Source organism: Rattus norvegicus, chromosome 10 (assembly GCF_036323735.1).
Source record: "Rattus norvegicus strain BN/NHsdMcwi chromosome 10, GRCr8, whole genome shotgun sequence".
Lineage (NCBI taxonomy): Eukaryota > Metazoa > Chordata > Mammalia > Rodentia > Muridae > Rattus > Rattus norvegicus.
In genome coordinates, this window is record NC_086028.1 from 16,333,686 (window position 1) to 16,476,301 (window position 142,616).

The following is a 142,616-nucleotide window of genomic DNA, read 5'->3' on the forward strand; positions in this document are numbered from 1 at the left end:
GTGAGGCCTCCGAGCTACGGATGTTACAGACACCACATGCTGGAGTAGCATCAGTGTCCTGAATTATAATAATAGCATTTATCAAATCCCCGGTTACATCTTAGTCCATTTTCCTCACTGTGATGAAATACCAGAGGCTAGGTACCCTATAAATGATTTTTTTCTATTTAGGTCACAGTTTTATGGGCTAGAAGTTCAGTGAGATGGCCCTGTTTGTTCTGTCTCTGGAGAGGCCCCCCCCTTGGTAACATCGTGTCCTGTGGGTTCATGGTGGACGACAACAAACTGGAAGGGAGAACTAACAAGAGTCCCAGGAGAGCTACACTAATTCCTTCCAAGGACAATAACTTCCCATCATGCTTCACTTCCAGATTCACCATCCTCAAGATCTGTTCCTATACGTGAATCCTTAAAGTATGTGTGCCAACCATATTTTTTAAATTACAGCAGTCTGATACCACTACCTCCTCCTCCTCCTCCTCCCTCCTCATTCTCCTCCCCCTCCTCTTCTTCCTCCTCCTCCTCCCTCCTCATTCTCCTCCCCCCTTCTTCTTCCTTCTTCTCCTCCTCCCCCCTCCTCATCCTCCTCCCCTCCCCCTCTTCTTCTTCCTCCCCCTCCTCCTTCTCATCCTCCTCCCCCTCTTCTTCTTCCTCCCCCTCCTCCTATCCTCCTCCCCCTCTTCTTCTTCCTCCTTCTCTTCTTTTTTTTTGTTGTAGGTTTAGAAACATAGTGTCTCTGTAGCCCAGGAAAACCTAGAGTTTTCTATCCCCCTGCCTCAGCCTCCTAGGTGCTGGAATTACATTTGAGCTCCTGGAGCCCCTGTCTTACTTCATCCTCACAGCATATGGAATTGATATTCTCCTCCAGGTGAGAAAACTAAGTAATAGAAATGTTTAACACTTGCCCGGCATTGCCTAACCAGTAAGCAGCAGGACTAGACTGTGTGGTTCTGGTGTCTAACAGTCAGAACTGTTCAGTTAGGCCGCTGATCAGCTTGTCATCAATGCTCTCCACAGAGGGCAACCGATACGCTTGTCTTAAAAAGTCTTGGTGAGGAAGGAATGCTGCAATCTGGGACTGAGGGGATGGCTTGGTAGGTAAACCATGGAGACCTGCGTTCAGCTCACCAGAGCCTTGTGAAGCCGGACATGGTAGCAAGAGTCTGAAGTCCTGGCAGTGAGGGGAAAGGCAGAGCTGGAAGGTTATTAGAAAGCTCACAGGCCAGCCAGCCTCACCTATGCAGCAAAGATCAACAAGAGAGTCTTTAATAAGGGAGAAAGTAAAGACCAACTCCAGGTTGGTCTTCCTCTGACCCTAGCAGGTGTGCAGAGGCAAGAAATGCCACATTCGCAATGCACCGTGCATGCACATACATGCACACGTACACACCACACACAGAGAATCAGATTCAGCAATTCAGAATGAAGGAGGGATAAGTCTGTGACCCCCTCTTTTTAAAGTGCCTATCCTATCAGCGAGCTCACCCTAATTTCATTTTGCCTAAAGTTTCAGGTTGATGTGGGCCAGACAGTAACCGGGTGCCTGCTCAGAATCACATGGCGAGCTTCCTTTCTGGATGCCATGTTTGACAAGGATGGAGACCCTTCCTGTCTCTGATTTCTTCTGTGGCCTAGAGCCTTGTGAATCCTTCCTCTGAGCTCAGTTCAACCCTTACGATGCTTCGCCTGCCCCCTTTTCTCCACATGCTTCCGCCTACTCGGATCTGGTTTTTAAGGATCCTAAGAGTTGGTCACAACACACCAGAGAAAAGCTCTATCTGAATCTTCACTTCCCCAGCACATGGTTAGAAGTGACCCTCAGGAGCCAGCCTTTTACTGATGCAGTAGACGGTTCAGACAATCAGGGGAACGGTTCATGTCAGCTCATGGCTTTAGAGATCGCAGACCAGTTGTCCAGTTGTTTGAGGATGTGTGTGCCCATGCTCACACACACACACACACACACACACACACACACACACACACACACACATGTATGTAGGCATGTTTGCATATGTCTTGTGCAGGGCTACAGTCATCGTGAATCTAGCAGGCAGCATTTCATAGCCTCCTCCGTGTCCAGTTCTGGAAGTCACCTCACCTTTCCAGTGGCCTTGGAGGGCTCAGGGTGCCTTTCTCTGTCAGTCTGTTCAGCGTTCCTCCCAAAGGGAATAGCATTTCTGACTCCTGGGTCATTCTCTGGCCAGATCCTCTGCCTTGCAGTGTGTCTCTCTCCTGCCTTTATCTGGTAAGCCCCTATCTAGTTTCTATCACCCAGATCTGGGTTACCGTCTTTCAATATCACTTCTGTTCGCAATATTGAGTAAATGTATCTCCCCTCTGTGGACAAATAGTGCCTTCATCTGTGACCTAAAGTCTAACATTTGGTCACACAAAACAAGTATAGATTTTTACTGAATAAATTAAAAAGAAAAGAGTAGCCACTACCTTCCAGTCATTGTGAAGTTGAAAATGAGATCATATATGAAAATAATGCATATTTTCTTAATAGTAATTGACACGAATCATTTCCACTAGTTTTTACTGTGTACTTTCTTATGTGCCGGCCATTGCTTCAAACATCTTACACACCTTACATTGAACTCTAACAAAAAAGCCGTATGAATAAGCCCACTCGTAAAGTTAACAGTGATTGAATCTCAGGGATTTAAGCATGCTCGATTCATGCTCACTGTCCCTTATGATCTCAAGGGATCTCTAGGCACTGTAAGGCAAACTGACCATCTGGTGGCTCTAATATCCAAGACCTGTGTGTATCAGTTAGCTTTCCACTATGGTAACAAAACCCCTGGGCCAATGAATTTACAAAGAGGAAAGTTGGTTTTGTCTCAAGGTTTTGGAGGGTTGGGGACACTTGCTTTGGGGCTGCAGCAAAGCAGTGCACCATGGTAGGAACATCTGTCAGAGGAAACCCACCTACTCTCTGGCTGGCAATGAAGGAGGAGAGACCAGGGGGTCACAATAGCTTTTGGGGGTGCACTGCCTGTGACCTAAGGACTCCTAGCATGGCCTCACAGCTCCTGAAATTACCAAGCTGGGAACCAAGGCTTGACACCGGCCCTTGGTGGACACTTGAGAGTTAAGTGATTGCACATGTCTAGGAACCAAGTTCTGTCTGGAAGTGACTCATACCACTCCCTGCATAGTTCCCACATCCTCGGTATCTTGGCTGTAGGTATGTCAAGAAACAGGGCCATGCCGATCCAAGTGCAAAGGTCAAAAAATGAAGGCTGAGTCATTTACACTTGGCTTTTGTGAAGTAGGACAGAAGCCATTGACCTGGGCCTATAAAGGGTCTAGGAGTGGATATTTAGAGTTCGAAGCTACAGGCAAACGGCCCCAGACAAGGTGTAGATAAGCGGGCCTGGACATACTGTGGTAAAACATAGGTGGGCCACATCCGCACGCACAGTAGGTCCTGGTTTGTCGATGCCTACCTGAGAGTTCTTTGCTCTTGACCTCAAGGTCACCTAAAACTTGGAAAATGGAGAACTGAACCAATATACATGGTAACCCTTCTCTGTTAAATACCTCCCAGATCAGCCCCATTTTTGATCAGGGTTAAAGGATTTGCATAGACTCCAATGGGTCACTTCCCTGTCCAGAAGCCAAGGTCGAGGGTAACCGCCTCTCGCTGGGGCCTGGCTAATTATTACTGTACAGGTTTAAGAGAGTAAGAGACCTGTAATTTTCTTCCTAAATATGACAACAGGAGCCCTAAGGACTAAACAAGCCACTGCTGACCCCTGTCAACTGCATGGCTTCTAATGGCCCAGCCACCAAGGGGGCAGTGACAAGCCTGTGCTACCCAGCTGGTAAAGTCAGTGGGAACCTCTGGGCCACCAACCCCAGACCTTGTTTTTCCAGCTGATGTTGCCTGTGTCAGCTAATTCCTGCTTAGAAATGCATTCCAGGGCAGCTGGGTCTCTAAAGTCACACTGCGTGCTCACCGAGTTATTCCAACCCAAATGGCTTTGCGCTAACATGACCAGGAGATTGCTGGCCTGGCTCGGAAATTGCTCGAATGCCATAGAATCTGGATTTCCAACTGGGAAGGCAAAGCCTTGTTGCTGAGTGACTCCAGCACTAACTCGGCAAGGCTGTGAGTTGGGGTGAGTGGAGGAGAAAATGGAGGCTATGACCTAAGTGACTGCCACACCTCTGAGAGGCACCTCTATCCTCACCCATCCCTCACCAGCTGGGCGTGCCTCTTGCAACCTCAGTTTCCACGTGAGGAAAACTAAACCAAGGCCAGTGTCATATGGGGTTGCCAGGAAGGTAGCAGTGTGTGGGCTCTTGAAAGCTCACACGCGTGCACACACACACGTACTTTTGAATGACATCTTGGAAGCAGGAAGTCCTGAGAATTAATCAAGCTAAATGTAGCTGGGACCTGGCCCTAGGTAACTGGCAGAACCCAACATAAACTTTGCTTCCCAGCGCTAACTTGGAATTAATCAGGAGAAACAATATGCAAACTGAAAGGTGTGGAGAAGCAGCTGGGGGAGCCTGCCTACTGGAGCCTTGCTAGGGCACTGGTCTCCTCAGGAGCCTATAGTGAGGTAGCTGATTGCACTAGACAGGGAAGCTGGGGCAACCCCCAGAGGCCTGGGGAGACCCATGGCAGGGCAGCAGGGCAAGGCCATGGGGTACCAGGAAGGGGCACTCATCAGCTGGCCTATGGGCGCTATGGACTCCCTCAGGATTTCCACCTTCTTTTTAGATTAGAAAACTAATCTAGCCCACCTGCTCTGGTTAGTGATAGCCTCTCGACACCTAGATCCTACTTCAAAACCAAGACAGGACACCCCATTTACAGTCAGGTAGCTAAGTGTGGGTCACAGTAAAGTTGACAATGGTAAAGATTTATGAGCACACAAAGATCAGAATTAACTCGAACCAAGTGAGTAATGGCCCCGCGGTGTTTCTGGCATGGCGACCTCACTGCAGACTTGGTTCTGAGCACTTTGTACCGCTCAGGAGTTCACTCGGCACAATGTTGCTGACCGATGCCAGAAACACCTTGGCTCAGGTCCAAGACCACCGTGTTCTCAGTTCCCGTGTTCACACTGTGCAGACAGAACTTTCTTCTCTCACAGGAGCAGAATGGTTTAAGTACAAACACCGAAGGCTTCAGATGTGTCCTCCTGCCACTTCTCAGCATGCGGGCAGCCAATCAGAACAGCTCTGGTTTACAGAGTTTGCTTATAAAGTTTGCTGTTTGAGTTAAATTAACATTACATTTGAGTTTCATTTTTTTAAAAAGTTATTCAATGAATTTTGTCTTGGGGTTAGAACAAAATTCCCAACAAGTTCTGAAATGCCCCTAAACATGACTCTGTCTTGTTTTAGTGTGTGTGTATGTGTGTGTGTGTGTGTGTGTGTGTGTGTGTGTGTGTATTTTGAAGTCTCTCAAGTGCAAAGTCATAAGTGGTTAGAAAGTCCAGATCTAGATGGCGGGATGGTAGCAGGCCAGAAACAACTGTCTAAGTGCAGACTGCTTTCTCTGACATCTCAGTGGAGCTCACTGGTGTGTGTATGTTTAAGAAGTGTGAGGTCCCCAGCACCCCCAAAAGAGGGCAAATAGATACTGCACTTGAAAGGGCTATGGCTGTGGTTTTTTTTTTTACATTTTTTATTGGATTTTTAATTTACATTTTATGTTATCCCCTTTTCCCCCTTTCCCCTCCCGAAACCCGCTATCCCATCCCTGTTCCCCCTGCATCTATGATGGTGCTCCCTCACCCACTCACCCACTCCCTCCCACCTCCCCGCCCTGACATTCCCCTACACTGGGGCATCCAGCTTTGACAGGAGCAAGGGCCTCTCCTCCCATTGATGCCCGACAAGGCCATCCTCTACTTTGTATGTGGCTGGAGTCATAGGTCCATCCCTGTGTACTCTTAGGATGGTGGTTTAGTCCCTGGGAGCTCTGGGTGGTTGATATTGTTCTTCCTATGGGGTTGCAAACTTCTTCAGCTCCTTCAGTCCTTTCTCTAACTTCTCCAATGGGGATCCCATTCTCAGTTCAATGGTTGTCTGTGAGCATCCACCTCTGTATTTGTCATGCTCTGGCAGAGCCTCTCAGGAGACAGCTATATCAGGCTCCTGTCAGCATACATTTCTTGGCATCTACAGTATTGTCTGAATTTGGTGTCTGTATATAGGATGGATCCCCAGGTGGGGCAGTCTCTGTATGACCTTTCCTTCAGTCTCTGCTCCACACTTTGTCTCCCTATTTCCTCTCTTGAGTATTTTGTCCCCCCTTCTAAGAAGACTGAAGCATTCACACTTTGGTCTTCCTTCTTCTTGAGCTTCATGTGGTCTGTGAGTTGTATCTTGGGTATTCCGAGATTTGGGGCTAATATCCACTTATCAGTGAGTGCATACCATGTGTGTTCTTTTGTGACTGGGTTACCTCACTCAAGATATTTTCTAGTTCCATCCATTTGCCTAAGAATTTCATGAAGTCATTGTTTTTGTGTGGCTAAATTTAAACAGAAGGTGGAGGCAGAATTCTGAGATACCTCCAAGGTGGAAATACATTGGTTCCCTCCCATACCCTCCTACTCTACGCTAAGCTTCTCTACCTAGAGGGAAAGTTTATCTCCTGTGTCAGAAGTACAAATATAATATAAGCACTGTTGTTGCCTGACCTTCTTGTAGAAAAATGTCAACTTCTGACCCAGACATCTCCTGGCTGTGTGTCCTTGGGCAAGTCATTGCCCTCGATGAGTTTGGACTGTCAATCCCACTCTCCCAAAACTGAAACCAGGGTAGAACTGGGAATCTTTTTGACGACTGTGAAGTGATAGATGGACGTAAGGTTTTAAGCAGAAAAATATTATTTACTTGTTAAACAGATTAGGGCAGAGAATTCCAAGTCGATAACAGTTATGTCTCTGTTACTCTTCAAAGGACAGAGAGGAATCAGCAGCAGACACCATGGGGACCAGGAAGCCCCTGGTTGTTCCTAGCCTCACTATAAACAGTCGGCATGAGGTCAGGTGTGGTGGCAAAGTCTCTTCTGAAATGTGTGGTCAGTTGTGGTCCAGGCAGACTCACCAATCATTAGCCACGCACTCGTGTTTACTCTGCCCCGGCCTGGAATTTGGCCTCTTACAAAACCCCAGCTTCAGGAGAACAGGTTGGGCCAAAGTGTGTCAAGGTGGCCTCCCGGGAAGATGCCGCTTGTTTGCTCAGCAGACGCCAAGCCACACCCAGCATGATGAGCCAGCTGACCTCTGTTGACACCTATCTGAGAGCTGGGACTGACCCCCCAGAACACCCATTCCAAATCTGGTTGGCTCCACAGCTGTGTTGGATGGCAGGGTGCCATGGTAACCACAGCGGTTCTTTGGCTAAGTCACCTGTCATTGAAACAGCTCATGCAAACCGAGCTGTGAAAATGGAGCAGCCACCTGCTCTATTCACCTGCCACTTAGGGCTTCACCCTCTGCCCTTCCTTGGGAGAACAGAAGTAGAACATCCAGGAGAAATCAGGGATTTAACATAGATTTTTTTTGAGGAGCACATGCACTGCTGGAGGCATAATCATGTTCATCAATGGAAAATGCTCAAAACAGGCTCCCTGGCTACCCATGGTCACGTGACCTGCTCTGATATTTTTTTTTTTTTTTACCAGGGTGGGGAACACAGCCACGGTGCTGAGTTAGCCTGGCTCTTGAGCCTGACCAATAGAAACTCCCCCACCCTCACATGTCTCTATGTTCAGGGTTTGGGCAAACTGGTGTTTTCACACTGGGGGGCTAGCTCCATTTGTCTGGCCACTTTTCTGGCTACAGTGTTGGGCACTGTGCCTTTACAACAAGGCTCTCGGGCCTGAGCACTCTGCCTCAGCACTCAGAGGCAGAGGCAGGAGGATCTCTGCGTTTGAAGCTAGCTAGGGCTACACAAAGACCCAAACAATAATATTATTTTTTTTTAAAAAAATGGAATAAGATTGTAGGGCTCCAGCAAATGTAGGAAGTGAGAAAATTCGTATGCTGTCTTGGAGTAAGTAACTGAGCCTCTGGAGTTGGGGAAAACAGAATGGGTACCCAATTTTCCGTTTCTCCTTCAAACTTCCCTAAGTTTGAACGCCCTAGGAGGATGGGCATTCAGAACCCTCATCGAGGCAATTTTGTCGGAAAGTTTGGTCTCGTTTTCTGAAGCTAAAGCTAGATAGATGCTTTGTTCAGTGCACAGCATGTTCAGCTGACTTCATGGGGCGGCTGGGAAACAAGGGGGCGTTTTGGACCTGTTTCCCCACCTGTGGCATAAGCCTTAGTATGCTTTGAGCTAGAACGTCTAAATAGCTGAATTTTTGTTGAAGATTTTATCGAGGCTCTCTTCACCTTTCTTTTTCTCCTCACTGCCTTTTACCAAGTACAATCTGCCCTGCGCATCCCCTGCACAGTTGCCCAGCCTGCTAGAAATGTCTCCCTGGCCGCATCCCATGTTAGCCAGGTCAGATGCAGGGGTGCGCCCAGCAGTGTGTGACAAGCCTTGGTGGAGAGAGAGAAGACTGTGGTCATCAGACACAAAGGCAAGGATATCGCAAGCCCTCCCCGTTCCTCACGCCATACAAGAAGCAGCCCCCACTGATGGCAATGGGTCCTGTGAAAACAGCAGAGCTAACCCCACACTGTGAAAGAGGAACCCAAGTGGGGCCAGCCACAGAGCTGGAAGACTGTCTCGAAACCACTCAAGGTCTTCAGAGGATTCTAGAACACAAGCGGCAGCTGCTTACCCATTCAGTTCCATCTCATCTTCAGCCCTACTGAAGGCTGACAGCTCACTCTTGAAAACCCACCGCTCTGCTCTTGCTTTCCGGGGGATTCCTGCATGCGTTTATTGTATCTCCCCATTCCAGATGGGCTCCTAACCCATGCCAGGCCCTAGCTGGGCACTGGGGCTAACAAGGTAACTAAGAATTGATTGCCACTTGCAGGAAGTTCATGCAATAGTCACCTGGGGCCTCGGGGAGAGTTGCAGTGAGACAGGGAGAGTCTTGATAAGGTGAGCAGAGGCCCTTGGAATCCTTGGGAACCTGGTGGGAGTGAACTGCCTTGGTAGACAGGGGCATGCTGGGATTTTTCCGGGTTGCAGCAATGGCGGCTCAACTGCTCCTTTCCCCCATTGCCGTTTCTTCATTGTTGACTTCCATGGACACCAGCCACATTCTCGATATGTGCTCGAATTCTACTGTGGTGTCATTTCCTTCTAATCAGCTGAGCTCTGATAGGCACGTGGCGGGGGGAGGGGTGATTCCCTGAGTCACCTCTGAAGGACGATGATGTCAGGATGCTTTGGGGAACAGAAATGGGTGGCACATGATTGTGCAGGGAATGCTAGCCGTGGAGCCTCCGTGTCTACACGGGCCTCTCGCCCCTTGAGCAGCTCAGTGTTGGATCTGTTAGGAATGTCTTTGGCTGCAGGTAGCTGATGCATAACCTCATTTATAGCCAGAGTCTAGAGCAGGCAGCTGGTAGCCTTGCTTCAGAGGCTTGCAAATGCCAGGCCGCTGACTCAGATTCCCTTGGCCTCTTTCCTCATATTTATCTCTCAGAGTCACATGATACCAGCCAGGGCAGCCCGGTGGCATGAGTAACCATCATTGCTACTCAGGAGGGTGAGGCTGAAGGATAACATGTTCAAAGTCAGCCTGGGCTACAGGGCAAGACTAGCCAGAGCAGATCGGTGAGACCCTGTCTCAGAATAAAAAGCACGAGTACTGGGCTAGGCATGAGGCTGGTGGGTAGAGTGCTGCCTGGGTTTGTAAGGTTCCTGGCAAACAGCAAAGCCTTCAGCGCCCATGTAGTGCCTGTTCCAGGCAGGTTGAAGGCGAGTGTGTTACCAGAGCAGGGCCAGTCAGTTTCCAAAATGAGGTAAACAAAAACTTCCCCGGAAGCTCTCACAGCACACTTTGTCTTAAGCCCCACTGGTCGAAGCTGAATCACATCACCTTAAGGGATTGTTAGAGGAAATATCAGTGGCAGGCAATTACCTCCAACTCGCAGATCCACTAGCAAAGCTGGGCCTGCCGCTGTTGCTAGGGAACAGCAGCTGTGACAACAGCACAAAGCCAACTCTGGGCATTGCACCCACCAGCACCACCTCCAGTATTGTCACTGGCTAGCCCACACCTGTGCTGGACGCCGCTGTGGTATTTCCTTGTCCATGTGGCAGATGGTCCCAGGTACTTGAGTAGTTTTGCTATGCTGTGCCGTGCTACTCTGACCACGGAAGAAGGTTGTGAAATCAAATGGCCCAATAACGCTGGCTCCAGAATGGGCAAAGAGAGAGGTGGCTGGAGGCCGTATACTGCTGGAGCCCTGCCACGCCTGCCTCAGGACACAGAGCGATGGGCGTGTCCAGGAAAAAGCAACCGTGACACAGCCCTTGGTGGGTTCTACAGGATATGACCTCAGGGTTCCCAGTCTACCCCACAGCAGTTCGGGACTGGATCTGAGCTTTATTCTCCACCAAGAATGTTCATGAACAGAGTGGCTTTAATTGACGAGGCGGGGGTTGGGGGGAGTAGAGGAGGAGGAACCACTTCCCTGTACACACCCGCCCACCATCTTGCTTCCTCTTAAGTCATCTCTTTCCCATCTCTGTTGCTTCCTCCCTCCTTCCCAAATCCCCAGGGATTCCATATTCTTTCCGCTCTGTGATGCAAACATTGCTATGGTTCAGGTGTGATCAGACTGTACCCCAAGGGTTCTTGCATTAAAAGCCTGACCCCCAACATGAGGACATTAAGAGGCAGGGGGAGGGGGAGGGGTGGGTTGTCAGAATTAAGCAAGGTAGTTTTGTGGTGTTTTGATAGTTCTTGTGAGAGTGACTTGTCCCTCCCTGTGCTGTCTTCCTGTCCATCCTGTGGGTCTCCTAGCTGTCACAATGATAGGACATACCAGAGAGGCTGTTGTCAGAGCTGTGTCACTCAGACTTTCAGCCTCTACACTGTGGACTAAACGAGCCTCTCTTCTTTATAGCCAGATTCCATTATTTCCTCGTCGTAGTGGTAAATGGACATGGGTAGCCTACAGTAGCAGCTGTTTTAAGGTGGATGGAAATCGAGGTCATGATTCTGCTACATTCTTCATGTTGTGGACTCCCTGGTGTAGTCTGGTAGCCAGACTGGGTCTGCCCAAGGGTGGTTGGTGACATCTGGCTCTGGTGCACAATGTGGCCACCCATTGCTGAAATTCACAGTTCACAAATCTACTCACACTAGCCTTTCTCAGGCACTCAGTGTTCCACGATGGAGCCCGAGGAACTGCAGATCTCTCTCATGTTGTGCACCATCGCTCTCGTTGGCCTCTTCCTCCTGCAAAGGCTGTGCTATAGTCCCTACACCATGGTCTTGGGCAGCTGGCACCAGCTTCCCTTTCTGCCCTGCCAGGGCCATGTTCTCTGCCTCTCCCTGATGCTTCTGCCTTGCCCCCTTCCAGGGTCCCCACCCCTAGAGCTGGAAAAGCCAGATCCTGTGAGGCTGGCTGCCCTTGTCATCCTGCTGTCATCTTCTCTGAATAGCAGTCATGAGGTGGGGGGTTGGGGCACACAAGAAAAGCAGAGCCTTTTCCCTCACCTCCCCTAGCCCAGTACTTCCCCCAGGTCGACTCTCTCCCTCTGTCCTGGGGTGAGCTTCCACGGATGCTGTGGTTTGAATGTGTCTGTGTCCCTCACCCCACCCTTGCCCCACAGCACACACATTCACAGGTGCCACCTGTGAGATGACTGGGATTAGGTGAGGTCATGAGGGTGGACCCATGATGATACAGTGCAGGAAGACACACCTGGGTTGACATACCTGTCTGATTTCTGTTACGGCACCAGGAGGGCTCCCTACATGTTAAGCAGGTGCTGGTGCTGGTCTCTTAGACTTGCAACCTCGAGAAGCACAAATCGAACAAACTTTTTTTCTTTATAAATGGCCCAGTCTCGGGGATTTTTCTCACATCAACAAGAAATGCGCTAGGACAATAGATTATAGCCAAATGACAGCAACAAATCAACAAACCTAATCGGGCCACTCTGCGGTGGAAGACCAACAAATACTGGTATGGTGTTAGTAAAGAATTCCTGCTAACAGAGGCCATCCTTCTGAAAAAAGAAAACTGTTTTTAAAAAAACAATGACTTTCCCTGCTCATGTTCAGTGGCAATCATTACTCTCTAAACTGCCTGTGCAGTTAGCTGTGTACAAGGTAAAAACACAACACCATAGCCACACTTGGTGTCTGCTTGTAGGTGTGGTATTTCAGGCCACGCCTCAGCGGTTTCCGGGAAGGTAAGCTTCCTTCTCCCCTCCTGCCTGGTGGCTGGCCTCTCCCCATCAGATAACACATCGGAATAAGAGTGAAGTTCTACTTTGGCCCATCCTGACAAACTACCTCAAGTCGTAACACCTGGTGTGTGAACCCATTGACAAGAACTTCGAAGGGAGCTGCCGAGAGTGCTCATAACCCTTGACCCAGGCTCGATGACCCGGAAGTAATTCCGGAGAGGAAGAACCGTCAGGTGTCTGTTTGTTCTTGTGATGCCTGTGATTGCTCCAAATTGATAACTGAGAAATCAAATGATGGGGAAGGGTTGCACAACACCCAGAAGCCAGATGATGTCACGCAGCCATCATTGAGTGATGAGAAAATCAGGCAGTCTCAAGCATAGGGGGTGCTTGGAATGTGATGCTGGGTTCTAAAGGTGGAGAGTAGCAACTCTTCCTTTTACAAGTTCTCCAAAACTTCCTTGACTTCTGTCAGTCAGATCCCATCCATCTGCCTTCCGGATCCAGGCCCATTCAGGCCTCACAGCTGCTGGTCATGTACACAGCACTCAGTGGTGGACATGTCCACACCTGGCTCTGTCCACGTTTGTTCCCTGCTGCCGGACACTTCATAAAGACTTGCTGAATTCAGGAGTCAAGGAGCTACTGTTCGCTGAACACCCACTAGAAAGCCACAGTTGTGAACCAGCGTAACTCTGTACGTATTATTTTAATTTATTTCATCCTGAAATAATTCATGCAATCAATACTATTGTTGCTCTGCTCCTAGTCAGGAAAGCTGGAGCTCAGAGGGTCTGTCAGAGGTTCAAGTCTGCCTAAGTTCTTGCACTTGTTAAAGGGGAGAGAGGAGACAGTATCTGAATCCAAGTCTGATCGAGTCGAATTGCTTTATTTCAAGCTGTCTCTCGCATGCTTTTTCCTTCCCTCCTCCCTCCCTCCCTCCCTCCCTCCCTCCGTCCGTGTGTGTGAGTGTGTGGCAATACTGAGATGGAGAAAATGTGACAAAAAAAAAAAACCCTCGATATTTTTCTCTTGAGCAAGGAGGCAGATTTTCCCCTTTTGTATTTAAAGTGTTTGTATTTAAGCGTTAAAGTATGCTGCAAAGAGAGATGATATCTAGCTAGGTGCCAAGGCTTTGTGAGATTCCCAGTAGCACTAAGTGTCCTAAAGGAAGAGAAGCCATGTTGGTCATTGTGGTGGTTTGAATAGGTTTGACCCCCTAGACTCATGTGTTTGAATGCTTGGCCACAGGGAGTGGCACCCCTTGGAGATGTGGCCTTGTTGGAATGGGTGTGACTTTGTTGGAGGAAGTGTGTCACTGTGGAGGTGGGCTTTGCGGTCTCCTATGCTCAAGCTCTGCCCAGTGTAGAATCAGAGTCTCCTGGCTGCCTTCAAAATGCAGAACTCTCTCAGCCCCTTCTCCAGCACCACGCCTCCCTGCACACTGCCGCCGTGATGACAAGGGACTGAACCTCCCAAACTGTAAGCCCACTCCATCAAATGTTTGCTTTTATAAGACTTGCCTTGGTCGTGTTGTCCCTTCACAACAACGTAACCGTAACTAGGACAGTCATTTAATCTCCTTTCTATCTTCTCGTCAGGGCTCAAGAGGACATTCCGTCCCAAGACGTGCTCATGAGCAAAGCTTGCCTACATTACAGGAAGCAGCTGCTGTAAGCCAAGCGTGCTGTAGACCTAGCCCTTTGCGCTGCCGCTCTCACAGGCAGGCGACTTAAGTCCCTAATGCCTATGGGAAGCTGGGCTGTGCCGTCTGGAGCTGGCTGAGGCGAGGCACGTGAGCTCAAGTGGAGCAAGTGCAGGGCCACTGTCATTATGGAAATCATGACTCTGAAGGCTAGTGCTGCGTCTAAATGGGTTGGAATGAAATGCAAAGAACACATCCATCACTTGGGTCCCCCCTGCCTCTCATTACTGTACTTGCTACCCTGCCTATGTATTATGAATTAATATAGTTAATAAATCCTGTAATTATCTTGTGAACGGTACACAATTCCATGGCTTTTTTGTTTTTAGTATTGAAAACAAGAATTTGAAAAATGTAAATGTTTTTAAATTGGTTTTGATTTTCCAAAACTTTGCTTAAACATGTTTTTTTCTGGTTTAAAAATAAAACTCAATCTTTTAAAGAAATTCTCAAAACTTGAAGAACCCCAGACCCTTCAGAGCTTGAGAAATGGAGACCCGGGCCCCAAGCTTACCCAGAACACACGGAGTGGATCCTACTCTTCACACAGAAAATCAAATAGAAAGAGGAAATCTGAAGAGAAGACAGAAAAAACACAGCCTTGTTCCAAAGGCAGTGGGGACTTCTATTTTAAAACCTGCTCTTCCCTAAAACCCACAGAAATGATCATGGGATAGAAGTGGGGATACATTTACAATGACAAAGAGCATGGGGGCGTAGCCATGTCAGGTAATGTCTGTAAAAGGGGGAAGCCGATGGCTGAATAGTAAGGTGTTTGCTGACTGGCGGAAGCAGTCACCTAGTCTCTAAGAGAAAAGCCAGAGTTGTCCAGAATTTGGTAGGAGTGGCAGTGGTTGAGAGGTGGGGTAGGAGTAGGAGACAGCAGGGAAGGCAGAAGGAGCTGGAGGTGACAGCAGCAGCAGCCACACTGCATCACAGTCACCACTGTAGCAGCAACAGCCACACTGCATCACAGTCACCACTGCAGCAGCAACAGCCACACTGCATCACAGCCACCACTGCAGCAGCAGCAGCAGCACCCACACTGCATCACAGCCACCACTGCAGCAGCAGCAGCACCCACAGTGCATCACAGCCACCACTGCAGCAGCAGCAGCAGCACCCACAGTGCATCACAGCCACCACTGCAGCAGCAGCAGCAGCAGCACCCACACTGCATCACAGCCACCACTGCAGCAGCAGCAGCACCCACACTGCATCACAGCCACCACTGCAGCAGCAGCAGCAGCACCCACAGTGCATCACAGCCACCATTGCAGCAGCAGCAGCACCCACAGTGCATCACAGTCACCACTGCAGCAGCAGCAGCCACACTGCATCACAGCAGCAGCAGCAGCACTGACCACCACTGCTGCCATCTCAGCCATAATGGCTGCAGGTTCAATCCCTAAGGCCACCACCACCAGCAGCTCTACCACCACCACCATCACTACTGCCAACACACCACCACTGCTGTCACCAAATCCATCAATGCTGCTGGCACTGCCACCACATCTGTCACCCCTGTTGGTATCAATACCACTCTTGCATCACTCCTTCACCCTGCCAGTGACTCCAAGCACACGTCCCTCCCCTATCACATAAGATCCAGGGTGCTCTCTCTTGGGGAAGGTGAATGAGTGGCACTGGGCGCCATGCTGCACAGGCGCTATGAAACACAAAGCTGTCTTTCACAGGACTATAGACTGGTGTCCCCGCTGGCTGCTGGGGGAACAGACTCCAGGCAGGAGCCTTAACAATAGCAGGGACACCTAGCGCAGTAGTGAGACCGGTCAGCCAACAAGCCCGCTCAGGCGGCTGTAGACAGCTTCTCGACTCCCAGTGAGAAACCTCAGCCCAAGTCAGTAGAAAATGGCAGCCTCCGTCAGCACCACCGCAATAATGAGGAGACAGATGCAGAACCCAAAGACCACACAGAGGATTTGGGGAACAAAGGGAATCTCCCAAGGAAGCAGTCGGCTAGCTACCCGGGTCAGGAATGGCCCAGGGCTGCACCTCAATGTTTAGTCCAAAGGTATGAAACATGGAAGACAAGTCTTCACCGTGTGGGGCTCTGGGCATGCTGTGTTTTCGTGACATCCCTGGATCTAAAGGGGAACAGATAGTGTTTTGTAGTACGTGGTTGCTGGGGCCCTCTTTCAATTTATAGCAAAGTCGTACATCAGCCGTGAGTGTGCCTGTGCATAAGCGACAGAATCTCAGCGCTGCACCGCTCCAGTAAAGCAACGGCGTGCGCGCGTGGGTGGGGTGTGGGCTGGGGAGAAATCTCGATGCTGGCTCAGTTGCTGGGGTGGCTCTGTGCGTAGGAAGAACTCTTTGCAGAACGGCAAAATTCCTTGGGCTCTGAGCAATAGGGAACTTTTAAACAGCTTTAAAAAAAATTCACTATGTCCTTGCAAAAAATGCTAGCTTGACTACTTTCCCTACTCAGAACCTTTGAGGTGGAGTATAAGATTAGCCATGATCTTTCTTAGTTATTAATCTTATAGACCAACGAGTCCTCTTCACTTAGAACCCCGAGAAGTCTCTCATTTACATAATTACAATTTCCATTCTAACGGGAATGTACATGAAAGGAAGGCGTGTGTGCTCCTGCCTCCTGCTCAGTGCAGGCTCAGGGGAAGGAGAGGCTCCTTCCTCTCTCCTCTCTCCTCCTTGGGCCTCTCTGGTCCTGGAGGTAATAGAGTTGTGGTAGACATGATACACGTTTGTCCTGTAGCCTACATGAAAGGCGGGGCCGTGTAGGTGTTAGGTCAGAGAGGAGATGTGATCTTACACTTTCGAAGGATCACGTTGGTGCCACTTGGGAGATAAATCGTTTAGAGGTGAGTTTAAGTCAAAGACAGGGGAAATCCTCATTAGGTACCAGTAATAGCACAGGTTGGCTCTCAGGGCTTGAAACAATATGGCAGTCCTAGGACTGGATGAATAGATGCTGGGTGTGGTGTGAAGTCTGCCCAGGCATGGTTTGTTGGTGTGTTGACTGGGGTGTGAGAGGAACAGAAAATGGTACTAGGGTTTTGTTGAAGCAATGGGAATCTTGGGTGCTGGGTGTGGTGGTTTGAATACACTTCACCCAAGGAGTGGCACTATTAGGGGGTGTGGCCTTGCTGGAGTGGGTGTGGCCTGGTTGGAGGAAGTGTGTCACGGTGGGGATGGGCTTTGAGACCCTCCTCCTAGCCATGTGGAGGAGTCTTCTCCTGTCTGCCTTTGGGTGAAGATATAGAACTTTCAGCTCCTCCAGCCCCAAGTTTGCCTGGACACTGCCAGGCTCTCTGCCTTGATGATCGTGGATTGAACCTGTGAACCTGTAAGCCAGCCCCAATTAAATGTCCTTTATAAGAGTTGGGCCTTGTTCCTGGTGTCTCTTCACAGCAATGGGAACCCTAACTAAGACACTGGGTAAGCCTATCTGTTTTGGGTATGTTATGCTCACCCATTAGGATGCTGAGTCAGACGTCTCTGTGACAGCGTTGAATAGGGGGACGATATTGAATCCAGACTGAGGAGATGGCCAGGGTGTAGACCCGACAGTTCTGGGTGCATTTGTGGTAAGGGATGCCAGAAGGCTGGCTGGGGTCTCAGGAATGAGCGAGAAAAGAGGCCATTGTACCTTGAAGTACAGAGAGCAGCAGGCAGGCAAGGGACAGCCCACAGAGGAGGCTAAGCGGTTGATACTTGACTTGGGGGACGGTGTTGGGGATCAAATAAGTGGTGTCCCTGGGGACAAGGTGAAGATGGCATTTGAAGGAAGAATGTGACAGCTGAGGCGTGCTCGTTAGGTAACAGGAAGTCACTACAGGGTTAGGAAAGGGACTTGGCTTAGACGGGACAACACCAAGCATACAGGTTTCCTTTAGGAGTAGGAGCCGCTGGCTCGTTAAAGCCCCATTTGCTGTGCTTATCCCAACAGCTGTTTATTGAGCACGAGAGGTAACAGTCGGGAAGATTTCACCTTCATCCTGTGTGAACCAGGCGCAGAGGTGGGGGTTCCCGTGAGTACCTTACAGGGCACTTGATAGCCACCCCAACAGACAGGAAGACTCAGTCACAGTTCTGTGGGAATGTAGGACATAGCACAGGCTTCTCTCCCTGGGTCATCCTTCCCTCTCTCCATTCTCTTTCTCTCTCTCCCTCTCCCCCACCCCCATCACTTTCCCCCTTTCTCTTGCTCTCTCCTTTTTGTACAAAGGATGGTAAAATTAGCCTCGTCTAACACCTAGTCTGCCATGATGACTGTTTCAAAGCGTGGTTGGGTGTGCCGGCGTACTCCATGCTGTACCCCAAACTGCAGAACTTCCTCTTGTTACCAACAACCCCCAGGCAGCTCCTTCTCACGCCCTTTCCCCAACTCAGCGGCAACAGTTACCATTCCGTTTTCTGTCTTTACGCACCTATTTCAGAGATTTCATTTAAGTAGAACAACACCGTTTTGTCTTAATCTTTGAGAGGTGGTTCTGCCCCATAGCCCAGGCTGGCATGGGACTTGCTATGTAGCCCAGGATGCCCTTGAACTCACCGCTCTCCTGCCCCAGCCTTCCTTGGATTAAAAGGATACACACCACTGTGCCCATCTGCTATTTGTCTGTACACTGATTGGCCGGTCTCAACATCACAGGTTCAAAGCTCAGGTGGCTGGGGTCAAAAGCCTGCCCCTTACAAGGTTGAGTAACATCTTCTTGACTACGGCAGTCATTCCACCCTGCTTTCCTCCTGTTGATAGATGCTGGCTCACTTCTAGCTTTGAGCGCTTGTAAGTGGCGATGCTGTGAGCATCTGTGTTGAGCTATCCCTCAGGGCTCCCTCTTTTAGAGCATTTTTTTTTGTTAGACACCTCGTGTTTTGCCACTTTAGCCCAATGAACTTTTTATCGTTCATTTATTTTTTGCTTTTTGTTGTTTTCAATTCATTTTCAACCTCTATCCTGTAGTCTTAAAATATTTTAAGAATATTTATTTATTTATTATTTTCTATTTGTTTGTTTTGAGACAGGGTTTCTCTGTGTAGCTCCCACTGTCCTGAAACTCAATCTGGAAACCAGGCCGGCTTGGAACTCAGAGATCTGCCTACCTCTGCCTCCCGAGTACCGGGATTACAGTCACTAGCTACCACACCTGACTAGATTTTTTTTTTCTTATTTATGTGTATGAGTATGAACCTGTGTGAGTGTATGTGCATTACACACACATGCATTACCCGCTAAGACCAGAAGAGGGCGTAGGGTCCCCCAGGAACTGAAGTTACAGGCGGTTATGAGCCACCCTCATGGAATTCAGGTCCTCTGCAAGAGCAGCAGGTTCTTACCCACTGAGCCACCCTCGCTCCAGTCCTGTCCTGTGGTCTGGTTGACCACAGGAACCATGTCTATTTGACACACAATTGTTCTCACAGCACTCCGGCAATGCACAGTTCAGGAACTGTTGCCCAATAAATATTTTTCAAATGGATGAATGAATGCTAGGACGAGCAGGCCAGCAGGCCTAGCTGTTGCCACCTGTAAACCGAGGACATGTTTTAAACCCTAGAACATTTCACAGGCGTTATTCACCGTCATCCCTTTAAATACTTTTCCTTACCAAATTTACTGCAAACCTTACAGACTAACAGGTGCTCCACGGTCTGTGGGAATAAAAGGTAACCACGTAGTCACGAAGCAACAGGAAACGAAGAGTGAGGCCAGATGGAGGGGAGGTCAAAAAAAGACTTCCCAAAAGCCTGCGTGCAGCTTGTCAGATCACGTGATGGTCAGAGTGCCTGAGATAAGGGATCAGTCTCAGTTTCCTAGATATTCTGGTGTGCCTGTGTACCTGTGTGTGTGTGTGTGTGTGTGTGTGTGTGTGTGTGTGTGCCTGTGTGCCTGTGTGCCTGTGTACCTGTGTGTGTGTGTGTGCCTGTGTACCTGTGTGTGTGTGTGTGCCTGTGTACCTGTGTACCTGTGTACCTGTGTACCTGTGTGTGTGTGTGTGTGCCTGTGTACCTGTGTGCCTGTGTACCTGTGTGTGTGTGTGTGTGCCTGTGTGCCTGTGTGCCTGTGTACCTGTGTGTGTGTGTGTGTGTGCCTGTGTGCCTGTGTACCTGTGTGTACCTGTGTACCTGTGTGTGTGCATCTGTGTGTGTGCCTGTGTGCCTGTGTGCCTGTGTACCTGTGTACCTGTGTGTGTGCATCTGTGTGTGTGCCTGTGTGCCTGTGTACCTGTGTGTGTGTGTGTGTTTGTGCCTGTGTGCCTGTGTGCCTGTGTACCTGTGTACCTGTGTGTGTGCATCTGTGTGTGTGCCTGTGTGCCTGTGTACCTGTGTACCTGTGTGTGTGTATGTGTGTGTGTGTGTGCCTGTGTGCCTGTGTGTGTGTGTGTGTGCCTGTGTACCTGTGTGTGTGTGTGTGTGTGTGCCTGTGTGCCTGTGTACCTGTGTACCTGTGTGTGTGTGTATGTGTGCCTCTGCGTGTGTGTGTCTCTGTGTGTGTGGGTGTGTGTGTGCATCTGTGTGTGTGCCTCTGTGTGTGTGCCTCTGTGTGTGTGCTTCTGTGTGTGTGTGTATGTGTGTGTGTATGTATATGTGTGTGTGCCTCTGTGTGTGTGTGTGTGCCTCTGTGTGTGTGCTTCTGTGTGTGTGTGTGTGTGTGTGTGTGATATGTCTTCTAGTTTGCTTTTGCTTGTTGTGATTAACCCCTCTGGTCAAAATCAACCTGGGGGAAAGGGCTTACTTGGATTACATTTCCAGGCCATAGCACATCACAAACAAAGGCAGGGCAGGACTTGAAGGCAGGAACTTGAAGCAGAATGATATTTACTGGCTCCAGTTCCTCTGGTTTATACAGCCCAGACCCACCTGCCTTGCTGGTACTGCCCATGGTGGATGGGTTCTCCTACATCAATTACCAAGCCAGAAAATACCTCTCGGACATGGTTGTAGGCCAATCTGATGAAGGCAACTCTTCAGTTGAGGTTGTAGTGTGAGTGGGAAGCACCAGGCACCACTCTCAATGGCTGAGGACACTGCATGGTTGGTCCACAGGAATCAGGACTGACTCTGAGGGGCAGCTAACTGCCACCCCTCAACTCCAGGAAGAATCCTAGGGCTCATCACTACTAGCCTAGGACATAGGGAACATTCAAAGTCAGAGACAGTTTTCATGGAGTGCCTGTCATGTTGGCTCTCTTTTAACACGGAAGAGAAAATTATAGGCTTTGATAAGTTGGGCACAGCCAGGTAAATAAATTACAAACTTCCTGTTAATAGATTTGGGGATGAAGCAGATTAATGCGTTTTAGCATTCCACACGGTGCCTGGAAGACAGTAAATGCCAGCAAATGTGGCTGCCATTGTCTCCTCTATACTGGTATCACACAGAGTCCTCATGGGGAACCTGGCTGCCCATCTCCTCACGGGCTAAATAATCTGTGCTCTGCTTATTCAGCTGAGGGACGTTCAAGGAGGAGATGGTGGATTGAGGAATGGCAAAGGTGCTTCTAACTGAGCCCTCCGGACGTCGTTTCTACTCTCGATATCATACACCTGTCTTCTTGCTGCTTTTCACTATGGTTCTGTGATGCTGGTTTTATGATGCCCAGCTTACAGATGAGAAGCCCAAGGCTCTGAGAACAGCAGGCCGCATACAAGGCACAGAGCAGAACTCTTTTGACTGGGGGCCCAGGGACATCCAACTCCACTCTAACACCATAGAAGGCCTGAGATCCGCTGAGGAAGGAGGAGGCTGCTAGGAGTCCAAACAAGGCACAGTCACAGCAGACCGAACACCTTGGAGGAGAAGAGGGGGAGGGGTGAGATCTGGAAGCACATGCTGGCAGGGAAAAGCAGCAAGTTGAGGATCAAAGCTGAAAAGACAATGAGGGAGCCGGTCACACGGGACCTGAGAAGCCCCAGTGGAGAAGCTTGGGTTTTAAACAGGAAAGCAAGATGGTCAGATCTGAGCCCATGTGATCCCTTTCTGCACATCCGAGAAGCATAAGCCTAAAGCTACCAAGGAAAATTCCAGAAGGATTAGCTATAGCCTGTCCTGGGTAGCCTTCTGAGGAGGTATCCAAAGATGCTTTACTAGGAGCAGTCTGGAGTCTTGAACTGACCACAGCCTTATCCTGGGGTGGGGGGAGGTGAAGGTAGTAACAGCCACCAGGAACACACCTGCGGGCCTCAGAAAGAACTGCCAGGCCTTCCTCCAGGCTGTGTGCCCCTGCCTGAACTTTCTTTCCTTCAACATTAACAGTACTCTAGTCTTCTAGAAGGTTCTCAGTGCAGACTGCCTCCCCTGCTCCAGGAAAGAGAAATTTCCTCATGTCAGATGTCAGAGGGAGATTTATCTAGGACTGGGGGCCTGCAGTATCCAGGGGAAGTGGCCAAGAGATGTTTTTAACCCAGTGCAGATCCAGCCTAGCTATAAGGCTGACACTGGCCAGCAGGGACCCTAGGGACCAGGACAGCCCAGCTGAGGGAAGCAATGGGATATACATGGTGCATTTCAGGGGTAGATGCCAGACAGTTTTATTGTCCTGAAGATGGCCCTCCACACCTCTCCCTCGGAGACGGGCTTGCCTGTCCCACATCAGCAGGAATGCGCCACTTGGGGTCACATTTCTTTTGACCCCCAGGAAATGAAGTAAAGGCATGGCCTCTCTGGGACAGTTAAGAGTGTAGAGTGGATTTGTACCCGAATGTTTCTTAGTCAGCCTTATCCCTCGGGTCTTTATGTAAGGTTTGCTACAACGACTTAAAACTCAGAAAAAAGTCACATGGTGGAACAGCCGTGTGGATTCAAAACACCTTAGTCGTCAAGAAGGTGCCAGGCTTCGGGCCCAGGCCTCCTACCCTCTTAGCTGTCACCTCTGCTCTCTCAATAGCCCCATGGTGAGTTTGCATAGTCCTGTTTGTTTCATAACAGCCTTCCTCTAGCCCACTGATTCTGGAAGCTTCCGGATCCTGGAGGAACACACTCCACAGCCAATGAGATGAATCCTTTGAAGAGTTCAAACCAAGAGACCGCTCTCCTTGTTCTTCAGGGTTTGAAATTGCTTCTCAGTTCGATTTGCAGACTGCACCACATCAAAGCTCACCCCCCCTGCCCCCACCCCTTCAGCAGGGAGGCAACCTCGAGTCCAGTGTTTCAAGGCTCAGTGCCCTTCCAGCCCTCCACCACCTCCTCTGGAGGAAGTAAAGAACAATGACCAGGCTAATCCCATGACTGTCCTGACCAAGAGAACATCCCCATCCACAAACCTCTTTCTCTACTCGGCCAGAACCCCAACCCACGTTAGCTTTGCTTGTGTCTTGTATCTGTGTGTCACCGCCAGGGAACCTTTCTGAGCCTGTGGTGCATAGCATTTCCGCCAGCATTACGCAACACAGTTTCTTTATGGGAGCTCACAGACACCTTGTGTGAACATGGTTCTACCTCAAAAGTAATAAAATATTCTAATTTGTATTCCTTTTTATTTTTCTTGAAGAACCAAATCGTAGCACACCCAGCTTCAGGAGACAGGTCCCCATAATGCTGTTTTCTCTACATTAGAGCATCAATCAGACCTGACAGCTCAGGCTGGAATAAAGCACACGGGAGAGTAGGAGGTCAGCAAGAGTGCTGGGTATGCCCTGGTCACCAAGGGCTGTCGCTGTCTAATTGTTCTGGTCTCTTGGTTTGAACCCTTCAAAGGATTCATCTCATTGGTTGTGAAGTATGTTCCTCCAGGATCTGGAAGCTTCCAGAATCAGGTGGGTTAGAGGAAGGCTGTTATGAAACAAACAGGACTATACAAACTCACCATGGGGATGTTGAAAGAGCGGAGGTGACAGCCAAGAGGGTAGGAGGCCTGTACTGGATTATCCAACCAGAACAACCAAGAAGAGATTTCTAGATGCCATTACTGGAGAGGTAACTTTAGACATTTAGAGAAACACAGTGTCCTACGCAGATCATCAGTGAGCCAGAAGTAGGGTTGCTTTCTCCCTACCCCTTCGTGCTACCCAAAAAGGACAGGAGGCCTGCTGGGTGGGGAGGGGCACCCCTGACACACTAGCCTTTCCAGCTTCCTCCAGACCTATGACATACCTCACCCTGTGAACGCTCTGGAATCCCAGGCTGCAGGAAGCACTGGCCTCCTGGCCTTCCCCACCCAGCCCAGACTTGTGCAGGCAGGCTGTGCCCACTCTTTCTAGCCCAGCCGGTCTGCTGGCCACAGGAATTCCTCCTCCTTACCTCTGTGACTGCAGCTCTCTTGACCCCCAGGGCCTTTCACCAGAGACACCCCCCCACCCCTCCTACTGACCATAGTCTGGTCCTCTCAGAGTTCTCCACAGGACAGGACAGTTGAAGATCGTGAGAGGTGGTTTACATGATGGCAATCTGAGAGTCAGAGAGTCAAGTGACTGGACTAAGGCCACTCGGCAGATGGAGAGACTCCTCTCCCAACAGCCTCTTCCTCCTCTCTTGTGCAGGGGACATCAATCCGGGTTAGCCCTGGGCTTCCAACATGGTCACTTTGTACGGCTACTCAGCCTCTGCTCAGCCAAACTGCCCCTGCCTGAATGCCCTTCCAGACAAGAGCTCTCTTTACTCAGCCCCACCCAGATCAAATTTCTCTCAAATTTCCCCATTACCCCTGTTTTTCTGCAATCCAAACACACCCCCCCCCCCCCGAAGACTCTTCCTACATCACACTGAATGCCATCCACAGTAAGAATGTATGAACTTTCTATGGTGCCGGCAGCTTTGGATGGAATGAAAGTCTCAGAGAAAGAGTGAATGAAAGGTGACTGGATCTCTCTGCCTAGCCTTCAATGTGGCAGACAGGATTCATCTGGGTGAGAAGACTCATATAGAGGACCCAGCACAAAGCTAGGCAGGTGGCCCCAAGTGCTCATGGACTGGAGCAACCTGAAGCAACCCTGCTGGCGTAGCTGGTCTTTAGGCCAAATACCTTCACAAAGGCCCCAGTGGCCTGATGCCAGGAGACTGCCCACTAGCCTCCAAAAAGAGCAAAGTCTGCCTCCCAACTGATCTGCCAGCTCAGCTACGTCTGCACCACCCACCCGGACTCCCAAGCCTGCTGCATAGGGAAGAAAAGGAGGGAAATCAGGTCAAACCAGATGGCAAAACAGCTCTCTTGGTCAGCACTGGGAGCTGGAGGACTAGCAGCAGGAAGTTCTGTTGCCAAGCTAAGCAGAGGGGCTTCTGGGTAAGGTGCAGCCCTGACTTGGGGATTCCAGCCCTGGCTCGTGCGTTGTGACTCGTGCGTTGTGACTGGCCAAAGAGGCTCTGAGGCTTAGATTGGCCACAACCCAGGGCAGTTAATCAGCAGACAGCAGCAAGTCCTACATGGCTGGTGTTGTGGGTGAACCTGTTTCTGTTTTATATAACACGTATGCGTGTTAAGTTTGCCCTTTGTTCCGCTGGGGACTCAACCAACCACAGATTAAAAGGCCGTGAAAACCAAGAGCTGAATCTACACTTGACACAGACAGACTTTTCTCTGTCTCTTTCCCTAAATAATCCTCTACAACCATTTGCCTGGCATTTGCTTTGCAAACCCATGATAAGTGACGTGGGTATGTCTGCCAGTGTGTCGGAGAATGGGCCTCATGAGGTCTAATGAAAACCCAAGGCCACTTTATAGAAGGGACTTGACCATCTTCAGATGCTGGTACCCACAGAGGGATTTCCATTCGTGGTGGATACAGTGGGACCCAGAAACTAGTTGTCAATAGAATTAAAAAAAAAAAAAAGAATACATTAGGAGAGTGGTTTTCTGTCCTTTTCCAAACCGGGGCATTGGAAAAGGAGCAAATGAAGCCCTCATAGAACTAAGAAAAAGTAGGGAAAACGTAGACAGCATCAAGGCCCACTAGGGAGAGTCGCCGAGTAGTTATGATTACACTGTTCCTCCCTTCCACCCTCCCTCCTTTCCCCTCCCCACCTTAGGACTGACTGTCCTCACCCGGGCTGTCTCTGAGCTCTGCAGGACACACAGTTCCCGTCAGGCTTTCCCTACGCTTAGTCAGGAATCTGTTGCCGTCTGAACTTCCCTAATATACTCATTTTTCTTTTAGGGTATATATCAGTGAGAGACCTGGCCTGCTTGGGGGACAGAGGAGTCTTGCTAGGCAGGCCTAGTCAGGGTTTGCTCGTTTTTAAGATTCCAGGCCACAGATGGAAGAAATCTAGGTTGAGTGTGACCATTCTTTTCTCAGTCACAGACACGTTGTTTAGAGAAGTCCAGGAATTCTGTTCTGACACTACGATGATCGCTATGACGATCGCTGTGATGGGGTGACCTGGGAACCAAGGCTAGTGGCTGATACCCACTGGCCAGGGCCAGACTCAGCAGCTTGTGCCCAAGCTTCAAAGTAGTTTAAAGATGTGAAGCCCAGAAAGGACTAGTCTCTTACTTCAGATTGCACCTGAAGTACTGAAACCAAGAACCTGCTTGCTTTCCTGTGACTCGCCATTACCTTCTGGCCAGGGTTAGTAGGGCTCTGCCCCTGGGTCCTGCATCCCTGAAGGCCTTGCTCACACATATCCAGTGTCAGGAGTATAGAGCCTTAGAAATGAAGGGATGTACCCAATGTGTGAACTCTAAGCTATGGGACTCCAAGGATCCAATTCTGATGCTAAGTTTTCCTTCTAGGCTTCCCCAGTGTAGGCCGCGTGGCCAAGAGATGCCCTAGGAGCAGGCCCTGGTCTAGGGCAGCTGCCCTGTGGAATATGTACAGAGCAGTACTGAGGGTTTGGTGTCCAGCTCTTTTATGGTGCTCCAGTCTAGTAGGTTCTGGGGAATGAAGAAGTAACTAGCTTCTGGTGTGGCATCCAGAGAGCTGAGCAGCCCCACCCAAGCTCTGGGTTCTCAGGAGGCTCTGTGGGGGAGCTGAGACAAATGACATCTTCCATTGTACATTTGGCTGCTGCCATTAGCACTGTAACTTATGTTTCAATGCTGCCTGGGAGGGACATATGGTCCCAGCACAGACAATGGAAAGAGGGGAACTTGTGGGCCTGGCAGAACATCATTTGGGGGTGAGCATGCCATCTCATAGTACAGCTGTGCTCACCCTAGACCTGAGGCCACCAGACTTTTATAAAGAAAGAAAGAAAGAAAGAAAGAAAGAAAGAAAGAAAGAAAGAAAGAAAGAAAGAAAGAAAGAAAGAAAGATAGATAGGTAGATAGATAGTTACAGATGGTGAGCCTCCATTTGGGTGCTGGGAACTGACCCCAGGTCCTCTGCAAGAGCAGCAAGTGCTCTTAACCACTGAGCCATCTCTCCAGCCCCACTTTTGAAGCTGACAATGAAACCCTCTGACAAACCCAACTGGGAATCTATGGGGAAAAAAACTTTCACTTTTTTCCTGATGACAAGTGTGAAGTATCAAGTGAAGGAGAAAAAGAAAGGTGTTTTGAACTTGGAGGTAGGCATAACAGGGATGTTTAATATCTGTAGCGTTCCTCGCAGAACAGACTTCAACCGCTTTGCCGCATAGCTTGGGTGTGTGGAGGCTCTGCCTCTGTCCTCCTGACTACGGCTGTTGTCCAAGCCTCTACCACTGTCTATAGGTCTCAGAAGAGACCTTGATTTAACAGTCGTGAAATATGTTCACATTATGAGTCTTTCCTACAAAGTCATGCTCTCTTTCCTTCTGCCAGGAGACCAGAGTCCTTCTAGGACTCTATCTCAGAGGGAAGGGGGCATCTCATTCAGGACACTCCATTTTGGAAAAGAAGAAGCGATACAGAGGACTCTCTCAGACCTCATCACATTCCTATCTGAAACTTGTGAACAGCGGTCTCGTCGCTACGCCAGCTTCCTCTCCCCACACCCCAATCTCCACCTAGCCCTTTTGCACAGCGGCTTCTGCCAAAACTGCCCTTTCCCCTTTTCCATCAACTCTTCCTAGTGAGGCTGCTCAGTCTTGGCTTGTCTGGTTTCTGTGTTCATCCCCACGATGTCTCTAGCGTACTCCTGCAAAGGATTCTGTCTTTTCTCCTGGTCTTCAGTCAGTGTGCGGTTCAGACCATCAGAGCTCAGACGTATCCAGAAAAAGCCTATTGTGGGCAGAGTCTCCTCTAGCATAGCCTTCAATCGAGACCACCTTAGTTCTCCCCCAACTTCTGGGGCTGCCTATGTGTATGTCAAGACATGTTGAGCATGGTGGGGTGTTGGGGTGGGGGTGGGGGTGGGGGTGATTCTGCTGACATCTTAGGCTCAGCCTCTCGGGTTGCTGGTCTCTGAAGCCTTACAGGGGTGGGGGTGGGGAGGTCTGTGCCAAGCTGTCCTGGTCTTTCTCCGCCTGGTGGGGACAGGACAGGGGGAGACAGCAACACGACTGAAGGTCCCATCATAAGGGCAAGGTGACCTTTGATTTTTCCTCAGCAGTCACCAGATTTTGCCCTGGACAGAGAAAGACTAGGCAAAGGAAAGACTGAAGAGAGAGAAGAGAGCCTCTTTGGGGCCTGACAGAGACCAGGGCAAGCGGTATTTCTGAGCAGAAGCTGGGGCAGCCCCAGGGACACGGAGCAGTGGGAAGCCGAGGGAAGCTTGTTGCAAAACCAAGCATTTCTGCTGAGTCACGTTCATGCGGCATAAGGAGCCTCAGCTGGGGCCGCAGCTCAGGGTGCCTGCTTGGAGCTCTCACTGCTCTGCACCACCACCACCACCACCACCACCCACCACCCCCCACCTCCCCCACCCCCGCCTTCTGCAGCGGAGGTCCGGAGGCCCGTCATTTTCAGGGCCCACTGAAGTTCTTATTTGCCCAACACCCCACCCTTGGTTTGAGTGACACACCCATATTCCGAGAGAGCCCTTTCCCCCACTAACACCCCATTTGTGCTTAGGGTGAGGTGTGTACGTGGGTGTGTGTGTGTGTGTCCTTCGCTCTATCCTGGCTCCCAGGTTACATGGTCACATGACCCAGGCTTAGCCAGAGTCCTTGATGGCCTCTAGAACTGGATCATTCTGGAAATAAGTTTCCAAACCCTCAGGAAAGCTGGTTAAAAAAAAAAAAAACACTGTTTTTTCGTTCCTTCAAGAAATCCCCTAGGCCTAGGTGACTGGTGCCAAGGGAGCTGTGTGCAGTGGCTATCTGAGGTTGAGACCACCCCACGGGCAGGCAGGGTGACAGGGACATGAGCCTCTGATCTCTCCAGCTATGGAGCTGATGCCTTTGCTGCTTGAACATGTTTCAAGTTGAGTTTCTCTCATTTCCAAGTGTAAGATTTTCCCCTACACTGCCAGCCCCCTCCTCTCTGTGTTTTCCCACTGTTTGAGGCTTACCGATGCCTGGATGTCACCTGCCTTGCCTTATCAATAAGACCGTGGCTCCTAACAGCACAGAACAGAGATGGCAGTGGACTAACTGCCGTGCGCCTGAGATCAAGCCTTTGCAGTGGCCTTACGAGTTGCTAATCAGTTACTGGAGAAGAAACTGAAGGTTAAGGAGATGCAGACGTCAGCTTGGTTTGTAAGCAACAGAGCTAAGATGCCACTCAGACCTTTTGGCTCTCTTTTGGGGTTTCTCTGAGAGCTACCACCAGCCAGACTTGCTGGTGTCAGTCCCTCCTGGTAGCGTGAGTGTCACATAGCCTGGGCTTCATGAGGACATTTTATGTCTGACTTTGGTTCATTGTTTTTTTTCCCTTGTCTTTTCCTGTCCATGCTCCTGGCTAACATGGTGGCTGTGCTCCCAATAGTCATGCTCAGACAGTAACCATGGCTGGGCCTCTCGAGGGCGGGACAACCATCTGATTAGGTTGCCTTGGGCCAGTGGACCTTTCTGATATCCTGGTTAGTCCACTCAAAGTAGATGGATGGGCAGGAGCATGGCAGTGATACCCCAGAGGAAACCACAATGCCGTTTCCAGGAAGGGTACCTGCTGCCCTAGCCCTCACCTGGGTCCCCAGCATCCCAGACAGTAGTCCCCTGTGTGGATTCTGGTGTGGCATGCCCTAGGCCCAGTTGCTGGAAGGACACGGAGAGACTGAGCGCAGCCTTGTCCAGTGAATCCCTGGTGTACCTCCAGAACTCACGGGACTCTGCATAGCCAGAGAAATGGGGAGCATTGTAGGAACATTCTGCTTTCCATTAAGGTGCAGGAAAAAGGTCTGGGGGTCATACTGAGGACGAAACATGGTAACTGGGCTGCAAAGAGTATGTCAATGTCTATAGGACGAGAGGGTGGGAGCATCATCTCTGGCTGAGGGGAAGAGGGCTGCAGTGTGCGGAGAGGGGACATGAGGAAGAGTATTGGTAGGGAAGACAGGGCTTAAAACAGAAAAAAAAAAAAAAAAAAAAACAGAAAAGCAATCTTCACGAGCCTTCACATAAGTGTTTCTGGCTAGCTAGGGGAAGTTGCTGCTTCTTGGGTCAAGGCTCTCCTTGAAAGCAGAAGGGTTAATTCAAAACAAAATGAAGAAATGCGGGGTTGGGGATTTAGCTCAGTGGTAGAGCGCTTGCCTAGGAAGCGCAAGGCCCTGGGTTCGGTCCCCAGCTCAGAAAAAAAAAGAACCAAGAAAGAGAAAAAAAAAATGAAGAAATGCTTGCAGAGGGGTGGGGGTGGGGGACTGAATGTGCAGGGAAGACAGAGCTGTTAGAGCAGGAACAGCTAACTAAGGGGTAGGTCAGCAGTCAAACCAATAAAACCAAGTCTTGCCTCACACTGAACCTTGGAGTCCAGGGATCAGGCTGGCTCCAGCCCAGGGACTTGAAGTTACTTCCTGGAGGAGGTGACACTACAACTAGGCGTTAAGGGATGAGTAAGAGTTTGCTATGGAGAGCAGATGCTCTCAAAGCCATCCCCCGCCCCCTTTCACAAAGCCAGAATGCACTGTAACAGCTGGCCAGGGTCTGTGTATGTTCTGCCCGGTGCCTAGGCTTTCATTCATCTTATTTGCTCATCCTCTGTACATCAGAGCCCTCTTCCCACTTCCATTCTCTGTTATGAAAGTATTCAACAAATAAAAATTCCCAGAGACAAACGAGTGTTAAGTTTTACTGCGTGACAGCACATTGCTACAAGGATCCTGCTTTGTTATTGGCTGTCGCTTCACTGGAGGTCTGTCAGGAGCAGCCTGGGTCCTGCCTGCAGGTTCCTCCAGCAGGGTCTTAGAATTATCTTCATGGAAAGAGGGGGTCACTGTGTCTCAAGAGTTTCAGGCTTAGAGTTTGTCCTGATGCGTGTGGGAGAACTCAGTGTCAGGCTCGTCGGAGGGCACCAGGGGCAGAAGTGCTGACTGGGGTGCTGGATACAAGCCAGGGCTCAGGAATTACCTGGGGTGCCCTTTGAGTAGCCTGGACTTTCTCTTCCCCGAGAGAAGTCATGTGATGCTTATTTGACAGGGAATATTTATTGAGCTCTTTCTATGCATTAAGGGGACTCCTTTCTCCCCTGGTGTCTGCCTCTCTGCAGGCAAACAGGGGCTAACCTGTAAGCAATTAAAAAGGCTGTCTTCAGCTCCTGAGGAAGACTTAGACAGCTCTTTAGAAGTAAAAAGTAAGAGCAGCTAAGAGGCTAGGGCACGAGAGTGGGAGGAGAGGAAGTCCATCAAGGTGAGATCTGGCCGGAAAAGTGTGGGCTCCAGGAGAACAGTGCCTGACTCATAGCTGGCATGCCACGTTCTACCTGTGTCTTGCGCAGGACGCCAGAGAAGCGTCGGCCGGCCGCTTTCAGGGCTGGGAGTTAGTCCCTGTTGGTGTCATGAAACTAGGATCCTCCATTTCCTTGTTTCTCCTTCTTGCCACTTTAATAAAGAAAAAGAAGGGGGTTGGGGATTTAGCTCAGTGGTAGAGCGCTTGCCTAGGAAGTGCAAGGCCCTGGGTTCGATCTCCAGCTCCGAAAAAAAGAACCAAAAAGAAAAAAGAAAAAAGAAAAAAGAAAAAAGAAAAAAGAAAAAAGAAGCACGCATTTCACAGTGCTTTAAAAGTACACGTCTATAGTTAGCAGTGGCATACTGTGCATTTCAAAATAGCTGGTGGGGGGAGAGGCTTTCAAATGCTCTCATGATAAATGTTTGAAGTCATGAATAAGCTAAGGATTCAACAAGGATGACTCCCTGTTTTCAACATGTGTGGGACCGTCCCACGATGCCTCATAAACAAGGACAGTAGTGCCCGTGAGACCTCTGGAGAGGATGCCTTCCTCACACACGGATTTCCCCATCCAGGCAAGTTAGGTATCCTGATGCTGGCAAAAATGGTGTTCGTGAACACGTTTTCCCTGAGGTGGGAATGAGAGAACTGCTGCTAGGGTTTGATGATCTTCCTTCCAAAAGTTCAATTTGGGAATCTCAGTCCCGGCTGTGACAGAGTAGGGGTCAGAGCCTAATGGGAGTGGCTTAGGTCATGGTACCGTTCCTACGGAAATGGAACCAGTGTTGTTCTAGGGTTCCTTTGCTTGCTTTCCTTTGAGTCTATTTGCTTTTGTGTGAGGCAGAATCTTGTTACTTAGCTCAGGAAAGCCTCCTGCCTCTGCCTCCCAAGTGCTGTGGACTAGTTTTGGTCTCCCTGGAGAGGCGTGTTAGAAATTGTATCTTTCCCCCCATGTGATTTTATTGTTGTTGTTCATTTGCTTGTTTGTTTTGTTTTTCCCTCTTATGCATGAGTTTGCTTTCCACACTGCCTTCTACCATGTATCAATCAGCTTGGAGACAGAGAGAGGCCGTCGACAGGCTCTCAGACTTCCCAGCCTTCAGAACTGATACACCAGGCCCTCCAAAGCTGCCAGCAGGTGAGCGCAGGAGAACTCCAAGGTTTTTCTGGGTGCTAAGACATTCCAGAAGCCTGACTGCAACTCCTGTTGGTGATGCCCTCACCACAGACTCCACACCCTCACTGAGAATGGGGTAGTCATCTGGGCCTTGTGGCCCACTGGAGTTTGATGTGGTTTGTCCTCCAGGACTTCATGTCTTGGGGATTTGGTTCACAAGCTGAGTGGTGGGACCCTGTGGGAGGTCACTAGGGACAGAACATTCTGGAAGGGGTTGAAGTTATTCTTGTGTGAGCAAGTTGATTCTCAAGAGTCCCTCTCTGCCTTCATGGCTTGCTCTTCCTCGTAGGCTTTCCTGCAGCTGTGACACCAGGTCCCACAAGGTAAAGAAGGTAGCAGGGGTGGGAGCGCTCACCAGAGCTGGTGATGTGCCATTATGCTTTCAGCCTCTCAAAGAACTCGCTAGATGGACATTATAACTTACTCAGTCTTGGGTATTGCATCATAGCAGCAGAACACTGAGGAATCCCAGAGCCGCTGAAAATGTGTTAAAAACAAAAAGCACAGCCTCGGCTCTGTGGAGAGTTTGGGAGGGAGCAGTCGAAGCCACGTCAGCCCTGGGCTCTGACCACTGAGCATTCGTGACTTGTAGTAGCTAATGGAAGTCCTGCTTGGGTTTGGTATAAATTACTGTAAAACCAAACAGGGTTATGACTGGGATTCAGCAAGGAAGGGAAGTCAATGAGCTCCAGAAAGTTTCCCTTGATAGAGATTGTGAATGTATATTTATTTATGGATGAACAAGGTCTCCTAGACAGGCCAACTTGCAGGCAATTATCTGCATGTGAGTCTGGCAGTCATGGCCTTCCTGCCCCCAAGTGCTGGGATCAGAGGTTGAGCCACTGTGCCTGGCACGCATTATTTTTGCTTATGTTGTTGATGGGACTGGTTTCAGTTGATTCAATGTTCCACCTTTCAGGGGGCCAGGCATGATCCCGAGTCCTAGAGAACAAAATGGACCTGAATCCCTCCCCTTAAAGATTTCAAATTTTGGTAGAGACATTCAAATCCAAAAGGGGAATGTGGCGGGACATGAATAGCAGGTCAACTGTCCCTCGTGGTTTTCTCATGTCAAGCAGGCGTCAAGGAACACATCACAGCTTAATGTGCCACGCAATCCCACTAACAAGCGACATCTCTTATTTCTCCATGGGAAATGAATAATCACAAGGAGGCTTGGTCTACACAGGTGCCAGGCAGCCAGCAGCATGCGAATGTTGGGGCATCTTAAAGTCGAAGCGACAGACAAAAGGCCCAAGAGCCCTGCTCCCTGACTGGGATGGCTCATGCTCTGCCACACCCACTGCCAGACTGTGTGATTGTCACAGGTACTATGAGCATCTGATGGCAAAGACGCTACTAAGTATAGGGACTCAGTGGAGGGAAAAGCACACCGGTCTCCTTGCTCCATGCTCAGCATGCTGGAACGGTTATTTATTTAATGAGGAAAGTTACAGGGCACCCGACTAGATTTTAATGCAGTATTTGTGATATACTTATAATAATAAACGAAAAAATAAAAAACAAATTGTCTGAAATTCCGAAATACCGAGGTATTCTGTGTTTGTTTTATCCGGAAGCTCTAACTCTGCAAGATTCAGAGGTAGGTGATGAGTGTCCCACACAGGGTCAGTGAGGCGCCACAAACACCCTTCCCCATCTCACTGGTCCACGGGGGGGGGGGGGATGTGATTCCTGAGATCTCACCCTCAGAGTGCAGAGCATATGAACGCCAGAGAGGTCAGAATGGGGTGAGAGCATCCTTTGCAAATGGTATGCTGCAAGGCCGTCCAGTGGAGAGCCGCGCCAGGAGGGCTGTGACGGCTTCCTTGTGATTGGTGCCCAGCTAACGGGGCTGGCCATGCAGGAAGCCATCTGGAGCTGTGTGCTGAGTCACAGGGTCTGGAGGAAAACAAGAACACTGTGAGTCCGGAGCAGCTGAGAGGCTTTTCCCTGGAGATGGCAATGGGCACCAGAAATAGAAACTGTCCCTGTGCCGTAACACTGGGAGGTTGGAGTCTCTAATAATCCTTGATCTAATGATCCACAAGGCCTTAAAGTTCAACCCTCAAAGGCTCGGACTGGATTCGTGAGAAGGCGGAGCCACCTCCTTTTATACAAAGGGGAACTGTTACTGTTTAGATGTGAGCGGATTCTGTTCAAACCCCAGCTCCTAATTTGTCTCTCCCAGCGTAGAAAAAGTAGTAAAATGCTGTTCTTCTGTCATTCAAGCAGAGAGTGGACCAGGTTCAGTGTTTTTAAAAAAGTGTTTGTGGGATAGGAGAATGGCTTGTTCTCCCCTTGGGCTGTTTCCTCAACATCCTGACTCTGTTTTCCTTCAGAGATAAGTATCCTTGTCTCCTCAAGATAGCATGATGGGAGAGCTGAGAGCCAGTTCCGCCTCTCAGAGCAAGCAATGCGTTTGCAGAGGACCTGACTCGATTCCCAGCACCTAGCCTCACGAAGATCACAGCCACCTGCAACTGCAACTCCAGGGCATCTGACACCTCAGGCCTCTGACAGAATCTCCACTCATGAGCATGCCCCCCCAACACCGACACCCACATACATATAATTTACAAAAGTAAAGGGGTTAAATAAGTTCTGCAGAAAACCCTCTTGCTCCCACAGAGCTGGCACACAGGACGTAGCCAGTGAGTGGTGGTCTTAGTAGCCTAGGGATACCAGGACATCTCCCTCGTAGGTTGGTTAGTGTGGTCATTACATGGGACCAGCCAGTCATCTTTTTTCTCAAGTGAGCATTAGGCAAAGCTCCCAGGGAGGTCTGAAACTGGTGTGGGAGCAATGTAGTTGGTGAGGTTACACACACACACACACACACACACACACACACACGGATGCTAACCCCTCCATCTCACCCCTCCCATGCACCCACAGTTCCGAATTCATAGTCTCCTTTCTTTAATTGTTGCTACTTTTAAATACATGTACACATAATTCTACATGTACACATAGATAATATTAGCAATCGTCAGATCTGCTGTTACTCAGGGTGGGTCCCTGGGGAGTGAATGGGAAGGTATAAAGCAGAGTCTTGCTGGAAGAGGCAGGCCACGTTACCATGACTTAAGCGATGATGTAAACCACTTTGCTGTACGGTGTCTTCCCACAATGGTGAACCGAAACCATGAATAAAGTAAGTCCTTCTTCCCCGCCCGCAGGCTTCCTCCTCTCAGTTGTCTCTTCCGGCATTCTTGGGGAGAGAGGCCATCACCACACCCCTACTCTACCCTCTGCTGTGATGGGGTCGAGCTTTTTAGTTTCACTGCACTTTGTGTACATGTGCTGGATTATCATGCTATGTTCATAAAATATATAACAAGATTATGTCGTTTAAGTTATCGACTTTAGATATCAACTTTAAAACTGAACTCACCAGACAGCAGTGCCCAAACAAACTAAGCAAAACGAACAGCACAACAGCAGAAAGCAGGTCCATTTCTAAGGGGCTTCAAATCAGCTCGGCTTCTCACTGTATCATCTCCCACTAACTTTACTAGAACCCCATTATCTCAGCCACACAATCTGGAGGTGTTCGACTGCATAGAAACTAAAGAAATTGAGTTTGGATAAAGTAGAGACAAGCAAAGAGGGTCTAGACTAGAGGCTGACCCAGCCCGAACTCAGGGTTCAGCCAAAGCCCTTAGAGCTGTGGGGTGACCTTCCCACTTGGGGAAGGGCAGATCTGGGTCTGTAGCTCCCAGTTGCAGTTGACTGAAGGAAGGACGGTGTGTCTGGCACCGAAGATACACAGTACATACCTGCTCAAGTGATACAGGCATTTGCCCTTGGGGAATGTGACTTGGAAGGCATTACATATAATGTGCTGACTGAGTGTGGGCTTTGGGGCCAAAATGGAAGCTCTGGGATCCACCCTATCACTTATGGACGGAGCCTACTGTATTAGCTTCTCTAGAGGTACAGAACTGATAGGTTCAATCTATAATACACACACACACACACACACACACACACACACAGAGGTTTTGTTAGAATGGCTTCTGGGTTACAGTCCTACTATTCCAACAATGGCTATTTCCCAAAGGAAAGTCCAAGAACTCAATAGTTGTTCCGACCACAAGGCTGGGTGTCTCAGCTGCTCGTCAATATATACCAGAATCCCAAAGAAGTAGGCTCTAATACTGGTGAAGGCATGGACTTGACAGCCAGGCCTTTCTTCTATGTCCTCTTATAGGATGCCATCCAAAAGCATGGTACCAACTCAAGGTGGATCCTCCCACCTCAAATATACAGATTTAGGGTAGGTCTTCCTCTTCAAATACTTCAAGTGAGAGAAACCCCTCACAGCCTCTTGGTGTTTAGTTAATTCCAGGTGTAGTCAAGTTGACAAGCAAGAACAGCCATCGCATCTACACATTCCTTTTTCTACCTCAGTTTTCTAATCTATGAAATGGGAGTGATGATACTTGCCTCCTGGGATGGTTGTCAAGAATAAAGGGATGAAGAAGTGGTTTAAAGAAGTCTTGTATATGCTCCTTAAATGTCAGGCATTACTTGTGTTGGCTTTTTGGGTTGAAATATAAAATTCAAAATACTCCAAAATCTTAAGTGTTTTTTTGAGTACTATCATGATGTAACAAATGAAAGACCCCATACCTGACCTCTCATGATGAAGTGCATGCAAACTTAGTTTTATACATAAAGATAGATTTACATGCTTGTGTAAAATTATCCAAAGGCTATGTCTTTTTCTTTTCCTTTTTTTTTTTGTTTTTGATAAAATATTCTGACAAATATCAACTTAAGGGAGAAAGTTTTACCTTTCCAGTTTAAGGTACAGTCCATCATGGTGGGGAAGGTAAGGCAGGAGCAGCTTGAGCTACTACTGGTCATGTGGCATCTACAACCAAGAAGCAGAGAGTAACAAATGCATGCAGCTGCTCAGCTCCCTTCCTCTACTTACAGGATCCTAGGGTATGGTGTCGCCCATAGTGGGCAGCTCCTCCCACTTCAATGAATGCAATCAAGATGACTGCCCGGGCATAGTCTGGGGCCTGTCTTACAGAAAACTTAGGCTCTGTGAAGTTGGTGATTAACACTACCTCCCACAGGCTGTGTGCACCAAGTGTACAGGAACAAATATATGTAAACTTTAATCTTTGGATTCGGTCCCACCCCCAAGCTACCTCAGCAGCATATGAAAATAACAAACCTGAAACAGTGGTGTGGTCGTTCAGAATGTGTAGGCTTGTTCAAAGGGTTTAGAGAGAAGCACAGAAGTGTGTGAGGAATTCATAGAGACTCAATGGGCAACAGCAGTCACCTTCTGCCTTCTGCCAGCATTACCACCACCATCACCACCGTCACTGCAGCTGTAAGAGCTGCTCACAGGAAACAGATGCAAACACACTGGGGCCACATTTTATTCAGAAAGGAGACATCTGGACCCAGGAGTAGGGTCCTCTGCCAAGTTCAACACTAGATCTGTTCTTTACCATGTTAGGAGGTTACTGTCTGCTCAAGGTCATGTGAAGAGTCCCCCAGCCTTCTCCAGCATCTGTCTCTGACTTATCTAATAAGCCATCTTTTCTGTTTCAGCCTTGACATTAGCCCCGGTGAGTGTTGCTTAAGCTGCTGTCCTTTGGACTTCCAATCCTCTTTTGAAACATCAGCTGTTCAAAGTCATAGATGATGGCTGTAAACCATATGTTCTAGACCTTGGCTTATTATTTTTCTTTGGCTTGTCTCACACCGAAACTTAAAATACATTTCTTCAAAAGGGAAAGTTACTCACCACTATGAAGAGAAAGCTGGTACCACCTACTGTAGATGGAAGCTTCCCATAAAAAGAAATTGCGTGACATTAAAACAATGTTATTACGTTTTGGAGAACTAGGGCTGCCCATCAAAGACTCTGGGCTTAGGGCCTGGACCTGTTTGATTTCCATTTAAGAGAGAAATTTGGAGAGGTGCTGCGGTTTTCAAAAATGTTAAAAATGCGTCAGAACCGAAAGGAAAAAAAAAATTTCCTCTTGATGAATGAGAATTGAAAGAAAATATAAACAAGAAAAGGCTGTCAAGATTACCACAAGATCCATAGGTTTTTTTTTTTTACCTCATTGTCTTCTTTCTTTCTAGAAACTTCTCCTTTTTCTCCAATCTAGTTCTTTAGTGAGAAGAACCTGAGAGAAGGTTGCTAACCCCTGCTCACTTTTTATATCATCTCTGGAAGCCCCGTACCCTGCTTTGAAGTGGGAGGACTCAGTTAAGAAGCATTCTTCCTGAATGACTACGGGCTTTCATCTGAAGACACATTCTTTACAGCCTAGGTCCCTTGGGCTGCTATTGCAGAGCCCTGCAAGGGGGTGAGTGCTTGTTTGAACAACAGGAGTTGCTCTCCCAAAGCTCAGGAGCTGAAGGCCACCAAAAGGGCAGGTTTGCTGTCAACAGGACTCACTTCTGCTGTTCAGACACACCCTTTCTGCCTTTTCTTTTCAAATTTTTTGAGACAGGCTCTCACCATATAGCTTTAGCTGGCTTCTAACTCCCCACATAAATCAGGCTGGCCTTGAAGTCTGCTTGCCTCTGTCTCCCAAGTATTAGGATTCAAAGTATATGTATGCCACCAGGCCTGTGTCCGTAGATGCCTTTCTTCAGCAAGGTCCTCACGAGGGGCAAAGCTTTGGGAAGTACGCTGGGTCTCTTTCATAGAGACATCAATCCCATTCCTGAGGCTCCACAGATTTCTCTTCCTTTCCTGATAACATCCCCTAGGAGTTGGGCTCCAGTGCAATGACTTAGGGTGAAGGAGACATTCGGCGTAAATGTTCTCCTCTCTGCTTATGAAGTTCTCTTGTTTTACTTTCCCAATGCAGTGGATGGAACCAGAGCCTTGCAAGGGCTGGACAGACACTACTATGAACCTACATTCTCAGCCCTTGGTTTGTTTGTGTTGGAGACAGCCTAGCCCTGATCTCACTGTGTATTGAGGCTACCCCTGATCTGACTATGGAGCACACATTGGCCTTGAACTTACTCTGTAGTCCAGGCTGACCTTGAACTCACTAACCTCTTGCTTCTACTTCCTGAGTTACAGGAATACGCCACCACACCTTGCTGAGAGCAAGGGATAACACACCCAAAGAACAGCTCCCAAGGGATGGGCCGAGTCGCTGATCCACACGAGTCCTGAAGAGGTGGGATTCATCACGAGGCCGCAGAGAAATGCACATTTCTTTTCTGGAGGTGGCTTTTCTGCTTGCTGAACATAGCAGATGGCTGTGCTTGAGATGGGAAAGGAAATTGCTAACCCTGTCCTCTGGCATAGAATCGAGGAAGAAAGAATTGACTAGCTCACTAGGCTGGGCTCTGTTCCCCTCTTCTGCGGCCTCAGCAGGTTTCCCCTACAGATGCTCTGCCAACGGAGAGTCTTCGAGGAGCACCACCCCCGATTCCCTTGTCCTAAATCGTTAGGGCTCTGCCTCACCTATGCACCGGACCCAAATTTCTCAGCTGCCTTCCCTGAGGCCCAGCAGTCTGTTCTGAGCAGCAGACCTACAACATGTGGGCTGTAGAATTTCTTCCCTTGATTTCTCTCCTTCTGCTCCATGGGCTACCTGGCACATAGTAGGTGTAAAGACATGCTCTCAGTTTTTTTAATGCATACATACATGCAGACATACATTTATTTCTAGACTGGCCAAAATAAACAGTGCTTGAGTCTTCCCTATAGGACACACACATTAACAAAGCCGCACTGTCCTGATTGGTCTGTGATTTTTTCCCCGGCTTCAGCCTTAACAAAGTGGCACCGTTGGGTGGCACATCATGGGAGACAAATGACTCCATGAGCAAGCGAGCAGCCTGCCCTCTGGATTAGTGGGCTCTGCATCCACTGACCTGACCAACATCTGACCAAAAACGTTCAACAGAAACTGCACTTGTGCTAAGAATGCAGACTCTTCTCTTCCTGACATTGCTCCCTAAAACCACAGTGGGTTATCTCCACTGGATGCGGGCGATGTGCACAGGTTGCTCAGGAGTGCTATTACATGTACATGCTTGGAGCATCCTGGAGGAGGGAAGCCTTACTCTGAATAAGGGCAAGACCACTCTACAGGCAGGGTACAGGACTCAATAAAAAGAGATCAATGGAGGAAGCCAAGTGAGTGCCAGCATCTATCTCTTCCTATGTCCTAATCTGCCCAATGTCAGTGAACTCCCAATGCCACCATGATAGACTTCATCCTCTGAGCCAGGAGCCACAATAAACTTCGCCTCTGAAGTGCTGTTCTGTCGGGCACTTCCTCTCAGCCATGAGAGTGTAACTGATACAGCTATTCTAACTATAGTGCACCCGGATGAGAAGCCATCACAGGGAGCGGCGCCTTGATGAGGAGGGACAGAGCTTGTCCATCACAAAATGATGAGCACAGTGAAGCCAACAGCCTCTTGTCCCCCAACCAGGTATCACTGCTTGTATTTTAACTGGCACCTCAAGCACCAGAAGCCCTCTCTGATGGGTTATTAGACTTTTATTAGAAGCAAAAGCTGAAAAACCAGGTCTTGACACAGAGAAACGCTGTTTCTTAGGAAGTTGGAGGTGGTTAAGATCAAGGCCAGGAGCAAAGAGCTTGCTTCATTCTGTTTTCTCTATAAATGTTGGCTGCAGCCACTCAGTGCACTTGGGTTTCTCTGCCCAAATTTCTGTGTAGGTTTCGTTGAAGATTTTAAAAACACGGTCTCATAGCCCATGCTAGTCTCAACCCTAAAATGTATCAGCCCTGAGCACCTGCCTTCCTGGGTGCTGGAATGACAGGTGTATGGTCCCACACCAGCCCCTTAGCGAGGCACTGTCATCAGAAATCCCAAGTCTTCTTGTAGATTGGCTCAGTTCTCAGACCTCTTCAGAGACGTGTTTTTGTTCAGTGGACCATGGAACGCAGAAACACACAACGGGATAGCATGAGGAGACTAAGCCACTGTAGGGCGCTCAGCCACAAATAGGGTATCTGTGCCACATCCTTTTCCTGCGGCTTGGGGAGCATCTCAAAAAAAGGGATGGAAAGATTTTAAGAGGCAGAGGTCAGGGAGCAGCACAGAGAACACTGGCTTCCGGATACGACAGGATCACTGGGCTCATGGCAGCCATGGCTCCCTGCAGGAGCGCTGAACAGGATCAAGCCACTCAACTCAAGCACGACGTGGGAGGGGTTCAGGAGACCCATGCTTGAGGGGCTGCTGGAGGAGCCGAGAGTCAGTTCCTCTTCCTCTTAAGGTTGTAGCTCCTGGGAGGTTGACTGTGCTCCAGTAGATGGCCTCCTGCATGGAGTAGACAAGTGACACAAATTGGAGTTGATGGGTTATTGAATTAAGAAAAAAAGGATACGAAGTTTGGGGATAGAGAGGGAGCAGGACTGAGAGGAGTTAAGGGGGAAAGATGGAGTAAATATGACCAATGTGCACTGTGTGGCATGCTCAAAGACTAAAGAAATGAGGAGGAGGAAGAAGAGGAGGAGGAGGAAGAGGAAGAGGAGGAGGAAGAGGAAGAGGAGGAGGAGAGGAAGGGAGGGGAAGGGAGAGTGGAGAGGGAAAGGGAGGGACAGAGGGATGGAGCAAGAGGGTAGAGATGGAGGAAGGAAAGAAGGGAGGAAGAAAAAAGGAAGGGGGAGGGGAGGGGGAGGGAGGAAGAAGAAGAAGGGAGGGAGGGAGAAGAGAGGGAGGGGAAGGAAGAGGAAGAGAGAGATCCCAAGACCAGCACCAGGATGACAGGTAGGTGCTTAGCCTGAGCAACAGAGGGAAAGATGCTGAGCTGGAAGCCTCAGTTACCTCCTACTTCCTCTTCCTCTGAAAAGCAGTTCAGGACCTTCTCCATAGCTCCCCCGGGGTCCCAGCCTTCAGAGTGCCTCTCCACTAGCCTTGTGTCTATAGTACTCCACTACCACAGAGAGCCCCATCCAGGTAGCTGTCTTCCTGGGCATGTGTTGGATCTTCCAGACCGAAGTCCTTCCTGCTCTTTTCTCCTGAGCTGCCTCTTAGCCACCCGACTGTACCTTCTAGGTGCAGGGCTATGGATTGATGTCTATATGCAGGTGAGGGCAGGCACAAGATAAGACAAGGCCTGTGATTGGGCAGTGAAAAAGTAAGGCGGAGACAGAGTTTTTGGAGAGGCCAGAGATATAGGGGAAAGAGGAAGAACCAAGGTGGAGGCAGAGAAGGACGACTGAGACCTGTGTGGCTTTAAGTGGCCACAGGTAGCTATGGATATTTCATAAGGGATGGAATTTTATAGGACAATTTGTCTTATCTAGGTGGGCGGTTTGAATCTATATCAATTGGTTGTGAGTTTATTGTGTGGATGTTTTGTGGGGTGAGATTTTACTGATACAGATCTGATTGATAAATTATAAGCTTATTGAGTTTTGATTTTACCAGGTTGCTGGGAATGTGAACAGAATCTGAAGCAAGAGAGCTGAGAGGCAGGCGGTCTTTGTATGGGACTGGAGTAGCAACGACCCACCTTGGGAACTAGATGGGGAGCCGCTGTGGGGCTAGCCGTGGAGGCCGAGGGACTGCCAGAGACAGAGAGTAACAGAAGATAGCGTGGCCTGGTGCCTGGTGCCTCACACTTCCTATTTATTATTTATCGCAACATGGGGCCTGCTCTCCTAGTGAGAAGCCGCTGGCTTTCCCCTCCGGGAGAACACCTGAGCATGTGAGGAGACGGCTATGTGTGGCTATCACGATAGAGCAGGGAGTGTTACTGTTCTCAAGGGAAACACTGCTAAACGTCAGTCATGTACAGAACAGCCCTCTGTCCGACCTTAAATGTCCACAGTGCTGAGCTGAGAGCCCCTAGTCCCAGCTCAGATTCCCTATCTTCCCCTAGGAGGCCTTCCTCAATCATCCACTCAGTATCTCCCTCATACCCCTGCTGCCTTTCCTCTGGGTGACAACATTGGTAGCTGCTTTGGAACCTCTGCCTGGTCTAGAAGAGGGACCTATGACATGGGCTTCACTCACGGTCAGCTTCCCTGGCACACAGTGTGTGACAGAGTCAACAGGTGCTGCCCAGCTAGTGTTGATTAGGGAGTGGCTAAGCTCCTCAGAGGCAGAGGATCACAGAGCCTTCGTGGTCTGGCCATGTTTATGTGAGGCAGACTCAGCCTCTGTGGATGGTTGGCAAATGTCATAAGCTTCTGCACCTCTACAGTGAGGCTACTGAGACTGGTCCTTTCATCAGAAGCTGTAGTGCAGAGCAAATAATCCGTTGGCTTGAGAAAATGCCTGACTCTGAGGAGCCTCAGCAAAGGTCATGTGTGTCTTCAGCGTCACTGTCAAGATCTGCTGGGGCGGGCAGTGGGGATGAGTGAAGGGGCTCTGGGCTACCACAAGGAGATTAGGGATGCATGCAGTTTGCAAGGCCAAAGCCGTCTGCATTGGATTCGGCCAGCCCTTGGTTCAGCCATGATGTGAATGGGACGAAGCCTTTCCCAATCCCATCAGAGAGCACGGAGTGAGGGTGGCAGATGGCACTGTCCTTGAATTACAAATGCAGGGGAGGAAACTGAAGTGCTCCTCCGTTACAACAGATATGGGCTGTGAGAGGGAAGGGGCAGGGCGTGGCCACAGAGGAAGTATGTATCCTTTTAGCTGAGGGTAGCTGAAGACCTAGAGTAGTATTCTTTTATAGCGATAAGTAACTTAGAGGGGCTCTCCATCTCATATAGAGAGAAAGTGAGCCCAGGTTTGGGCAAGCATTTTCTGTTTTACAATCTGAGGCCTTGATTCTTTGAATAGTAGTATTTCTTCCCTGACCCAGGTCAAGGCTAATGACAAACCCTGTCCTGCGACATCCTGGCTACCGGCACCTCTGGTCTTCACACCTCTGGTCTTCAGAAGACACCTGCAAACAGATGCCTTTATCTAGAACGAACTTGGGGTTGGGCATAGAACTTCCAGGCACTTCCCTGAACCAGCCTGCCTGTGAGACACTGAGGTAGACTGGGACACTGTCTAACAACAGGCTGGCCAGAAACCACACAATCTCTTACACTCAGCAAGCCTAACTTTCCTTCACTATAAAACTTAAGAGTGTCTGCCTCCCAGTTATGCATCTACACAGACATACACTGGTATAGCTTCTCATCCTGGCCACGATACATAATAAATGGTTAAAGAAATCTTAGTATTGTGGCCAGAATGGCTTTAACACCAACCTGCCCTCTGGACTTTGAAGCCCTAAGGACAGTTCCAGTAGTGGATTTGTCCTTTGTTCTCGGCACCTGTCACCTGCTAGGGCCTCGGTAAATGGCGCTGGCTTGTGGCTGGAGACGGAACCCTTAGGGACACCCACTTCTCGGTAGCACCATGTTACGCCATGGAATGCTACCCATAACGGATGTGACTCTTGGTCAGTAGTTTGGACTATAATCCTGAATGGATAAAGCAGCCCTCATGTCTAATAGTGAAGTGGCCCCAGGATGTTTTCCCAGCCTCTCTGTGCAGTAAGAAGCCCACTCACACCATAGGCAATTTGCATTTAAATTGGTTTTTGCTCATTACAGAACTCTTGTAGGTCAGCTGGAGTTCTCGTTCTCCAGAGGCGGTGGTTTGGTCTCTCCGTTTCTGCCTCCCTCTCTCCCTAACATCCGGATGGAGTCACAGAAGCTCATCGTGGAGACTAGATAGCATTAGGGTGTTTCTCAAATCTCACGTACACTCAAGTAAGCGAGGAGGAAGAGAGCAGAGGATCCTGAATTTAAGAACTCCAGTCCCATTTATTTCAACACTGTTCACAAAGTATGCTGAGTGCCGGGCACATCGGCTGCCCTCCAGGGGCTCCCTGTCTAGTAAAGGAGAGAAAATGAAGGCTTGAAACCAAAAGCATCACCTTTTGTGCAAAGGACTACTTATTAAATGTCAGAATGTATTCCAGCCAGGCCATGGGGCTTTCAGGAAAGTGTTCATCATGAGTGACAGTAGCATTCATGTGTGTGTGTGTGTGCACACATGTTCGTATGTGCACGAGCACACACATGCACATGTACTAACATCTCATCTAAGACACTCCTAAGTATCTTCTAAGACAGAGCTCCTTTAAGTCTCTACTTACAACCCTTCCGTGCCCAAGAAATTGTCACACAATGTGAACACAGAGGGAAACAATGGAGATCCACAAAGCAAATATTTCCTGAGAACAAGTCAAACGGAAATGTATTTAAAGTGATTCTTACATACGCATAATTTTTGTACTTATTAAAGACAAAATTAAACTTTCGTGTAAGATGAGTGAGGTGAACTAGTTTATCGGTGCATAAAAGATTGAATCTTGGGTGAATAGATGTGGAAGGACAGACAGTTAATTGATAATTTTATTTTATGACTGTTGGTGCAGAGAATGGCTCTTTGCATAGATAGGAAGCACAAAATGGCAAGAACGTGTTCAGGAACATGTTAAAAAATGTTGGGAATTCTGTCCTCCTCTTAAGCTAAAATAGATTCAACACGTTTGTTTGTTTGTTTGTTTGTTTGTTTGTTTGTTTGTTTTTATAAACTCGGGTCCGTTAACCCAAATAGAAATTTTTAAAAAATCAATCAAGCACACAATCCAGTCCAAAGATGAGCTAGCACGAACAAAAATAAACAAAGGCTTTGTTCTCCATAATGAAACTGTTGTGTTTCCATCAGAGCAGACAATTTTGTGTGTACAGTGAAAACATCAAAATTCATAGCATTTGATAGTCCGAGCCCACGTGTTTAGGTCAGTGTTTTGCAGCTCTTGGCTGCATGAGACATGCGCAGTGCAGAGTGCATAAGCTGTTAGGCATGCGCAGTGCAGAGAGTACAGCTCTGAATTCAATTCCAGGGCTGCAGAGCGGCTGAGCTGAATGTGAGTACCAGTTCTAAGGGACTTCTTGAGACAACATCCTAACATATATGTACCACACACAACGCATATGCACTTTCATGTAACACTACATACGAATGTATCAGCTAGAGTTCAGCTTGAATGATACTTTCCTGAAATGCTGAGGACAATAGTGTTTCCGATTTTGGTTTACTGGAATGGACGGATAAACAAACACATACCCCTCACGCGTGCTCTGCGCATGCGCATGCGCGCGCGCGCGCGCGCACACACACACACACACACACGCACGCACGCACGCACGCATACACACACGCACATGCACATGCGCACAAATACACAACCTAGGAATGGGTCCAAAGTCTTAACAACCGGATTCATTTCTTTTATACTATATACCTGTAGCCCGTAGGTTATTTTACACAATGTTTTAACCAACTTCGTGCATGGAACCCAGTTTCAGGACGTGGGATTCTCCACGGGAGGTTTTCACTTTGGAACACTTTCAAGTTTGGATATTCGGATTAGCTACACCCACGCTGTAGTCATCGTTCACGCCTTGCTCCTCATGACAAGCTTTGAGGGTAGTTCAGTCATTGCCCACTGTTTGATAGATGAGGAATCCTCGGCATATCTCTCTCAGATCTCTCCCAGATCACTTGCCCAAGGTCACTGACGATGAGGAGCATAGTCCCTGCAGCATCGATGGTACACTGCTGAACATGGCTGCCTACCAGGATCGAAGCCAGACTTCAAGCCACATCTGAACCTGACTCCAGAGCCTGTGCCTTTAATCCTATACTACACCACACCTGGTAAGGAGCAAGACACTCCCACACCTCCTCACTCTTCCCAGATGTAGCCGAGATGATCTGTGACAGCATTGGCTGTAGGTCAGTTCTGTAAATGACAAAAGGGAATAGCCACGTCTGTGTGGAGAATTGCATGGTACTTCAGAAGAGGCCCGTGTAGGGAGTTGAAGGGTGAGGGGGAGTCTGAAGGATGGATGGGAAGGGAAGAATGGTTTATTAAGGAAGAGCATCAGTCCCTCAAAGGTGACCAAGCATGGATGGCTTTGTTCTAGCGACCCTCCAGTTGTACGAGTGAGGCAGCTGAGCAGGTGAGGGAGACACAGAGATGTTTGAACAGGTGAGGGGCATGATCTATAGGTCACACTAGTTCCACTGGAGACGAGGAGACAGCATGATCAGTAGATACAATCAGCTACTATACTAGGCCCCATTGATTTATATAGCAGAAGGGTAAAGTGATTTTGCCTCATACCCACCAGTGTGCACCATGGAGTTTTATCCACTCAGAGGGAGTGGCTTTGTGAGGCTCCCCTGTGGTCAGATACAAGCAGGCATTGGGTTATGGTAATGGCATTTGGGGGGTCACATGTGTGAAATACAATGGGACACAGTAATCTGGTCTGGATAAGTAAGCTACTAGTGTCAGGACTGAGGGACAGCCAGGGGACAGAGACGAGGCTCAGGTTTCAGGCAGGCCAGCCAAATTAGATATTGACTCTTTCACCCAACACCAGGGAATAGAAAACTTCTCTTTAAAGGGACAGAAAGAAAACATTGTAGGCCTTTCCGGCCCTACGGTTTCTTTGCTCATGCAGCCACAGACAACACCTAAATGTTGCATGTCCTTTAATAAGATGGGTCGTGGGCCAGAGTTAGCCCCAGGGTGGGATGAAGATCCCTGAGCTATGAGGAACCCACTGAGTGTGCCAGGTAGGAATCCCCCAGTGCACACCTTGCCGGGCAGAGTTAGGTCATGCATCTCTTCAGGAAGGATCCCAGGTTCCATTTGAAATGCAGGCTGGTTCCATGTCCAGCCCCAGGACTGCTTGGGCAGGCTACTGATCATGTATCGGGAATTTGGTCCTCTGTGTGGTGATGTTGGGAAGTGGTGGGACCTTTAGGAGGTGGGGTCATTGGTCATAGGTCATTGGGTATACCCTTAGAAAGAAGGGATTAAGGTAGATCTCGAGAGGCTTGGAGTTAGTTCTTGATAGAAGACTTGTTACAAAGAAACCTTGTTCGAGCTTCCTGCTGCAATGTTCTGTGGACTGTCACTGCCACATAGCTTCCCTGCCACATGGTGCCAGGAACTCACTGAGCCGATGTTATGCTCTGTGTGTGTGTGTGTGTGTGTGTGTGTGTGTGTGTGTGTGTGTGCGCGCACATGCACATGCTCAGAGGACAACCTCGGATGTGGGTCCTCACCTCCACCCGTCTGAGATGCTGTTAACTGCTTTGTGTCAAGCTAGCTGGCCTACACAGTTCTGTCCATTCAGTGGTCTCCACCCCACAATAGAGGCACACTGGGATAGCAGACACCGTGCTAGCATGTCATGTCCTTTCTTACCTGGGTTCTGGTGTTCAAAACTCAGAGTGTCAGTCCTGTGCAGTGTACTGGCTTGTTTTATGTCAATTTGACACAGGCTAGAGTCTTCTGAGAAAAGGGAACCTGGATTGAGAAAAAGGTTCCGAAAGATCAGGCTTGCAGGCATTTCTACAGAGCATTTTTTTTTCTTTTTCTTTTTTCTTTTTTTTTTTTTTGGAGCTGGGGACCGAACCCAGGGCTCTACCACCGAGCTAAATCCCCAACCCCTACAGAGCATTTTCTTAATTAGTGGGTGGGGCCACCCCAGGGCTGGTAGTCCTGGGTTCTACAAGACAGCAGGCTGAGCAAGTCATGGGAAACAAACCAGTAAGCAGCACCCCTCCATGGCTTCTGCATCAGCTCTGCCTCCCAGTTCCAGCCCCGTTTGCATTCCTGTCTTGACTTTCCTCAGTGATGAACAGTAAATGTGGAAGCATGAGGTAAATTAGCCCTTCCCTCTCCAACCTGCTTCTTGGCCATGTCTTGTTACAGCAATAGAAACCCTGAGTAAGACCCACATCAAAGCAGTGTATCCACTTAGCCATTTTCCTCAGCCTTAGGCCATACTCGCAAACCCTCCATGTTGTAAGCTCCAGTCACCTCTTTGCTCTATACATACCTACTCTCAGGTGTTTCTCTATAAGCATGAAAATGAACTAAAAATATCTCATCCAGATGCCCTGGCCCTGATACAGCTGGAGTGGACCCCCTTTCCTGGCACTACTGTTGGTTATAAATGCTGCACAAAGCCTAACACCAGGTAAGTGTTCTCATTTAATTCCACAGAGACCCAGTGAGGGAAGCAGGTGCCATGGTGTCTCCTCACTGCCCAAGGAGTCTCAGCTCGTCACTGTCTTACCCAAGTCATCTGGCTAATGAGCCTCAGAAGTCCAATCTCAAAAACTGGGCCTTGGCCACCAAACCAAGCTCGTGTTAGCCTAAAACCCAGACTGGGGTTGGCAATTTATGCCAGGTCATGGCGCCGAAGTAGAAAACAAGCAAGCGTAAGGCAGACGGGCCCGTCCAGTCTCAACCAAATTTAACAGCAGGAGGGCGTCGCAGCTCTCAGAAATTCTGCTACACAGAGTCATGTCAGACAAAGTGAACGTGCTCATCCACGAAGGAGAGGCCATCAAAGGGTAGGACAAGAAATGTGAGGAGACAAATGTTCTCTGTTTCCTCTGCTCAGGTCAAACAAGGACTTGTGGAAGCCTCATCCCGTCCCTCTCCTTCTGCAGAGTGTCAAAGTCCAGAAACTCAAATGCCCTGTGTGTTGGTTAAGTCCCTCATTATTGTGACAAAATATAGGTCAAAAGCAAGGTAAGGAAGGGTTTATGCTGACTTGCAGGTTGAGGGTATAGACAGCATGAGAGCAAGAAAATGGCAACAGAAACAAACAACTGCCCACACTGTGTCTGTGGCCTGACACCTAAGACATGGGCTGATAATCAGTGTGGGATCTCCCTTTTATTCAGTCAAGGAACCCTATCCACCTTTGAGGTCAATCCCCCCCCTGCTCAGTTAAAGCTTTCTGGAAACATCCTCACAGAGACATGCAGAGATGCGTTTCCATGGAAATCATGGATCTCATCAAGTTGTCATGAAGATCAGCTGTCATACCATGAAAGTCATGCTTGGTGAAGGGCGTTCAGGGCACACTGGGAGTGTGAGGCAGGGGTACCTGACTTGGCCTGGCTTCAGGGAGCTATGATAGTCTGGGGGACATGACCAAAAGTGTTTCATGCAGAGAAACCAGTAACTTCAAAGACATGAGGGACTGGAGGAGGAAAGTTCACTTAGAAACATTCAGCTGGTGGTGTCAGGACAGGTACTGGGTGAAGGTGCCACCAGCCAGACAGCCTGGGCCACTCTGAGATGGAGGTCACCCATTCTTAGCTCTTCTATGCAAGGAGAACAGCCTTTGAGTTCTCAGTGAGACAAAGTGCTTGCCAAGAACGCGGTAATGCCAAGAACACTCTGCCGATGCTGCATTTTGAAGTAGCAAAACCAAAAGATAGCACAATTATTTTACCCTGCTAACCATCCATCTTATCTGGTCTGCACCATTCACCCTACACTGCATTGCCAAGGACCAGCCTTGGCCTGGAGAGGGGCTCTAAGGAAGGGGTGTTTGGGAGAAGCAGAAAGAACGACTGGAAGTCAGTCTTGGGGTACAAGCCAACAGCCTTGTGTTCTGCTTGAGACAGCTCTCCAGAGATCTCCAGATAGCTTGGTTCTTACAGACCAAAGCCCAGTCTTTTATTTACATATCAATTCAACCATCCACCCCAGGTTTCCTCTTGATTATCCCAAAAATCAGCATCTTTTTACCTTAGCCCCTTGATTCTTAGAAAAGGACAGCAAGTACATTTTTTTAGACATGGCAATGAATTTAGAAATCTGTCTGCCTTTGTAAGAATAGACAATAAGCTAGCTGGGTGGGATCCAGCTCTGAGATCACTATTGCTTCCATGCCTGCGCCTAAACTCCCTCTGTCCCAGGCTGACCTTAAACTCAGAAATCTGCCTGCCTTTGTAAGCACAAACAATAAACTTAGCTGGGTGGTATCTTGCCCTGTGATCACCACTCCCTAAATCTCTTTATCTCCTTCCTTAAGATCTTTCTGACAAGCTGGCTCTCAAAGTGCAGAACTGCCTTTGTTCTTTCAGGTCCACGAAGCCCCTCATATAATTCATACTGCATCCTTGTATTTTGTATAGTTGAGAAACTACGTATTCTTAAAATCATGTTTTCAGAGTTCTTTCTCACAGCCTTAAGGGCTGTCCTGAAGGTAACAGTGTTTACCATTTTTCTTGCTGAGAAACGTAGACATACCCTTGACTCCTGGACTCATGCTGTTTCTAATGATTATGGAATCATTAACCTTAGCAGGGAGCATATTTCCTGAAGGAGGAACATGAAGCAATATTATATATTATTATACAAACAAGTCCTATTTCCAGCAAGGCCCACGTCCTTCTGGTTCTGTTCCAGGGGCAGGAAACCATATCACACTGTCCTTTCCTAGGCTGTGCAGGACTCGGCACTGCATCATCCATCCTGCACTATCCCTCCATTCTGTACTGCATCATTCATCCATCCTTCACTGCACCAACCTTCCTGCACTGCACCACCCATCCTGCACTGCACCACCCATCCTGCACTGCACCACCCATCCTGCACTGCACCATCCTGCCTGCACTGCACCATCCTGCCTGCACTGCACCATCCTTCCTGCACTGCACCATCCTTCCTGCACTGCACCATCCTTCCTGCACTGCACCATCCTTCCTGCACTGCACCATTCTTCCTGCACTGCACCACCCATCCTGCACTGCACCACCCATCCTGCACTGCACCACCCATCCTGCACTGCACCACCCTTCCTGCACTGCACCATCCTTCCTGCACTGCACCATCCTTCCTGCACTGCACCATCCTTCCTGCACTGCACCACCCATCCTGCACTGCACCATCCTTCCTGCACTGCACCATCCTTCCTGCACTGCACCATCCTTCCTGCACTGCACCATCCTTCCTGCACTGCACCATTCTTCCTGCACTGCACCACCCATCCTGCACTGCACCACCCATCCTGCACTGCACCACCCATCCTGCACTGCACCACCCTTCCTGCACTGCACCACCCTTCCTGCACTGCACCATCCTTCCTGCACTGCACCACCCTTCCTGCACTGCACCACCCTTCCTGCACTGCACCACCCTTCCTGCACTGCACCATCCTTCCTGCACTGCACCACCCTTCCTGCACTGCACCATCCTTCCTGCACTGCACCACCCATCCTGCACTGCACCACCCATCCTGCACTGCACCACCCATCCTGCACTGCACCACCCATCCTGCACTGCACCACCCTTCCTGCACTGCACCATCCTTCCTGCACTGTACCACCCTTCCTGCACTGCACCACCCTTCCTGCACTGCACCACCCTTCCTGCACTGCACCATCCTTCCTGCACTGCACCATCCTTCCTGCACTGCACCACCCATCCTGCACTGCACCACCCATCCTGCACTGCACCATCCTTCCTGCACTGCACCACCCTTCCTGCACTGCACCATCCTTTCTGCACTGCACCATCCTTCCTGCACTGCACCATCCTTCCTGCACTGCACCACCCATCCTGCACTGCACCACCCATCCTGCACTGCACCACCCATCCTGCACTGCACCACCCATCCTGCACTGCACCATCCATCTTGACCACACTGCATCCATTCATCTACCCATCCATCTATACACACACACACACACACACACACACACACACACACACACATTCATGCATCCATTATCCATCCATCCGTTGATCACACCTGCCTGTCTGCCTGCACAGGCATAATTTAAGTGTGCTTGTACCTGTAGGAAGTTTTAAAGGGGACAGCATCACCCCTGTTGTATATCATAAACATTCCCGGTTCCCATTCTGGAACCTCACGCTGGCCAGTGATCCACTTAACACGTGTGTGTCCTGTGTTGCTTATCCCAGGGGAATCTGAAGCTCAGATGGTTCAGACGTTGACTCAAGACCATGTCTCGAGGAAAAAAAAAAGAGCTAAATGTCATCTGTTAAACATCTCGCCAGGGGCTTTTCCTTTTGCTCCCTCCTAGCCATGACGTCATATAACTAAGAGACTTCGTAGATTTCTGAGAAATTTCCCCATTATTGTATTTGTACTTTCTTACAGAGTAAGCTCTGATTCATGCCTTCCCCAATTTTACCCAGCTTTTGAAGGAGCAGAAGGACCTTTGAGCCAAGGTCTTATATTGCAAAATCAAAACCCTCTCTCTTTTGTCTGGGGTCCCAAGTCCATGACAAAGGACACAAACAGCACTCACGCTGCACATAAGGGCCTTCAAAAACCAACTTATGCTCTCTTAATCTCGGCATTGGCAGGTATTCATCAAGTAATCAAAATACAAATACCTTGGTGAGCAGAGCGTGCCGGGCACAGCCAGTGACATCACAAGGAACAGATTGTGCCAAGTCAAAATGTAATTTCCTCCAACAAAGTGGCAGGCTGGGAGATAAGGCTAAAGCCACTGACGTCCCTGACACTGAAGGACATGTCAGATCAGTTTCCCAGGAAGACCTGGGTGTAGGAGGTGGGGAACAGGTGACATAACACAGTCCCACAGACGCAAACACAAGGACATTTGCTGACGCACAGGCACGGTAAGACACACAGAGAGAAAGTCAAAACACAGGAAACATATGCACACAGACCCAAATGATCCTGACACAGGTACAAACCCACAGATACACAGACATATGCAGATCTACAGAGACCGTGTATGCATAGTCATACATCCAAATCCTCAGACATACACACACACACACACACACACACACACACACACACACACACACACACACACACAGGGAGAGAGAGAGAGAGAGAGAGAGAGAGAGAGAGAGAGAGAGAGAATAGACACAGAGGCATACAAGTATCCATAGAAATATACACAGACTCCAAGCTGACTCCTCATCATATGCAGACATATATGGAGATATATACACATACTAACACATCCTCAGCAGGAGGCGGGCATACCTGCTGCCCCTTGCTGCCAGAAGGTACTGAGTCTTCCCCTAGCCTTTCCTATGTACACAAGAAATTGTATCCTAACTGGAGACTCTGTGGGAGAAAGCATGGATTTCTCTAGGCACCCAGGGTCTTCTTTTAACCCTGACCAGCCAGTACCTGGAACAGCCTTGACAGAGATGTGTGGCGAGGAAGCATGAGGACCATGGCGTCAAGTCAACCTGTGCTCCAGGTGAGTCTATGCTACAAGCCAGCTGTGGGGTCTGCACAGATCAACTGCTCTTAGCTTCTGGGTTGAGTTCTTATCTCTAGAAGGAGCTGGTAATTTTGCCATGAGCTCTATGGCCTAGAAGCCTTGAGGATGAGGAACCATCTACACTATTTTTCCTTAGCTTTTGAGTGTCTGTCTGGGACATTGCCTGAGTGGGAACATGGCATGATGTCTATAGCAGCACGTAGTAGGTGGCCGGCAAATATGTGTGGTGTGAACGAGTCAGAGTGTATCATCAGTGTGCAGCATAAGGTCTGTAATAAAGTAGCCTCACATACACTTTACTGAGAAATGGAATACATGCAGGTCTAACCACAGCCAAGTTCAGACTCCATGTCAACATATCTGGTACCTCATTTCATCTTTTCTATACCGTGAACAGGACATATGTTTGAAGATGACAGAGGGTATCCAAAGGAGTCAACGATTGCCCAAACTTACCAGCTTCCTGGAAGCAGTCAAACTAGGGCCTCTGGTTGATGAATCCACACTCAAGGCATGACCACCCTGGGCTTTGCGAAAATTCCATGTGCTGATTAATTTTTGTCAACTTGACCGGAACCTGGACATTCCTAGGTAGAGGAAATCTCAACTGAGGTGTTTTCATCAGATTGGACTGCCAATCCAGGTGGGCTAGCTAAGCCTACTGTGGGCGGTACCAACCCTAGGCAGGCGAGCCTGGGCTAAGAAAGGCAGCAGAATGTATGTGATCTGGGAGCAAGCAGTAAACAGTGCACCTCCATGGTCTCTGCTTCAGTTCCCGCCTCTGGCTCTTGCCTTGCGTTCCTGCCCTGCCTTCCCTCAGTGATAGAGTTGTAAGCTGAAATAAGCCCTTTCTTTCTCAGGTTGCTTTTGCTCACAGTGTCTGTCACGTGGGCATAAAACTAAGACACTCCACTAAGTACTTTCCTAAGTGACACAGCTTAATGGATGACTTCTAAGCTGGCTGCCTTGTCCAGGTGGGAGAGAATTCCTTCTTCAGAAGGGGTTGCCATGTGGTCTTCGGTGTCACATGGTCTTAAGTGATGTCTTATCCTGGAGCTCCACTGAAGCTGCATCTCACAAATCAACAGGGTCCTCAGTCTGCTCCCTCTCGGCTGATAAAACTTACATAATGATAAATAAAACATGCATTATATGCTATTATATATAACATGCTATGTATTGTGAGAGATTACACGTTTTGTATAAACTATGCATGTACCTATCATCTACTTATCTATCTACCTATGGCAGATACCTATATATACATTTGCATCCTGACATATATATGGAAAATATGGGTGCATGTATACACTCATATACATACACACATGGCAGATATATATGTGTGTGTATATGCTGACATACATGTGGTAGAGATCTAATCTATATACATGTGTATGCTCACACACATGTATGGCATATATCTCTCTCTATACACATGTACATGCTGACTTCTTTCCATCTGGGGTCATTCTGCCCCGACTGTTTTTCTTTTTTCTTTTTTCTTTTTTTTTTTTTTTTTTTTGGAGCTGGGGACTGAACCCAGAGCCTTGCGCTTGCTAGGCAAGCACTCTACCACTGTGCTAAATCCCCAACCCCCCCGACTGTTTTTCTTCTGGTTGTAGAGACCATACAGCCCCACCCATAGTCAGTCAGGTCTATTTTTCTTTGTTGCAGTACGTACCAGGTTTTAAAGCTCAACCAAGCCGTAGGCCAGCTGAACTGTTTTGTATAACAGCTGCACCTGACAGGAGGACGGGCTCTCTGTGCTGAAGCCCTCTGCAGATCCCGGAAGGAGCCTCTGCTGGCATCATTGCCCCTGCCTGCCTCAGGCCTGACAGGAAGGTATTGAGAGTCTGCCTCTGCCTGAGGTACACAGAGCATACCGGGCTCAATTCTTTCTCACAATGGAAAATGAATTCGTCTAAATATAGTGGCCACCTGGTAAGCCAGGGTAAGGACAGGCCACTGGGGCTCATGGACATGAGAGGGGGGTGGGCTCTGTGCTCCTTCATGGCCTCACCGGTCTCTGGAGCAGAGGAGAGGTAACTAGGTGTTTGCAGGTTCCATTTCCGATAGACTACACTTAGAGGTGAAGCTGGTAGCTTTCAGAGACTTCTCTCTTGAACGGTTCTCTTTCCAGTGTGTGAACTCTGTCAAGGGCCCCATGTGCAGGGTAAATAAAAGGGGAGGGTAGAAGTTGTCTGATGATCCATTTCCCTACCCTTGCCACCTCAAGCCCACACCCTGCTAGCGACATGGGCCTGAAATGCTACCATTAGCAACCATGGGGCTGGACCTGCTGTTCTCAGGGGCTCTTCTTAGGTTACCTTTACCTGGAGCAAGATAGGCTGGAACAGGTGTTCACTGTATACGAGGAGAGCTTCCGGCTCACAATAGCATTCCTAGGGACACCTGACTACTCTCCATTTCAGGGGTTGTGTTGAAGGGACATCGCAAGGGCAGGAAGTAAAGGAAGTCACGCGCGGTCATCCACGTGTCCTGAGGGATTTGGTCACATCTTATTGTCTTGGGAGCCTTCTCAATCCTCCTGAAACACTGCCAGACCACTCCTCACCCGGGTGACAGCTAAAGGTCACCCGGGGTGCCAGTGGGGATCCACTGGGGGGGACCCTGAAAGGTACAAGGTTCATGTCGATGAAATGTTTGTCCATGTCCTGAAGACTTGGGAATATAAGCAAGACCGAATGTGCTAGCAAGATCAAAGGTTTAGAGCTACGAGTGAGGGTGGCAGGGCAGAAGAAAGGAGCTGGGCCTTGAGCTAGGCTGCTGGTGCACTGGGAACACTGCCCACTGAATGGTTTAATTGTTCACACTTCATAGTATTTACTGGAAAGCTCAGAAGCCCTAGACTTTTGAGGTTGCCACCTCCCTACCCGTGTGTGTGTGTGTGTGTGTGTGTGTGTGTGTGTGTGTGTGTACACATAGAGGCTTATTTTTGGAGTCAGGATCCCTTAGCAAACTCAGAGCTCACCAACTTGCTGGACTAGTTAGCCCCTGAGCCCCTGGGATCAGCCTTTCCCTACCTCCCCAACGCTGGGGTTACAGGTGCGCATTGATTGCCACACATGGCCTTTCTGTGGATCAGAACTCCGGTTACATGGCCTTTTTCTTCTCTAGCACCTTTAGGTTGAAAATTGCAAAACCAGGAAATGCAAAATTCACAGGCCCCTGAGCCCAAACTAAACTTGAGAATGAACTCTGTCTTTTGCCTTCTCTTAGGATGGCCTCCTGGGAAGACACATCCTGTTCTTGTGATCCTGGACTTCTAGCTGCCCCACCCCAGGGAGGCCTCTCTCCTCTGTTTCCCTGAAGGCTACAACTGGCTCTTTTTTCCCTGTGACTCTTTCTCCAGCCCCATCCTCCACTGTGGCCCAAGGAGAACCTTCCAGAGCTTGAAGCCTCTGTCTCACCTCATACCTGAAAATCCTCCTGAGCGTCTATATTTCCTAAAGATAAGATCCGAATGCCTCGGTGTGACACCAGGACACATGGTCACCTGATTCCTGCTCACTTCTCTAACCTGATCCTCAGCTATGCTGGGGACACAACCTGTATCTCCTTCAGACAGACACGCCGGAGTCAGAGTTACCCAGACCTCCACAGCTCTGCAATCACAAGTCAGCTCCCTTGGCTTCAGCCCTATACTAGGTTCTGCCCCTGTGCCTCAAGGCTCAGCTTACTAGTGTGCCTTCTCCAACCCCCACATCCTGCCCAGCATCTCTGATCACACTGCTTACACACACACACACACACACACACACACACACACACACCCTCCAAGGCTGCAATTCTTGAGGGCTAACAGAAACCAAGAATCTTAGGACATGTTTTTATTAGCACATAGTGATTGTGTAAAATAGTGATTTTTATTATGAACCTATATATTTCAACGATATTCATCCTCCACACCCTTACCCTCTCTTCTTGCTCTCTTTCATGTTCCCTAATTCCCTTCTTCCCATTCCCATTTACCTCTCTCATGTGCTCTCTCTAAATATATGTATATGTATATATATATGTGTGTGTGTGTGTGTGCGTGTGCATGTGCACAATACATATATATGTGTATATGTAAGTATACATATGTATATATGTGTATATATACATACACACATACACACACACACACACACATACACACAGAGGACCAGAATAATCCATCAGGTTCCTTCTAAGAAAGATAATGGGTAATTGTTTACAGGAACGTAGACACATCACTAGTGACTGCACCACTGAAGAAAATGTCTCTCCTTCAACCTGAACATAAACCCACAGGAAGGGATTAGGCTCTCGAGCCCCTCCCACTTTGACTGACCGGGAGTCTTATCCACCAGGTAATACACTTAACAACAGACAGGGCTTGTCCTGAAGCCCAGGGAAGTCCCAAGCAACACTGGACTGAACACATCCACACCCTCAGGCTCGCCATTCTCGTACCTCAGCATTTCCTGATTTATTCCTACTTTACATCCAAGAGCCGGTTCCCTGTGGTAGAAAACCAACAGAATGCAACACTGGCTATGCCAGAAATGACAGAACCCACACATTATCGGGGGTATCTGTCGATCTGCTCAATAGTTTCCTAATCGCCCTTGATGGAGAAGATGCTCAATAAAATGTAAATGCATGTGTTTGGGGGCGAGGACTGGAGAGATGACTCAGCAGGTGCGAGCACTGGCTGCTCTTGTAGAGGACCTGGTTCTCAGCACTCACACAGCCGCTCACAACCACCTGTAATTCCAATCCCAGTGTACCAGAGGCCCTCTTCTGGCCTCTTTGGGCACTCATTAGCCAGGCACACGGTGCACAGACATACATGCAAGCAAACATTCACTCAAAACCAAACCAAATCTTCTTTTTTTTTTTAATTTATGTGAACATAAGTCATTGCAAGGAACTTCTAGTAAACACTTTTCAAAGTGCTGACTCCTCTGAGAGGCAACCTGTCATGCAGGTTTTCCTTCCTGGACCTTTGAATGTGGGCATGAAGGCTGGAGCTGCAGCATTTTTTAACCACGTGACAGCATTCACATGGAAAGATTTGTACCAAGGAGAGCAGGACACCAAGACTGGAGGGTCCTTGGCCTCTGGGAGGAGATGGGCAGAACACCACTGCTTTAGTCCTTGACTGTCTGCATCAGGACTCCTGTCACAGAAAAGAAATGCAGATGCTTGTCTGAGTCTTTGTGTGGCTGTCATACGAAGCAAGTCCTCCCATCTGTATTTAGGACCAGGAATTTTATCTTCAAATTCCCAGGACCTTAGATTCCCTAAACACGTACTTTGTACCTTCCAAGTTTAAAAAAAAAAAGTCATGCTGGGACTATAGCTCAGTGGGAGTGAGCCTGTGCGCACGCACAATATCCTGGGTTCAGTGAAGCACTGGTTCAAGTCCCGGTGCTCAAAAAAAACAAAACAAAAAGCATTACTATGTCTCTTAGTTCGGTTTCTGTGACTGTGACAGACACCAAAACAAACTTGGGAGAGAGGGATTTATTTCATCTTTTAAAATATTTATGTTTATGTTTTTTATTATTTATTATTATTTATATACGGGTGTTTGGGCTGCATGTATGTCTGTGCGTCTGGAGCTACAGATAGTTATGAGCTGTCCTGTGGGTGCTGGAAATTTCGCCAGGCTCAGTCAGCGCTGAGCCATCTCTCCAGCCTTGAAGCTCACAATCAGCTTTACTCAGCGGAAGCACCTGAAGGCAGGAACTGAAGCAGAGACCACAGAGGAATGCTGGTTATCGACTTGCTTCCCACAGTTTGTTTAGCTTGCTGTATCCCATACCCAGAACCACCTGCCTAAGTGTGGCCCCACCCACAGTGGGCGGGGCCTTTCCACACCAATCACTAGTCAGGAAAATGCCCACAGACTGGCCCATATGCCAATCTGATGGAGGCAGTTCCTCGGTTGGCAGCCCCTCTTCCCCTGTTGTGACGCCTTGCACACCGACTGGGTAGTCACAATCTCCAGAGCTCTGGCCTGCCTCACGGGGGAAGGGGGATGACAAGACAGGGTGGCCAGGTCTACAGGTACAAAATGAGGCCACCTTACTCCACAGGATGTGGGGTTGGAGCTCTGAGTCCCAGTTCAGAATGTTAGTCAGTTTCTTACCACAGTGACAGTGAGACCTGGAGGTCAGCTCCACTCATCTGTCAGACTGTCCACTGGTAGCCATTGACCAGAGAGGGTTTTACTGCAAGGCAGCAAGGCAGGTGGCCCGCAGGCTGGCTGTCTCTTCCTAATTCATGTCATCCTGTTCAGTGCCATCTGGCTCTCGGCTTCTTGATTCTCTAACTGTCCCTCATCAAGGACCCTCTTAAAGGGACAGATTCACTGGATAGTGTCTTTTAAGAACCTTTATACAGCCTTTATGGGGCAAGGCTCACAAAGAAAAGGGCCAGTACAATGGGGGCTTAGGAGTTCTAAGAGCTATGCTACCTCGGTCTGAAGTATCTGAAGAATTACCTGTTTTGAGCTCCCCCACCCCTGAAATGCTGTCTCCTCTGAGCATTGTGGAGCATGGAAGCTGGTCCTATCTGTTTTACAATTCTCCTCTGCCCCTGGAGAGACTGGAAAAACACTCTTTCTAGGAGCTGATGGGAAATTAACCCACATTAGCACAACACTGGATGGTGCTGAATCGGGGACAGGAAGGTCCATTTCAAAGAGGAAAAATAAATGTTCTTTGTAACCAGGCCAAGGCTAAGCATGCCTTCCCTCCATTGGTCCAGATCTGTGCCACCTCCCACTGCATCCAGCCGTAGTGTAGGTGTGCTGAAAGCAGGCTGGAGACTTTTATAGAGACTGTCGCCATGGCACTGGGTGCTGTACTCTGCTGTATCAAAATGTCAGAGGAAGAAAGCATAAACTGGGGCCTCCTGATCGATCGGCAGGCATCACTGGGTACTTCTGTGTGTGGCTGCCTCTGCATTCAGTGTCAGCAGTAATACGATCAACCCAGAAAGCTAGCTTCTCTGGAGGTCTCAGGGACTCACAGCCAGCTAGCCCTGCCCCGTGATTTAATTTCCCTCACAACCACAGCCTTGCAACACTATAATCCTCATTTTGTCCATTCAGGGATTAGGGGTGCAGCTTGTCTATGTGCATCCAGGGTTTGGGGTGGAAAGTGTGGGATTCTAAGTCAAATTAATGAAAGATCTATTCCTGGAAGCTGGGAGCGAGCCGAGGGAGGCAGCAGAGGCAGCCGGGCATCTGGGACTAGCCACAGAGAAGCTCTGTGCCCGGCTGTTAGCTTACCAGGCTTAAGCACAGAAAGGAAATGTCAGTCCAGCAGGACAGCTGCTGGAAGGGCCTAGGCCTGGAACGGGCCAGGCAGGGCTGAGCGGTGGCATCTGCTCTGGGTTCAGAGGTTTATGCTGGCAAGGGTTTGTATTTCTTATGCTTGCACCTGCCAAATGGGCTGAACTTCTGGCCGAGGTCAAATGTGGGCGGGTCTCTTTCATTTGCTCTCCGACTTAACAGGTTCAACAGATGTGTCTCCTCATGGTGAAACTCACCTCATGGTGACACTCAGCTTTCCACTTCTGTGACAAGCCCCCCCCCCAAAAAAAAACCCCACAAAAAGAAAACTTCATTTTAGCTCATGGTTTCAGAAGCTACAGTCCAGGGTTGCTTAGTCTTGTTGTCTGGGGCCCGTGGGGGACAGCCCAGTACGTCATGGTGACAAAGGCAGGTGAAGAAGACGACAGGGTGCCTTAGGACAGATGGAAATAAATCACAGAGGGCGAGAAGGGCTTGTCCCCAATGTCTTATGTTCTCTAGAACTCACCTCCTTACCACAACTTTCCGGTAGCCCATCAGCTGAATAGCAAGCCATCAACACAGAAGGTTTGGGGGATGTGTAAGATCCAGACCAAGGCCGATGGGGTGGCTCACTGGGTAAGGTGCTTGCTGCTAACCCTGATGACGTGAGTTCCATCCTTGGGACCCACATGTAGAAAGGAACAACTAACTCCTAGGAGTCATCCTCTGACCTCCACGGGTGAACCATCTCTCCTCCCACCTCCCTCCCCCTCTCCCCTTCCCTTCCCCTCTTTCCTTCTCCCCCTCCCCCTTCTCTCTCATGTGCATGCACACACATATCACTCAGTAAATATCAGGTTAAACAACGACAGACTATACAGCTGGGGCTGTAGTCCAGTCTGCCTAGCACATGCAAGGTCCTGGGTTCAATCCCCAGCACCATCAAAAGAAGAATCCAAACCATAATATCCATTATAAATGACAGCTACACAGGTGACCATGATGCGTTCCACAGCAGTGTCATGGAAGATAAATCCATTGACCGAGAGACACTGCGAAGTCACATTGAGTGGCTTGAGCACTTTATCCACTATAAGAGAGTGGAGAACTGGAAAAAACATTCCAACCCGTCATCTTTCCCAGAAGAAACAGAAGGTTGACACAAAAGAGGAAGAAATTCAGGTAGAAACCAGCCTATGTCCCACCCCCAGAGTTTGGTGCAGTGTCCACTTGTGCAAGCTGAGATTCGTGTGTGCTGGAGGGGTGTGGTCTGTTTGGGGGATTGCTTAGTGCAATGGTGTGAGGACTCGAAAGGGGCAGGGCAGTACGGTGGTAGAATGGACAGAGGCAAACTCTGCTGAAGACTCCAGAATTCTTATAATGACGTGGTCAAGCCTGGCAGTGGTGGTACATACCTTTAATCTCAAGAGCAGAGCCAGGTGGAGCTCTGTGTGTTTGAGGCCAGCCTGGTCCATAGAGTGGGTTTCAGGAAAGCAGAGGCTACACAATAAAACCCTGTCTGGAAAAAAAAATGTCATGGTCAAATTCAGGGAAATGACAGATTTGGAGGTCACAGCCTAACGTTCGGTTCTGAAACACTCAGAGCCCTACGATATTGTGAGTAGCATGTCTGGAGTCACACAATTTCCTTGGCAGCAGTTGTCACAGGCCCTGTCCATTGGGATGCCAAACCTGACCACATGGGCGCAAGGTCAGGGGATTTGTCTTGGTTCTAGATCCTAGAATGACACCCCTACAAAATGAGGTCAAGTGGCTGGAGAAATGGCTTCATGGTTAAGAAGAGCATTTGATCCACAAACATGAGGACCTCAGTTCAGAACCTAATACCCAAGTAAAAACCAAGAAAGGCGGGTGTGGCCGTGGGTGTGGGCGTGGCCGTGGGTGTGGGCGTGGCCGTGGGCGTGGCTGCATGCCTATAACAGCAGCCCTGAGTAGGGCAGAGACAGGAGAATCAGAAGGGTGCAACGGTGCAACGTCCCTGCCTAACCGTGGATCCCTGGCTCAAGGGAATAAGACTACAGTGACAAAGATGGACACCTGATATCCTCTTCTGGCATCCCTATGCAGGCACTGGTGTGTGTTTGTAACACACGTGCACACGAGCGCGCGCGCGCGCACACACACACACACACACACACGCATGCACGCGCACAGCCGCAGATTCACAGTGGGAGAACACTGAACAGCTCCAAGTGCTTCGAGGCCCACACTCGGTTGCCTTGGTAGCAGCAGATGTGCCCGTCCTCCGCAGCTCTCACTGACTAATGGCCACGCTGTGAGCATGCCCAATGGAGACACTGACAGAGCCAGGGCTCAGATCGAAGATGAAATGTCTGCTCGTCCCTGCTGTAGACTGAATTGAACCATGTGACCTTCAGCATCTCACTTTGACAAGGGGGTCACAAAAGGTAACTCGTCTAGCAAACTCCCAGGAAAGAGCTTGCAGTGAGAGTTCAGGAAGTCACAGGCAGGCAGGGGCTGGAAGAAGTGCTTGCCCTTTGGAGAACACAGGCTTGGAGTGGAGATGAGAACGGGCCACCAGCAGAGCACCACGCCTGTCTTGTCTTGGGGCTTTCCCCCTTGGTTTCTCAGCAGCTCCTTCCTTGTATGGCCCTGGACCATCCCCCTTCTCTGAATCGGAGTTTTGATCCTATAAAATGCTAAATAAGAGGTGACTGGGTACAAAGGCATCTGGTTCCAGTCTGCTGTGAGAGCTAGGGAGAGAGTAGCAGTCATGCGAGGGAGACTTGCAAGTCACGCCCATGTCAGTAACACAGCACGTCACTTACAGCCAGTGGTTGTCAATCTTGCTAATGCTGTGACCCTTAAATACAGTTCCTCATGTTGTGGTGACCCCCAACCAAAAAAAATTATTTTCATTGCTACTTCACAACTGCAACGGTTAGGAATCGTAATGCAAATGTCTGCTTTCTCAGATGGTCTTAGGCAATTCCTGGGAAAGAGGAATTCAACCCCAAGGGGTCGCAACCCACAGGCTGAGAAACATTGGCTTGGAGCTTCCTCGGTTCCCCTGCAAGAATGGAGTGGAGGGAGAGGAGAGAAGGAAGGAGGGAAGGAGGGAAGAAGGAAGGGAGCTGTTCCAGGTGCTCAGCCTCCTGTCCATAGGATGGGAGGGAAGGAGGATGCAGAGGAGAGAAGGGAGCAGGTTTCCAAGTCCAGAGCCCTCTTCCTTTCGAGTACCTGGTAAGTTGGGGGTTATCATCCCTCACTCTCTGAGTAGAAGCTGCCTTAGTAAATGGCCTTTTGGGCAAGTTCCTTCACCTCTCTATGCCTCCGTTTCCTCATCTGAAAAATGAAGGTAAGAGTGAGAGCATCTCTGGCGTGATACACCCAAGTGTATCGTGAAGCACTGTTATGACGTAAAACGACAACTTTACAAACCAGAGCCTTGTCTATTGCATTAGAATATATTTGTTAAAATCACACAGTGCATCATTTCTTTAAAAAAATTAATAACTTCCTTGGGAGGCTGAGGCAGGAGGATTACCATGGTTTCAAGACTTCCCTGGGCAACAAGGGAAAATGGCAGGCTAGCATGGGCTACAGAGGAAGACCAATCTCAAAAACAAACAAACAAACAAAACCCCAAGTTTCAACATTGTCAATGCCCGCTATATGAATTCATTTTCACTTAGTTTCCTCCTGCTGAGGTGAGTTTGGGCAGGGTTAATAGCCCTCACAGTTACAGGAGGAGCATCGGAGGGAGAGGTACCAAGGAGGTGCCGGAAAAGAGGAGGAGAAAGAATTCCCAGGGAGCTGCAGACCAGAGGACTCGTGGGGAGGACAGCCAGTCAGCCTGTCAGGTCAGCATCCGGGAGCCTGCTGGAACTGAACACACAGGAGGTTAGGGGACTTGGGACCTGGCATTCTCCACTGAAAGCTTGCAGGTGGCAGGGATCTGAGCCTCTAACCCAGATTCTCCCTCAAAGCCTGTGGTTCCCTGGCACTGTTTTGAGACGGCGCCATTGACAAGGGCCAAAAGCTACTTAGGCTGTGAGGGTGAAGCCGATAGAACCAGTCCCCAGGTCCCCGGCAGCCTTCCAGGTCCTCTCAGGAGCTCCTCAGGTTTCTGGCCCAGTGAATGACTAACAGGGGCCTCTCCAAACAGATCCAGTTGCACTCCCAGTTGCTGCCAGTCAGGGGCCCATGAGGAGGTCAGCCTTGGGCTCTCTCCTCTCTGCTGCTCACCCAGCCTCGTTTGAGGCAGATTCCAAGGGAACCCTGAACTTGCCAGTGGCTTTTATCATTTTGTTTTGCTTTTATTTCCACTCCGTGGCTTGAGCAAATCAATGAGCCTCTTCTAAGCCTCCATCTTCCTACCAGTGTGGGATAAGAAGATGCTGGAGGACGGAGGGAACTGAGTCACAGTGGTTTGCCCAGTTCATGGCCTGTAGCAAGGGCTTTGTAAACACTGGCTACCTCATGCCATCATTCCCATCCCTGACGGTTAAGATGTGTGTCCCTCTGAGACAGAATTCCTTGTTTAATTAGAAAAGGCTGTCTTCATCAAACCTGAATGGAAAAGAGAAACGGCTTACTGTCCATTCAGTTCTTTAGGTCCAGATTAGTGACTTCTTCTGGGTCACTGGCTGGTGGTGATGCTGCACAGAACCCAGGCCTTTGAGTCCCCATTGCCCCCTGCCATTGCTCTATCCTGTGTCTTCACAGACACCTGACCCTGTTGTCCCGAGGGCCACACCCGAATACAGAGCAGAGAGAATCAATGCACACAGCTGCTCTTGTCTTTGTCCTACTCTCCTGCAGTGCATTGTGGGAAACTCCTCTCGGCTCTAGGAAGAATACGTGCCAATTGACATGATGCTTCTTGCTTTTTTAATGTCAAAAAACACACCGTCATGGTTTCCTCTCCAATATTTAGTTTGCCCTTTAACTTCAACCCTGCGCCTCAGTCATGGCTGCTTTTCTCCAGTTCAAAGGAGAACAGAGGAAACATGTCTGTCAGACACACACACACACACACACACACACACACACCACCCTCTTTCTCTGTGTGTATGTGTGTGTGTGAATGTATGTGTGTGTGAGTGCATGTGTTTGTATAAGTGTGTACATGTTTGCAATGTTCATAGTGTGTACACATGCATGTGTATGTGAAAACCAAGGCAGGTATGTATGGTCTGGGGCCTCTCGTCTCTTGAGAAAGAGGAGAGGAAGAACTGGTCTTAGGAAAATCATGGCCCAGATAAAGTTTAGTGCTAAATTGTGAAGACCACATGCATTGCTAAAAAAATTTTTGGGGGTTGGGGATTTAGCTCAGTGGTAGAGTGCTTGCCTAGCAAGCGCAAGGCCCTAGGTTCGGTCCTCAGCTCCGGAAAAAAAATTTTTTTTTCTTTTTTTGTAAGTTTGAATTGTGATTTAGCCAAAACCTGCTTTGCCTAAAATTAAACAACACAGTGGGGTGAGGAAATATCTGGACCAGAAAGACTCAGAGGAGTTCAAGGGCAAACTCTACCTCAAGCTGCCTCCGAGACCTTGGCCTTCTCTGGGTGTCTGTTTCCTGTCTGGGATGATGCCGCTCCCCTGGGCTTTGTCAGGTATGAAATGATTGGCAGTCTCTGCCTGATGTAGTGTCGGTTACCATGAGAAAACCTCCCTCGGTGGCATTTAAGGAAGGTCCAATCCCTCTGTGTTTGAAGCTTTCTGTTACCAGGACAAGGTACCTGAGCTAATCAGCAGAGGTTTGCCTGCGCGCCGACAGGAAAACCTCAGGAAGCACAATGAACGGACTCTCAAGAGGATCTGGGAGCGGGCGGGAGAAGCCAGTTCCATCAAAATTAAAAAGCAAGTTCAGTAGCTGTGTCCCTTCGCTTCCTATCCTTGCAATGACCAAAACAACTCGGGGAGAAAAGGGATCATTTCAGCTTTCAGCTCCATCGTCGGCGTAAGCCAAGGCTAGAACCTGGAACTGAAGCAGAGGCCATAGTGGGATGCTGCTTGTTCCTCATGACTTGCTCAGCCTGCTTTCTCATACAGCCCAGGACTGCCTGCTTGGGGGTAGCACTGTCCCCAGAGGGATAGGCCATCCTCTATCAATTAGCAATCAAGAAAATGCCCTCACAGACTTGCCTAAGGGTGACGGGGATAGAGGCATTTTCTCAGGTGAGGCTCTAGACTGTGTCAAGTTGACAAAATCTAGTCAGGGCAGCAGTGAAGCCAAGCAAGACTAGTGGGGATGGTTGCTCTATGAAGCTCCTGCAGGCTGCCTGGAGGAGGCTATGTTGGTGGTTACCACAGATGTCTCCTCCACAGCCTGAAGCCGCAACAAAGCCTTGAAGCCAGCAAAGGGGCAGTTTCCCCCAGACCTGGGGGAAGAGCCATGAAGGGCCCTTGGCATGACAGTTACAGGTACTCTTGGGTGTGCAGAGTGCAGCTGGCCCTGTCAGCGCACCAGTTCAGAGCTTTGGGCCCCTTTCTTGTCTCTCTCTCCTGCTTTGATAAGAAACTTCTGAAACTAACGGCTTTATCCATACTGAGGGGTTCGGCACCAGATGTATGAACTAAGGACATAACATAACTGCCCCCAGCTGTGGCCTAGGAGCTTGGTTTTTATTGTCCTACCTGACTTACCTGGAGCCACCCAGGATGAAACGCTAGGATTCTGTATCTGTGGCTGGATCTGCTACTCTAGCAATGACAGTGGGTCAGCCACTTTAGTCATTACTAGGACCTGGGGAAAAAAGAGGCAGACCTCAGAGAGAAATTATAAACGGTCAGTGTACACACCTGAGACAGATCAGGGGCGAGGCTCCAGTCTCTGCCATTTGAGAGCTACCGTGTGGGATTAAAGACCAATCCCACAGAGCACCACGGTAGTAGGAATTGAATGAGACAACACGAATAAGCGCACACAACACGATATAAACCATGCTCATAAGTGTAAGCCAGGCTTTTCATCAAGACGGTCGCGGCAAATCGGTACAAACCTTTCTGGAGAACAAAGCAGCCACTCAGAATTTTAAAAATGTGCATACCTCTGGTCCAAGGCTTCCCTTGGGCCCTGGGGCTTGGGAGATAGCTCAGTTGATAAAGCTTGAGAATTTTAGATCAACCCCCCCAACTTCCTGTAAAAAAACAAGCCAACGAACAAACAACAAACAAAAAGAAGCTCCGCTGGCTGGTAGGGGGGAGAGTCGGGAAGAGCGTGCTCATTGGCTGGCCGATCGGTGAGTTCCAGATTCAGTGGGCGACCGAGTCCCAAAAGAAAGTAGAGGGGAAATTGGGGAAGGCGCCTGCCGTCCACCTTCCCTCCACATGCCAAATGCTTGTCTATACCTGTGCACAGCCTCTGCAACGCTCACTCACTCAACACACTCAAAAGAATTTAGCCCCTACTCCAGCCAGGATCCTGAGTGGGCAGATCAGGGTGGGTGGGCTGCTACCAACAAAACCCTAAGGGAGGATCAACTCAAAGGCGTTGTCAGGGGACGGTCAAGCCCATCGCAGCGTCGGCCACAGATGACAGTGATTGCGTGAAGTTCCAGGAGACATTCAGGGCGCACAAAAAGAACGAGGGCTAAGGTTTATTGTCATGCAGAAAAGCAAGTAGCGGAAGAACCCTTGTGCATCTAAAGCCATCTGTGTTTGTTTTTAAATAAAGGCTTAGAAAACGCACTTAGAAGTAGTCTAAAAAGATTCTTGAGCAACTTCTGGCAGTAATGATTCTATGGCATGGCCTCTTAGCAAGGCCAGTTCTGAAATGCAGCCACCCAGGAGATTTGGCCATTTCCGTGACTATGGCAGAAATGGCGGCAGTGTCCTTGGCATCTAGAGGCTAAGATGCTTCCAAACACAGTAGCCTCAGCAGCAAAGAATCGTTGGGCCTCAAGTGTCACTCGATAGAGGCTATGAACCTTCAAAGAGGAAGAACGGGGTTGAGCGTGGGTGGGAGACTGTTTTAATCTCCTTTGACCAGGGCTTCTGGAAGCAGCAAGGAGGAAGAGCTGCTCTGAGTTCACACGCGTGGACTGCAGGGATGCAGCAAGGACGCAACACCCTCCCTTGCTCTGAGCTGCCGTTTCTGCCTCTGCCGAAAGAGCTGCACAGACACCTCCTTGTAGGACGCTGTCTGGCTCACTGAGAACACCGTGTACCTGGTGACCTTATCTGTGGTCACCCCCACAGGGGCCACCTGGTGCAGAATAGAGGAAGTGGGAGCTTCTGCCTGAGCCCAGCGCCAGCAGAAGCAGGAAAGCAGGTTGCACTCTGGGACTCTGGAATCTGCCTCCAGAGGCAAGAGGCTCAGTTCCAACACGGCTTCTTGGTAAATAGGCCAGGCGGTCAGCATACCCTGTAACTGTGGGCCTGCTGAACCCTGAACAGAGGTGTGCCCACCTGAGGACTACACATATGTGCATGGAGTCCCCAACTTGCCTCTTCCTGGAGAACATGCTGGTCCGCTGGGGGAAGCACAGTTTTCTAAAATGTCTGACAGTGAAATCCGTGCCTAAATCACTGTGGTTTGGATGTATCAAGTTCATGTGCTATGAACTCACCTGCCCGCCCCACCCCAAATACATGTGACAATAGCATCGGAAGTGAAGCCTGGAGACAACTACCATCAGATGAGGGCATGAGAGTGAAGCCAGCACGATGGGACTGATGGCTTCGTAAGAAAGGGAAGCCCCAGACTGTGTGTTTTCCGGTCTGGTCGTGAGGTGCAATGTACCATTCTGTACCATTCGGGAGGCAGCACAAGGCCTTCACCAGATGCCAGGTCAACATTCTTAGGCCACTCTGCTTCTAGACTGTGAGCCAAATAAACCCCTGTTCTTTTTGAACTGCCAGACTCTGGCACTTTGTTACAGCAACAGAAAATGGACTAAGAAGCAGGGACAGCTGCCACTGGCACAGTATTCTGCACATGCATTTTATGTAGCACCATTCACAAAAATTGCAAATGTCACTGTGCAAAGAGATCAGGAGAGAAGAATTAAGAGTCTCACAACTCGGGGTTGGGGATTTGGCTCAGTGGTAGAGCGCTTGCCTAGGAAGCGCAAGGCCCTGGGTTCGGTCCCCAGCTCCGAAAAAAAGAACCAAAAAAAAAAAAAAAAGAGTCTCACAACTCTAGAACCTGGCCATCTGCCTCTGGGTACCTCTGACAGTCAAGTCCCTGACTAGCTTGGGAGGCAGCAGCCATTGCTACCAAACTCTGGTCTCCTCGCCCACCCCAGGCCCACCCGTGCGGTGCACACACTGCTCATTCTTATGCTGAAGATCAAGGGTCCCCAGCTGCTCTTCAGAACTGGGACAAATCTGAGACCTCCCGAGTTTGGGGGGTGCCACATTCTTGCCTGAGAAAGAATTCAGCAACTTCATTTCCCCTGGGGAGCCTTGAATTTGACTTTACGAGATTCTGGCAGACGTGGATAAGGTGGAGCAACTAAATGTCCCATGCAGTATTTGGGACATACTTATTCCCTAAAAATCACTCGTTATTTATCTGAAATCGAGCATTTAATATTTTCATTTGTTAAGGCCAACAACCCAGATGCCCAGGCAAGAAGCAGGTGCCCACTTGTGTGGGTCTGAGCAGCTGGCATCGGGGGTGAAAGGTTCTTCTTCCTTTGCTCCATTGGGAGTCTTGTTTGCTCACCATGAGAGATTGGGTTCTGTGGGAAGGCCTCAGTGAGAACGGCTTCTGAAAGTCCCAGAAAGTCTTGGGCTCCTGGGATCTACCCAAACTGCTTGGGAGGGGCTCCTCTGGAATCCGATTGACCTAGGCGTCAAGGCCGCGGAGTTCAAGGTTCAGGACACATCTCTACTACAATCCCATTTGGAGCCCTAGTGAATTTGTAAGTCTGGGAATTCGTTATTAAAATGGGGCTGCCAGAGGCGGGAGGGAGTGGGCGGATGGGTGGGGAAGCACCCTCATAGAAGCAGGGGAAGGGGGCATGGGGTAGGGGGGTTATGGAAGGGAAACCAGGAAAAGAGTATAACGTTTGAAATGTAAATAAAGAAAATATCCAAGGAAAGAAAAAATGGGGCTGCAAACTGTGTGGGACTCAGAACCCTGCACCGCAAACCTGGGGAGAGGCTTGGCTGAGAGGAAGCACCTCCTCCTTTGAGGAGATTTACAGTTTCTGCTGGTTACTGAACACCCGGACCCAGCCATACTGAGCACACTTCACCCTCACACCAACATCCTGGACCGGGCCTCACAATGAGTACTCTGCCAAGGAGGCCATGAGGCTCAGAGAGGTGGGCTCACTCCTTCAAGGTCACCCAGCTAAGAATTGGCAACAAAAGGATTTAAGCGACAGTTGAGATTCTCTCTTTTGTCAGGATGGCAGGCAAGGTCGTGGGGGCCCCGAGGCTGGTGGGGAAGAGCAAGCCAGCTCTCTTCAGCCTATGCCGCCCCCTCAGATTAGCCTGGGACCCCATCCAGAGCCAGAGCAGGAATAAAAGTTTTAGAATTCTGTTGTGTGCCTAAAAATAGCATCAAGCACCAATTTCATGCCAGGCACGGTTGCTAAGAGACCTTCCAGGCGTCATCCCATTTACCCTCAGAGCTGCAGGTGACGTCTGTTGTATTATAGGTTTTGTATCAAATGAGAGGACCACGTCAAAGACATCATGTGGAGGACCCCAGGACACCTCAAACAGGATGAGGCCTTCCACAAAGGCTAAAGGGGAGGAGGGAGGCACACAGGAAGTTGTGACTAGGAGCCTGCTTGGGCAGGGCATGGAGGTTCTTATTTCCTCCTGTTGCTGTCGCAGATTAGTACAAGCCCAGTGTCTTAGCAACCCAGATTCATTATCTTCCAGGTTGGAAGGTTGGACATCCACAATTGGTTCCCCTAGGAAAAGGCCAAGGGGCCGGCAGGGATACTCTGCTTCTTCCATGCAGGACGTGACTCAGGAACCCATCCTGACCCCCCATTTGCTCAGGTCCGGAGAAAGCCTTTGTATCAACAGCTGGAGCTGAGGCAAGGCTCCTTCCAACCTCCATACCTACAACCGGATCACTCCTTCCTCTCCCGCTGGCTGCTTCTCATCTTACCCACCACCCCTTGCGTGTTCACATGGCCAGATGCACAGAGTTAAATTCTACTGGTGTCAACATTTGACTCACTTGACTACAAATGGTATCATTTAGCGAGCTTTAAATTTTCCTGATGCCATCGAACCTGAATAACTCCATCAGACGTCAGGGAATCCAAAATTTAAACGTGCAGATTTGTGTGAACAGAACCACACTGGGGATACAACATAGTTACAGCTCCCTAAAGTCTCCAGAGCTGGAGATGTGGCCTGGGAGCTTAGCATACTCTATGCCCTGCTTAGAAAACAAGGCTTAGTTCTGCTTCTCAGGCTGGGCTGGCTCCCATGTTTTCAAAGGAGAAAAAAAAAAGGAAGCCTAAAAAGTCCCTGCTAAAAGCTGCCGGTCTGCTGCTCTGCAGAGCACACAGGGGTCTTGTTCTCTCTCGCTGTCTCCCCAGATGGACAGAGCTGCCGAAAGGAAGCACTGACTCGAGGAACCTCCTCTTCTTCACTGCACACAGCATGGCTGCTAATTTCATGGCCTCAACTAGAGGCCAAGGGAAGGCTGTGATGTAGGCAGAAAAGAGAGGGGCGGGAGGGAGTCTCGAACTCTGCAGTCTTAGCTGAGGGTGTTAAACACCAAGCACTGTGGGAGGGAGACTTGAGGTGGCATAGAATTCCATATAAGCTTGTTCATGCCCAGGTGAGCCGTTCCTCAGAGAGGCTGGGGTCACGTTTTACGGATGACGTTTGTGTGCTTAGTCCTTTCTGTGTGCTGGCACCTCGCTCCATCTCTGACTTTACCATATCCTGGAGAGAAGCCACCTTTAATGGCTCTCTATGGAACTTATGGACAGAGTGTTCAGAGTAAGAAGCATTGCCTGGGACATGCAGAACAAGAGGATGCCATGGCTGAGATTTAACTACAGACCGTCTCCAACTCAGGACAGAGAAGCTAGAGGCTGTCAGAGGCCGTGACGGCACGGAAGCCATGTGTACTGGGAAGAAAGGTACTTTGTGTTTGGAATCTTTCCCCAGTCCAGTGATAAGTGGTACAATTCTCCTCTGAGAAGCTGGGCAGACAGGTCCCGGTCAGCCTCAGGTCAGCAGGCTGTGTTACTGAGCTGGGGTTGGAAGGCTAAATGGATTTAGTGTGTTTCCAACTTTTTTTCTACTTAGGATAGGGTATCTTGGGGTTTTATTGCTGTGAAGATACACCGTGACCAAAACAACGCAGGGAAATATTTAATTGGGGCTGGCTTACGGTTTCAGAGGTTCAGTCCATTATCATGATGGTAGGAAGCCTGGTGCTGGAGGAGCTCTCTGTCTTGATCCGAAGGCAACCAGGAGAGAGACTCTCTCTTCCGCACTGGGCAGAGCTTGACCACTAGGAGCCCTCAAAGCCCACCTACACAGTGACACACTTCCTCCAACAAGGCCACACCTATTCCAACAAGGCCACACCTCCTAACAGTGCCACCTCCCATGGGCCAAGCAAATTCAAACCACCACATGGAGTTATGAAGACATAACTGCATGTAAATCAAGCAAGCATCTGTATGTTATTTTTTAAGATGTAATTATTTATTTTATGTATGTAAGTAGCTGTCTTCAGACACACCAGAAGAGGGCATCAGATCCCATTACAGATGGTTGTGAGCCACCATGTGGTTGCTGGGAATTGAACTTAGGACCTCTGGAAGAGCAGCCAGTGCTCTTAACCGCTGAGCCATCTCTCCAGCCCGCATCTGTACATTACAAAAGTGCACAGCCCTCCAGAGTCCATCCAGGGGCTGAAGGGTGTCAGCTCAGGGAGTGTTATTCCAGGTAACTTAGAGGAACCTCTTAGGCTGTTAGTTGGGCATCAGACTAGGAGTTTTGCCGCTCTTGTTCAAGCTCAGTGTCGGCCCACTCACCTGTGTTTCCATTCATCTACTTAGTAATATCTTAACTCAAGCCTATGACCTACTCTGCACCACTCTGTGCCAAGACACGACCCTGTCACAGCCTCGCTGTGATGAGGGTCTCCATGAAAAGAGAGGCAGACGTGGGTGTGCTGGTGCGGCCGAGAGTGTGCCAAGAAGACAGAAAGATGGGGGTGGACAGTCAGTGGCTGGAGAAGGCAGAGGAATGGGCTCGGAGAAGCAGGTGCTGAGCAGGTGCTCAGCTCGCAGAGCCCAGCAGAATGTGAGCGTGGCAGGACACAGGCTGCCCCAGGAAATGGGTGTGTGGCCAGTTCTTAATTTGCACACAGCAGCATCTGTAGTGACAGGTTCACCTAGCACCAGTGCCTTTGTCGTTGCCCTGAGGTGTCCTAGGACACGTTCCTGGCTGGAACTGCTTTGGTTACAGACAAGGACCTGTCCCCTCTCTAGGGAGAGGCATGCTCGAGTCACCAGTTCCTGAGAGCCTAGGTCAAGGACTCCTTCCTGCAACTGTCCGTGCCCTTCTGTTGGGCCTCCAAAGCCTTCACAGCCTGAGGCTTTATTAAATCTCCCCTGCCAGGGCAGAGGAAGTTAAGAAAAACAAGCTGGAGTTACTCATCTGGCCTCCTGGGGCTCCTGTTCCCTAGGTAGCTTCTCTGTAGGCTCTGTACTTCCTTCTAGCCCTGAGCCTTCAATCCAGCCCAGCCCAAAGAAAGCAATATATTGACAAAGAACAAAGTTTCCCCGACCTCTGCGTTTTTCCTTTAATATTTAATCTCTGCACTTATCTGACCACCTGTCTGTTTCCTTGCAGGCTAGCATCGACTCAGGGGAGAATTACAGACAACCCACTCCGTGAGTTACCAGGAAGAACAAATAGAGGTGGAGTCTCCCTTGGTTTCATAACCCAAGCCCAGGCGTGGGGACAAGAGGTTGGGGAGCAGAAAGGATGGGGATGGGGAGCAGCTACCATAGTAACACACGGTGTGGTTGGATGATCCAACTACTATTGGAATACAGAACACAAAGTACTTGATTTCTTGGGGGTACCAGCAGAGGCTTCCCAGCAGAGGCGACATTTAAGCTGGTCTTGCAGAATCAATGGGACTTTGCTAAGCAAATCATGCAAGACAATGCCATTCCGGGTAGAGAGGGACACGAGTGTGGCCGACTCGAAGTGAGGGCAGAACCAAGAGAGAGAGCAAACAGAAAAGCCTCTCACACAGGTGCCTGTGCCCAGCTCCCAGGTAATTTTCATGAGCATCTGGAGTACAGCCCACTACTAGGCAGAAAGAGACTTTGGGCAGGGAGGTCACTTGTCAAAGGCCACACAGCCAGCAAGAAGCTGAGCCAGGATGAGTGCTGTGTTGGTTGACACCTGCATTGTCCACTCCACTCATGGTCTGAGACGGTGGGATGACAGCAGCTATGTCAAGGAGCCCTAACTGGTGGCTTGGTAGCCTGGAAGAGGACAGAGACGCCAGAGTCCTTTCTTGTCCCTCCATGCCAAATCTGAAGCCTTGGTATGACAGGAGGGGAGCTACCTCTGTAATACCTCACAGATCTGTCTGTGTCACCCAGGCCTAAGAGGGCTGTGGGAGGAGCCACCATTGCTTAGCTTCTTACAGGAGCGAGGGTCTCATCAGCAAGCAGAGGCCAGATGCTGATGGGCACTCTCTCCAAGACCAGACAAACCATCTAATTATAGGCCGGCTGGTAAGAAGTGTGGGTGGGCTGGGACCACATGGAAGAAAGGGGCAGTCATGCCTGTTGAGGCCTGCCTGCAGGAGGGCTCTGTGGAGGCTACCAGCTCAGCGTCTTGCTGTCTGGAGACCACACACATATACTGGCTCTGGAGACAGGCATGGTAGATGGGAAAGAGCCACACTGAGTACTGGCCATAGGCCAAGGGCTAATCAGGTCTTTATCCCTAGTCTCCATGTAACCCCCAGTCCCAGCCCCACTCCCACCCCCAACCCCAGAGTCAAGAGAAAGGTGTTCTCTGTCTGATTCGTAGAGAAAACTAGACTTCCTGAAGCTAAGCAAATTGCTCCTGGGTCATTACACCTGAGGTTTGAACTCATCTTGAGGGAATCTAAACATCTGAGGGGAGAAAGAAGCTGCGATGCTGTGGGCCTACTAGGGACCAGTCCATGAGGACAGGAAGATGGGACATCATTTTGAATGTCAAAGCAGAGGACAACATCAGAAGGCTCGGGAGTTTAAGGGCCTTTCTGTCTTTGTCTTTTCTTGTTCTCAATTCCTAGGGAAATGTGCCACCCGGGGACCTCTGCATCAGGCCAGGTGCAGATCTGATCACCTCCAGACTGTCCTCTCCTGCCACAGGTCCTCCTCTGTTGTACATCTCTTTGATGGCCTTTTTACCAGGGCCTGGAGCCTTACCATAAGATCTCCATCAACTTTGGCTGGGACACCCTTAAGGGCCCCAAAGAGTTCTGACTAACCTCCTTGGTCTACCACTGTGGATAAATAAAGTCTGCCAGCAGGGGAGCCCTCTCATCTGTTCTGGTAGCATTAGCTGTCTGTACTTATCAAGAACTTGCAAGACTCACATGCCATGGCAGGCCCAGCATTCCCACAGAAGCAATCAGCTGGAGTGCATAAGAGCCTGGCAGGACTCTTCACATCTTATTCTGCACAGGCTTAGAATGCACAGGGACTTGCTGTCTGTGCAGTAGCCACTCACCACTAGATAGCCTCAAACTGTTCAAAACAGGTGAGTGAAGTTTGGAAAGCAGCGGACAGTATTCCAAACGCCGGTTCCACCACTTGCTGACCTGAGGGGTCTAACCTGATCTCTCTGAGCCCAAGTGTCCTCATATGTCAATGGAGAATGATAGTCCTGATGCCTCCCAGAGGCTGGCTCATAGCTGCACCACAAACCTCACAAAATGTGAGACTGAAGTTCTAGAGTGAGACCTCTGCTACAGTTTGGATTCCCAATGTCCCAGACAGGCCCATACCTTATTGTATTGTTCACCAGCCTGGGCCATTACTGGAAGTTTGTGGAGGCTTAAGAAGTGTGGCCTAGGGGGAGGAAGTGAAATCACTGAGGCATGCTCTTGAAGGGGATACTGGGGCCCAGACCCCATTTTTCCCCTCGGCTTTAGCTTCCAGATATGATGTGATAGCTCCTCCTTTCACCATACACTCCCAGCCTGATTCTGCCAGGGACAAGGGACAAGGGACAAGGGACAAGGGACAAGGGACAAGGGACAAGATGACTGCAGACTCAAACCTCCACCCTCAAGAGCCACCTTGCCACCTTCTAGGTTGATGGCATCGTGTATCTTAGTAGTCACTCAAAGCTGACTAACACAACCTTCCTATGCGAATCTCAGCTCTGCCACTCCAGCAGTCTCCTCTTAGGTGCCTTCTTTGGTCTTTTACAAGCTCGTTTCCTTCTCTGTGACAAGTGGTTCCATCCTCTTTACAAGACTGGCTGAAGACCCAATGGAGTGGTCTTGGGTGACACCTGAGGTGCCAACCGCCTGTAACCGCTCTTCACTTAGCATCTGCTCAGAACCCACCTGGGGATGCAGAGGCTTTGAAACCGCCCCAGTTGCTCACCTGTACTCCTCCTGGGGCTCAGCAGTCTCTTTGATAGTCTACAAAGAGAAGCGCCAAGCTGTGATTTCATTAGCTCCCCAGATCTCAGGGATTGGAGGCCTAACCTTCAAGGTCATGTGTTGACTGAATTTGGAGTTAAGGTCGCAAGGGGGTAATTAAAGTTGGACAAGCTTGGGAGGACGGGAGACTTGTGCTGTCATGGATGAGAGAGGGAGGGGGGAGAGGGGGAGGGAGAGGGAGGGAGAGAGAATGTGACAGAGAGAGAGGGGGTAGAGAGAGGGGGAGAGGGAAAGTGAGAGGGAGAGGAAAAGGGAGAGAGAAGGAGAGGAAGAGGGAGAGGGAGAGGGAGAGGGAGAGGGTGAGGGAGAGGGAGAGGGAGAGGGAGAGGGAGAGGAAAAGGGAGAGAGAAGAAGAGGAAGAGGGAGAGGGAGAGGGAGAGGGAGAGGGTGAGGGAGAGGGAGAGGGAGAGGGGGAGGGACAGGGAGAGGGAGAGGGAGAGGGAGAGGGAGAGAGAAGGAGAGGAAGAGGGAGAGGGGGAGGGAGAGGGAGAGGGAGAGGGGGAGGGACAGGGAGAGGGAGAGGGAGAGGGAGAGAGAAGGAGAGGAAGAGGGAGAGGGAGAGGGGGAGGGGGAGGGAGAGAGAAGGAGAGGAAGAGGGAGAGGGAGAGGGAGAGGAGAGGGAGAGGGAGAGGGAGAGGGGGAGGGAGAGGGGGAGGGACAGGGAGAGGGAGAGGAGAGGGAGAGGGAGAGGGAGAGGGAGAGGGAGAGAGAAGGAGAGGAAGAGGGGGAGGGAGAGGGAGAGGGGGAGGGAGAGGGAGAGGGAGAGGGAGAGGGAGAGAGAAGGAGAGGAAGAGGGAGAGGGAGAGGGAGAGGGTGAGGGAGAGGGAGAGGGAGAAGGGGAGGGAGAGGGAGAGGGGGAGGGGGAGGGGGAGGGAGAGAGAAGGAGAGGAAGAGGGAGAGGGAGAGGGAGAGGAAAAGGGAGAGAGAAGGAGAGGAAGAGGGAGAGGGAGAGGGAGAGGGAGAGGGAGAGGGGGAGGGACAGGGAGAGGGAGAGGAGAGGGAGAGGGAGAGGGAGAGGGAGAGGGAGAGAGAAGGAGAGGAAGAGGGGGAGGGAGAGGGAGAGGGGGAGGGAGAGGGAGAGGAGGGAGAGGGAGAGAGAAGGAGAGGAAGAGGGAGAGGGAGAGGGAGAGGGTGAGGGAGAGGGAGAGGGAGAAGGGGAGGGAGAGGGAGAGGGGGAGGGGGAGAGGGAGAGGGGGAGGTGAGCCTGTGTGGCTGCTCTGCCTCCCTTGTTAGGATTCAGGAAGAATCCTCATCTGATGCCTGAGTTCTGAGGTCCTAGTCTCCAATTCTACTTGTTTTCTCTAAAGATTACTCAGTCTTGGGTATTTCGTTAGCAACAGAGAAAGAACCAAAGCAGCGATTCCTACATTGGCTTGAAAATAGCTCTTTCCAAAATGGGTAATTTTCTTTGACAGTAGCTAAGGCAACTGGCCCACAGGATGGGGGCTATCTGCCAGCATCATCCTGAAGACTGGTGCAGGGGCTGACTCACTAATGAGTATAAATGCCACACAGTAGGACGTTAGCAACTCATGCAAAGGGCAAACTTCGGGCCCCCACTTCCTCACAGAGGGACTGCACGTACTGAGCCAGAGTGGGTCAGCTGTAGACAGGCACCCCTGGGAAATGGGCGAAGGCTGGTATTGAAAGCAGGTGGGAAGACTTTGCTTCCACTGTTCTCAGAGGCTCTCACAGCCTCTCTGTGACCACTCCGCCTTCCTGTGGAGGCAGAAGGAGCTGGCATTGCCATGGTAACCAGGCAGCATCCACTTCTAGCTCACCTCTGAATTTTCTATAGCAACAAGAGCCCCTGATAGCACATCTGGAAAATGAGAGCCCTGAGTGGGAAATTATGCCAGGGATCTGCAGAGAGCTGGAGAGGAGTGGCCTTCTCCTTTATGTTTAATAAAAAAGCATATGCTAACCCACGTCAGGTCCAAGAGAAAGAAATGCTACCAAGATGGAGGACGGGGATACTGTTTCCATGACATTCAGAGACTATCAAGACTACAGATCAGGCTCTAGTTAGACACTCCTGGTTAGAACCAGGAGCTGAGGAGATGAGAATGATGGATCTGGCTATCAGTGGGTGGGTCTGAACAGTGGAGGTGACATGGGGATAGTCGGGTCAGTGCAGGGATCTAGCCCACAACTGCACTGTCAGGAGATCCCTGAGCAGCGGGCATGGCCCCGCCTGGAAGGCTGCAGCAGCACTACTCAGTCGCTGTTAGCATGTGGGCCACGGAAGGCCTGCAGGTGGCCAGCTGTCCACATGTCACAGCTAGTAACAGCACCCTTTGTTTCTGTCCACTAGACACCATCAGCATCCCCTGATCTATGACAACCAGAAATGTCCCAGAGGACATACTTATTCCATCTTGAGTGCCACCGTATGGCTGTGGTTGTGGCAGCGGTGGTGTGTGTGTGCAAGTGTGAATGTGTGTGTGTGTTGTGAGTGTTGTGTTGTGAGTGTGAATGTGTGTGACAGTGTGTGTGTTGTGTGAGTGTGTGTATGTGAGTGTGTGAATGTATGTGAGTATGTGAGAGTGTGTGAGTCTTGTGTGAGTGTGTGTGTGAGTATGTGAGTATGAGTGTAAGTGTGTGTGAATGCATGTATGATTATATGTGAGTATGTGTGGGTGTGTATGTATGTGAATGCATGTATGATTATATGTGAGTATGTGTGGGTGTGTATGTATGTGAATGTATATATGAGTGTATGTGAGTGTTGTATGTGTGAATGTGTGTATAAGTGTGTGAGTGTGTGAGAGAGTGTGAGTGGTGTGTGAGTGGTATGAATGTGTGAGTGTGTATGTGAGTGTGTGTATGTGAGTGAGTGTGTGTGTGTGTGTTTGTGTGTGTGTGTGCATGCACATGTGCGATTGGCTTGTTGGAAGAAGTAGAGGTAAGCTTAAACCACAGGAACAGAGGAATAGGTATAAGGATATTAGTTAATATCGTTGTTGCCTCTCTGGCCCCATCAATCCTGTTCTAGTCTGTAAGGCTGAGAGATTCTATCTTCTTATCATTAGTATTGATTCTGTAACTGCCCAGAGAGGGTGCCAATTAGCTCAGCCTGGTTCTCATGGTCATTCTTAGCGAGAGGGAGGCAGAATTCCCAGCCCACAGAAGCAGGAGGAGCAGTGGACGAAGTTGGGGGGAAGTGTCATTCCCTAGGGTAGCCAGATGCCCAGATCTCCAGAAAGAGGGCTGTGTGGGGTCAGCAGCGGGCTCACCTTCATCAGAAGAGCAAATGCAACAGGAGAGATGGAGAGGGCCTCGAACTTCTGAAGGAGACAGAATAGAGATGGGCTCCTTGCGTAAACAGTGAGCTTCTGGGTGCCAGGAGTCTTGTTTGCACTGCATTCTCCTTAGCAATGAGAAGTGAGCTGTGCAGCTAATAGGGGTAACAGTTAAGGTTATGTGTCAGCTAGAGGGGGGGTAGACTTGAGGGATGGGATTAACATTTAAATGGACAAACACTGAAATAACTCAACTTGCCCTTCATAATGTGGGTAGACTTCATCCAGTGGTTGAAAGTGCCAGGCATGGTTGGTGGCTCGCACCTTAAATTCCAGTGCTTGGGAGGCAGAGGCAGGAAGATCTCTTGTGTTTCTGGCCAACCTGGTCGACACAGTAAGTTCCAGGACAGATAATACTACATAGAGAGACCATGCCTGAACAAACAACCAAACATACAGATCCCCTAATGGTTGAAGAAGGCCCCATAGAACAAATGGCCATTCTCTTAGCTGGGAGAATTCTCCAGCAGGCAGCTGTAGACTTGTGTGGTCAGATGTCCTGGGTCTGCAGCTGCTGGTCCATCCTGCAGACTCTAGACTCCCCACCCTCTGGCATCGTGAGCCACTTTCCGTATACACTCTCTCTCTGTACACAGCTGTGTTCTGGGCTCATGAGAACGAGGCTTCCACATCACTTTAACTTGCCACTTCCTGACTAAACACTGTGCAGGACATAGAAGAATTCAACTTCTGTAGGGACGGTGGTGGGAGGACAGAGACAGAAAGCAAAGAAAGTGGTGAACTCTGATGGTGCTGGGTAAGGTCGTGGAGTCAGATACAGGGGATGCTGGAATGAGGAAGTGCCACCCAGAGGTGATGGGTTTAAGTAAGATCTGGGCTGAGGTGAGGCACGGCCCAGGCTGGGTCCCAGTTGGGTTGACGGGGTGAGTCAGGCGGAGCATGAAGGTCTGACATGAAGAGCAGCAATAAATCGAAACATTGGGAACTGGGGCAGCGGTGGGGTTCAAAATATGAAACCTAATCTGTCAGCTAAACAGCTAGGAAGGACCCCAGGGACAGAGAGGACCAGAAGGTTGCAGCGAATACTGAAGGCATTCTTAATAGGAACTGCTGGGATGTGCATCAGTCCTTTGCCATTCACAGAGGACAGACTTCTGGAACCCTAAATTACTGACAGTCCCTGATAGAAAATGGCAGCCTTCACACACAGGAGACGACAAAGTCCTCCCACATAGGTCTTTGCATGCCTAACACTTATAAATAGTGTGCAAATGGTTGTCTGTCACACAGCTTAGAAGAGGATGTCCAGAAAACGTCCGTCCACATCTTATATTTCGAATCTGTAATTGGTTGCCTCTGTGGAGGTGGAAACTGAAGATACGTGGGTTGACCACAGTCCGTCAGTCAGTCTGTCAACAGCTCAATAAGATGAATGGGTCAAGTACTATTATCCCTAATCTTGCAGATGGGGGGAACTGAGGAAAGGCACAAGTGATGGAAAGCAGGCTTCACCACTGCTTGCTCTGCTGGCCCCGTGATGTCCTGACCGGAGGGCTGGATGTGAAGCCAGCATGGTCGGTGTCTGCTAGGGCTGGGACAAGTGCTGCATAGAGGATACCAGACGTGCACTGGGCCTCAGGGCACCTTGCTTTCATATTAGGGGTTCTGGGTTCCAACAGCCTCATGAACAGGAGACCTGTCAGAGACCGTGGACAGGGCCAGATCACAGGCCCTAGGAAGACGCTTGGGTCTGGCTACAGAACTATGGCTTATGAATGTAGGACTTTGGCAAAACTACTCAACCCATTACTGCTCAACGACCTCATACAAGAATAGGTTAAAAGACTGCAACCCAGATCAGGCAGGTCTCATTGATGACAGGTCCCTACTGCGTGGGCCTCAGCACAGCACTGGTCCCTACTCTGTGGGCCTCAAGCACAGACCAGGCTGCCACTGTGGTAGGAGGAAGGAATCTACTCTTCCCCTGTGGCGCACAAACTCTTATCAGTTGCCAAGTGATAAGTGAGATGGGAGCGTCCTTGGTTACAATTTTGCTATAACCTTTTCTCTTGCTCTCTAGTCTCCAGCATAGAGGCTTCTGAGAGCCCCCAGGGCTTGCCCAGTTTGCCCAGCGTTTGGGATGATGAACAGACTGGAGGCTAGGCTGTCCTAACAACTTCAAAATGAGGCTGATCACCAGGAAGGCCAATAAGGCAGGTCTACTGTGTTGCGATGATTAGCCCCACCTCCTACCCTCTGGGGAAACTAAAGACTGAGCCAGTTACCAACAGTCCGAGGTATAATCTCTCAGTCTTGCCCATGGAATAAGCCCGTGCAGTGCTGGGAGGTGGTAGGCTGGGAGGAGGCGGAGGTCTCCACCCCTCCCCCAGTTCTGACCTATACATCTTTTCCATCTGGCTGTGACAGAGGAGGTGGCTGGGAGAGAGTAAATGACAGATCTGCTGACACAGTTATTGAGAGAGCACAGGGGTTCTGAGCAGAGTGTCTTGCCCTAGAATCTGGGCTGTAAGTCTGACATGAGTGTAAGACCCTTTATTTGCCCCATTCCCCTTTATCTGGGCATCACGTACTCATCTTATAGGTTAAGTTCTTGTCTATGTCCTCTTCCTTGCCATCCGGCCAGACTTGACTTCACAGTGGTGCTGGCCGGTGAGAAATGCTTGATGTTTGGGAAGGAATTTCCAGGTAGCTGACCTGACCTCATTCCTATAACTCCAACAGAGTCCACTTTGCCAGGAGCCTTGAGACCCAGGACATCTGGCCCAAGGTCCTATCTCCAGTTAGCAATGGTGCCAACCGTGGGCCCTTGAGTGCCTCCAAGGTTCTGGCTTGCCAAAGTAGGGCAGGTTTCTTCTAGCCACCTTGTGCTGGCCCTGCTTCTCTCTCTCCAATCATTTCAACGGTGTTGCCAAGAACTTCCCTCTCCTCCTTGTGATCTTGCATTCATAGGTCTCCTGTGGACAGCAGAAGTTGAAGGAGCACACAGTCCCTAAGGGCTGAGGAAGAAGGCTGAGGAAGGAGACAGTACCCCGTGGTGAGGCCGAGAGGCCAGCAACCAGGTTAGTAGGTCACAGCACACTCACCTTTGTCTCTGGACCCCGCCTTTTGAGTCACTGCCTCTGTGGCCATGAGAAAAGATTTCCCCCAGCGTCAGACAAAGACAGGCTGCTGTTTGGCTTCCCAGGAACCTTCCAGCATCCTACTGCCTGTGGGGAAGCAGGGACCTCTTCGAAGCCAGACTTATTAGCTTCATCCTGGAGGCACCCCAGATGCTCAGGCTGGTCTCATTCAGAGACCTGCCTTGGGACTGGGGGAGGGAAATTAGTTAGGAGTGCAGAGCCCAGGGCCCAGTCCATCTGTCTGGGCATCTGCCTCCTTGCCTTCCCCTTCCCTCTTTTCTCTTTCCCTCCTTCCCTCTCCTCCTCCTCCTCCTCTTTTTCTCTTCTTCTCCAAACTTCCAGTCCCTCCCTTTCTACCAAAAAGGGAGAGGTTCTGGGCTTGACCCCTGCACAGGCCACCCAGTCTCAAGGGAGGATGTTGCTCAAGGAGAAGGGAGGCCGAGGCTCCCACAGAAGCGTCTGTGATACAGGAACCAGGAAGCACGTTTCAGAGTGCTAAGCCACACCTGCTTGTTCTGATGTAATGGCGTCTTCCTGTGCATCCTTCCAGATCCCCTAGAACAATCACCTTTAAAGTGAAGATGAGGAGTGCTTCTGAGGCAATGCCATCACTGGCTGGCACGTGGTCATGCTGAGGAGCAGAAGGACGGACAGGTAGACACACGGTACATGGATGTGTGTTAAGACCATAAAGCATGTGATCTTGTATGTACATGTGTTCTTATGCCCGTAAGTCCTAGTGATTGAGCATAGTGTTACAGAACTCATAGGCACGTGAACATGTGTAGGTGTAAATCAGTTCCCGGGGTCCACTGCACAGTGGAGTGACTTTGCTCAGACGCTGTGCCTTCCAGAGTCCCCAGAAGACAGACTCTGAATGATGGGCAGTGAAGCTGGGCGGGGGGTGGGGGGTCCTAACACAAACAGCCAGAGACTCATGGAGTAATTTAACCCCCAATTAAAAATTCAATCTGGATCACCGAGGTACATTCCCATCCATCCCTCTTGTCGAAGGTTATGTCTTCGTGTGTGAATTAAACTGTTCAAAGGGAGTAAACAGAGCCACACCAATGGAAATTCACAGGTGTCCATATTTATGTTTATAGAAATGTACTTAGTACTTATGTAAATTTTAAATCAGGACACCTAACCTACAATGGCATAAACACGATTGCTTTGAATAAGGCTAAGCAGGATTTTTTTTCTTTTTACCCTTGCATTAAGGGGATTTAAGGGGAAAGTGTATGAATGGCAGGAGGCCTAGAGTGTCTAGCACAGGTCCTGGAATGTAGGACACATCACTTCCAAAGGCTGAGGCATGTGGCAGAGCTGAAGGGAGTCCACCTGGTGCGGGAAGCCACAGCACCAGGTGACCCCGAGGAAGGAGGTCAGTCACACGGACGGCAGCTGCCGCACGCACATGTGTGCACATGTGCACGAGCCGGTGAGAGTGGATCTCACATGCACACGTGCACCTTAACCCCAGAGGCCTAAGCAAACAGGCCCTGGGCTTTAGCAAATGTTGAGCCTCACTGACTGGCTGCCAGAGGCCCCAGGCCTTCTGTTCCTACCAGCTGGCAGTGTGGGGGCAGGTAGGTTATGGGAATGGAGAAAGGCTGGTGGAGCACCTCAGCCCCTGCACCCATCTAAGAGATGCTAAGACCCCAGGGGGCTGAGGAGAACCAGTGGGAAATGGTGTTTACAGTTTGCAGTTGCTTTTGCTGGGCAATAGAACAGTCACTGTCCTCGGCTACCTCCATGCACAACACACAAAGCACTGCCCTGCAAGAGGACATCAGCAGGGAGCAATTAGCCAGGGGCCGTTCTACACTGGGAGGCACCCAGCTTCTTGGCAGCCTGGGGAGGGGGAGTGCAAAAGAACAAAAGAAAGTAACAGCAAAAAGCAAGACGTGTGACTTACTGCATCGACCAAGCCACACCTACTAAAATACAAAGTACATGCGCCTTTTGATGAACTAACCCCTCGCAGGGGGTATCAAAGTCTATGCAATTCAGTAACTTGCAGCCCTGTTCCTTGTGGCTGAGACCTGGAAAACAGCTTTCAGATGGCTAGCAACACCTGGGAACCAGTGAAATAAATCCTGAGTCACCCGCCCAGTGGAATAGTATGCAGCCAATAAAAAGTTTGCTGGGTAGCCCGTGATCTTCATTAATGTCTTAGGAGTTTTTAAATTAAGACCAATGAGGATGTAAAATAACACCAATAAAAGAATCCTACCTTTTATTTAAAAAAATAAACTAAAACCCTATCTTTTGAGTGTGTCTGACTTTGGGAATTAATTGTGTAAATGGCATGGTAGGAGATTATTCATATACACCTGACCCCCGGGAGTTCAACATAACTCTCTTCACATCAGAATGCTGTGAAAACAGCACACATTTATCAGGCCTCGTACTTTGAGTTTTGAGTTGGAATTTTCCTCCGCTTGCCATGTGAATGCTCTCATTGATGCTGGCCGCAGAAGTTTCCAGCCAACCACACAGTCATGAGGGGAAATTGTCCACACAGTGCCTGCTCTGCGGGCCTGAGCCTTGTTCCTGTTGGGTCAGGAGGATTAGCACGTGAAGACTTGGTCAGGTCCCACCAGGTCATAAGGGGTGTGAGGTGTGTGTGTGTACTGTCTCAGGCTTAATCATTGTCTCCCTTTAGTTATGCAAATAAACGACCTTGGTCATTTTTTCGAGGGGATTTAATAATGAATGAGGCAAAAAAAAAAAAAAGTCCCTAAAGCTGAGCTTTAACGATCCCAGCAGCCACTCACCCACTGGTGGGTTTGTTCACATCTCCACAGCGCGTGCCTGCTACAAGATGAACGCACTTCTGGGTGTGGGTTGCAGGGCTGGAAAGTGAGTCCCCAGGCTGCAGCAGGGGACAGCAGGTTGTAAGACAGAGCAAAGCAGAGAACCAGTTTCAGCTCCAGCCCAGGCCTGAATGCCCTGAGGGAACCGGCCCAGGGAAGACCCCTAAGCATCTTTCAAGGGGCCCCCAGGGACAGATGAGTCACCATGGAGCACCCACAGAGCAGCAAAATCAGAGCATAGGATGGCACAGGGCTGGAGGAGCTGGCCCTCAAGAATGGGAGCTTTTCCTCTCCCTGAGTTCAAGACTACAGAGAGCCCCTGGTCATGAGAGGTACAAGTGTACTCCTGGTAGGAACGGGAATCCAAAGCCGTGCAGAAGTGCCCCTGAACCACAAATACAGGGACCCCTCCCTCTCCAGCGGGGAATCCTGGTGGAGTGATTCCCCTGGCTTTTTTTTTTTTTTCTTTTCTTTTTCCGGAGCTGGGGACCGAACCTAGGGCCTTGCGCTTGCTAGGCAAGCGCTCTTCCACTGAGCTAAATCCCCAACCCTTCCCTGGCATTTTTAAGTCCTCAAACAAACACATCTCCTCCAGAAGCTCCTGGAATCTGGTGCCAAGAGACACATGCATGTATACAACACACTATTCCCATGAACTTAAGCATGAACAGGCCAGATATCTACACAGTACAATGCAGAAGAAAGCAGGCTGTGTTCCTCCGATAGAGCACAACATGAGAGGGAAAATGGTAAAGCTGGCGTCGCGCAGACTTGGACACTGGTGGGAGGGAGGTAAAGTCGTTAGCATCCTACGTTCGTTCTTCCCTCCTCCTTTTTTTCTGTGGCATTTTTAGACCCAAAGCAAAAGAATGTTTTATCTTATTATTATTTTATAATAATAATATCTTATATTTCTCGAAGTGAAGAGTTAGCCCCACTGGAAGTAGGATGAGGGCCCAGATGCCGCATCCTGACCCCCACCGCTGCCATCTCCGGGAGAGCTGCGGATCATAGCAGAGGTAGCCATAGCTACACAATGTGGGCTTTAGTTAGTGGGAGCAGAGGGAGGCACTGGCTGGATGGTTCTCTTTGTTTGCTGGGGGGTGGGGGGTGGGGAGAACAATAGCTTGAAAGAAATCTCAGCTAATCATTACAATATACAATCTGAGTCCAAACAGCCACCCGGACCTGTCTTCCCTCCATGGCACCTGGAACTGGCTGTAGCTCTATGCTCTGTCCTTGGCTCTGGGTCCTCTGCTTGGCCGCAGTCCACACCTCTCTTTATTGTATGCCTGGCACTGTAGCCTGTCCTCCCCGTGTTTTTCCACCATGCTGGAGCCTCTCCCTGGTCTGTGTGACTTGCCCTGTGCTGCAGGCATGCAGTTCTGATTCTGCCTCTAGAAAGTTACCCTTTCAAAAAAAAAAAAAAAAAAAAAGTCTTAGGAGAGCAGGACTTACCCACATACGCATGCGCAGGGAAACAGGTCTTACCCACACGCATGCGCAGGTTCTCCCTCCGTGTTACGTAGGGTAGCTATATTCCATTACACTCAGAATTAGGTCAGCAGATATTTTCCCTCTGAAAATGTCCTGCATCTGTTTAGAAATAGCATTCTGTGCCTACAGTTGTAGCTGGGCCATTTCTGTAGCTCGTAACCTTTCCCCTTGGATCTGACGACCTTTCTCCAGCCCAAGCCCCTGACCTGGCCATCCCCTCCTCTGATGCTCAGGCAGGCTCAGGTGGTTGCCCTTTCTTTCTGCATCTGGGAGACAACAGCACTAACAAAGCTGTTGGCGGGAGGGGAGGGCAGAGTTTTCCACCTGCTGTTAACCCCAAAGTCTGCCCCTTCAGAGGAACCACAGCTCTGGGAGCTGCCAAGCCTTGCACGATGCCTGCTTCCTTTATACTTTCTCTGCTAGGAAAAAAAAGGGCAACCACCACTACTCCCCCGTGCCAGGATAGGTGTGGGGTCCATTCCCATTTCCTCCTCCACACTCTGGGAGACCAGTGAGATGTTCCTTGTAGGCAGAGGTGCTCCTTGTGGCAGAGGTGCTCCCTGTGGGTAGAGATGCTCCCTATAGTATAGGTGCTCCCTGTGGGCAGAGGTGTCCTCTAGTCTTTTTTTTTTTTTTGTTCTTTTTTTCGGAGCTGGGGACTGAACCCCAGGGCCTTGCGCTCGCTAGGCAAGCGCTCTACCGCTGAGCTAAATCCCCAACCCCTCCTCTAGTTTTTAGATAGCACATTACCTGCTTCATGGGTGTGGGAGGGGACACACATAACCACTCCCCGTAGGGACAGTGCTAGGCCTTCATTTATCCCAGTCAGCTATAATCTCCTTCCTCCTCTCATGGAACTAGGCCTCCCAGCACTGGGAACAGGATCCGGTGACACAAAATCTCTTGAGTTACATGTTGGTCATCTGTACATCTAAAACAGATACTGAATTTCAAGTGGACAGTTTGCTCGTTAAGGGTAAATGTGTACTATCCATCCACCCGTCCATCTCTCCACCTATCCATCTTCCATCTGTTTTTCTCCTGTCTGTCAATCTATCTACTCATCCTTCCATTCATCCACTTGCCACGCACCCATGCACCCATGCACCCATGCATGCATGCATGCACGCATGCATCCATGCATCCACCCCTCACCCCACTGTCCATTTATCGTCTACCCAGCTCTCTGTCTGCCCAGCTTCCGTCCATCCGCTATCCACACATCCACTCTTCAGTTAGACGTCCGGTCAGGTACCTTCGCCTCCACCCACCCAGCGGGGGGTTGGAGAGAAAACGGACAGCAAAATCACACACGGGACCTCTGCCCTCTGTGGGGCTGAGCCCCTGTCTGGTGGAGGACACTTGTAAATTGATTACTGCAAATGAACAGAACGTGTCTGTCGACTGTGACCAGGGTGATGTGAGATAGATCAGCTGCAGTAGGAAAGCCTGGAGTGGGGGGGTTGGTCCTGCTGTGAGGGGCAAGGTCTGCCCAGAAGACAGAGCAGCCGCAGTGAGGAGGAAGAAGAGGAGGAGGAGGAGGAGGAAGAGGAGGCTGCTCCAATGAGCAGCTGTAGAACATAGAAGCTGCACCCTGGAGACCCTGGCCAAGACAAGCAGCATTAGACCCTTGACCTAGATCCCAGATGTTTCCTTCTCATCACATACACAGACATGATGTATTCTATGTCATGTGAGAGCCCTTTCTTCTTCCCGCTGCCCTAGATTTCCAGTTATGTAGGACAAAGGGTTAACCCTGCCATGCAGAAGCTCCACATGCAAGGAGTCATGGAGACCTGGGCCTCGGGGTTGCTCTACCAGCACAGAGGGTCTGCACCCAGCATAGCCTCCACAGCTGTGTGCCGCACACCCTGTGTTTCTTTGTTATGATTTTTTTTCCTGTACCAGAAATTGAACCTGGGGCTTCACATAGGCTGGGCAAACACTACAGTAATTGTGCCCCATGCCAGACTTTTTTCTCTTATGTCCCGTATTAAGTAGCTCATGACTACGGAGTGGCATGACTTCTCAGCAAAGTGTCATGCTCCCAACCTGTTTCACAGTGGCTTGGCTTTTCCCATTCGCAGAGGCACTTAGATGAAGCCGGTCGCCCAGTCATGATGCCACAGGGCGAAAGCACCACAGGGAACCTATCTCTCCTTCATGCTGACCTGCTCACGTCTTAGGGCTCAAAGGGACCCGAGAGGCCTCAGGCAGCTGGCTGACTCAGCTGCCCATAGCTTCCAAAGGGACTGCCTCTATTTGAAGAAAGAGCCATTCAGGCAAAGGGAACCGTGACCTTGGCAGCGTTGGCCAGCTGGGCCCTGAAGACTCAGTGGAGCTATCCAGCCATCAAGAGTCCCTACACAATGCCTCGGATGACCCAGCAGTCAGAGGTGACCCCCAGAGGTCACCAGCTTCTGACCGAAGAGAAGGAGCATGGATTTGTTAACCCTTTCCCATGGACCACCCAGGAGGGTGAGGGAGCACTGAGCTCAGATAGACAACCTCGAGGCCCACTGGGAATTTATCCCAGGCCTTCGGGGTCAGGCTTAGATTCACGTGCAAGCAGCTGAGGCCATGTGGCTGACATTTGACTGTTCCCTGCCTCATCCCTTATCCCTCAGAATGACCCTGTGAAAGCAACACCACCATTACCAGCGCTAGCTAGAGGGGGAGGGAGCCTCAGGAAGGTGAAGTGTCTTGCCCACTCACACAGCATCTAAGCAGTCAATCCGCTGTTCATTCTTTCCTTTGGTAGCCACAGGTGGCACGTCATCCATATGCCATGAGCTCAGACCACACAGGTGAGCAGAGCCGAGATCTGAATGCCACGGAGCTGGAACCTGTGCAATCATTGCTGAGCAAACAAGGGAGCCTGAGACCCCGAGTCTACCTTTGGGAAGCTGTAATCTAGCAGAAGTGTGACATTTAGGGACGATTTCCCTGAGCTGTGCCGATAAAGCTGATCGATCTGGATTAACAGAGAGGCTGTGGGAACAGAGGTGGCCATCCAGGAAGGCTTCCTGGAAGGGGTGTCACTAAAATAAACTCTGAAGTATCAGCCAGAGTCAGGAAAGTTCACACAGGGTGTGGAGCCCGAGCCTTGGCTTTGTTGGTTGTGGGTCTCTGAGACCAGATGGTTGAAGGGACCCACTTGTTCCAAGGGCATGGTCTGTATCAGGCAGTCCAGGAAAAGAGGTTGGTTTCGGGTTTTGGAACCTCTCTTGCCAGGCGGGACAGGGAACTGTGAAGCCTAAGAGTACACAACCTGGGTCTTCAGAAAACGGGAAGTGTTAAGCAGATAAATGGCCGTTTGTGGAGGCCGAGATAGAGACAGAAGATTCTACCACCTGAGCCCAGACTGGTACAAGGTGGTGAGGGTTCATCCCAGCCCTAGGCTTTGGAGTCTAAGTCCAGTGCTCTTAGATTTAAAAGAAAAAAAAATTCTAGAAGCGAAATCGTCTTTGCTTAATAGAAAGAAAATCAACAGCAGATCAGTCCTGTCTGGTCACAAGGATAAGTCTGTTGTGGAAGCTTTGTCATGGGGGATTTCACACACGGCATATACGGTTTGCGTTACGACATTCTAATAAGATCATCCACTCTTCCCCAGGGGAAAAGCAGAAGTCGCCAATCAAGGAGGCCAAGCAGGCCCCCTCTGTGCCACCAGTCCCCACTTTATCCTACCCTCTAAGCTCCCACCTCAAGGGGGACAAGAGAGCACGTTCCAGAGCTGAACGTGAGTGACAGGGCCCAGAGACATGGTCTCCGACTTTGCCAAGTCCCATGTTCCAATGAGGCGGCGGCGTCATGAAGCCTTTCTGAAACACAATAAAGAAAGTTGTCGTAAATCAACGCTCTCCAGAGACATTCTTGGCCACATTAGGTGGTCGTTTACAGCGATGCCGATGCCGGGCCATCTTAGCTGTGGGGCTCAGGGGCTGCCTGAGGACCACTGGCCTTTAGGTGGGGGGGAGCTAGGGTTCCAAAAGATTTTATCTGGTGGTTATGAGGATGTTAGGTCAGACCCGGAGATGGGCGAGGTGGGTGACGACAGCTCCAAATAAATAAATATTCATGGGTGGAGGACCTGCAACCACCCCAACCCCTCCATGGCTGCCGATGTTCCAATCAGCCTCACAAAAGGACCTTTCCTTATTACATCACACCACCAGACTTCAGTTTCATAGTGGTGGCTCCCTGGGATGAGGCAGGGAACAGTCAAATGTCAGCCACATGGCCTAACCCTAACCCTAACCCTGGGAGCTATGTCTACCAATCTAATCGTGACCCTAAGTGTGACGGGCCCGGTGTTGTTCATATGTAAGTTTTCCAGAGAACATTTCTGTTTACTCCCCTGTGTTAGGTCCCTTCCTCACCAAGGCCGTGCCTGTGGCTTTAACTCCTTCATGCTCACCAGTACACAGCGAGTCCCCTCGGATGGATGGATGGATACCAGCCGATGGGTCTACTCTCCTACTTCTGACCCAAACCCATCTGACCCCACTCGACCTTTAGTGCTACCATTGAATGCTCAGGGAGAGATAACCTAGCACAAAGGCCCATGCCCACTCTGCCCATGCTTTGTAGCCCCACTGCCACAGCTCATGAGCCCAGCCATTAATAAGTGAAGAGAAGCTACTAGCTATATGTGAGAACGTTGCTTTCGCACTCCCTATTCTTCATCACTTGGGATCGGGGAGGCTGCATATCACAGCCACTGGACCCAAGGGAGACACTGGTACAGCACCTGAATGTACATAATTGGCTGCTCACAGCTTCGCTGAGAGCCTGCGCTCTCACGAGCGGCTGCGGAGCTTCTGTGCGATTAAGTGTATCTTTCACTTGCAAGGAAAAGCAGAGGACCCTAAATGTATGGAAGTGACATGGAGACTTATTGCATGAGAAATACACAAAGGACGAGCATTCCACAGGTGTTGGGGTGGATTCAGGCCAGCAAAGCCACCCCACCGAAGCCTCTTGACTGTCACCTTTAGGGACCAAGGACTCTGATCCATCACCCACCTCATCTAACAGGTTAAGAGTCTAAAGCCTAACCAACAAGCCCCCAACCAGGCCCAGGGGCCAGGGGCCTGATTAGGTCATGTCTGAAGCTTGAAGGCTGGCCCACGGCCACACGTCTTAGGGGAAGGCAGAGTTATCAAAATATCCGGACAAGCCACCCAGTTTTCAAAGTCAGGTCCTGTCCCCTCTGGGAATTCCTGATGACACGAGTGACTCTTCCTTCTCCTGCAAACTTTAGGTTTTTCTCGGCGTTCACAGAAATGGAGGTTTTGCCTGATATTTTTAACCCAGAAATCTGCTTCATTGTAGCCCCTAGAGCTAGGAACCAGCAAAGGATTCTGGGTATGAGTCCTGCCTTCCTTCCTCAGAAAAGCAGCCCTACTATTGGCTGAGTGCAAACGCTGCAGAAACCGTCCATTTACTGTGGTGGTGCTCGGGAGACCCCAGAGAACCGTGAGTTCTCACGCCGCAAGCTTGAGGACCAGGGATGGGGACCAAAAGGAGGTCACAGGACAAAATTCGACATCGGAAAATACTACATAGCTTGGCCTCGTCTTTAGCTGCATGTCCTTTCCTAGTCCTTACCTGGCCCTGAAATAAACGACCCTAGGGGCCCAAGCAAAGGCTTGAGGTGTTCTCCGTGAATCCAGGTCATGGGGCTGGCACGCAGCAAATTTGGAAAGTCGAGCAGATGAAAATATGGACAAGAGACCATAGCTAGCCAAGGAAACTCAATCTGATTCTGCCGCAGGGCATCTGGGCTGACACGGCCAGGTAGCAAAAGGGGGGGTGGGGGTCACTGGTTTACCCTGCCTTCTGGGCAAATGAAGCCACCAGCATCCTGCCCCCTTCCAAGAGTCCCAAAGGGATCCTGAGGGGTCCCCTCCCTCAGATCTTAGAGGAGATGAGACATAGGAAACTTCAGGACAAGTAATGTCACTGCTTGGCTTCAAGGTCACAAGGCTCTGGCAATAAAATAAAATAAAATAAAATAAAAGCCAGTGAGGCTTGTCCTAGAAACTGGCTCACTGACAGAGTAAATTCAGGAGCAACTGGGGCAGGTAGGAAGGGAAGCCGGTTTCTTTAAGGAGCCTGTGTCTATTTAACTGATTAATCATTTACTGGGCCGAAAGATCTGGAAGTGACTCCAAAAGACAGAAGACTCAGATAGCCACACACCATGTCCTGGTAGTGCATCTCAGGGCTGAGCACCCAGGACATGATTCTTGGCTCTGGCCCTCACCAGCTCCTGAGAGAAAGAGCAAACACCTCACTGCCAGAAGAGGCCCTACTGTGCATTCTCAGTTGCTTTGCCTGAAGACCACTGTGCTTTGACAATCTCTTGTCTTAAAGGGAAGCTCCTGGCCCGGACCACAGTGACTCTGGGGCAGCTTCCTCTTTGCTCCCGAACACCACCTGCTCCAACCAGTTCCAGGAGCCCTCCTTTATCCTCTTTCTCTCTGCTGCTCATCCACGACAGCATCTGTAACTTCCTTCTCCATCAACAGAGCTGACAGGTAGTTGACACATGGACTGTATGATAAGAGATCCCAGAGATATGGCAATGAATGTGGCCACGAGCTTTTTACCACCCAGGATAGGAAGCAGGTCTTACCTGAGTGACATCCCTGCTCTGTCTTTGCAGACTGCCATGAAGTACAAAAGGCTGGGTGCCAGCGGGGTGGGAGACAGACACACAGAGCTGCAAGACGGTGGCACACCCTTTCTGCTTAAAGCTATGACAGAGCTGGGAGTGACGCACTCGTCAGAACAACCCACCAAGCAGTGAACACCAAGAGTGAACCCAGCATAAGCCATGTGTTTAGGGAATGATGATGCAGCCATGTGGGTTCCCTGTCCAGTAAGTGTCTTCACCAGCGCGGGAGGCTATGAGGAGAAATGAAACCATGGTGACACACACAGAGCCTTATGCTGCCCTGAGTTTACGATGGTGTGAAGTGCTCCCTACTCCACAGAAACCATACTTTGATTACTGAGTTTGGCTCTTTCCCCGGGCCAGTGCTCTCTGGTCTGATGCTCCACCATTCCGAAGGGTGCCAATGGGCAACACCATCAGTTAATAATGCTGGGATGCTCACCAACCTGACAGAATCGAGAGTCGCCTAGGAGACAAACTTTTGGATGAATGTGTGGAGGAAGTTCTAGATCAGGTTAATGGATGTGGGCTATCCCACTGCACATGTGAGCGGCACCGCTCTGTGCATGTGCTGGAGTCCTGAGCTGAATAAGAGAAAGTGCAGCTCAGTCGCAGCAGCCTTCGTCACCTTTGAAGCCTGAACCAAAAAAAGCCCTCCCTCCCTCCCTTCTTGTTTTGTCATGAGTTCACTGAGACAGCCCCAGCCTAAGGTAAGCTGCATGTCATGTTGGGAATTCTCTGCATTTTTCTCTGCAGCTTTTCTCTAAACCTAAACTTGATGTAAGACTTAAAAATCTATCAAACAAAACATGGAACTGAAAAGGAGCCCATTGTGAAAGGTTGTCTGGGGGCCTCAGTGAGGGGTTCCCACAGAGGTGCTCACCATCACTTGGCCATGAGCATAGAACCAGCAGGTGGGGATCCTCTCTGCAGGGAAGGGAGGGTCCCACTGTCTGTTGAGTGTTTGTCCTGCCCAGCACTGCCTCTCCCATCATCCAGCCTTCAGAAGGGCGCGGCTGACAGGAAAGGCAACAAGACAGGGATGGGGATAAGTTGGGAACAATTGAGCTGGCATATGAGTAAGAATTATATTTTTGTTTGACAAAAATATCTCCCTCGTTTCATAAAGCGAATTGTGGCAAGGCCAGAGGCGGTGTCCTCGGCTGCTGACAGCGTTGACAGCTCGTTATCTGGGCACGGGAAACTGGAGCCTTCAGCAGAATGCAGAGGTTTTCATGTTTAGCCAAACGGTTCCCAGGCTAGAGAAGTCTGGGCAGCGCTGGAGCTCAGCCTCTCACAGTGAACCAAACAGAGTGAGCCTCACTCCCTGTAAAACCCACTGAGGCACACGGAGAGGGAGCTGTAGGCCGAAGTCATGGGCAATACAGCAATAGGAGCAGATCTGTGCGTCACACACACACACACACACACACACACACACACACACACACACACAGCTTCATACAGAGAGGTCTGAGGGGATGCCAGCAGCATTCCTCAGGAGACCAGAACCTGCTCATGAGTGAGTCAGCTGGTCAGTCATTGTTAGTCAGCACTCCATGTGATAAAATGCCCCGTGCCTGGACTGGTTATTTTTGTCAGCTTGACACAAACTGGAGTCCCCTGGGAAGAGGGAACCAACCCGAATGGAGAGGAAGTGCTTCCACCAGATTGGCCTGTGGGTATCTCTGTGAGGCATTTTCATGGTTATTAATGGATAAGGAGGACCCAGCCCACTGTGGGCGGTGCCATCCCTAGGAAGATGGGTGTGATTGATATTAGAAAAGTAGCAGAACGGGGCTGGGGATTTAGCTCAGTGGTAGAGCGCTTGCCTAGGAAGCGCAAGGCCCTGGGTTCGGTCCCCAGCTCCGAAAAAAAGAACCAAAAAAAAAAAAAAAAAAAAAAAGAAAAGTAGCAGAACAAGGCAGAGAGAGAAAGCCAACAAGTGGCCTTCCTCAATGGTGTCCACTTGACTTCCTGTCATGGCTTCCCTCAGTGATGGACTTCGATGTCTAAATATAAACAAAATAAAAAATTTCCCCCAACTTGCTTTTGGGAAAGGCAAAGCAACAGAAAGCAAACTTGTACAATTCCTGAGATAATTTAGATGGGAAGATTTCTTTGGGCTCAGGGTTTTAGTCCATGGCTTCAGGCAGGCCTTCTTGCTCTGGGCCTGTGGAGAGGCAAGACCAGGCATTGAGACAAGGAAGGAGCCCCATCTCTCAAAGGTACCACCACCTTCCGGAAGGATCCCAGACTGAGGACTAAGCCTTTATCATGGAGTCCTTTGGGGTTGTTTCATAACCACAACTGACAGTCACTCAACCTCTGCCTTTATGAATTGGGTGGCGGTAGTGGGACCTCTGGGGTGTGCTCCAGGAATAGAACCTGTGATCTGACTCCCTTCGGAAGCCAGGGACACCTGCACAGGAGTCAAAGATAAAGTCCAATCAAGTGACATGGTCGCTAAGGCACCTTGCAAGGCCTGAGTGGGCTCATCCAGCTGCCCCTGTGGGTTAAAGAGGTATAGAGAGGGTGAGGAAATGGTTCAGTGGGTAAAGGTGCTTGGCATGAAGCCTGAGGACCTGAGTTCAATCTCAGGGGCCCTACATGGTAGAAGAAGAGACCAGATTCCTGCAAGTTGTCCACTGTCTGGCCTACACACACACACACACACACACACACACACACACACACACAAACACACACACACAAACACACACACACAAACACACACACACAAACACACACACACAAACACATACACACAAACACACACACACAAACACACACACACACAAACACATACACACAAACACACACACACAAACACACACACACACACACACACACACACACACACACACACACACACGGCCATCCAGGAAGGAGAATGCATGGCTGTTTCAGCTAGATGAATGCACTTCAAGAATGTGTTTAACGAGTAGGCACTGAGCAGATCATGTGACAGGAGACTGCCACCGCACACACTCCTTCCTGCCTTTCTCCTGATGGAGAAACCCAAGAGGGCTTCCAGCCGACTGTAGCATTTCAGCTGCGTCGTGAGTGGCAACGCGCAGACACCGAAGCGTCCACGTGGCTCAGCGTGCCCCATGCTCCCAGCTGGACTCCCCGTGGTAGTGGGTACACACCTGTTGTGGTGGACGTGTCCCTGTCTGGAATGCTCAGGATGACAGCCCCTCAGCAGGCATGGCCAGTGGGCACCCACAACAGCTGTTCTGCTGAAGGAACTGTGTTTGGGCTTGAAAGGATGAAGTCATAGTGAGCAAAGGTGCTGCGGAGGAGCAGGGTGTGGCCTGAGGTGCTGTGACTTCTTCCCCCTAAGCCTACATTATCACTGTCTTCAATGAAGCCACAATCGAACCTGTTTCCATGCCATCCCAGGGACATGCGTGTCCTCTGAATCAGTACAAAGTCTAGAAGAAAAACAGAGAAGCCTCCAGACCAGAGAGGATTAACTCTCCCAGGTCTTGCAACTCTGAGTGAGGCTTGGCTAAGGCCTCTTGTTTCTACCTATGTCTTTCTGTTCTAAGTTTCCAGGAAAAAGAGACATGTACTTCCTCCTCGGGTCTGTGAGGCAGCTAGCTGACAATGGCCCTATTTATTATCTGTAGCTACAATAAATAAACATTTGCCACAAACAAACAAATATATGTGGAAAGAGAGGGGAGAAAGAGGGAAAGAAGGAAAGGAGGAAGGAGGGAGAGGTGTGTGTGTGTGTGTGTGTGTGTGTGTGTGTGTGTGTGTGTGTGTGAGAGAGAGAGAGAGAGAGAGAGAGAGAGAGAGAGAGAGAGAGAGAGAGAGACCCAGGCTGGATTTTTGCTGGCCTTGGAGGAATCCTAGGCACTGAACCATTTGAGCTGTGAGGGAGGAGGAGCTTTGTACCTAACAGGAAAAGTGGCAGGTCCTAAAGACTGATACCTATTTCTCAGATTGTCTATGCTTAAACATGAAAAGATAACATAAGGAAGAAAAGTAGGGAAGTGAGGGGGAGTCAGGGAGGAGGTGTAACCTTCCTAGAAGCAATGAAGATATTCTGAAGGGAGCTTGTGCGATAGCACTATTGAGACAATGGTTCCCAAGCATCCAGACTCTGCTCAGGAGCCATCTCCTGCTAAGAGAAGCAAAAGCTGAGGCTATGTAACTAGCCAGGCGGGAGTTCGTCTACCAGACATGGTTTTCACACGTGTAGAACTGAAGCAAAGACAATGAGGCATCAGGAATGACAGGACTACTCATTAACGAAACTGCTTAGTTTTCAAGCCTCTGGCCTTCCACTTAACCCTAGGCCTCAGGTCAGAACCCCAAGATAGATTGGGGGGGGGTCACTGGGGCTCTTTACTTGTTCCTCTTCCCAATGTGGCTACACTGAATAAATCTGTTCTCTGCTTTTCGTGACTTGTCTAATGGGGATGAGTGGCTGTCTTGTTGGGCTGCCAGATCCCAGGCTCTGACCCTGACAGCAGCAGGAAAGAAGGGAGGAAGAAAGGAAGGAAGGGAGGGAAGGAAGGAGGAAAGGTAGGGGAGGGAGGAGAGAGGGAAAGAGGATGGGAAGGAGCAAGGGAAAGAGGGAGGGAAGGAGGAAGGGAAGAAGAGGGAAGGGGAGGGAAGGAGAGAGAGGGGAGGATGGAGGGATGGGAGGGAGGGGCAGGTTGGGAGGGAGGGAAGGAAGGAGGGAAGAAAGGAGGGAGGAGAAAGGAGGTGAAAAAGAAAGAAGAAAATGGTTTCTGGTTGGGGATTTGGCTCAGTGGAAGAGCGCTTGCCTAGTAAGTGCAAGGCCCTGGGTTCGGTCCCCAGCTCCGAAAAAAAAGAGAAGAAAAGAAGAAGAAGAAGGAGAAGAAGAAGAAAGAAGAAGAAGAAGAAGAAGAAGAAGAAGAAGAAGAAGAAGAAGAAGAAGAAGAAGAAGAAGAAGAAGAAGAAGAAGAAGAAAATGGTTTCTTTTGATGGGTAGGCTTGCATGCCATGGGACCCTGCACCATCTCCACAAGCCTAAAGAATGATTGGCTGTCTGGGCAGAGGGGTCACGGAAGGGAGGCTGTTGAAAGTGTGAACAGGGACTAGGCTTTCGCCTGCCTCGCCTTCCCATGCTTGCCTTACCCATGTCTCAGCAGGGCGGCTTTAGCAGGGCCTCTTGGAAGCTGTGGAAGAAGACATGACATGGGGAGAGCAGTGCATCGGAGGCCCAACCCGAGCAAACATCCAGGAATGACCTCCTCTGGTCACGGGGTGGACATGTAGAGGAAGGGTGGTTAAACAGGGAGGTCAGTCTGGCCAGCCTGGGAAGACCCTATGGCTAAGGAAGGAAGAAGAGGAATCTGATCAGTTGTTACCGTCTTCCCCAGAGCGCCCATCCCTGCGCAGAGAAGCCCAGCCCGATGGTGCACTGTCCCCAAACCCTCAGAGCTTAGTTGGTGGCCCTGCAGGGAAGCATGAAGCAACTGCAAAGTGAGACCCAAGCCCGCCTTCAGAAAGTAAGCTGGCCTATAGCACACGACCTCTTGGGTCAGACTTCTTGGCTTTGTGACCTTTCTGCTGGGGACACTGGTCCTTCCTGTCATACCTTGGAAGCTGGGAGTTTTTAGAAAAAGGAATTGACCTGTCTGAGCCTCATCTGTAGAACAGGGTAACAATTACCCATTGCCCATCCTGGGCCTCCAAGAGGAAGATGATGAGGGCCACCTGGGATGATGTTCCCCAAAAGTGCTCCCAGGACCAACCGCCTGGCTTGGGAACTGATTGGGAATGCCAAATCTCAGATCCTACTAGCAGCTCAGGTGCTCTGGGGAAGGGCCCAGCAACTGTTTGAAAGGAGATCTCCAAGGGCCAAGAGGGACTGAATTTGCTTGGTACTGCAGTGTGTGGTAGATGGCTGAGGGTGCTAATACCCTCCCCAACTCCTTTCGGGCTATAGCGCTGGATCCACAGGGATCCCAGACATGGAATCTTCCTATCTTGGGAGTGGCCCTAAGCATGCTGTTTGCACTCCAGAGCCTCAGCTCCCACAGCTTTTAAAACAAGGAGCAGAGGGTGACTGGAAGGTTTACACAAAATGTCTTACAAAGACGTCTTGCCTTTGAGGCTGGTGCCCTGGTGTTGCCTAGTAACAGAACTTAGGCTGTGGCCAGGATGCTCATTTTAAGCAGTTGACAAAGGTTTTCCTTTCTAAGAAGTATCAAGACTCTAGCATGGATGTCCCTCACACTGTTATCTCCGAGATAAGGTCCCAGTGACAGACAGGTCAGCTGCCAAACGGCCTCTGCTGCCCCTCAGCTGCAGTTTGCAGAGGGTGAGGATCTCAATGACCCGGATCACAAAGGGGGGTCTACGAAGCACATATGGCTGGGCCGGGTGGCCTTGGCCTCCCTGCTTGTGTGCAATATTAACATAATGTCCCTTGCAAAAGCGATTACAGAGTCACGGGCAGCAGAATGTCCTTTGGTAGCTCCATCTTGCTTCCACCAGCGACGGTGACTAAGCAAGCTAATTAAATCAGCACAGATTTGCACACAAGCGAGGCAGCTGGGCCCAGAGCACTGTGGCTGCAGCATGTTCCTACAGTGTGGGGGTGGGGGACCTGACTAATGGGCTGGGGGGGGGGGCAGCCAACACCAGGCACTGCCTGGCAAGTCTGTATAGGCAAGGTTGCTTGCACTCTTCGGAAGCCAGGTCCTGCACCCCTGCAATAGAGCTAGCAAAGGAGAGAGCAAAGAGGGACCTGCCTGCCAGCCTGTAGAATTGGAGAATGGGTCACCATGTGTATGCCCTGTGGTCTCTGGAGAAGGTATCCTGGAAGCCACCTTTATCCAAGTATCAGTTCTGTCACATGCTACAGCTCCTTGACACTCGAGATTTAGTCAACGTCCCCGTTGATAAGACGGGCTTGGTGTCCGGTTTTATGCTTGATGCTATGGGGACATTTTACTGAGACAGTAACATAAAGTTAGTGTCATCATCATCTAACACGAGACACAGCAGTGTTCTGTAATCTGGGCCATTAATATTTCTGTTCTTGCTGGTGGAATGCCACCCTGCACCTTCCCTGAACCAGGACCAGGCTCTGGGGATGCAAAGCCCAGGATGTCCCTATTCTTGCCTTCCAGGGACACATAATAAAATGGAGTGACAGATGAGTCACCTGTCCCATGGTGGGGTCTGTGGGAGATGAAGAGAGTGAGGATGGGCTGCCCTGGGGACTCAGGGTCCAGTCCTAAAGGGGTTGGTGCTGCAGGAATACATGACAGCCCAGTCCAGAAGCTGGAATCCCCTGAGGGACAAGCAGGCACCTGCTGCCCAGGTTATAAGCTTTCGATCTTGACTCCAAGGCACAGAAGCAGTAGAGGTTATGGTGGAGGTTCTGCAAGGCAGAAGGAAGAAAGGGGAGGGAAGAGGACATGGGGCAGTCTACAGGACAGAGTGATGACTGTCACTCCAGGGGGACACAGTTGTAGGAGAGGATAGAGTGGACAGGCAGCTCGCACCACCCTGGAGTGCTTCCTACCCCTGTCAGATGTGGCACTGTCACAGCTACGGCACCCCAAAGTGTTGAGGACCTCATACTTGTCTTTGAAATCCCTCACTGAGGTAAAAAAAAAAAAGAAAAGAAAAAGAAAAAAAAAACAGCACTGTAAAATGTCCATCGTGGAAAGCCAGCGCCTTTGACCTTGCACAGGAATGTGTAGATGAAATGAAAACTAAACCATGTCACGTGCTGCCAGCCAGGCGCATGTCACTTCCTGCAGACTCACGGGAGTGGGGATGGGGAAGGTTGGAGGAGTTCACCTTCACCCTGTCCCTGGGAAGGTTTTCTTGTGGAGCAGCAGGTGGGGATCTAAGGAGGAGTGGAGCCCTCCCTGGTCGCTTCCGCAGTCACTGGCAGTAGGGTGTGCACTGCCTCCTCCATGTTCTTGTATTGCATAGGTAAATCCCTGTGTGCTGGAGTGTGCACTGGCTGCTGTTCTTGTACCCCACAGGCAATCACCCACACCCCCATCCCCCATGCTTTGGGAATTGCTGACCACAGTGACCTTGGCGGCCATGTTCTTTCCAGTTCTGTGAGTTTATCACCTCTTTACATGGGAGAGTTGACCAGATGTGACTGTCTGGTCACTGCACAGATCAGATCCTCCCAGTAATATAACCTGTGAGAAAGTTCTGGGAGGTGCCAGGCACAGCCACGTTGGCTCTATGGGCAGAGTGGTGGCGACTGACTGGCACTACACAGATGTTCAACAACACAGCTCCGTGTCTCCCGACAATCTGAAGGATGCCATGTGAGCTGTGAACCCTAGTGTCTCCTCATCAGCCTCTCTCAGAGGCTATGAGGATCAAACAGAAGCTGAGGCTCGCTACTGTGGTTCTTGCTATTTTGTGGGACTCACTCCTTCTGTTTACCCATTTCAGTTCTATTGGAAACAGCCTTCCCCTCGAATGGAAGGGTCTCAAATTAGTTATGGGGGTGGCACTGAAGTGATACTCAAGGAGTTTGAGGAGCTCTGTCTCCCAGTGTTCCTCACCTCTACCTCAGTGGAGGCTAGAGAACTCCATGAGCCAAGGAGAAGGGCCCAGGGGTTATACTGAGGGAGAAGCCAGGTCCTCGGATGTCTTCTTGGGCCATTTCCCATTGCTGTCACAGAATGCCCAAGGCCAGGTACTCGATTAGGAAACGATGTTTGCTTAGCTCATAGGTCTAAAGGCTGAAAGTCCAAACAGCAAGACACCAGCTCTGGATTGTCACCTCCTGACTGATGGCACCAGAGTTCACACAGCAAGAAAGGGAGCCTGAGAGCTGGAAGGGGCTTGTCTTCCTTTCGCAACAACCTTCTATGGAGAACTAAGGTCCCATGGGAGCTAGGCCATGACATCAAGCATGCCCACTGACCCCCACCACTGCGAACCCCCCCCTTAGCACACTGAATACAACTTCCAGCACACAAGCCTCGGAGGACACATCCACCCCCTTCCACCTCTTGCCCCTTCTCAGTCCAGCTAAACCCACTAGGCCCTGGAGGGGTTGTAGAAATCCCAGCTCCCACCCTGTCACAACCCTTGACTGAGGCCCTTGCCACAACTTTAACAGACAGGGGAGACAAAACACTGGAAGATGAGACTCTAGAGGTGAACCTGGGAGCCATGGCTGCCCATTCTCCAGCCACTGCGAATGAGCTGCGTCTCAGTGCCTCAACGTCCTCCTCTGTAAAATAGACAATGTAGTGAGCCACGGAGGGGACCGGCTCACACAGTCTGAACAGGGCGAAGTCAGGAAGGTGGCGCAGGCTCTGGAATCAGCTCCTCGGTTCTGGTAAGAAAGCAGCACAACCTTTGGATCTCACAGGAGAATGGCTCCTGCATCCCCACAATTCCCCTGTCACAAGTGTCTGTCTGAGCCCTTTACGTATAGTGCCACAGTAAGTTCAGGGGTCTCACACACCCTACTGTGCACTCTTCTTGTGGGTTTGTAATCCCTAAGGCAGTGTGACTGCTGCATAGACACAGGCTGCTCTGCTGTGTTGTTTTGGCGACAGTGACAAGAAAACAAGCGGCAGGTTCGCTAACAGAGAACTTTTCCCAAGTATTTTCTATTTGCAGTCAGTTAAGTCCAGGGCTGCAGACCCCACAGAGGGTGACGGAGCAGCATGTGACCTGGATTAGCAGTTCTTAACATTCCACTCAGTCGGGAGGGAGGCAAATCCCGCAGGAAGCCATGCCCTGGGCCAGCTGCTCCAGACTCCATGGAGGAGACAGCCAGGTGGAAACCTGTGGTTCAACTAGAAAGAACAGATTCGAGGTCTGTACGGTTATCAACATGGCCTTGGACAAGTCACCCACGCACCCACACATTCTTGGTCCCCAGAGCCAAAAGGCAGTGATAATTCCACATCCTCCGTTGCAAACATAAATCCAAGCAGAACTGGAAGGAGCAGAGCCTCTGGACAAGTTGGTATTTACAAGATAACGCCTCGTTGAGGCAAATCCTCCCCACCTCAAGATCCTAGCATTTCCTTATGCGTTTATTTCTCTGCATTTGCTTGGTGCTTGTTAAGCCCCGCCTTGTCATAGGAAAATTGCAAACCTGCCAGGCACAGCTGCTTCCCAAATACGATGAAGGTATTCAAAGCAGGCCTCACCTGCAAACCCAGATGCTTTGCCGGGCTCAGGACGTCACGGTTATTTTTGGAAGAGGGAGGAAGTCTTTTGGTGGAGCTGGGCACCCACCCAGATGGGAAGGGAGACAACCTTTGAGAGCTACCCCTTTCTAGAAGCAGCTGCAAGCCTGTCTGGAGGAAGCTGTTTTGAGAACCTGCAGCCCTGCCCTGGCTGCAGAGAACATCAACTGACAATCATCCAGTGGCTGTGCTGGTGGATGTCCCAGGGTGGACTCCGTGGTGTAGCTGGAAGCATCCTTCTACTTCCAGGCCTCAGTGGCCTTCTGTATGGAAGCTGCATGGCTGCCCTCTTACCTCATTCACTCTTATTGCGGCTTCAGGAAGGCGCTGGGGGAGGCTTTGTGTCCCTTTGCTGTGGCCCTTGCAACATCACCACAGACTTGGTGTTTATTACCGTGTGGTTCTGGAGGCTGGATGAGTGCACTCCTGAGTAGCTCCAGGGTGAATCCTTCTCTCCTCTTGCAGACACAATGGCTGCTGGCATTGCCTAGCTTGTGACTGCAGGGCTTGAAGCTCTGCCTCCAGTCATTGCCTTCTCTCCTGCTGTCTCTTCAGGGGTGTGGGGATCACTCAGAAAATCCAGGATGATCTCATCTTTAGACCTGTCTTAGTCTATTTTCCGTTGCTATAACTGAATACCACAGACTGAGGGTTCTTTTTGTTGTTGTTGTTGTTGTTGTTGTTGTTCTTTTATAGAGAAGTGCTTTTATTTAGCTCACTGCTCTAGAGTCTGGAAAGTCCAGAAACATGGTATCAGCATCGAGGATGGGCCTTATACATCATCATCATCACCACCACTACCTCCTCCTCCTCCATCATCATCATCATCATCATCATCATCACATCATCAACACCCCATCCCCACCCTCCACTCCACCCCCACCAACATACATACATATGTACATACATACATACATACATACATATTTCATTTTATATTCAAGCATTCTAGGAGATACACACTCAGGTTGCGTGTCCCCAGCCCAATTTGACAAATTTTGATACTGGATTTCTGACTTTGGAAATATTTGCATGTATGTTGAGCTCTCTCAGGAAAGGGTCCAAAGTTTAAACATGAATTCAACTTTCTTCAATATGTACCTCATACACAGCCTGAAGATGATTTCATCCAATTGCTTTGCTACGCCTGTTCTGACAGAGACAATCCAGGAGGCCAGGCATGGGGCCTCCACCCGTGAAGTGACATCAGTGCTCCTATCACGTTTGGGAGGACTTGGGGACCTGAGAATTTTTGATTTGGGGCTTTCAGATTTGGGATCACCCCATTTACAGACTTACGAAAGACCCCCAAATGAATGTGGCCACAAATACAAAAAACGGGGGGGTGGGGGGCAGGAGAGAAGAAAGGTTGCAGGAAGTGGCTGAGGCAAAGAGAAATGCTATGATGTTCAGAGGCTCTGGTGTTAGGCTTGGCCCTGGTTGAAACACCTCTTGGAAGATGGGGAACAGAAAGAAGAGGGGCTGCAGGGCGGCTGTGCACACCTCCTCTCCACAGGGAGGACTTAATGCGAGCCTCCAGCCCAGTCAGCCAGAGCTGTCCACTGCCAACCACAGTCATCCATATTCCCAGACAGATATGCCAGTGTCCCAGGATCCCTACCTCCCGCCCACCACAGCCATCACAATTAATCCTACTGCTAACCCTCAGCTCCTGCCCAGCCCTCAAACCTAGGCCCACCTCTGACCCATGCCCTAGGGAAACCATCTGCAATTAGCTCATTTAGGACATGGAGGGTGGATGGAGGAAGACATGGTGGGGGAGGGCAGGGCATCCCAGTTTAATCTCCTGGGCATGCACTTGTTTTCTGTGCTCGGCCTGCTGCAGCCAGGCATCACTGAAAACCAACACGTCAACGGAAGTAAGCCTACTTTTCTCAGTAAAGAGAAACACAAGGTGGATTTTGAGAGCACGGCGCCCGTGAGATTTCAAAAGGTACAGATTGTCCTAAGTCAGCACAGCTGTCCTTGTAATGAGGACACGGGCATAGATAGCAGCATTTCTCCCTAGCTCTGTGCGCTGCTCATGGGTAGGGCCTGAAGCTCTGCATTTCTAAGGAGCTGGGACAGCATGACAAGTCCCTGGGGTAGCAGGGTTCTGTGACATTCCAAACACATGAGAGAGCCCAACCGCCCAGGTTACCCTTGGCCAGAGGTGAGGCCCCTCCCATCTCGCCAGATGGAAATCTTCTAGATTGTGGTGTTCTCAGGGGACTACCTTGCTTAGTGCCAGTAGAAAGTCTTTGTTTGGCTCATATCTCTCCTCTGGTTGGTTCACAGAAAAGGAAACACGATCAACAAGGAAGCCTTGGGGAGGAGTGGGGCGAGGTGGGGGAGGGTGGGGCAGTAGTTGGGTGGGGGCCAGGCTTAGAAGTTTTAGCCTTTGTAGATGCTTCCTCTCTTACCCAGAGTGAATTGCCTCACAAGGACCGTGAAGCGGGAAGCACCCGAGGGATGACAAGAGATTGGCTCAAGACAACCTGAGTCACGACCCTAAGTTGGAAATGGGCTGCTCCCAGCCTCCTTTGTGTTCAAACTCATGTTTCCAGCCGGCATATTATTTGTGCCAGCCCTGAAGGAACACCCTTTGCCTCTGAAGGTCAGGGATCGTGGAGGAAGCAGGAGCTGCTGGGCTGACAAAGCAGACCCTGGGTGACTCTTAGCTAGGCTCTTAAGCAGGAAGTACAGGTGCCAGTTGGAGGAACCCCTGGGGTTTGCTGCTTTGTTCTGAGGCCCTCAGCTCCTCATCCTCATCAGCTGGTGAGATAAGATTCTTAGAGGCTCCCACCCATCCAAACACACCAGGCTTGTTGGCACAACACTGCCTGTGTGGGGTAGGGGCAGCCGGTAGGACATGCTGCACCCTTCTGACACAGCCCCTCTCCTGCTTCCTCCCCAGAGCACTATTTATCAGTCAGGAAGAACAGAGAGAGCCCCTCTCCAAGGCAGCTCTGAACAGCCCAGAACAAGGGAAACATCCGAGGTGGTATGGGCAGTCCCAGTGGCCTGGAAGCTAAAGTTTTCAAAGTACCAGCACCAGAACCAGAGTTCAATGCAGGTATACTTAAACAGGAAAAGTTTGGGATGTGCCGTTCAAGAGGGATCTTAAGATTACTGGAGGGTTGGGGATTTAGCTCAGTGGTAGAGCACTTGCCTAGCAAGCGCAAGGCCCTGGGTTCGGTCCCCAGTTCCGAAAAAAGAAAAAAGAAAAAAAGGAAAAAAAGATTACTGGAGAGTAATGAAGCATTTTTAACACCATGGACAGGCAAAAAGGCAGTATGGCAGGACCTCTGAAGAGAGGATCAGAACCCCAGTGTACAGACAGGACTGGTGAGAACCGAAGTTGTTTATTCTTAGTATCCGTTTCTCGCTTTAATACATGCAAATTTGAGCCTGCAAGAGCTGGGCCTGAACAGTCAGTCACACACTAAAATCTTTCCATATGTATTTCTGTTTTGCCCTTAGACATGGCAATGTCCCCACAGCACAAGACATACGAGTTGTGTAGAGTCTGCCCCAATCAGCCAGTGTAGGGTACAGGCTGAACTGCAGGCCAACCACAAGGCCAGCAGCGAGGCTGACTGTGCGGTGGTCACTTGGCCCAGCACTTCCTCTACAGGAGGGCAGGGCAGAATGGAAACAAGAGTCAGGGCTTCCGAAGTCTGTCTACCTCTTCTCGGCCATTCCTACGTGACAAGCCTTCCAGCAAAATGTCGCACAGTCGAGAGGCTGAGGGTTCAGAGCGGTCAAGTGCAGAAAGTGCCCAACAGTGGTTTTGATCCGCAAGGCTCCTAGACACCAGCAAATATACGTAGCTGGTATGTCTAGCTCTGTGCCACCTCAAAAGGCTCCCTGGATGTCAGAATCTGTCCCAAGCAGGACCATGATTTCTGCTGTGCTGCCGCCCCCACTCAGTTTTTCCTGTTTTCCTGTTTCCTTTTTTCTCATTGGTTGTTAAGGTTCCAGGGGTGGAACCCAGGGCCCTGTGCTGTTAGTTACTGCCAGCCCAGGTATTTCTCTTCCCAATAAACGACTCTATCTTCCACCAGCTGCTCAAGGCCAAAACTCTAAGTTTGAGGCACACGACACACCCCAAAGTTTATGAGTGCCACCATCAGAATCCTTTGGGATCTGACCAGTTCTAACCAATCCAGGACTATGTCACCTCACCTGTAACCCTGTCCCCCTACCCTGACCCAAAGATCATGCATGTGCAAGCAGGCATTCGTGCACATGTGAGTACAGCCATGCAGCATGTAGAGACAATAATTTATAGGTTCGTTTTTGTAGGTTGATGTCATCATGCAGGTGAAGGCAAACAGAATAGAACGAGGCCCGTCATTGGTTGAGAAGGAAGGATGGGCAGGAGAAATTTTTAAGAAAGCGGGGGAGGAAGCCAGATTGAGGAGAAAGCAGCTGAGAGAGCATGGCAGCAGATGTTAAGATTCTTCTCTGCGCATAGTTACAAATTGTTATGACTATTCTTGTACAGGGTGTATACAGGATTTTGTGTTGTCTAGATGGGCAAATTATATCTTATCAATTGGATCAGAGGATATCGTGTGATGTGTTCTTTCATGTGGTGACTTAGTTGAGTTCAAGAGAGTGTATGGCGGCCTGACGCACCCGGCTGGTCACAGAATAGGGATGTGTATGCCTGGTGTGATGGAAACCAACCAAGAGAGCCATGAGAGAGGGCCGGGCAGCCTGACAGGGTGCCATGTTGCAACTGCCCGGGTCAGAAAGTACTTGGGGTCAGCGTGGAGCTGCTATGATAAATTAGCATTAGTTCCAATGGTCTGCCGCCGCCGGAACTAGTGGGAGTGTGACCGACCACCAGGATATGAACAGGAGCTGTTCCGCCCTTTTTTATTTTTACTCCAACAATTTTTTTTTTGAGACTGAATCTAGAGCTGACTTGCCCAGGCTGGCTGGTGATGAGCTCCTTAGGTGCCCTGTCTCTGCCCCACCAGCACCATGTTACAGGCACATCCTGTCACTACACCTGACGTTTCCTTAGGTGGGGGATGGGGATCTGAACCCAGGCTCTCTTTCTTGCACAACGGATCCTTTACCAAGAGAGCCATGTCCGCAGCGCCGGAGTCCCTCCACCGCTCAGAACCCTCTCTGGTCTCCTACATTGCTCTGAAGACAACATCCACACTTTTACCCAACCACACAGTCCTATGCACGGGACCTGAGGTAATGGACTGAATTATATCTCTGGCCAAATTCATATGTGGAAGTTCTAACCCCCCGGTGAGATCATATTTGAGGAAATGTCCTTAAAGGGGGCAGTTCCGGCTAGATGAAGTTGTGAGGACGCGACTCTAATCTGACGAGAATCAAGTCTTTATCAAAAGAGACACCGTCATGTTCTGACCCAGCCTCGCCTTGAGGAAACCAAAGACCAAATGGCTGCTCCTTGCTGAATCTCAGCAGCCAAAGTGACATTGACTGGCACATGCCAACTGTCCACTTCACTGCACAACCAACAATACAACGTACGTGTTGATTGGCTGAGCAACCCAGCAGGCATTGTTCATGCTTGCTGACACAGAAGGATGTCTGCTATGTGCATACATGTGGCATGAATCTATATCTCCATCAAGCTGTAGTTTGTATGTTGAGCGCCCCCCAGAGACATGTGTTAAAACCCCGGTCCCTAACAGCTGTGCTATTGAGAGGAATGGAACCTTCGACAGGTGGGACAATGTGTGTCACTGGGGCCATGACCTTACATGTCACTGTGGGATCTCCATCCCTTTTCTGCTCTTGTTGTTTGCTGCCCAGCAACAAGGGCGAGTGGTTTGTCTCTACTGTACACTTCCGTCGCGATGTCTTATCTGACTCCCAAATGGTGGCGCCCACTGGATCATGGACTCCAGTCTGACTCCAAAGGCAAGTCGAAATAACCCTTTTTCTCTATAGAGTTGGTTGTCTAAAGTATTTTATTACAATACAGGAAGACTTGCTGACATTGACATGTATACCTAATCCTCATCTACACCAGCATCTTCATCTGTCTTTAAATCATAACGCAAAATTCACATCTTATGAAGAAATCCAAGCCAAGATTTTCTTTCTGCCTCTGTCTGCCTAAGAAATCCTACAAGGAAAGCAGTATATTTGAAGAGACAGAAACCCAGGGTCATACAGCTACCATCCCTGTTGGGAGTCCAGATTCCTGACTGTGCTAGGTGGCTGTGAATGTTAGTTTTAGCTGTCAACTCAACACACTCTAGACTGAGCTGGGAGACAGCTCTTTGGCCATGTCTAGGGGGACATTTCTTGACTACATCACTTGAGACAGAAAGACCTGCCCACAGTGGGCGGCACCTTTCCCTAGGAAGGGGGGACTCTTAACTGTAGGAGAATGAAGAAAACGAGCTAGTCACTAGTGTTTGTTTTCTCTCTGTTCTTGTGACATCTCCACAACATGAGCTGTAACCCGGCAGCGTAAGTTAAACAAACCCTTTCTCCCTTAAGTTGCTTTTGTGAATCCACTTTATCAAAGCAACAGAAGAAACTCAGGCAGTTGTCCAAACAGTTGGAATTTCACGTATTAACTATAGAGAGGAGTCCAAGAATATTAGAGAGAGTTGGATCTTCAAGATTTTCTCGCCCAGAATCCACCAGAAATTGTGCCACTTTTCCTTCAGCCCCCTGGGCAGACATTGTTAATCGATCACAGAACTGTCTTCCCACTAAATTTCCTGTGTCCTTGGTTTTTCACAAAATCTCAGCTACACAACTGAAGTGGCTCAGCATCCCAGAGAAAGCTCGCTCCCATCAACTTTGCAATGGTGGTTTAAATCTGAGAGGAGTGCTTGTTTTTGTTTGTTTTCAATTACAGAGCATGCCACCAGGACTGGACACCTGTTGTTGTAAAATATAAAAAATTAAAAAAAAAAAGTACTGTTGTCTTTTATCCCACTAGGATTGGCACCTCAGTGCCCCAAGATATCTTGCCAGAAGCACACATTCCAATTCCATGGCGGCCCAGACCAGCTGCCCCACACTCCCTTACCCTTAAATCTGCACATGAAAGAACACACACAACACAATAACCTTTGACCCAATTGGTAAGATATAATTGCCCACCTAAACATACAAAGCCCAGTACCATTCATCCCTTAAAAAACATTAATAACAACTTGTAAATACATAGAGTGGAATCTTAACATCACCTGCCATGGCTTCTCACCCTCTCCCTCCTGTCTGTTCCCCTTTCTGTTCTCCTCCTCTTCCTTCAAACTTCTCTCCCACCCATCCTTCCTTCTCCTCCAATGGCAGGCCTCCTTCTATCCTGTACCTGCCCCTCACCTGTATTTTATAAATCCAATGGGGAGAAGGTTCTAGTGAAGTCACCTGAGTCCTGAGCATGTGACAAGGCAGCTGTCCTTGGGGCAGTGGAATTATCATCAAAATACAGATAACTCCAGGGCAAACCACAACAGACACCCACCAGGCTTGCGTTCAGATATGGTCAGACATTAAACTGGCAGGATCTCAGCCATCATTTTCAATATTAAATCAGATCAGACGTTATTAGTCTATGACCTTTCATTACTGCTGACTATTTTGGAAGATTGTGATCTTTTAAGCCAAAATCAATAAGATGGGGGGTGCGGGGGGGTGGGCAGGAATTATGTGAATACCAGCTGTCAGCAAGGTGCCAAATGGAGTCAAGTAGAGTCAGGAGAGCAAGAAACAACCCCTGCCTTTGGGACCAAGAGATAATTGTGAAAAATTGAAATGGAGGAGCAGCCCACGTGGCGGGAGGTGAGGACGGAGACAGCAAAACTTCAAAGCCAGAAAGGGCAGAAGGCCTTGGTGCCCTCTCCAAGAACCCCATATCTATATCCACAAACAGAACCCAAAAACCTCAGGTGAGGCAACCCCAGCCCCAGCCTCAAAACCGAATCCTGATTGTGTAAGCCAAACGTGTAATCTCGTCTCTTCACATCGGAAGAAAAAAAGGCACAAGGCCTGACAGTCCTCCTGTGGAACTCTAGGTAGTTCACTCACTTGCGAAAAGGAAAGGCACCAAATAAGCCATTGTGCTCTCACGTGACCAGAAGCATCCAGACTGCTGTGGAAAGTGACCTCTCTCCTCCCTCCCAGACATGGAAGGGAGCTAGGAAAAGCTCCCAGAATTCTCCAACTCTTAGGTGCCACTCTGACTCTTTGTGTTGTGTGGGAACAGAACCAGACCCTCACACAGAGGCTGCTACACCCACCAAAATATATGCCTGGTATCTGAGCCCTAACTGTAGCAAAGCATTGTTTCCTTTAATGGGAATGTGTCCCAGGGGCTGGAAAAGAAAACATATCCTAACTCTTCTTCCCAAGAACATGGCCGTGTGTCATTATGGGAGAACGGGTGTTAAGAATAGATATCTAATATAGGAGTTTAACTGGGGGGATTGGGAGAGGAGTGGGGAGAAGGGAGTAGGAGAGAGTGCTGAGAGCAAGCCCCTCTATGATGCAGGGCTGCAAGACCAGAGTGAGGGGCAAGGAAGGGATGTGAGGTGGAAGTACCCAGGGCCTCCATGTTGTCTCTGTGGGATCCATCCTTCAGCTAAAGTCTGTCAGCAGTAAGGGCAGGATGTCTCCCGGGATGGCCGAACAGTGCAGGTGCCCTGTGCACTCTCAGGTTAAGAGCAGCACAGGAGAGGTGAGGCCTCTCTGCAGGGACCACAGGACCAGTCACTTTCTCTTGCTGTGAGCAAAATTCTTTGCTTTGGAACCCCCAGAGTCAACTGGAAAACCATGTTCCGGGCCGGGCAGGAAGGCCTGGCAGGGGAATCAAAGGTTGTTACTACCCTGCCCTGCTCCACTGGACACAGCTTCAGCAAAGCCAACTCAGCCTATCATACTGCACCAGGGAAAGACGCTCTTTCGAACAACTGGAATGAGAAGAAAGAGACAGTTACCATGACGTCATTTAGGTGGTACTAAACATTCTGACACAAGAAAATCTGAGCCCACAAGGCATAGGGCTCCAAGAGCCACCTATGTCTGGATATGGGAGCGTTATACAAGTCACCAGGTCTGTATTTGGAGCAATATGGCACCCTTTTACCTGGTTTCCACAAACCAGGAAGGACCCAGTTGGCCTGTGTTACTCTGCAGAATCCTATAGCTTAGACCAGCGGGTAATGGGCTGACTTATCCCCGCCTGCCAGCATAGAACTGCGTCAGGAGCCAGGAGACAGACTCCCATTCTTTTCTTTCTCTGCCTCATCAGCATGTCCTGACATAATGTGGTAGGCAGAATGCCAGGGACACAGAGCACGCCAGGCACAGTTCTTCATCCCTTACAGATCCCCTTCACCCTCACAACCTCCCTATGGGCTGGACATGCCTCAGTTTTACAGAAACCAAAGAGGCTTAACCAGCTTCATGCCCTAAGCTCAGGGTGACCACTCCACTAGCCAGGACCAGGGTGGGCAGAATGGGAGTCTTCTCCGATGAGAACAGAGACCTCGCTGGTCACATGGCCACCGACCCGGTTACAAGGACGGCTGAGAAATGGCAGCTGTATGGCCATATACAGTGTAGCTGGCTGAGCTGCTACTTGCCTGGGGTGAGGCTCGCCCAGTCTGTGTGATGGTTTGCGTTACTCTTCAAGGATGCACCATGTCATGACCTGTGCCAGCACTGCTGTCACTCAAGACTCAGTTTACCTTCACTGAGATGCTCTTACTTCTCCATGTGGCTAGGAGAGCCCCTCCCACACGTGGGTCTTCCTCTGTTCCAGCTCTTACCTTGTATAGGATGCCTCCCTGGTCCCAATACGTGCTTATAGGCATAGTTTGTTTGGCCCATACGGTATTGGAAAGGAAAAAGGAGGCACAAACTTTCAACTGTGGGCCGAGGAGATAATGTAATCTGCAACACATCTGCCTTACAAGCGTGCGTGTTGAATTCCCAGAATCCAAGCTAAAAAGGCCAGGCATGGTGATGTTCAGTCCCAGAACTGGAACGACAAACAGATTGTTGGGGTTCTCTGGCCAGCCTGGTTGAAAGAGCAAGCTGCAGACTAGTGAGAGAGCATGTCTCAAAAAAAAAAATGCAGATGGGAGTCTGCAAGGTGGCCTTAGCTAAATGTCCTTGCTGTCCAGGCCAGACATTCTGGGTTTGATCCCAGAGTCCATGTAAATGTGGAAGGAGAGAACCGGCTCCACAAACCTACCCTTATATCTTCACGTGCACGGCACAGCATGAATGCCCAACATGTATCCACATATTAATAATAAATTTAAATTTTTTAGCCAGGTTCTAGTGGCACACACATTTAATCCCAGCACTTGAGAGGCAGAAGCAGTCGGATCTCTTGAGTTCCAAGCCAGCCTGGTCTACAGAGTGAGTTCTAGGACAGCCAGGGCTACACAGAGAAATCACAAAAAAAAAAAATTGTAAAGGCGAATGGTATTTGAGGAATGACACCTAGAGCTGACCTCTGCTCTCCGTGAACACTCACACACTTGTGCGAACGTACTCCTCATGTGCACCTCCACACACATGCACATGCACACGCGCACACACACACCAGATATATGGCTCTACTTAAAAACCTAAATAAACCCCAGAGTCATTCAGACGTAGTGACAATCAACTGAGGCTAAGCAGCTTATCAATCCCTGAACAGCATTCGCACTTGGTTCCCATGGGATCCGCCATCCCCTAGCATCTCCCACCCCATCCACTTCATGTTTCTGCTCTTTTCCTGGTCCCTCCAGGGAGTCCGATAGCTTCTCTCTGGATGAAGGAAGCGACTGAAGATCAGTGCTGGCCAGAGGGGGAACTGGTCTCCAGGGAGATAATCCACTCAGTTGTGACACGTGACAGAGCATTTTACACAACCTGAGAAGAGACAGAGATGGGTCATAATAGGTGGGACCCCCTTGTCCAGGACTTCATACCTCTCACCCTCTGTTTAATCCTCAGCTTCTTGTCAAGACCCTAAAGGTGGACTCGGTAGGGGCCGGTCACTGTCCCTCTTCTGAAGTGACCGCACATCAGAATACACTTTTTTCTGCATGTTCACTATTACCTGTCTGTTTGACCTTGGGCCTGTAGAGGACGAGTGGCTGAGCCAGGATGTTAGGGATACCAGGGCCCAGGCTCTGACTCTGACAACTCTGGTAGCAGCCAGGCTTCTGGGGGCTGGAAGAAATTATTCAGACAAACGTCAGGCAGAAGAATCCCCCTAAGGAAGTATGGAAGCCACTTGGATGCTCACAAAAGGGCCCCAGGTGGAAGGCAGCTGATATCGAGAGACGACTACAGGTGATAGCTTGGCATCCGAGATATTAGGAGAACTTTGAGGTGAAGCTTGGGACCCTTACCTGCCTAAGACTCACTTCGTTGTGGAAAAGGCATTGAGGAAATATAACAGGACCTAACAGGCCTGGTTCATCTGGGGCCATGGAGTTGAGGCTCCCATTTCAGGTGCTGATTTCCTGAGCCACAGCGTGGACAGGCTGCCCCGGTCTTATCTCGTGCTGTGGGAAACAAGGCAGTGACTGTTTTCTGTGATTTCTGCATAGGATACAGTCCCATCCACCCTCCTAGATGAGGCCACTGGGTAGCCCCTTGCCTTTCCTGGCTCTGGCTAGAGGATAATGACGCTGATTGCTTTCTGACACAGGGATAGGCCTTCCTTGCTGTCACAGATAGGGGAAGAGTGAAAGAAAGATCTTCTAAAATTCCTACACATCCTCTGCTTCAAGTGGGGCGGAAGGGGGTGGAGGAGGAGGGGAATGGAATGGGGCGCCTGACAGCCTCGGGAACCGGGCCAAGAAGAGCAATGGGCCAGAGACTGGCATTTGTCTAGTGACCTCTTATGGTATTGCTGAATCATGGGGCCTTTTGTAATACAGAACTGGGAGGGACCCATTCTCAGAAACCCTCCGTCCCTCTCTGCCCAAGCCCTGGGCATTTGCTTTCCGCTGACATCCAACTGATGTCATCATTTCGATTTCGTAAACAGGCTGCTTCCAGGCCAAGGTGATGATGACCCCTGAGAGCACAAGCTGCCTCAGCGGACTCTTTCATGGGGTGAGGGTTCTCATTTCCCACTGCCGCCCCTCTGATTAGTGCTGACAGTAAGGGATGAGGCAGGGCAGACAGCTGGACAGAGAGAGGGAGCTCAGACCAGAATAACAGAGCTGCCCAGGGAGCTACGGGAGGCACCCCCGGCTATTAATAGACCTGTGCACTGGAGCTGTGCTGCTGCCATTTCTGATACCCACTAAGGATCTCCAGTGAGAAGCAACTTGGGGGGCTCTGACATTTGAATGCCACCCACTGTTTGCTTGTGCAAGGTGAGGGCCGTGCCAGGGCTCAAGTCTGTGCCATAGTGCAAACCAGTCCTGGGTGGTTCTGTCACCAGATTTATTAGGGTCAGAGCCTGGATCCTAACATGCTGGTCTCAGCCACTCGTCCTCAAGAAGCCAATTAAACAGGTCAGATTGAAAGGCAGAGAAAAAAGATATATCCAGTGTTGGAGGAGAAACAAAGAGGCCCACGGATCCCTCCATCCCTGAGTCTGTCACTGGGGTCCTGACGTGGGGTTGTGGTTGAAATGGAGGCAAAAGGGATCCATACTTCAGTAGTCCTGGTCAAGAGAGAGTCTGCCAGTCATGGTCCATCATTGCCTCTTCTCTGGTCTTTCAAAACCATCTGACAAATATTTAGGACTGTGTGAACTCTCTCTCTGAAAGCCGAACTCCCCCTCTGGCATGCACCGTGCTCTCTTCTTCCAGACTGAGGCTCCTGGGGAAATTCTAATTTCCTAGGGACCACTGTTGCAATGGCCTGGTATGCAAAGGGGGAGTTCCTTTAGAATAAGCACTGACATTTATTCCCGACAGACCGGAGACACTACCCTGCTCATCTCTAAAACTAGGCTGCCCTGTGACTTGGCACGGTTGTTTCAGGGTCAAAGAGCAGGAGTAAAAATCTCCACCTCTTGCCCCTTTCCTGAATGCAGCTTAAATAATCACCCAACCCCACGGCCACTCTGAGCCTGGAGAGCAATTTTCAAGTTGTAGGTTCGTGTTCCTATGACAGGGAAATGGAGAAGAAAAATATTTTTAAAAAGTCACTAAGCTCTTCCCGGGCCTCAGAGCAGAGTTTAAATGCCTCCTGTCCCCATGGCGTAACCAGCTATTAGGGGGAAAGCCAGGGTTCTGGCAACCTCCAATATGCCGAGGAACACTGAGAAGCAGAAAAGGGGGATTTATTCATTGCGGCCACACTGGGAAGAAGAGAGAAAAAGGAGATTACCAGCCTTGGCAAGTCCCCAGTAGACACCAGCAGGCTTACAGGTCTCTAGACATAGCCCCATGCCTTCCAACCAGTAGCTTCCAAAAACAGAAGCTGAAACTTCAGGACGCTTGCTCGCTGGGCCCTGAGATTCCAACATCTGTTACCTCTGCAGAAGCGGATCAGGAGTCAGAGGTAGGACATTCTTCTACTGGAGGGGATGTAAGAGAACAGGGCCCAGCAGAATCAAGGTTAACCTGGAAGATAACCTAATGGCAGAGAGCGTGTCCCAACCTGTAACAAAATGAAGCCTGCAGCCTCCAAAAGCAAGAGAAGAATGGTCATGCACAGGACTCACTCAGCTCGTAAAGGGCTTTCCTAGATCCTGACCTTCCTGAACTCTCCTACTCTTCTGCTCTCGGGGACGCTTTTTGCTGTGTTAATAAACTATTGCTGTCCCTGTGTCCCCAATTCAGGTCTTTGTTTTGTGTCACAAGAACCAGGAGAAGTCACTCAGCACGTGCCTTCTGGACCTCAGTATATATCTAGAACCCAGGCTTGAGGGGCGGGGGGAAGACGTATGTCTCTGTTAGATCATGGACCTGCCTCTAAGACACTGGACACTCTTGGAAACCAAACAGTCTGAGGAAATCAAGCTAGGCTTCCCTCAGCCCCCTGCAGTTCTCTCTCTCTCTCTCTCTCTCTCTCTCTCTCTCTCTCTCTCTCTCTCTCTCTGCCATGGCTTCAGGACCCCTGATTTGCCCAGCACCTGGTTCCTCTGTGCTGTTTGTCACTCAGACTGTCCCAGACTAAATCACATGGTGTGGGGTGTGCTGCCACCTCACAAGAGGACAGGAGCTGGCTCTTACAATCCGAACTTAACAAGCACCACAATAAACTGCTTGGTACCTCAAACTGCACTGTTCTCCTCATTTTCTAAACCCATGCCTGAAGTCCAGAACTCTTCCACAGAGTCTTGTGGTGGGGTGGCTTCCTGCCAAGGCCCCAGCATGTGTACCCAATCCAGCAGCATTCTCTCCATGGCCCGAACCTCTCTACTGTTGTTTACGACGCTTCACATAGACACACAGCCCTTGACTGGACAGCAGTTAAGTCCCCTGTTCACCTATGACTGTGACATTCTATGTTCAATGCAGCACACACACACACACACACACACACACACACACACACACACACACACACAAACTGTCTCCTTAGAAGGAGTTGACACTTCACAAGCATGTACCATGGCTCGAACACAGTCCCAGCAGCCAATGTGTCTGAGAGTTGAGACAAAGCCCACCATAGCCATGAAAAACAGACTCCCCATCACCACAGGATGGAGGAGAAAACCATTGCTCAAAGCCTCCCAGCAATTAGGGGTGTGGCATCAAGAGCTTCCTAAAGAAAGCTGTCTGCACAGTTTTACTTAAATGATTCTTTTCGGCTTGTGAAGGGTCAGGAGTGACAAAGATTTGAGGAGGTTCTCGTAGGACCTGCAATCACAGGCAGCACACAGACATGTGTCCTCTCCTCTCTGTATCATGTGGTTTTCCTCTTAGTGTTCTGGGAGGCTTACCAGAAGCCCCCGTAGACAGCCAAAACCTCCTATAATTGACATCTGACAGTCAGAAGCAGCACAGAGAGACCCCTTGTCTCCAGCAGCCCAATCTTTTAAGGACCTCTACCACCTCAGGTAGACGGGGGTCTTTGACTTTACCATGGAAAAGAAATTTGCGGCAAACCAGTATGATGACGAGTTGGAGTGAATTTGTTTATTTACTTAAATTTTTATTGTAAAAATACTTTTAAATAAAGATATTGTGCTACAGAATTAGTCAGACCAAAGCCTATCCACCTCAATAAGCAGCTATAGTTAGAGTAACCATTCTAGGGCATCACACGAAGTTTACACTTTCACTCTCAGTTATGTTTTTATGCACTGGTCCATCACATAAAAACAGCATTGAAAAATCAATGACACGGTCCCCAGCTCCGAAAAAAAGAACCAAAAAAAAAAATCAATGACAGAGTGAAAACCAGAAAAATAGTTAGGTGTATAGCCTCTTTCATAACTCATGTGTCTGTTACCTAGAGGAACGATTCTGTGGGTGTCTTTCCCATGGGCATATGTTGTATCTTATGGCTTAAGTTACATTGATTACAGAGTGTGATGTTTACAGTGTTTTAAGGGTTAAAGAATGTCCTTTTGCAAACAGAGATGTAAGGTGGGTTTATGAGGGTCATTATTTGGATTTAGGAAGGAGGGTTACAAGCTCAAGGTTACAGGCCACTCCAACTCAAGCAAGCACAGTCCAGTTGTCACCTGAGGTGTCCTTAGGAAGCACATGCTGCCTCTGCAGGCAGATTGGGCTTTATCAGCGGTGTTCAGATTTTCCTGACTCAGTCAGCCAGGCAAACAAGTCCCTTTCTAAAGCCTAGGGCTCTGCCCTCCCATGTCCCCAATCTGCCTTTCTGCCTGCCTTGGTAGCTACACAAGCACCCTCTGTCCATTAACTCACTTCTACATTCCAGCAACATTGAGGACGCCACATGAATGACTAGTAGACTGCACAGCTTAGGGGATCGGCTTTTCCTAAGTGTGTTCACTCTGCGCTTGGCTGATTCCATGGATAAGAACTCAAGTAACTGATGACCAATCTGGAATTCTGTGAAATGCTGAGTGTAACTGATTTGATTTGTTTTGTTTTCGTTGTCTGTTTTGGTTTGGTTTTTTGGTTTTGTTTTGTTTTGTTTTGGGGGGGGGGGTTGTCTTGTTTTGTTTTATTTTGTTTTTTGTTTGTTTGGGTTTTTTGTACGAGCGTTTTGTCCTCATGTATGTCTGTGCACCATGTGAACACAGTGCTCGTGGGGGTCAGAGGAAGCTACTGGATTCTCAGGAATTGGAGTCACAGATGGTAGTGGGCTCCGTGTGGGCGCCGAAAAGGAACCTGAGTCCTCTGGAAGAGCAGCCAGCTCTCTTAACCATAGAGCCATCTCTCCAGCCCCCTGACGTGTTTTAAATCCATCTGCGATGATTTATATAGACAACTGGATGTCAAGCCCTTGGTCTGAGGTCCAGGGCATCCCTGAAACCAGGCACGGGTGCCCTGCTTTGTGCCGTACACACCACGCCCTGTTGTAAGCACCCATATGACCTTTCACCCCCTAAGTGGACACTGCCGTGGTGGGGTTTACTCTGACGTCACTGGCTGGTCACTGCCGGGGCTGTTAGCATTCGAGGAGTGAGACCTCCCAACGTGAATGAGGCACTTTCTGAGACCTTCCTGGAAAACTCTGCTTGGATGTGTTTGTCAGTCCCTCACAGCTGACTCTCCATGTTCAGAACAAGCAAAGGCTCAAGAGCCACCTCTCCTCCATTTTCCATATACCTGCTTAATCCTCTCACTGCTGTTTTAGACCAACTCAAAGGATTTTACACTTTTCTTTACATGCTTATTGGTATACTGAAGTGTCTGGTGCTAATGGAGAAATTTTTTTTTTCTTCTCCGAGACACATTAGCAAATTCTGTCCTAGAAGAGGAGTTCAGTCTATAGCAGTTAACACAGGCTCTTGAAGGCCCTTACGAGAGTGGCCGCTGGTGGTCTGGTATTGCTGCCTGTAAGCTATGCAAGCATTCCCAAGCGGGAGCGCATTCTCCTGGCTGCGACAGAGATCCTCAGGACAGGAGAGCCACCTCCATCCTTGTAAGTGGCTGCTCCAGGTGGTCTAGTGTCCGGACTGCCTCTGGTGTAGCAACAATGTCTTAGAGAAGAAAGCCCAGGCTTCTTCATGGACCATGCCTTCTGTCTTCCTAAGATACATTGAGGGTCTACAGTAGCTTTCTGCAAACGGTTCCGCCTCATCCAATCATCTCCCTACCGAGAAACCAGAGATCTTCAAACAAGCCAGTTCAGTGTCTCTCCTACCTCTAATGCTACCACAGAATGTTCAAACTAACATTTTCTCTCCCACTTCATCTCCACTGCCGCCCCTCACTAACCCCTTCCAGCTTCTGTGTTGTTCCAAAAGGAACCGCAGGTCCCTGGTCCCAGGAGGGCTCGCCTAGAAGGTCACTTCCTCCAGCCTTTTCCTTTCATGGTATCCGGTCCCACTTTTTATCCTAGCACCTCTGAGTTCTCAGGACCTTCTCATCCACAAACATCCCTTCCCTTGCGGAAGACTCAGGCCACTGGCCTGCCTCATGCGTGTACAACCTAACGAGCCTGGATTCCTCTCCGGTGACCCCCCCCCCCAGTCTAGAATTACAGCCAGGGCACCAGCCTGCTTCTGGAACAAGTGTTAGCATTTTGCTCACAGCAGCTCTGGAAATTAGATGCTAGCCCCACACCCCGTGATTCAGTCAGCAGCAGGAGGAGGCTGGGTCAGGAACACAGAGCTCTCCTTTCTTCTGAGAGATAGCAGTGTTCCAAAGACTGGGGCCACAGAGGAGAGCTAAGTGACAGGCCTGAGAACCGACCTGCATGCTGGAAGCTGACCCTCCCCGGCAGTGTGCCAACTGTGACATTTAACAAACCAGGCGATCGCCCAGCTTGGAAAGGAGGTGCCACCTAGCTCTGGGATTGTCGTGTAGCTGGGATGGAACTGGATTTCCCTTTTCAGAACAAAGACAAACACACTCCTCTGGGAAGCCCATCCTGGGAGAGGCTGCATGTATCAGAGGCCCCACTTCCGTGCCAAGTATTCAAAGCCCGCGGCCTGGCCTGCTTGCTTCGGCAGTTCCTGGCAGAGTATGCCAGCATTCTTCAGCTTTGAAATTTAATTGCCTACCATAGCCATGAAGCCCATTTCCAAGGCAGAAAAAGAAAACTGAAAGGGGAAAAAAAAAGGAGTAAGGAAAAAGAAAAGCCACAGGAGTTGTAGGAGAAGTTCTCACGGAAGCAGGCTAAGATGAGCTGGCCACTGAGTTTGACCATCAGCCTTTGGGGGAGGTCAGTTTTTTTTATAAGCTAGTCCCAGAAGCTGGCGTTCAGAAGAGGAAGAGCAACAAAGACAGCTCTGTCAGCAACAAGAAAATGGAAGTCACGGGGAAAAAAAACCAAAACAAAAAAACAGAAAACGCTGCCCCCCGGAATCATTGTGATCTGCAAGATAGTCGTTCCTAGCGCTCATGTTCAAGAGTGGACGCTGATGGCCGTGCCAGGGCCAGGTGGACTCCTGGCTTTTGTGTTGTTCTCATTTCTAAGCAATGAGCTTGCTGTAACCTCTTTCCTGTGCCCCAGGAGGGAAAACAAAAACTTTCTCTTTGTCTCCCTCAGACAAATGCAGCTTCTTCATGAGCTACCCTCTCCTGCAGACAGACTTCTTAGCGTAGACCGGTCCACTCTGGGTGAACTTGTGTTTCCCTTGCTTGAAGAGAGCAATTTCTTAGGGAAAGGGGGTGCAGTCAGGGGGTGGGGAAGCAAGGCTGCCCCTTGTTTCTCAAATTGGTGTCGTAGTCTCAGCCTCTGCCTCAGAAAACACGGTAGGGCTCAGCCCGGAGGACAAGGGTCCCAGGTTTCACACCACAGTCTGTGTTTAGGGCCTCAGGGGCAGACAAGTTGTCTTGTGTCCATCTTATTTGAAGGACCGACAAAAACCTCTTAGCTCTTTGACATTTCTCAGAAAGTCCAGAGGCGCGGAACGTTGACGGCAGTCAGCGAGAGATACAGAACAACACACTGTAAAACCTCCACGGTGGGAAGGAGGGGACACGAAGGACACACAACCCCCACATTCAGCTCTCAGAACACTGAGATCGTGGAGCCCAAGAAATTAAAATTGCCCCACGAGCCCCCACTTGGGAAAAGGAAAAGGCTGAGGGGGCGCTAGTCCCCAGAAAGACATTTCACTTGGTGCTGACAAGCTGTCAGACTGCCTGCTAGGAGGCAAGATGGAGTACAGACAGGATGGCTCAGTGATGGCGGGACCTTTACCAGGGCGACTCAGGTGTTCAAGTCTCTGCTCTTTGTTCAAACTAAAACTTCATCTCAAGACCACAAAGACGGACCTTGAAGTGGGGTAGGGTAGCACTTGACCGCCCCCCCCTCTCTCTCTACCTCTCTCCCTCTCTCCCTCTCCTCTCCTCTTCTCTCCTCTCTCCTCTCTCTCCCTCTCCCTCTCCCTCTCGCTCCTCCCTCCCCCTCCCTCTCCCTCTCCCTCTCCCTAATGTAGCTGCACTGGAGACAAACAAGCAAACACTTTGTTTTTCACTGTTGTTTGTTTTCCAAGGGTGGATCACTGGACTCGATATGAGGGCTACCGGGGACCCAGACTGTCCCTAGCTGTTCCAGGAACAGTGCTAGCTCTTCGGTAGATATTAAGTGCACCATGTAGTTGAGAGAACCTCAGGCCTGTCTTAGTCTTACTTCTTGTCTGGGTTCTGGCTACCACCTAACATAAGGACCAGCCCTCCTACTGGGGTCCAGGTCAAATGAAACCAGGGAAGAAAGAGGGAGTAGGGAGGAGAGAAAGAGAAGGAACTACTGTTTTCCAATCATTCATTCATTTTTTAATGCTTGCCATATCCCACTCTGTGCCAACCCATGCTAGGTACCAGAAAGACGACTATGGGCGAAGTGTCCCTCCACTGTGAGGCTTTCAGCTTCTGGGATGATGTTGACCACTGAAATATACTATTCAATGTAAGGAGAGCATGGGACCCAGGGTCCAGCAGGGCTGCTAAGCACAGGGGAGCTTAGATGCAAGTGTGAATCACTTGCCCACTCCTATGTGCTTGGTCCCAGGGAGAATTTGTGATCTCCTAACTCCTCATGCAAACCCCACAGTGCAGGAGCTTCTGTAACCTCATCTGGGCTCAGGGTGACAGGCCTTCCCAAGGACCCAGAGGCCACGGTCCTGCTGCATACAACAGTGTTGCCCCACGGGAGATAGTGGCTATATCAGTTGTATTTCTGTTGCGGAGATAAAACACCAAGACTAAGGCAACTTACAGAAGGAAGGGTTTGCTCTGGGCTTGTGGTCCCAGGGCGGGCCAGTGTCCATGATGGCAAAGAGAAGGCATACTACAGGAGTAGCTAAGAGCTCACAGCTCAAACTGCAAGCAGGAGGCAGGAAGCATGCTGGGAATGGAGGAGTGTTTTCAAACTCTAAGCCCACTCCCACTGACATCTTCTTTCCGTAAGGTCGCACCCCTAATCCTTCCCAGTTCCACCCACTGGCCATCAAGCACTGGAACATATGAGCCTATGGAGGCCATTCTTGTCCCATCCACCACCCTGGGCATGGACCAGGCATGGACCAGGCTAGCCTAACTACTCCTCTCTTGTTCCCTCTCTCAGTCAGATTCATGCCTTCACACATGGAGGCAGAATGCATGGATCAGCTGTCCGGCTTACACCTTCCCTCAAGGACACACATGTATGCACAGATGCCCACAGGAAGCCATATATTCTCATGTGTTTCCACTCTCACAGTGCAAGGTCTTCAACTATATCCTCCTATTCACACTCTCTCATGCTGTCTCATACCTTTATACACACCTATATCCTCACACACACCCTCAGACACTCCCACACACCCTCATACACTCCTACACACTCCCACAATCTCACACTCACACACTCCCACACACTCTCACACACTCTTACACACCCTCGCACCCTCACATACTCCCACACTCCCACACGCTCTCATACACTTTCACACACTCACACACACTTCCACACATTCCCACACTCCCCCACACTTTCACACACTCCCACACACCCTCACACATTTACACACTCACACACACTCACCCCCACTCTCACACACTCCACTTACATACACGCACATTCACACACACACTCACACATACACACATTCCCACACTCGCACACTCACAAACACACATTCTCACACACTCTAACATTCCCATATACATTCTCACATATTATCTTATACACACTTACTGACACGTTCCCACTGTACACATTCTTTCTATTCTCTCTCTCTCTCTATCTCTCTCTCTCTCTCTCACACACACACACACACACACATACACACACACACACACACACACACACACACACACACACACACGGGGGGGAAGGGGGACAGAGAGAGACACAGAAAGAAGCACACTTACACCCCCACCTCTTACCATTTTGTTCCCAGATGCTTGTGTGACTTTCACACTCAAGCCCTCCAACCTTTGCCCATCTCTTTCCCTCCCAGTCTAAATGCCCCATCAGGATGTCAGCCCTGCCCTCTCCTTTCCTGTGTCCAAGTGGTGTTTGACTGGTCCTTGAGTTCATGAAGTGTTTGTCAAAAGCAAAGACATTGAACCTGTAACATGGAAAGCCGCCTCCTGACAGAAAGGCTCTGGGATGTGGAATCCCCTCCCCTTACCCTCTGTGGTGCTTGCTCTCAGTACCTCTCAACCAAGACTCCCTGTGACAGGGGCACCAGCAAGTTCGCTATATAAGCCAGACACTGACAGGCCCCCGATCTGCCCACACTTTCTCTATAAATGCTAAATGCACCCGCTTATTTTAATATAGCCAGGGCCACCCACATCTTAGCCCATCTTTGCTGCCAGCAAATGCTTTCTCTTCCTGGCATGCTGCCATAGCCTCCCACTGTTCCTGCATAAGCCAGAGCGCACCTACCTACACATTCCCTAATGAGAAGCCAGTGAGAGCTTCTGTTACGGGGATGACCTAACAGATATGATCACTCAGTCTATAGCCAAGTAAAAGCCTTTATTTCAGCCGATTGAGACTATATTCAGGTACTTAGGACCCAAGTGTAAATCCAGGTGTTTTGGGTAAGGAGTTTTTAAAGGCAAAACCACATTCTGGTATCTCTCTTGGCAGCCACAGAAGGGAGATTTTATGCAAGCAAGCAGTTTAACAGAAGATAAGCAGCTAGCTGGAGAGGGAGGTTTGCACAAGTTTGCAGGCTAAGTTAGCTGGGCATCTTGACCTTGGGTTCCTAGAATAGAGTTGGGCAATTTTCCATAGGACTCTTTATCAGGGAGATCAAATTCTAGTCAAACCTGAAATGGCTTCAGCAAGGATACAAAATGAAGAAATGTGGCAAGAACCTTTGCCTAATAAATAAAGATTTCAGGGAACCAATCACTGGGTGAGGAGTAGGCAGGGCTTCCAGGTAGGAGGAGGGAAGAGAGGAGGAGAAAAGAGATTTGTGACTTTTGGGGGGAGAGCTTGGGGTAGAAGATGTAATGAACTAGAGGCCCCTGTAGATGGATGGGTCAGTCAGGATCTGCCACCAGAGGATTTAATTTAGCATGGCTTACTAATTAGGATGTTAGTAGTTGCACCCAGATGATTGAGTTACCTGTTGATTCTAAACTAAGTTTGTATTGTGTTTTCCTTCACCTGGAGACTCAACTGAGTTCGAGAGAAAGGTACAGAACACACCAGCCAACCACAGAATTTGGATGCATGGGGCTGGCGTGGTACCAACCCGCTATGGGAACTTAGTGAATCAGGTGTAGAGTTTTCAGGAGCTCCAGGCCAGAGAGTCTGCCAAGACGAGAATAGCCTGCCTGTGCCATGTGGCCCACTGATGCCCAGCGTAGTGTGGGATGGTGACATATTTTTAGCATTTCCCATTGCAGAGGAACCCCTGCACTGTCTTGCCCTGTCACACTTGAACTCTGCAAACCAGATCATGGCACTCCCTGTTAAATATCCTCCCTAAGAATTCACTCAGACTTGCCTGACGACCCACAGACAACCAGACTAAGTCAGATGCTGTGTTTTCCCTTTCCTGGCACATGACTCCTTCCCTCCCTAATGCTCAACAAAGTTTGTGCAAGTTCTTGGTTCTGGGATTATTTGACCCTTGGGGCTTCGGCAGGGCAGGTACTGCCTCCACTCTCACCCCAACTTCCCCTTTGTGGAAAACCTGCTGTAAATGTCTATGGAGTGCCTGGGTAGATGTGACACCACTAAGAGGCATAGCCGTGATGGGGCCATGGAACTGGGAAGGATAGAGTTCTGGAGTTTCTATGATGTTGAATGAAAAGATCAGGAACGGAGAAGGAAATGCTGGATGGGGTACAAGGATTTTACTCTGGGCTTAGCTTGCTGCAAGGTCCCCTGTCACCAATAAGCTTAAGATGCTACCAAAAGGAGCTGGTCCTAGACAGGCAGCAGCTTGGTACTTCCCATGTGCTGGCTGCCCAAGAGGTTCTCAAGAGCCCACGAGGCCAGGAGGTTAGCACCATGGCCAGCATCCTCCTGGACCTTAGAAAACCAGGGGAGGCAGCTAAGAAAGATGAGAAAGATGCCTGACAGGGGGACACGTCTAGGAATGGGTAAAGACAGGGCTGATGGTGTGTCAGCAGCTTCCAGAGAGACAATGGGCCTGATTCTTCCTGGCTTCTTTAGAAAGACCAGAAAAGTCCATTCCTCTAAGATAGCAATTGCCCTTAGTCGTCATTGTTCCTTTTCCTTTTAAGAACTGATTCCAAGTTAAAATTAACCAGTAGTAATTACACGTAGTTATAGGGTACAGAGTTAGTGTTTCAATACACACGGACAGCTCTGATGTGTACCTGGTGTGCCCATCACCTCAAAACACTTGAGATAGCCGACTTACAAAGAGAAAATCATTAGCTCGGTTCACAGTTTTGGAGATCTCAGCCCATGATCGGTTTGGGCCTCTGGAAAGACAACATATCATTGGGGATAGTGTTTGCTGGGAGAAAACCTATTCATCTCATGACCAGGTAGTAAGAAAGAGAGAAGAGGGAAAAATCAGGGCCCACAATCCCTCTCAGGCACACTCAGTGATCTGAAGACCTTCACCAGTTCTGACCTATTAGAGGTCCCTGCATGCTGGAGAACAAGCTTTCACCACGTAGACCTTTAAGGTCTTGCTCTGCGACTGCCCTCCTTCAGGGCCTGAGCCTGCAGCCAACCTCATTGTCCACCGTTTTGGTGGTAATATTGACTCATATGCATGTATCTTCCTTGATGACCCCGGGGTAAGCATCTGAGAGGGCAGAGAGTTATCAGATGATCAAGCCTTCTTCCGGGAACTAATTCTGTGCTGGCAGATGTGAGAAGCCTCTGGGAACCACAGGGAGGTGGGCCTCCTCCTGCTGACAGAGCTGAGCTCCTCCCAGAGCCTGCGTTAAGGACAGCAGGCATCCAACTCTTTCCATCTCTAGCCCAAGACTCCTCCTCAGTGAGCCAGGGGCGGGCCTCTTTCCAGGTGCCTCTGGAAACTCCAAGCTCACATCTTATGAGGGCTGCAAAACCCGTGACACACCTTTCCTCAGAGCTCCAGAAGGAGCTCTTAAGGCTAATGCTAGACTGGCCAACTATGCCACGTGTGGCTCTCTCTGTCTCGGTGAAGGGTAGCCCACCCAGACCATATGGAGTATGTGTAGAACAAGTTTCTGGAAGAAGGGGACTTCAGTGTCAGCCACACATCCACAGCTACTGTCTGCCACACCCTGGGAGCACACTTCCATAGTTGCTGTCCTTGCTCAGCCAGTACTGGGCCAAACCCACTTCACCTTTGCAACCCCCTGGGCTTGGTGCTACGCTTTATACAGAAGCCTATTCAAATACATCATCTCTCGGTAGCCAAAGCCCTCCTCTGGGAGGACCCAAATCTTTAGATGCTCAAGTCTCTTTCATCAAATGCCACAGTATTTACATATAACCTATGTAGATCTTACTCCGAGCTTTAAACCATAATGTCAGTGCTATGGAAATCCCTCTGTGGTACCATTTAGGGAACAGTTAAGCCAAGGCCCGCACGTGCTCAGTGCAGGTGCGAGCATTTCTCATTACTTCCCACCTGCGTTTGGCAGAGCCCGTGCATGAGGAACCAGCAGACACAGGGGGGCTGACCGTGTACTAATCGGCCTTGCTTCTGCTGGCAACAACCTGGGTGCGTGTGTGTTCTCAAAGGGCTGCGTCTCTGTTTTTAATCTCGCCCTTCGGTGTCATCTGCAGTCTGCCACAGCACGGCACACCCCGCTGTTCTTCATCCTTTGGCGCTCTTGAGACTCTCCTGTAAAGAAGTTGGTGGGCCCCAAGGACTCTTCATCCCTTGGCAGTTGTGCCTGGGGTCAAGGTGACATCTAGGCTTCAACTGACTAGGGACCAAGAAGGGTGTTTAATAAAGACTTTGTTATTGAAATTTGGCTTTACCAGTGTGGGAGAAGAAGGGCCTGAGGCAGGGAGTAAAGGAGCTGTGGGGGTGCCAGCCAGTTAATCCTGGAGACCAAGAGGTCTTTTAAAGGAGGAGCTCGTGACATCCGGGATCTTCAGTCTCAATGGCTGCTGCGAGCATCTTGGAGAGAGGAACTGGACGTGCGGCAGACAGCAGCAAAGGCACCGACACTCCACCTTCTCTGTGCCCTTTTGTCACTACAAGGCTGACCTCAGGGGGTGGTGGGTGGTGTCCTGTCCCCCTCTGGGTCCTGCTGCTTACCCCTTCTGACCAGCTTAGACCTGTGGACATTCGTGGAAGTGGATTCTGGACAGCATGGATCTAACTCAATTCAGTAAAAACCACTATAGTCAAGTGGTGGGCCCCTCTGAGCCCCCGCTTTCTCTTCCACAAAATGCAGATATGCGTGTTTGGTCCACAAACCAAACTAGAATTGGCACCCGACCACTGTCCACCAGCCCTTATGACAGTCTCCATGAACCGAGGAACCCGCAGCCCTTCCCTCTTGGTATGGCAATGTCTTTAAAAGAAGTTCCATCTTCAGTCCCCGTGACTTCGGCCTCCGAGGGCAACCGTGACTAAATTTAAGTCTGGGGTTTAAAACAACATGAAGTAATGCCCCACGGGAATGGCTTCGTGTCTGCACTGCTTTGGGGTTTTACAGAACCAAATTCCTCTGTGGGCAGGTCCATTCGGAGAGCCTTCCCTTGTCCCACCAGGCCTGTTTCTATGGTGACATCGGGGTGAAGATGGGGCAGGTGGCATGGATATTTGACCTTTCAGGCATAGACCTAGTTACTGCCAGTAATCTGGGGAGCACTTTGCTTCCCCAAGGAGACTAGACATCTCGACAACTTGGCTTTCCCAGTAGAGAAATTAGATGACTGTCTGCCAGGAAGCAATACCCATCCGGTAGCTTCAGAGTCATCTTTCTCTGAGGGTTGTGGGGCTATTTATCCCTTTAAGACCAGTACCTCCTGGGCAATGGCAGGAGGGAGCAGCAAACAGGAAGGGATTCTCTGCTGCCTGAGGGACAGAGAGGAGGCAGTGCTGATGTCACGGCAACGCTGAGCACTCCAAAATAGCTTTGTCTAATTTGAAGGGAAACCATGCAGCTTCCTCCGTCTCTCTGAAGGCTGGGTAGGTTGGGGCCTGGTGGAAGAGGCTCCTCTCTCTTGGGGTGCCTGAGGCTAGGAGACAGGACCAGGTGTTAACCAGATGTCAGCAGCAGCTTTAGCCCACACCTCATGTTTTCATCATTATCAACTGCCCTAGGGTCTGTTATACAGGCTATGGATAAAACTCAGAATGAGTGTGAGGTCAGTGGATACTAGGGAGAATTGAAAACTTTCTGGGGTTTGAATACAGACTGACTCTTGCAGCCTTACGTGTTTGAATATGTGGTCCTCAATTGGTTGAGGTTGTAGAACCTTTAGGAAGTAGGCATTTCCTGAAGAAAGTGGGTCATGGGGGAAGGGGTGAGCCCAGATGTCTATAGTCTAGTCTTGCTCCGATTCAGTCTTTACTTCAAGTCCCACTGGTGATGTGAGCGAGCAGTTGTCCCCTGCTCCTGCCACCGCAGAGGCACCGAGAGACAGGAAGTCCTGTGAGAATGGGACCAAGGCCTCACGTAGGTGGAAACTGGCAAAGCCTTCCTCTTCTCCATGCATGGATATTGACAAGGTGTACAGAAAGCATTGAGGGCGGCTTCCTCCTGGATGATCACAGCCTGAGACTGCTTCCCTACAGAGACGGTTCACTGAGACTACCTACTCCCTCCTCCCGTACTGTGCGTAGTAAGAGGGATGAGATTCCGGGTTGTTGTATAGTTGGTGTTGCTCCATCAGAGCAAGCCCAGCCCTCCATACCCCAGCTTTTCAGTATGCGAGTCTGCATCTGAACTTTCTTCATTCCTTTGTTCCCCTGTCAAGTTTCCTGTGCCAAGCCACGCTGGATGTGGAACAGAGCTACCTGTCACCGTCTCGTTCCTCCCATGTTAGACTGGATCCTTTTAATCCATGAGCCCATATAAACCCTTCCTCCCTGAAGTTGACTCTTGTCGCGTATTTGGTCAAAGATGCGAAGAGTAACTAACACAGAGAACGGGTACCGAGGGCTGGGGCTGTCGCTGTGATAAACCGGAAGTAGCACAGACTAGGTTCCGAGCGCTGGGGTTGTTACTATGATAAACCGGAAGTAACTAACGCAGAGAACAGGTACGGAACACTGAAGCTGTTGCTGTGATAAACAGGAAATAGTTAACACAGAGAACGGGTACTGAGCGCTGAGCTGTTGCTGTGATAAACCGGAAGTAACACAGACTAGGTACAGAGTTCTGGGGTTGTTACTATGATAAACCGGAAGTAACTAACGCAGAGAACAGATACGGAGCTCTGAGGCTGTTGCTGTGATAAACAGGAGCATGTGCGGCTTGGGCCATGGGTGAACTTTGGGTTACAGTCATTGTAGGGTGCTGTAAACTGGCCCATTCATCTTATATTCTGGAAGAGAGTCTACTACCTTCTGCCAGTGCTCTGAGAAGTTGCATGTGGCTTTTAAAATTGGTGAGTCTTGAACATTTATTACAGCTCCACTTCCTGCTTCATGTTCCATTGAACAAGTCATGTCCACATAGTTCTCTGCAGACATGTCTTCCCCACTGCGATCGACTGTATCCCTGAAAACTGCGAGCCCAAACAACCCCGCCCCCAACCTCCTTTAAGCTGATGGCCGTCAGGAAAGGTAAATGATACACAATCCAAATTTTAATTCTTAAAATACGGTGAGACCTCTACACCCATAGGTTCTCAATCCCAGACTCAACCAACCAAGGGTCAAAAATATCAGAATACGAACATGCCAAGATGGATGGTGGAAATCCAACAAGGTTTCAGTTCTACACAGAGAACCATGGGTAACCGGGGACAGCTGAGAATACCACAAATGGTCTTCCCCAGGGATGAGCACACAAGTTAGTTGTCTAGTGCCAAAGCATCAGCCCTGAAAATGTACACACAAGTAATATCGCACGGACTGAGCAGACCGTATTTAGGAATAAATATGAATATGTAAACACATATGTGTACTCAACAACAATTAGTGAGAAAAGGAAGTTAGCTGTGGCTGCTAAAAACAGGCAAAAGGAGATGGGAAAAACAGAGCCCTGGGCTTGAGGCCAATCACATACAGGGCAGGCATAGGCTTCTCTGTGGATCCTACAGGCCTGTTCCACCTCCTTGTGGGACACTTGGTTCCAGATCAGGAAAGTCATCCAAGTGGGTGTCCTTTGTGTCTAGTCACTGATTGGAATGGGGTTATGGGGCCCTCAGATCCCGTCAGGCTCTGTCAGACTTATCATCTACCTGAACACAACCAACCAAGTGTGGCTAGAACCTGGCAGGGCTACCCGTGGCCAGTCAGCCTGAGAGAGAGAGAGAGAGAGAGAGAGAGAGAGAGAGAGAGAGAGAGAGAGAGAGAGAGTCTGCCTGTCAACTTAGACAGTCCTGGCTGGTCTGCCACTGGATTTGGAGGTGGAGGGTGGACAAGAGTCCCCTGCAGATAATTTTAACTGTGGTGGAGGAGGTAGAACATTTTGTAATATTTCTATCAGAGCAAAGATAGCTGAATTTCTCCTTTTGGAGCTGCTAAAGTGGGTGGTTCTCTTGAGAGAAAACCCCAAACTGGCATCCAGGGGACTCTGACTCCAAGGCAAACATTGTTTCCACCCCACGTGCTTCAACTCAAACTAGGGGCTTTGAACGCTTAGTGCTTTTGAGTTATCAAAGACTGAGGTGACTTTGGGGAAACATCGCACCTGGCGTCACAACCTTCAAAGTAGCTGAGTCTTCCTGGGGATACAGGTTCTCCACTGTGGCTCATACAGTGACCAAGAGCAGCTTGGGGAAGAAAGTTTATTTGGCTTGCCTGTCCACACTGCCATTGAAGGAAGTCAGAACAGGAACTCAAACAGGGCAGGAACCTGGAGGCAGGAGCTGATGCAGAGGCCATGGAAGGGTGCTGCTTACTAGCTTGCTCCTTATGGCTTGCTTAACCTGCTTTCTTATAGAACTCAGGCCCACCAGCCCAGGGATAGCACATCCACAATGGCTTGGCCCCTCCCCCATCAATCACTAAGAGAATGCCCTACAGATTGGCTTGTAGCTTGATCTTAAGTAGGCTTTTTTCTCAGTTGAGCTCCCTCCTCTCCGATGGCCTTAACCTGGGGCTAGTTGGCATAAAACTAGCCAGCACAACTGCCTTGGGAGAAGAATCTATGGAGATTCGCAGCCAAGGGGCCAGCAGTATTAGCCTGGGAGATCTGCTAGCTCTGGGTATGGGGAAACTGTTCTCACAGGTCTGCAGCAGAATACTTGGGCTGTTACAGGTAGCCTTCCATTACATGGGATCTGTCACGCATGTGACTTTATCACAGTCTCTCTCCCTGACCAGCTACCAAATAGCCAGCTGACCCCTGAAGGTTGATGAAGCTAACACAGAGAAAACAGATGCACAGCATGGAGGTGAGACTCCTACCACAGATCTGGGGCTTCCGTACAGTCACGTCTGAGTGTTGCGTTTGGACTCTGGTTCTGTGTGACAAGGGCTTTCCCTATGGGCCAAAGCAGTACGGGTTAAGATCACTGGTCCCTTCTGACGATTGTTCTCAAGCGACTAAACAAGGCTCTTACTTCCTTTGCTTATTTCTATGACCAAACACCTGACTAGAAGCAATGCAAAGGAAGGGGGTTTGGGGGCTAGGGGTTGGGGGTTGGTTTGGCTCCTAAGTTGTGAGTAGAGTTCACCGCGGTGCGGAAGCAGGTGTGTGTGAAGCAGCTGGTCACATTGGGGACTCAGTCAGGAAGCCCTGAGATCCATTAGCCCTCTTTGTGTTTGGTCTGCAAGCCCAACCCTTGTAAGGTGCCACCCGTGGCAGGGTGGATCTCCACCCCTCAGCTAACCCAATCTCAGAACTCCCACAAAGACATGCCCAGAGGTTTGTCTCCAAGGCGACGCTTGAGTCTGCCACATTGACGATCATTATTAACCACCACAAGGTGTACTGACCCACACACGACCAGACAGTTACATTTGCTATGAGAGATTATTAGGAAGCAGGTGTGCAAGGAATATTAGGGAGGGAGGGATAGAGGGAGGGAGGGAGGGAGGGAGGGAGGGAGGGAGGGAGGGAGGGAGGAAATTAAAGGTCTCAGAGGCAGATAAAATTCTGCAGTTTCCTCTAGGTAGCAATCACTTGGCTAGGCATACTAACAGCTGTTGTGTTTGTATCAGCAGAAGAAAGGGCCACAACTCTCAACACAGCTACTCAACTTTAAACCTTACCTACTTCCTAACGACTTAGTTTCAAGAGTTTTAGAGTTAACTGTTCTGGCACCCAGAACTTCCTTGGCCACTCTCTGAGCAGACCTCCCGAGGTTAATGGGCTCGACATATCTTTGGCATTTATTGGATTTTACAAGGTAGTGGATCTGACTTAGAAAGCTGACCAGATATTCCAAATTGGTGGCGGCTTTGGGGAGCTGCCTTCGAAGAGACACTTGATGAGGTCACCTTGAATGCCTGAGTCCACAGAGACTCAAGAGAAGATGTCAGAATGATAGAAATTGCAAAGTGATCAAGGTCTCTGCCAGGGACCCTCAGGGTGCCCTCTAGCCCGACCTGCTCTACCCACAGATTCTGTGATTCACATTCTCTCTGCCTTACCCTGTCTGAATAATAACAGGTGTTGGTCTCTTTTGTTTAAAACAAAAACCTTCACTTATTCCACAAACATTTGTGGGAAAGCTTGGACACAATGACACTAAATAAGCAAATACTTCCCGGCACAGAAAGCCCAGAGATTGTGATGAATCATTTCTTCTCTATTGGCTTAGAGGCTTGCGCAGGACTCCCCAGAACCCAAATGAGATCTGTGTCCCATAACACGTCTGTTGGAGAGGTCTGAAGAAGGAAGGACGGAGGCAGGATGATTGGAGGCGGGGCGGGGGAGGTCAAGAAACCCTCTGAAAGGTGGGTGTGTTTTAACTGGGTCTCAAAACCATGAAGAAACTCAACAAATGAAGGAGAAAAAGGATGCCTAGGCTGGGTGTTCAGGATAATGTGCAGAGACACACATCAGTGATGGTGATGGTGATGGTGATGGTGATGGTGATGGTGATGGTGATGGTGATGGTGATGGTGATGGTGGTGGTGATGGTGGTATGATGGTGGTGGTGGTGGTGGTGACACTTACATTGCACCGGCATTTAGAAGAAGAATAAACAGCTGAGTAGCTACTTATGAAGAAGCTAGTTACATCAGATGTGAGGTTCTGTGGGACAAGAAGGAAATCTGAGGGGAAATCCCAGGCACTGCCTGGAAGGTGGTGTGTTATGCTGGGAAGTCCTATTCCTTGGTCTTACCCAGTTCCTGGCACATGACCCCTAAGAGCAGTAGAAACTTCAGTTACCAATGGATTTTGTGTGCTAGTGAGGTAAATGGTGTATGGTACCCGGCAGTCCTCGGGTAGCTTCAGGACTGGAGGATCAGGGTTTCTACCCCGACCCCTCAACCTCCAGGGAGGCAAATGGGTTTGGAGGTTTGATCCTGATACCCAATGATTTAATCGACCACTCCTAAAAACACCCAGAAAGGACAGAGTTCAGAGACCTTCCAGGTGGCGAACATGGAGGATCCCAGGTGAAGGCATAGGGGCTTCTCACTCATCCATACTTACTGATACCTTTCCAGCCAGTTTTCAGCAGCGTTGTCTGTTTGTTGTGTCTTTTTAAAATGAGACAGAAAACATAGGTGGGCCTCTCCCTCCTGCTCTATCAGCCATGCAGAAATGAACCCACCTCGGGGAGAGAACGGGAACTTGTCACACCTATAGCCAGGAAGAACAGGTAAGATAGCCTGGAGGTTGTCCCTGGTGTCAGAATGTGAGGCCCGGGCTGACGGCCTCTGGGGCATGAGAGTCTGTGCAGGAAGACGATTCCCAAACTGTTAGAAGCCGGGAGAACAGTTTTGCCAGCTCTTCAGTGGAGTCACGGGAGGGGAATGTGAGGACTTAGAGCAGTAGAGCCCATGACACTAGGCAGGAGGAAGATTCATCTCTTCTAGTGCTACAGGCCCCAAGGGTCTGTCTCAACTACTGACTGGCATCAGAATGATGGGACCAAGGATCCTTCTAGAGGGGAGGGCAGAGTGGCTGTAGTGTGTCAGGAGCTCCTGACGCCGTTGGTGCCAGCGAACTCTAGACATTCTGAGTGGCTGCATGATCTGTGCACAACCCCATCAACCCCCACCCCACCCCCACTCACTCCAGAAAGCCCCTATGGCTCTCCTGGAATTTCAGTTAGTTGTCTGTAGGTTGTTTTGAGATCTTCCATGGAGAAGTGGAGTCCTGACTGAAAGAAGTCACAGTGCACATCACAAGCGCCAAGAAGCACAAAGTGCCTTGCTGAAAGGCCGGTCCCTGATGCACACACCTTTAGCTCTACTTTTACAGCCTCTGTCAACCTAAGGACTTTCCTTTCTCTTACAAGGCCAAGTTGGAGCGCAAGCTAGGGGAATGGCGTTATTTTCTTGATTCACGGTGAAAGCATTTGGAAACGGATAGATTGTTCTGCCGTTTGCACAACTTAGTGAAGAGAGCCGAAGCTATTTTCAGGCACACATTTAAAGGGTGCGGGGTGGTATGTGAATATTTCAGTCAAGCTGTGACCCTGTCATCTGCTAAGTGTCCCCAAGCATTGGAGTTGGGCTTGGAACTTAAGCCTTCCATGAGCCAGCTGTGAAACTTGGAGGAACCCTGGTTGAGCCTGGGCCCCTCAGTGTGATCAGATGGCAGCTACGTCATGGAACCCACATGCTGGGAAAGTGAGAACATGTGTATGAAGGTTACTGAGGGATACAATTACAGAATGTGTGTGGTGCATGAAGCCCCTGTGGCCCCTAGACAACTGGGCTGCAGCAATGCATCAAACTTAATTCCTGACTGTGGAGAAAGCAAGTTGGGGTGAGCGATAGATAGTCTGTAACATTACGCTACCTGCCTTAGTCATGTTCCAGTGCTAAGAAGAGACACCAAGACCAAGACGATTCTTATAAAGGAAAGCATTTAATTGGCGCTGCCTTTTAGTTCCATTATTACGATGACAGGGAGCGCAGCAGCAAGCAAGCAGACGTGGTGCTGGAGAAGGGGCTGAGAGCTTTACGTCTTGATCTGTAAGCAGCAAGCAGACAGACAGAGAGAGAGAGAGGGAGAGAGAGAGAGAGATGAGAGTTTTTGAAACCTCACAGTCAACCCCAGTGACAACTGTCTTCTATTAAGGCCACGCCCTATTCCAACAAGGTCAAACCTCCTAACCCCTTCAAACAGTATATCAACTAGGGACGAAGCACACAAATATATGAAATAAGAAGGTGAGGAGGGCACAGAGAAATGGACGCCACTCTTTGGACACAGCTCTCCTGACCACCCAGTATCTAAAACCCCATAATTGCGCCTGCTTTCATCACTCTTAAGTCTTTCTTGGGCTCAGTGTGTCCTCATGCATTTACTCAGGCGTCTCTGTCACGATGCTATCCTTCCAGCCTGGATGGGGAGCTCCATGTAGCCAGAGACCTGGTTTGTCTGTGTTCCTGGTGACAAGAGTCCTGTACTTGGAAGAAAGATACGTTGGGATAAAAAGGTAAATCCGGGGAGTAGCCACAGTCCAGTAAAGAAGGCACCAGGGCAGCCAGCCAGCTACTTGATGCTCAAGTACTGCTTGGTACTTAAAAGGGGAGTGGAGGTGAAGAAGTGGCAGGCAAGGAAGATGTAGGGACACGTGCGGGCAGCTCCAAACTGAGACGTGGCCCTTGCTTCAAACTCTAACTCCAGGGTTCCCCCTTCTCTATTGGCTCTAGCTTATGACAAACCTCACAATTCCCTGTAGGCTGGCTGAGTGCAGCTTGTGAGTTTCTATAGTAACTGTCACCATAGCACCAGAGGCCTGGCTCCAACTTCCAGCTCTGCTGAGCCCCTGAGCTGCTGTCATTGGCTCCCTTCCTAGCATCCTTCACTCCACAAGATAGAAAGAAGACGGAGACTGGGGATCTACACAGGGAGCCACGGCTAGGGCCCTGCAAGGAGGACTGTGACAGGGATTCGTAGCTCAAGTGGGCACGGCATCTGCAACAACAGAACAGCGCAGAACTGGCCATCCCTGAGAATCTCAGTTTGCATCGTTTTGCTCAGTCGGGGGAGGAGCATCAGATTGAATACACAGCAAATGTGGATCAAGAAGGCCTCCATGGGGTCTAGTGTGGAACACTAAGAAATGAAAGAAAATAAATAAATAAATAAATAAATAAATAAATTGTGTGTGTGTGTGTGTGTGTGTGTGTGTCCTGAGTTCCTGTGGCTCCCAAGCCTGTGGCCTCTCTGTGCCCTCTCTGGGCCTCACTTTCTCATTCTGTGAAATGGGAAGAGCACATAATGATACCACCAGCTACTTCTGTTGACAAATAAGCCCTGCACCTTATATTCATGGTTGCTCAGCTCTTGGTGGGAGAGCGATGATGGGATGCACAAGTCTCTGGGCTCATCGCCAGCACCAAGAACACTAAATTTAGATAAAGCATTAATAGCTAATGCCTTGAGTGTTTATGTGTGTGCCTGAGTACATGGGGACCGAGCTGCCATCGTTTACTCCCTTCCTTCCATGCATGCAGTACCCATAGCGGCCAGAAGAGGGCACCAGATCTCCTGGAACATGAGTTACAGATGGCTGTGAACTGCTGCGAGGGCGCTGGGAACCAAAGGCAGGTCTTCTGCAAGAACAGCCAATGCTCTTAACCATTGAGCCACTTCTCAGCCTCCAGATGTTATTGGGAAAGTGATGCTGCCTCAACGACCTCAGCTGTATGCCCTGATCTCTCTGTGCTCAACTTGCTGTCCCCCTCCTACCCTGATCCAGCATTCCTGGTAGCCTAGGTAACAGAAAGAACATGGCTTCCTGAGTCATGAACTTGACTTTCTTTCCAACTGCTGCGATTTGCTGGCCTTCTAACCCTGGACCTGATGAGTTCTCTCTGAGCCCCAGTTACCCAACCACCAGTCTCCAGTGATTCCCTTGGTTACAAGACTTAAACCCCGCCTGGCTGGGGTGAAGTGACTCCGGTGAAGCAACCCTAGTGATGAGGTGGCCCAAAGTGCCAGATTTAGCAAACAGAAATACAAGACGTCAAGGAAATTTGAACTTCAAATCAAGGCCTTTAAAAATTATTCTAGGTATGCCCCGAGTATTATATATAAATCCAGATTTAACTGGATAACTTCCATTTTCTCTGGCAGCCACGGGTGGGCAGATACTAATAAACAAGCCAGATCTCCCTGCTAGGTAGCACCACGAGCACCCACCACCATCTCTGCAATTTGCTTTCTGTAGCCATCAGAGGCAAAAATAGCTTGCAGCTGCTCTCCCCACACCCCATCTCATATCACGATAATGTCCCCGCCTCAAGGGCCTTGTCTACCAGCCTGCCAGGGGCTGCTTGTTTCTCTGCATTCTCTTCTGGCAATTGGATCCCATCAGGGCCCAGCAGGCTGTGTCCTACTGGAATCCTCAGTCCCCAGACTCTGGTCTCAGCACATACATAGCAGCTGTCCATGCTGAATGAAAAAAAAGAAGGAAAGAGGGGTGGGGGAGCATGGCTACTCCTAGGTATGGTGAAAGAGAAAGAACGGCTTATATTATAGATATAAGGGAGACATAGCCAGAGGC

At 49.8% G+C, this 142,616-nt stretch overlaps 7 long non-coding RNA genes across 15 annotated transcripts; 3 read left to right on the forward strand and 4 right to left on the reverse strand.

Annotated features, from left to right (window-relative positions):
* Positions 1 to 47,422: 47,422 nt before the first annotated feature.
* LOC134480655 (uncharacterized) lies at positions 47,423 to 53,752 on the reverse strand. The gene is made up of 3 exons (XR_010055306.1): positions 53,437 to 53,752; positions 49,037 to 49,138; positions 47,423 to 47,557 (listed from the first exon to the last, which is right to left on the reverse strand). It is a non-coding gene; the product is annotated as an uncharacterized LOC134480655 (long non-coding RNA).
* Positions 53,753 to 54,102: 350 nt separating this feature from the next.
* On the forward strand, positions 54,103 to 59,540 carry LOC108352068 (uncharacterized). 6 transcript variants are annotated; one of them, XR_010055305.1, is made up of 4 exons: positions 54,103 to 54,855; positions 55,277 to 55,522; positions 55,740 to 56,724; positions 58,123 to 59,540. It is a non-coding gene; the product is annotated as an uncharacterized LOC108352068 (long non-coding RNA). The 6 variants fall into 6 exon arrangements; XR_005490080.2 differs by having other exon boundaries at positions 55,277 to 55,470; XR_010055302.1 differs by adding an exon at positions 57,315 to 57,520 and having other exon boundaries at positions 54,112 to 54,855; positions 55,277 to 56,724.
* Positions 59,541 to 59,755: 215 nt separating this feature from the next.
* On the reverse strand, positions 59,756 to 63,585 carry LOC134480656 (uncharacterized). The gene is made up of 2 exons (XR_010055307.1): positions 61,025 to 63,585; positions 59,756 to 60,621 (listed from the first exon to the last, which is right to left on the reverse strand). It is a non-coding gene; the product is annotated as an uncharacterized LOC134480656 (long non-coding RNA).
* Positions 63,586 to 63,592: 7 nt separating this feature from the next.
* On the forward strand, positions 63,593 to 68,020 carry LOC134480657 (uncharacterized). The gene is made up of 2 exons (XR_010055308.1): positions 63,593 to 64,605; positions 65,134 to 68,020. It is a non-coding gene; the product is annotated as an uncharacterized LOC134480657 (long non-coding RNA).
* A 16,575-nt stretch (positions 68,021 to 84,595) lies between these two features.
* LOC102549733 (uncharacterized) lies at positions 84,596 to 99,715 on the reverse strand. Of its 3 annotated transcripts, XR_005490082.2 has the most exons (6): positions 99,354 to 99,715; positions 97,085 to 97,217; positions 90,267 to 96,431; positions 89,228 to 89,429; positions 85,162 to 88,078; positions 84,596 to 85,032 (listed from the first exon to the last, which is right to left on the reverse strand). It is a non-coding gene; the product is annotated as an uncharacterized LOC102549733 (long non-coding RNA). The 3 variants fall into 3 exon arrangements; XR_005490081.2 differs by having other exon boundaries at positions 85,162 to 89,429; XR_005490083.2 differs by lacking the exon at positions 97,085 to 97,217 and having other exon boundaries at positions 85,162 to 89,429; positions 90,267 to 90,447.
* Positions 99,716 to 112,336: 12,621 nt separating this feature from the next.
* Positions 112,337 to 118,322, reverse strand: LOC134480658 (uncharacterized). Its single transcript, XR_010055309.1, has 3 exons — positions 117,761 to 118,322; positions 117,466 to 117,578; positions 112,337 to 117,275 (listed from the first exon to the last, which is right to left on the reverse strand). It is a non-coding gene; the product is annotated as an uncharacterized LOC134480658 (long non-coding RNA).
* Positions 118,323 to 132,920: 14,598 nt separating this feature from the next.
* LOC120095057 (uncharacterized) lies at positions 132,921 to 141,210 on the forward strand. Of its 2 annotated transcripts, XR_005490084.2 has the most exons (4): positions 132,921 to 134,411; positions 136,297 to 136,367; positions 140,414 to 140,540; positions 140,904 to 141,210. It is a non-coding gene; the product is annotated as an uncharacterized LOC120095057 (long non-coding RNA). The 2 variants fall into 2 exon arrangements; XR_005490085.2 differs by lacking the exon at positions 136,297 to 136,367 and having other exon boundaries at positions 133,921 to 134,411.
* The last annotated feature ends 1,406 nt before the right edge of the window (positions 141,211 to 142,616 follow it).